This window comes from Brachypodium distachyon, chromosome 3, assembly GCF_000005505.3.
Source record: "Brachypodium distachyon strain Bd21 chromosome 3, Brachypodium_distachyon_v3.0, whole genome shotgun sequence".
NCBI lineage: Eukaryota > Viridiplantae > Streptophyta > Magnoliopsida > Poales > Poaceae > Brachypodium > Brachypodium distachyon.
Window position 1 is genome coordinate 41,253,044 of NC_016133.3, and position 134,596 is coordinate 41,387,639.

Genomic DNA, 134,596 nt, shown 5'->3' on the forward strand with positions numbered 1-134,596 from the left:
GGGTTCCACCGTTAAAAAACAATTGGGGTTCCAAGCATGTTTCTTGAGAATGTCATCCGGAAAATGTTAATTCTCGGTAAAATGGAAATACAGTATGATATGTGGTGGAAATGGAAAGCATTTTTCATGTTTCTTCTAGAACTCACTGTTCGTTTTGCATTTCCATTTTCAGGTCTAAGTTTCCGTTTTCATTTTCGTGGCAACTCGCTCGTCTTTCCTCCAGAATTCATCCTATCGTTTGCATTTCCATTTATAATTTTATAAAGAATGGTTAGTGTTTCTTCCGGTATTCACTCTTAGGGCCTGTTTGTTTGGACTTCTGCTTCAGCTTTTGGTGCTTTTAGCAATCTCAAAAGCACTTCTCTTGTTTACACATAAAAACTGAGAAGCACCTCCGGACGTGCTCGGAAAAATTGCTTTTGAGATTGCTAGAAGCACTAAAAGCTAAATTAGAAGTCCAAACAAACAGGGACTTAGTGTGTGTTTGAAAATTTGCTCCGTGGAACGGTGCCGAACACCTCAACTCCACGAATCCGAATCTGAAAAGCCAGTTCAATTCGCCGTACAAAACTCAGAGCATTCTGTCACATTGAAGTTCCCGTTTCTATGGAAAACATTTTTTTCTCTTCTTTTTCACGAACCAACGGGAACATTCATTTCTGTTTTCACCGGCATTTTCGACACTCCCTGCAAACGCGAGAGCTACGTGCTGTTGGACCAAACTGTCAGATTGAGAGAAAGAAAAAAAATGTAGAGGACTCAGATACATCTCGGATTTGTTTGTATTTCTGAATCGGATGATGTCGTTTGCCACGTTGTGCTTTAATCGGACACGAATGCCGGATAATCCGTGCAGTATAGAGTTTATCACCGCCCCCTTTTTCTTTTTCTTTTTAAGACAACCGCCCCCTTCTTGTATTCATCTCAAAAATGAAGGGAAACTTTACTGCATCTGGCCATGGACTCGAGATAATTTAGGCGATGCCAGAAGATTTACGGCGAAACAGAAAGAACTGAGCGCGGCGGCCATGTCGACAAAGCACGCACGCAGCCCATGTGACTCGCAGGAGCCCTCGTCGGCGCTTTGTCCGCCTCCGCTGTAGCGAATGCGTAAAAAGCAAGAGTAGGCTCTAGAGATATCTTCCCGGCGGACTACTCCTTCTCCCCTAAAATATCAGCTTTCGCCTAGAACCTTCCTTTCCTCTCTCGCCGCCATCTCATCTGGCTGCGCACGGAAAGAACCGCTGCCGAGTTTCCATTTTTAATTGCCCTTTCTTTGCACAAATAAAGAATTGCTGCCGAGTTTCCATTTTTACTTCAACTTTCCGTGCGCAGAAAAAGAATTGCTACCGAGTTTCCATTTTTACTTGCGCGCCTGCTGCTTTTTTTCGATTGTTTCACATGATCGATGGAATTCAGCATAAAGATCAGCATACTATAGTACAGCATACTAATTTTGATTCATGAGTAGAGGAAAGCTAAAGAAGCTCAAACTGTTTTTGGTGGGCATGGATATTTTCTTTCTTCATCTTTCAAAGAGCAGTGAGTACACGGACAGAAGCGCTACACCTCCATGGTGGTGGGAGCGCTCCGCGGATATTTACAGAGTACATCAGCAGCACAAGGAAAAAAAACGAAGGAAGAAGAGGCCGGCCGGGCTACTCGGAATCGGTAGTAAAACTAAGAAGGGAGGGGAGGAAGAAGAAGAAGAAGAAGAAGAAGAAGAAGAAGAAAAGGAGCACTACAAAGGGCCCGAAGTAACGGGACGCGAGATCGATCTCTTCTCTAGTAGTGAATCAGGGCGGGCGCGACCGGCGGCGAGGGGTCGGCGGCGGCGGGGAGAAGGCGGAGGCGGCAGAGCGGGCAGGTGGCGTTGTCGTAGCCGAGCCACTTCTCGAGGCAGTCCCGGTGGAAGAGGTGGCCGCAGGGGAGGCGGTTCACCACGGACTCCGGCTCGAAGCTGGCCAGGCACACGCGGCAGTCCGCCGCCGCCGCGCCGTGCGCCCGCCGCCCGAACAGCGCCGGCCTGAAGCTGCTCCGGAACCTGTCCGCCAGGCTCGGCCCCGCGGCCGCCGCCGTGGAAGCCGACGACCCCACCATCGCGAAGATGTGCTCGTCGCCGTCTTCCCCCGGCACGGGGATGCCGAGGAAGGCCATGGCGCCGCGCAGCAGGTTGGAGAGCACGGCGATGGACACCGCCGTGTTGTACAGGAGGAAGATGAAGAGGCTGTCCTTGGGCGCCGGCATGCTGGAGATGCCCATCTCGCCGGAGCAGAGCAAATCGAAGCGCGAGGAAGATGAAGAGGCTCTCCTTTGGGTGCGATTTGGGGTGCGAACTGGGTTGGACTGGATTGTAATTTGGGCGTTTTCCGGTGGGTGCGATGCGAGAGGGGAGGGAGAACTCGCTGGGGATGGATGGTACTGGAAACAGTGGGAGTAGGCCAGCTATTTATAGGAGCTTCCGCGGTGGGTAGTACTCCTACTCCAGTGTGTAATTAGTGCTGGGCTCAGAGATCCCTTTTCCCCCAGCAGTGGCCAGTGGGGGGTATAACGGGAAAGGTGCTGCTACTCCACATTTTCACCGTGGGGAGTTTTTGGAGTTACGGCATTTTAAAAAGTGCCAGGGCTTCACGGCTAATGGATTTCTTTTCCGGATTCCTCTGCAATGTTACGGTTCAGCTCGAATTCGTGAATTTGCAATTACGTGAATTGTGAACAGTCTTCAAAGGGAGTATAAATTAACCATGATCCAATGACACCTTAAGAATGATTTCCTTTAAAACATTAGAAGTAATCTTTTCCGATTCTATCCTTCCATGTTTCTCTTTTGATCCCTCCTCTTTCTCGGCGTGTCCTCAAGTTTGCTGGCAAGCGGCATTGATGCTCTTTTGACTGGCGTAACATGGCACTCTAAAGCGGTGGTTCTATGTGTGCCGTTTACTCGGCGGTGTCCTCGAGCTTGCTGGCAAGCGGCATCGGTGCTCTTTTGACAAGTGTGTCATCCATGGCATAACGTGGCACTCTAAAGCGGTGGTTCTTACGCGTGGCGTTCACTCGTAGTGCATGTAGTTCCACGCGTCCTATGCATGCAGTTTGTTGTTTTCTTGTGAAAGAAATAAAAATGATCCTTTCCAATTCTACCCTTCTCCAATTCTGTTTTGATCTTCTTCCACTCTCTTTCTTTGTCGGCAGTGTTCTCGAGTTTGCTGGCAAGCGGTAGCGATGCTCTATTGACAAGTGTTCTTCCCATGACGTAATGTGACACTCTAAAGCGGTGGTACTTACGCGTGGCATTTACTTGTAGTGCATGTAGTTCCACGCGTTCTATGCAGACAATTTGTTGTTTCTTATAAAAGAAAACGGAAGTGATATTTTCCAAATCAACCCTTATATGCTTCTCTTTTGATCTTCTTTCCACTATCTCTTTGTCGGTCGTGTCCTCGAGCTTGCTGGCAAGCGGCATTGATGTTGTTTTGACAGGTGTGCCGCCCATGGCGTAACGTGACACTCTAAAGCGGTGGTTCTTACGCATGGCATTTACTTGTAGTGCACTAGTTCTACGTGTCCTAACTTCTAAGCACGCGGTTTGTTGTTTCCTGTAAGAGAAGTAGAAGTGATCTTTTTCAATTCTGCCCTTCCCCACTTCTTTGTTGATCTTCCAATCTCTCTTTGTCAGCGGTGCCCTCGAGCTTGTTGCCACGCGGCCATCGATGCTCTTTTGACAAATGTGCCACCCATGGCGCAACCTGGCACTCTAAAACGGTGGTTCTTAGCATCCTATCCATGCAGTTTGTCGTTTACATCTATCTTGTCCTACAAGTCCGGTTGTCATCTTTGGTGGATCTAACTCACATTATTTCCTCCATTTTCTCATTGTGGCCAAAAACCTTTACACACGTGTACAATCCATGAAGCAACATGGCATCTCGAAGCGGTGGTTCTTGGCTTTTACTTGTGATGCATCTAATTTCCATGCGTTCTATGTGATGGTTTGTAAATTATTCTTTTCAGCCTACTTGTACGGGTCAAATTAAAATTGGCATGTCTAGGACTATCTTTCTACTTGCCACCATGGTTATGAGCCGTTAACGATCCGAAGTTTGTTGTCCGTTTGATGCAATTAGTTGATGCCCTATGGGCTGAGGGGGGAGTGGACAAAACATAGGATACGACGCAAACTGTAAGATATAACGTTTTTATTGGATAAGATCAGAGGCAGATGAGGAGTACGACGGAGAAGCCATGTAGCAGTGGATCTGATGGTTGCGTTAGGTGTTCCGGTGCATGCATTGTTGATTTTCGTGAGTTGTCACACAATTAGCAAGGCAGTACGAGTGCGACTCCACTGTTTCTTTCAGTACCGGTGCACGTACGCCACTCAAATACGGAGTACTCAATAACTAGTTAAGTAGTACTAGTGTACGTATATCCCGCAGAAAATGGTATGGGCAAGTTAATGTGGACAAGTTATGTATCGTTGACAGTTACCAAATGAGTGCGTGACGTGAGAGGAACGAACCATGAAACAGCCGCACCAAAAAATTGCAATGGCCGCAAACACCGTCGAGACCTCCCATTTACTCCGCCACAGCACGCTACTCACTGCTTCGTACACGCTGCGCGACAAAACCGGTGATGCGACGTCTATGTGTGCTGTGCCCATCGCCCGTCCTCCTTTTATTATCAACCACAAAATGCAGTATATATACACCTTCGTGCAAACCAAGTGTATACCCCCGACCATGTATACCTTGCCCGGCCTCCTTGGCCACATTGCATAATTTTCGTTGAATCAACGGGAAACGGATTAGGACTTGTAGTAGTAACAAACAAACAAAGGAGCCGGTGACTGTCACGCTGAAGAGGATGGAAGCTTCTTTCGGACGCCGACGCCTGCCCAGTGCCCACGCCACCCCTCCACTTACGCCGGCGAGAGCGACGCGGTCGGGCTGCCGATGGACGGTCACCCCGGCCGCGCGTGCGCTCCTGGGACTTGAACGGATGCTCGACACGGCGCCCCGCGTTCGTTGTCGCGTGTGGCAGGATGCCGCCGCGTGTTGTTACAAGTTTGCTTGCTTGGGAGCGAGAATTTGTTTTTAGGTGAGCGAGACCGAGAGAGAGAGAGGGAGAGTGGGGGTGGGAAGAGGACAGCGTGGTTGCTGCGCTGATGGGAACGGAAAGGGACGGGGAAAAATCTTCACGCGCATTCCGGTTGAATTTTGCTACGGAGTACTAGCTAGTTGCTGCTGCGTTCGATCATCGGACGTTCTCGATCCGCTGTCGACAGCCACTTCTGGTTAATCTGAGGCAGAGCTGATCCGAGGTGTTCTTTTATTCTGTCGGTGAAAAATGTTAACCTTCTCATCCAATAAACCCTTGTAGGAAAATGTAGAGCATCTCTGGTTTAGCTGCCTACACTTATTTAGCAAAGGTGGCATGTGCACGTACTGATTTAGAAAGTGTCACTTGCAGCTGCAGTTATATCAATCAATCCATCTTCCTCAACTTTGGTCTATGGAGGCGGCCGTTCTTGCGGTTGGAACCTCCGACATCGCGAATATGTGTTTGCATGATGTGCACGTACGTACAGACTCGATTAGTTTAAACTTTTTTTCTCGTGCCTGTCGTCATGCAATATGTACCAGAAAACATTAACAAATTTGGTTCCGGCGTTGTGTTTGGAATTTGGGACGCAAATATTCACGGGTATATCTTTTGGAACAGTATAATATCCCCACTGGACTCTCAAAGTTGCAACTTGCATGCAAGGCGTTGGAATTCCTTCAGCGAGATTTTGGCAGGAGATTTTGCTGGTGTGGCCACATGTGTGTTGTGTAGGCGATAATTAAGCAAAGCCATCATAATGGGCATCGGAAGAGAGAGAAAAACAATCAGGGGTCAATTCGTTGAATGAAATTAGGTGACACTAGCTAGTGGACGTTTATGTTATCTTTGCTTTTCTGTTTATGTGCGTAGTGTACGTACTGTGCAAAAGTAGCCAAATCAACCAACCCAGCCCACTAATCATTGCGTAAAGCGCATCGTTTTATCCACCTTAATCAGATATTTTGTTTTGGTAGCAACTAGCAAGTGTGTTTAAGTTTGAGAATCCCCCCCACCTCTGTTTGGTGCATGCATGCGACAGGGTATATATTCCTTCGTCCATAATAATCGCGCACTGTTCATTGATCGTGCTTCCATTATCCTTGACGACTCGATCACCACAACCCCAAATTAACCTGTCCAAAACCTTGCTAGGACGAAAGAGCAGTAGCACACGCCAAATTGCATGCAGCTCCGGTACCATCACTCGGTCGATCAGCCTGTCGCTACAATGTTTTTCGCCGTGATATAGGCAGGAAGCTCCACGTACATTCCCTGCAACTGCACCCTGCCGCGGTGCCATCGCTCGCGCCGCACCTGAGCGAGCGAGAAAAGCCCCCGGAAAACGAGAGGACGGGGGCCGGGGTGGGCAGGGGAGTCCCCCCACCGACCATCGTCACAATGTCGCCACGGCCACGGCGCGCATGGCATGCAAGCGACGTGATGGTTGGTGGTGGGCGCGGGCGCCGTGGCGGATCCGCAGCGGGGCAGGGGGTCCACATGCAGCCAGGTGCGCCGGCGCGCGGAGGACACTTGGCCCGACACGCACCCGGCCAGTGTCTCCGTCTGGCCGTCTCCATACCCTTGGCATCTCATCTTGGTCGCGCGACGCCAGCCTCCGGGGACCGACCGATCGCCGCGGTGTCTCCGGACAGGGAGGTTTTGCACGCGTGCCATCTCACCAAATTATAATCATCGTGACGGTGGCACACGTCACTCCTCCGAAGTCCCAAATCCACCGGCACCGAAGCTTAGTCACTTCCGCGCGAACGAATCCACCGAAGCTAGTCTATCTAGTCTTTGCTTCCGTCCTCAGAAAAGAAGAAACAAGTCATGTGGTACAGAACGGATCAACCCCGCCGGGGGGGGGGGGGGAGCACGCAGGAGCACGAGCCCACCATCGCAAGCGTACGAAGCGGTCACGTGGAGCCGGCATGGGCCTGCGCGTGCGCGACACCGACCGACGTCCTGGCTGGCGGGGCCCCGTCCCTTGCGCGCGTCCACATCGGCATCGCCTGCCTCAGATGGAGCCTGTCGCAGTGGGCCCATGCCGTCAGGACTGACAGCGGTGGCAGGCCGCGTGAAGCCTCGGGGCGCGCGCGCGGGCTGGCTCTCACTGTGGGCGCTGGCGGCGGGCGCGCTCCAGCTAGCCCGGCTGGATCGCCCGCGGTGAGGCCGCCAGCACGTGCCGCGTGGCAGGACACGTGCAGGAGGGAGAGCTGGAGGCGGCCTCGGGGAGTCGGGGGCTGACAGCTCGGCTTCACCGGTGTCGCCGTCTCAGCGAGCACGGAGCACCTGCCCGTGCTGTGCAGGGCGACCGTTCACACGACTGGAGCGCCGGGAATGCGCGTGTGGAGGGAGGTGGTTGGTGGCGCGTGCACACACGCCGATTCTAGAGCCTTTGGTGGGCCGCTGCTTCTCTGAATTTAGCGCCGTCGTTCGTTCGTAGCTTCGGAAGCTTTTCCCGGCGGCAAATCAGACGCCAGGATGAGTTATTTTAAGACTTGCAAATTCGGCTAGTAGTTTTTGGCTACATACCCGTATCTCAGTATCTGCGGGCATGTTTGGATCGGTAAGAACGGTGACCTTGCCAATAAATTGGCACGCCCGTGAGATTTGGTCTCTTTGGATCGATGCCAGTTTTTGTACGCCCTGCCAACCTTGGGCGCGCCCACGTCTAATTTTCATCAACGCGAGGGCACAGCAACGGCGGAGAAACCGTCCGCCAACAAATTGGCGACCAAATCCTGCGTGAGCTCTCATCCTGATATACTACCGAAGCAGCAATCTTCTCGTCTTGATTTCTCTCCTCAGCTGCACACCACGAGAACCGGAAGTCTTTAGATCTATAGCTGCCGTCGGAGCGCGGCTCCGGCAGCCATGATTTCGTGAAGGCCGATCTCCACGATTCTTCCTCCCCTCTCTCCAAGGATCAAATCGCACCCCCATGGTCAGAACTCAAGAGTCCCATCATAACCACGTTGATCCCCTTTTCCTTGTTATGTTTTGCGGCGGCAGCGATATGCTAGTTCTGCAATATTCATTTATAAATACTACGAGTAGTTGATTTTGGTGTTTCTTGATCACATCCATGTCACTCCTTTAATCCTGTGCTTCATTGATATATTTCTCTTTGCTATTTTTCCCCGATTGCAGGCACATTGTACATCAACCAAATTGAAGCCAATGATCAGTAAACTTTTGGCATGCACCATGGCTACAATCCAAACAAGCACATGCTGCCAATGTTTTGGTCATGCCTTTGATTTGGTCATGCCAATATTTTGGTAAGGCTAAGTGGGGCTCAATCCAAACAGACCCTGCATGCTTTACGCCGAGAGACCGCGCCCATGGACTCTCCTAATTTTGCTTTCAAATTAGTGCTATTTGAAAGCTCTAACCCGAAGATTCACCTATCTGAAAAGTTCATACTAGAAAATCTCTGAATTTGCTGGTGCTCGCACCAGGCCTAAAGATTGGAAAAAAAAATAGGACCATGATTCCTCTGAATTTCTAAGAACGAGCATGCTATTTAGGATCTCTCTGATTTCTTAGGAAGGCTATGCCATGGGATTTCATTTGAGTAATTCCCGTGAATCGAACTTGTACACACAAAAATCATAAGAATACAACTGCATAAGACTATCTAAACATTGTTTGAACCAAAGAGCCGAACGAATAAACTATCGAAGATTTGTTTTACTTTAAATTTTCTTCTTCAGAGGTTCGCCCTAGTTGTGAGCCCTCTTTATGAAAAAAAAAACTAAATAAATGATGCTCGCAAAGAAAAGAAGGAAAAAGGGAGCTTTGGAAAAAATAATGGGCTTTGCTGGGCCAATTTGGTTTTCAAGGTACACAGTCAAAATCCCCTAGAATATTTTTTTGGGGAACTGTAAACACAGCGAGAAACAGAATCGGCAAGGAGTCTCTAGTCGCTGGGCCGCGCATTACTCGTACAAGGGCCTGAGGTTCCGGTGAGATTGCAAGACTGAGTTCTTTTATGCGGACAAGAATAAAATTCTCAGGTTTGGCGTTACTTCTAACAATTGTTCGTGTTACATTGGCCTCATCCCTGAACCGAGCCTTGACATCCTCTGTTGTTTCATTAGCTTGACCTTTCCGGGTACCGTTGTCAATGCTGCAGTTTTTTAGCCGGTTACAATGTCTGTTGAACATGGATCTGCTTGCTTATTGCCCTGCTGCAACTCTGCTTGCGTATTCTGAATTTTGCTGTCAGTTTTGCCACTGTAGTTTTTTTCCTGTTCTAACAACAAGTCTATTGTCCTTATACGATAGATGTGCTGCTAACAGATATGCAAAATAACATGACATTGCAGCCAACCATAGGAGAGTCCAGATTTCAGACATCAACACAAGTTCTGCTTCATCACGGAAAACTTGCCTCAGAAAAATATGCAGGTGAGGTATCACAAATTCACAATTGGATCTCCACCAGGAGGTCTGTAGTCTTGGTTGTGTTCAATACTTCAATCTCTTGTATCTCTAGTGGTTCGCTGAATATAATTTCTAGAAGCAAAGAAAACGAACCGATCATAAAATTATCTTGGTAAAACAAAAATTGATCATATAATCTCAGGGGAAATGGGCGTTGTGGTGGACATCTTGGTGCTCCCTGCTACTCCTACTGAAGTGCTCCAAAGGAACAAAAATTTCACATCCTACGTGTGAGAACACACAATTCCCCACACCACACGCAACAAAACCTCGGAGATACGGAGGGGCGGGAGATGCAGCAGGATCTCCACGAAGACGTCCGTGGGGAATTCCTCGCCCGGATCCATTGCTGCTTGCAGCCGAAAGCGCGTTGGCGTTGCCTCGTAGATGGGTTTCTGTGGATCACCTCGATCCAGCTCTGCTTGGTACTAGTACTAGTAATCTTCTTTCTTTCTTTTTTCTTTTGTTTTTGCGGGTATTCTTCTTGTTTTTTCTTGGGATCGGTTGCGTCGTCGTCCTTTGAATTTAAATACGAATCAGTATGCCTTCGTGTGTATATATACTCTAATGATGGGATTGAATCAATCTACTGATGGATGCGGCAAATTGAGACTCAGAATCTAGGAGTACAAGCGAAGGAAAAAAAAATGCATGTTGTACGGAGGATCTTTGTTGCCGAAGATGCATCGCGGAGCCGCCGCAATATATGTCTATCTACTGTAGCAAATCAGGCACATACCCGCCAACAGCATGATCCTCTGAATATTCTGCTTCTGCTTGCGTTATCTGAAGTCTGAACTTTACTGCCAGTTTTACTACTACTAGTTTTTAAAAAAAAAATCTGTTGGAACAACAAGTCTATTGTTCTTAGCCTGATATTGTAGCCAAGCATAAGAGAGTCCAGATGTCATACATCAAGTTCAACACCAGTTCGGCTTTATCATGGAAATTTTGCCTCAAAATAAACAAATGCAGAGGCTGTGCAGTGATGTATCACAATAGGGATCTAATGGTTGAATTGAATCTGACTTCTAGAAGCCAGAAACAGAAAAACCGGTCATATTACGAAATATAGACGGTGCCTTGGAGGACATATGCGTTCCGGTGGACATATATTGGTTTGCTGAAGTGCTCCAAATCGAACAAAAAATTAACATGCACATAGAAAGAACGCGCCAATCCCCGCAACATGGAACAAAATCTCAAGAGATACAAAGGGGACGGACCGAAAAATCGTTAGAAAAGAGAGAACAGAGCTATCTCTAAGAACTAATAAAGCCCCTTTTATCTTATCGAAAAATCTCTAAGACCCAGCCCAGAAATAAATCGAGGAATCCATCTTCGTTCACCGACACTCGTAAACACTCAATGGCTCCGTGGTCTCGACATAGTTGAAGGTCCAGCAGGTTTTGCCACGGGTCTCGATGATGGCGGCCACCGCCCCTTTGTTTCTCTCACTGATATCCACCGTGCCCCGCCGCGCCTCCCTTCTGTCATCGCCTGGCCTGTGGTGCCTGTACAGGACAGAACCTTTGCAGTTCCGCCACGGCAACCACTTCAATGTAAGGATGCACTCGCCGCCGTGAGCAAAATGCGTCTGTGTGAGGTGTTGATGACGGGAGCAAGGGCATCTGCACGATGTACCAGCGGCTCCAGCTCCGCTCCCCTCCTCTTGCACCTTCCAAGACCCACACCGTTGTCGCCGTGTCGTCGCTAATGGCGATGCCCAACCTCCCGTGCACCTCGGCCAGGTACCAGCTGTTAGGCGACTAAGGCATAGTAACAGAATGCACGAACGGGATCGGGCCCATGGACGTGACGTGGTCGTCCTCGAGGTCGATCGACATGACCTTCGTCTTCGCGCCCTCCGTGGCCCAATACGTCGTGCCGTCGACGCTAACGATGCCGGCACCGGGTTTGAGGTGGCTCTTGGGGCTGGCCGTAGCAACGACGACGTCCCGCCAAGACGTCTCGCCGAGCGTGAACACCCAAACTTGTTCGAAGAAGAACGGGACGTGCACGACCTTGTACCGCCCCGTTACGCGAAGCTATACTTGCGGTGCCAACACGGGTCATCCATGTCGGGCGGCGGGGACGGGACGGCCAGAGCGGAGCCGGTGAGCGGGTTGGCGACGGTGATGGCGGCGCCGCCGGACATCCGGTTGCAGAGGCACACGAGGCCGTTGCACGTGCCCACAGTGTCCATGCCTGAACTGTAGCGGCGAGCCATGTCGCTGCCGGTCCTCCACAGCTTCCTGCCGCGCTCTGCCGCGGGTCTGTCGTCGAGGACGTAGGCGGACTCTCCGACGGCGACGAGAACCTTGGGGCGGCTCTGCATCTCCGTGGTCCACCTGTCGACGGCGTCGCGCCAGCGCCGGCAGACAAGGCGGCACCGGCGGCAGGAGCTGGGCCGGAGCAGCAGCAGGATCTCTACAAGGACGTCCGTGGGGAACTCGTCGCCCGGATCCATTGCAGCGGCAGGAGGATCGATCTCTCTCCCCCGCGCACGCCTTGTCGTGGGTGCCTCGTAGTCGTAGATGGGTGTCCGTGGATATCGCCTCGATGGAGCCCTACTTTGGTACTGTAGTAATAAATCTCTTCTTTTCCAAGGAAACCGGGTTTTAGACGGAAAGGGTTTCTCTGCGGCAAGAAATACATACCTCATACTACATATCTTGGTTTGTATGGTAAGCTTAGATCTTGTTCTAGCAAGACTACAATGCCGTCATCAGGCATTTATCCTCGACCAAGTTACTCGGCGGACAACCTGCGCTGAAGTGTACAGTCTGGACTATAATATGTTGCTATTTTAATCAGCTCGCCATTGAATCTCCTGATCAATTCCCTGATGTACCAGCTCAGTATATGATCACTACAGCTAAGATTAAACATGTGAAAGGAGGATATCATCTAATGCATAGTGAATAATTTAAACTCAATCAGGCTTACTTGGCAATGAAGCTGCCCAAATGAGCATCAGCGAGCTGTGTGGCGTGGCAAATAGCTCCTAGAGAAGTTGTCCGTCTTTCTGTCTAGCGAAGCCATTGCAAATGAAAAGTATGTTTTCCTTCGACAAAAAATGAAAAGTATGCTGAACTTCATAGTTCAGAAGACTTAACAGGTCTCAAAACTCACTCCTAAGGAATATGCTACAGCCATATATCAATTAATAAACACAAGGAGATTGATGCCATTGGCTCTTCTCATCTTCTGCATTATACATGGAGAAGAAGAATGCATAAACTGCATCGTACTGACTATATATTCACATATGTTTGGACGAGTATGTATACTCATTTTGCGCAAGGACCTCCTAACATTTTACTAACAAACCTACTACAAGAATCATATATCCTTCAAAGTACTAGAGTAAACACTAATTCTCACTGTCTTTCCCACTGCAATTCTCAATTTGCTTTTGTATTTGCCATGAAGCCCCTTACAATGCAATGAGACTGATAATTTGTAATGGAGTGGATTTTTTTTTGTAAAGTTCACATCACTAAGACAACAGAACTAAAACTAACATATCGAGCAGGAACAGAAAGGTCCAGAAGATGAAACATAATGCAGCTGGATAATTGATGTGATACTTGCTACAATGAAACCTAAACCCTCCTTTCTCAACTTCAAGAGCTTCAATCTTTAAGTAGAATCTAGAGATTGCCAAGTAGGCCTTACCTTTGATTCTGCCCTATGAGTACCCAGTTCACTAGCAACCAATTCAACAAGCATAGGAGTAACCCATGGCAATTGGTGCTGGTGTCAGATAGCATGTTAATACTTCATAGAAATCTTTGCAAAAACAGTTCCATATAAAATTAATGGATGCAATTTTCAAACATGTAAGAGCTATCCATGTTCTGAGCTTGACAAACAAAAGGTAGGAGACGGGAACCCACCACTTCAGGAAACAGAAGAGCTTTGAGAAAGCTTGTGCACCAACTAGAAAGAACTACACTGCTTCGTAATAAAAAAAACTATGCATATAACTGAAAACAGTGAGTATATAATGGATAGAACAGGACTAGTCATATCTGAACATTGACACTTCACCGGCCATGTATTGCTTCCACTAAATACTAAAGTGTCTATACATAAAAGAGTGGACATGTTAGAATTATTGATTACATGTGGTGTGCATTCTAAAGCATTAATGTGAAACATACCTGATCAAATCCATCTGATCCCAGATTCTTACACCCTCTTCTCATGGCTCACTGGCACCAACAGTCGCTTATCTTTCCTGCTAAGGAAATAGCAAGGCCCTCAAACTTGTGTTAAATTGTTAAGAGGTTAAACCATGCAACATACAAACAATTGATAGTAAACATCACCACCACCTTCCATAGAAAAGGAAACAGAAGAAAGTGGTACAATTTTAGTTTTACAAGTAACTTAACCTTCTTTTTCCTTTTTCGGATGTTAACTGAGCATCACATGCAAATCAACTTTGAATGTGGACATGAACCACACCCACTGAAGTCAACACATATTTCTTCTAGCAATTTGCCATTCTATTCGCCCATGCATAGAAGAAAGATGTTGTCATATGAGGGGAAACATGCTCTCCAAGCTTTTGTAGCCTTTAAAGTCATTTCAATGACTGCTGAAAAGATCACCAGAAGAATAAAAGGATATTGTTCACATTAGAAATTCAAAAATGCCCAGAAGGTTATTGGTTTCTCCCAGCGGATTACTAAAGATGCCCAGAAGGTAAAAAATGTTGGGGCTTGACACAGTTGCAGATTTAAGTTTCCCCTACCAGCTCAACTATCAGAAAGTAGCACCATCACTTTTGGAATATTGTAGGAATTGTCAACTTGAACCTCAGTTTGGCAATTGAAGGCAAAAGAGTTTTTTCCAGTACCGGGACAGTAGTATTGTGACAAATCTGACGCTGTACTATCCACAAATTTTACTTCTGGTAGTAAAGGTCAATGCAGAATAAATTTAATCGTGAGCCAATTTTACATTTAAGGGCTAAGGTAAATACAGGTAGCATAAATCAACTGAGAGCTACATTGAGATCTCTTCTGTATTTGACATCAAGAGACAGATAGCTGATAATCCAACAATTCTCATCTACGACCATGCTTCGAGCTACCGTACTGCTTATGCATCCCAGGACCCATGCATGAAAAGAGTGATGGTTTCTTCGGCTTCGCACCAAATAGGAAAGTTCTAAGGGGAACCCCAGCTTTTGTTGACAGGGCTCGAAAGTTCTGTTGAGCTCGATTACTTCTTGCTATAGATAGTTCAAGATTCTCTCTGAGATTCAAGAGCACCCTACCAACCTCCACTTGGAGACCTCTTACATGGTCCAGTCCAGCTTCTAGCTCTTTAGCAACTTTGTTGTTCTCTTGTTTCATATTAAGCACCTCTCCTTGAAATTTTGCAGCTTGGAAACAGCTGAAGTGATCTTCATCACAACCTTTATCAAGAATTGTGATCTTTGATATATCCTCTTGGATGCTGCACAATGAAGAGAACCTGTTCTCCAGCTCTCCTTTTAATAGCACATTCTTTTCCATCCAAACTTGAAGGTCTGTATTCAAATCCCGAAATTTCTTTTCTAAAACAGCTGACTCCAGCTTTGCGACCTGATGATTAGTAGGAAATCCGTCTGCAGCTCCTTGTGCCTGTGCATCAGTCAACTTAGTCATCTCGGCTTTTAACTTGTCAAATGCTGATTGGAAATTCCTTATTTGATGGTACGATGTGCTAAACCTCAACCAGAAGTCCATGTTCTGCTCCAATACCTTTTCGATCTCTGCCCTAAATTTTTCCTCCACGGCTGAATACGGAAGGGGTTCTTCAACTTTGGACGTTTCTTCAGACTTTTCCACGTACTCAGGATCAGAAGCATTCATCTTTCTCTGCAAAGAACTTAGTATGCGCCGAAGAGAGTGAATCTCTTCATCTTTCATCGTATTGGCACTCTTCAATTCCTTCAGCTCTGACATTGCCTCAATATGATACTTCTGATTTTTATTCTCGAATTCTGAAAGTTGTTGCTCTGTATCTTTGTAGCTTTGAAGGACCGATTCATAATCTTCTAATAAACTACTATCCACACCTTCAGATCCATTTGCAACAAGTTGTTGCCGACCCAAAAGACCATGCGAGCCCTTGTCGGATGAAAAGATTTGGCGTTCAGGGGAGTGCAATGTTTCTACAAACTCAGTAAGTTCACTGCAGGCATCAGTTATTTCTTTATAAATATTCTCTGCACCATATTGTATGGACCTACCAATTTGTTGGACAACTTGCAGCACCCCTTCAACTTGCTTCAATTTGTCTGCTAACTTACTGGAATCAACAACCAAAGCCGCCTTCTCTTCTTCCAAGGCACGTAGGCGCTTGTGCAATTCATCTAACTCGGTCTTCATTCTATCGATCTGAGCATTCTGCGAAGTACTAGCAAGCTCCAAGTTGATTACCTTCTCCACAAGTTGATCAACCTTTTCAGCTATGTCTGCCACTGATACCTCGGGATGCCATTCAATTAGTTCTTTGAATTTCTGACATACTTCCTGCAAGTCAAGTTTAACCTCGGTCAGAACAGAATCATCACCATCCACAGACCGCAGTGCTGGGCCAAGTCCTGTATCAACTTGATCAGTCCCGTCAATTTGCGTCTGTGGCTGACCACACTCATCCTTGAAGGTTTTCAGCTTCTCCCTTGCGTCGATGAATCTTTGAAATTCCGTCCTCGCCTCAACCGATGATCTCTTTTGCTGGTCCTGCAAGTTAACCAATGTATGCTCACAAGACATAATGGCTCGCGCGGCCATCAGTGCTCGGGCTTCGTTGTCTTCAATGTCCGAGCCAGTGCTAAAAGTATCTTGCAAGCAGCAAACTTCCTCCTGCAACTCGGCCACCTTCCTCTCAATGTCTAGATACTTGCCTAGCGCACTGTCATAAGAGGTCTTCAAGAACTCCTTCTCAGTCTGCAGCACCAGGATTTGCTTCTGCATCTTGTCGATCTCCTCCAGTGCCTTGTCCTTGTTCATGTGGGAGGCCACTCTTCGGTGTGTCTGGGTCCTCTTTGGAACGGGGCTAGTTCCTCGGCTTGTGACCCGTGAGCCCATGGGCAAACCTTCCAGCGCAGGGAATTTGTAGTTGATGAGATCAATGCTGGTGAGTGCCTTTGGTAATCCGTCGACGTCGCCTTCTTGCATGGATAACTGGACGTGGTCCGGGAAGACGGTGGCAATGGTGTGGTTGGCCTTGTGCAGCTCACAGGATATCCGGTCATACCGGTCGGCCAGCGCCTGGTAGGATTTGAACATGTCCTCCACGTTGCTGATGAGCTCCGGCCGGCTCCTGAAGTAGAGTTCGGCCTTCTTGCCGAACGTGTCGGCATCCGCTTCAATGAGCTTGATCGTGACCTTGAGCCTATCCTCCATCTCTGCACGCAGGGAGGAAGAAACGCCCTTGTCTGTCACAACCACAACTGCAAACCCATAAATTCAGCAGCGCGAGGAGAAGGAATGCGGTTGCGTACCATGGAGGGTGGTGTCGAGCCACTTGGACTGGCTGGTGCGGATGTGGGACGCCCACCACCAGGAGTAGGCATTGCTCGCCGCGCGCTGCAGCATGGCCGGCAGCAGGGGTCACGCACGCCGCTGTGCGGCCTCACCGCTCCCCGATCTCCTCCTGCTCCTCGTTTGTCGGCCGCGCGCCCTTGGTGGTGCCGCAGGGCGGGGATATGGATGCCAAAACCGCGTTGCGGGTGCGGTTCAGTCTTGTGGTGCGGGGTCGAGCGGAGCCGCCGGGAGCCGGAGGAGGGGAGAGGAGAGGGGAGGTGGGTCGGTGGTGGGAGATGGCATGGCGAAATAGGAAGGGCGCGAGGAGGGTTGGCTTGGTGTGGTTGCTCCAGCCTCCAGGGGATGGGCGGGCGTGAGCGACGCGCGCGGGCCAGTGGTGGGAGAGGACTGGATGACCGCGCGCGAGAGACGGGTGTGGCACTTTTCCTTGCGCACACGGACGGAAAGTCAGAAATGCGCGGTCCAACGAGATTTACTCAAGCTTTTGTGGTTGCATGCACGTACATTGGTTGCTGCATGCGGAGGTAAATATTTCATCACGTACAGTTATTTCTGATTTTGAACCGAGCATCGGAATTACAATCCGCTTTCACCGTTGGATTTCTCGCGACGAACTCTTCAAAACTAGATCGCATATGTATATATTTGGACGAATATTTTTTGGAAAACGACTTTTTATTGAAATGAAGTAACTTCGGTTCATTTTGAACGCGGTACTGTAAAAAAACTCTTAAGGTGTCGAAGCCTCAATCTCATCAAAATCAGTTCTGGTCACAAGCAAACACGTTTTGTTGTAATTACAAGCATTCGTTCTTGTGGTTCCAATTAAGCCAAGAATAAATCTTCTGAGACGGTAGTACTCTTGTATGCAGCAGCAGCACAGTCTGATGTAGGGGTAGCAGTGGATAAGCAAACGAACACGATGAAACAATAGAAAGGAGAGAAGCCAAGAGGCAGCACTACGCCCCACTAGGTGCGTGCGCTGGTCGAGTGGTGGTCGGTCGGAAAAGCCTTCCCCTCCGGCGGCGACGGCGACACAGCGGCCCAGAACTCTTGGTCCAGCTGCAGCGCCGCCATGTGGTCTGCCGTCAGCGAGATCTCCGCGTCCATGCTGCCTCCCCCGTCCCGGCCAGGGTACAACGACGTCTTCCCGTCAACCTTATTGGCCCTGCCGCTCTGCACCGCCAACGGCTTCCCCCACCCAAAGTCGCAGCCGTACATGTCGAACCGCGGCGAGCTCCCCATCAGCGTCCCGCAAGGGTCGAAGAGCCTCATCGTGTAGTACACCACCGGCTCCGCCTTCCACGCCGCCGCGCGCGCCCTGATGGCTGTGTCCGTCTGCGCCGCCACCGCGCGCCAGCAGCTCATAAACAAACACGGGCTCCGTGCCCACGGCGTCGATGGCGTTGCCGAAGTACTCCGCGGGCAGCGCAGGCCGCAGCCGCCCGCGGTTGTCGCAGGACGCGGCACACCGTGCGTTGCTCCGGCGCCAGGCCCCTGGCGCGGGTGATGCTGCGCCAGAGAGGCGACGTCAGCGCCTGGAACCGCGTCAGTCCTGCCGCGCCTGCCGCGTCCCCGGCTGCCAGGAGCTCTCGCCGGGCGCGCTCCTTGAGCTCCGCCAGCGAGTCCGCCGAGAAGTGCACCATGAGGTCCCGCAGCGGCGGCGGCTGCGAGCGGTCGATGAACGGCGCCGTCCGCGAGCTGATATAAAATCTATCGGGGGCTGGTAGCACCCGTTGATATAAAATATTTTACATACAAATAATTTCAAAAAATAAATAAACCAGGATGACAAACTGATCTTGAAGAGCATTAACGATATAACATAGAGCATGGATTTCCTTTTTATTCTATGATAAAATGGTCACCAATATGCAAAATTTATTGTTGGAGGGACTTGCAGGTGTGAGTAAGAAATACCAGGGTCCTATTTGTAAACTGTAATATTGTAAAAATAAACAGAGAGCAGAACTGTGAGGTGTGTGTGTGTGTTCGACAAGCCTCTACAAACCCCTGTTTCTTCTCCAGCCTCCTCACTTCGATTTCTGATTGTTCTTGTTGGATTGATGAATCTCTGATGGTGGTCTTCATCATGGTATCAGAGCCTGCGTGGCCATCCACGTTGGAAGCTGGCCGGTGGTGAATCGAGGGTGATTTGGTGCAGGCGGCGACATTGGAGGCGATTTGGTGGACTTGAAGCTGTGGAGGCGATTCGTTGTTTGAGGGCGGAGACAGTGACTCCGATTTCTACAGTGGATTCGAGCTTCATCCCGACAACGGCGGTTAGTCCCGGGTTGACTGGTGGCGACGAGGTGTGAGTGGAGACGTCGGGAACTGGTATCTAGGTGTGTTTGGGGAGATTTATTTTTGGTGTTTGTGGTGGTCTGGTACTGGTGGAGATAGATCAAAAAGATGGGTGACGATGATGGTTCCCCTTCAGTGGTTACAGCAAAGGAGCTTGCTGCTGTTCTTCAGGCGATGGATGAGAAATACAGAAACTTGTTTGATGCAATTAGTAAGCAAGGACAGAGTTCAAGGACAGACATAGAGAATAAGGAAGAAATTCATCCCCTACAGATGCCACTTGTGAAGTTAGAAGGGCCTGAGAGTTATGCTAGTTGGGCAGAGCACGCTGAAACCATCTTGATTTCAAGGAAGCTTGAAGGATATGTGCTAGGTAGGTACAGTGGAGAAGCCAGTAGAGGAGAACTCTAAGGAGGGCCAGAGGTGGAAGATGACCAATGCTCTTGTGAGGGCATGGTTGCTAAGCTCGGTTTCACCTCAAATTGCAAAGCAAGTAGAGAGGATTAAGGAAGTATCTGAAATCTAGAGGTTGTTGAAAGGTACCTTTTCAGGTGTTGGTAATGAAATGCTCGCCTGTAAAATTCAGAAGGAACTGCAGGAACTTAATCAAGGGGATAAAACAGTTGTTGAGTATGTATCTGAACTGAAGCGACTATGGAGTGATCTGGACTATTATGATCCTATTGTTTTGGACTGCAGCAAGTGTGTTGAAACATACAATAAGTGGACGGAGAAGAGACGTGTTAGGGAATTTTTGAATGGGCTCGATTCCAGGTTTGAGAACCGAAGGGCAGCACTTTATGGGGGTGAAAAATTACCAAGTCTAGAACAAGCCATATCAGCTATCATTAGTGAAGAAAACAGGTTGAAACTTGAGGGAATTGGGCCTTCTACACAGAGTATAACACAAGGGAGATCAGCCATGTTTGTCACTCAAACTGGTAATTCTTACAAGACAATCGTACCTATAAGCGACAAAACATGTTTTGAGTGTGGTCAAACAGGACATATGCGGGCATCTTGTCCTACGCTGATGGGAGCAGGTCGTGGACGTGGCTAGGACTAGGTTGCAAGGGGCCGAGGACGTGGCAGTGGGATTCATGGTTTAGGCCGTGGGCGTGGAGGCCGGTTTGTGGGCAGGGCAAACAGTTCAACTACCAGTGAAGAGGTGTCTCAAACTGTGAGTATTCAAATGAGCAAGGAGGATCTAGAAAAATGGCGTCAATTCAAGGAAGCTGCCGCAGGCGACAAGTCACACCCTGCTGAAACTTGTGCTGCATCTGCTAATACTAGTGGTAATAATTTTAATTTAAATGCATATGATTGTCCTACTACCCCTTGGTTACTTGATTCTGGAGCCTCCAGACACATGGCTGGATCACATAAAGATTTTATTAGCTATGCCCCTGGTCTTAGTGAACAATATGTGAAACTTGCTGATGGTTCTGCTCAGCGCATTAAGGGATCAGGAACAGTTTCATGCAGCCTAAATATGATTTTATCATCTGTCCTGCATGTCCCTTTCTTCCCAAATCTCTTATGTGTCAGCTGCATCACGAATGAATTTAATTGTGTGGCTCTTTTCTTCCCAACTTGGTGTATGTTTCAGGAGCTTGGGACTGGAAGAAGGCTTGGGAAGGGGACGATGTGTGATGGGTTATACTACTTGGATAAAGATGAGTCACCTGTAGTAGCTGCTACAATGTTCTCTTCTCCTCTAAGTGAGCTTTTGTTGCAGCACCGTCGACTAGGGCATATTCCTTTTGTAGTGTTGAGTAAAATTTATCCTGAACTTTATGGTAGGGTTAGTAAGGAAAAGTTAGTGTGATGCTTGTGAGTATGGGAAACATACTAGGAGCTCATACATGCTATTGGATGTTAGGAGTGCAAAACCCTTCGAAACTATACACTCTGATGTGTGCGGCCCTAGTGGAGTATGTTCGATTAATGGATATCGTTATTTTGTGACGTTTATTGATTGCTGCACTAGAACTACTTGGCTGTACGTGTTGAGAAGTAAAAGTGATGTTTATGAATGCTTCCAAGATTTCCATAATTTGGTCAGAACTCGGTATGATGCTTGTGTGAAAATATTTTGTACCGACAATGGTACAGAGTATGTGAATAAGGAATTTGATGAGTATTTGTCAAGTTTTGGTATTATTCATCAAACTACTTGTCCAGGTACTTCAGAGCAAAATGGGCTAGCTGAGAGGAAGAATAGGCATCTACTAGAGGTAACTCGTTGCTTAATGATGGCCATGAATGTCTAAAAAAATTTGTGGAGTGAAGCGGTAATGACGGCAGCATATTTGATAAATAGGATGCCGTCAAGAGTTCTCAATTACAAAACACCAGTAGAGTGCTTAACTGGTAAGACATCATATATTGTTCCTCCAAAGGTGTTTGGATGTGTATGTTTTGTAAGAGATCACAGACCTTCAGCTGGAAAACTAGATGCGAGGGCTTTGAAATGTATATTTGTTGGTTATTCTAGAAAACAAAAAAGGTTATAAGTGCTGGTGTCCCTCCGAAAGGAGAATGTTTGTGAGCATGGATGTAACATTTAGAGAGCATGAATCATTTTACGGGGAAGCACCTGATTTGACTGATGTGTTTCCTGACTTGTATAGTGTGACAGGAAAGGAAGAGGAGGAAAATCAAGACATCAACAAAAGAATGGTGACTGGAGTGATTTCAATGAACAATTCAAATGATACAGAAGATGCGATTGATGTGGAACTAGAGCAGCATCCTAGATAGAGGGAGGAAGTCATCACGCAGGACAATGACTTAGGTGGCCTAGAGCAATCTCTACAAGAAGAAGTGGAACAACAACATGACTTGATTCCGGACTCTCCAGCACAAGTCTCAGAACTAGCTCCATCAATTTCATCATCTTCGAGCAGTGGTAATCCTCCTCCTTATGATGATCTAGATGTACCCATAGCTCTTAGAAAAGCATCTCGGTCCAATGCTGGTAAACTGCCCTCTAAATTGGATCAATATAAAATTTTTGGCCGTACTTCTTATTCATCTATTGGGCCATTATATAAATCATTTATAGCTGCATTGGATTCCTCTGTTCCTGTGCCACGTGATTGGCAAGAAGCAAAGAAATATCCAGCATGGAGGGCAGCAATGATAGAGGAGATGACTGCCCTCGATAAAAATAATACATGGGAGTTAAGTACACTTCCTCCAAATAAGAAAGTAGTGGGGTGCAAATGGGTGTTCACCATAAAACACACGGTTGATGGAAAGGTAGAGAGATACAAGGCTAGATTGGTAGCCAAAGGGTATAGCCAGACATATGGAATAGACTACGATGAGACGTTTGCACCTGTTGCAAAGATGAACACTATCAGGACTTTAATTTCAGTAGCTGCAAATCTGAAGTGGGAATTGCTCCAATTGGATGTGAAAAATGCATTTCTGCATGGGGAACTGGAAGAGAAAGTTTATATGGAGATTCCTCCTAGGTTTAATACTAATGAAACTAAGGATAAAGTATGTAGATTGAAGAAATCATTGTATGGGTTAAAACAGTCGCCGAGGACCTGGTTTGGTAAACTTCGGAAGGAAATCTGCTCTTGGGATTATCAACAAAGCAATGCAGATCATACTTTATTCTTCAAATATGTTCAAGGGAAAATTGCTATACTTATTGTGTATGTTGACGATATTGTGATAACAGGCAATGTTGATGAGGAGACAGCGCGGTTGAAGAAGGCTCTAGCAAGCTCATTTCAAGTCAAGGACTTGGGATATCTCCATTATTTCCTCAGTATTGAGGTAGCCTATGGTGCACAAGGTATCTACCTCTCACAAAGAAAGTATGTACTTGATTTGCTTACAGAAACTAGAATGTTAGATTGCAAAGCTGACAGCACACCTATTGAGCAGAATCATCACCTAAAGGCTGACTCAGGTGAACCGGTTGATAAACATAGGTATCAAAGATTGGTTGGGCGCCTAATTTATCTATCGCATACTAGGCCTGATATTGCATATGCCGTGAGCGTGGTTAATAGGTATATGCATGATCCCCGAGCTAGTCATATGGACGCAGTAAGTAGGATACTGCAGTATCTCAAAGGCTGCCCGGGAAAGGGGATTTTATTTTCTAATCATGGAAACTTGGAGATAGAAGGTTTTACTGATGCCGACTGGGCTGGTAATCTAGATGATAGAAAGTCTACATCTGGGTATTGTGTATTTGTTAGGGGCAATCTTGTTTGCTGGAGAAGTAAAAAACAAAATGTGGTTGCAAGATCAACAGCAGAGGCTGAATTTAGATCAATGGCATCAGGCTTGTGTGAACTAATGTGGTTAAGGATACTACTCTCAGAGCTTCGACTACTTAATGGTGCACCTATTCAACTATATTGTGATAATCAAGCTACCATCAACATAGTGAATAATCCCGTTCATCATGATCGGACTAAACATATTGAGATAGACAACATTTTATTAAAGAGAAATTAGATGAAGGGATGTTCCAAATATCTTATGTCAGGTTATCTGATCAACTTGCTGATATTTTAACTAAGGGTGTCAGCGTTGTGTCCCATGCTTGTGACACGATGAGGCTTATTGATATTTTTGCCTCATCTTGAGGGGGAGTGTTGGAGGGACTTGTAGGTGTGAGTAAGAAATACTAGGGTCCTATTTGTAAATTGTAATATTGTAAAAATAAACAGAGAGCAGAACTGTGAGGGGTGTGTGTGTGTGTTCGACAAGCCTCTAGAAACCCCTGTTTCTTCTCCAGCCTCCTCACTTCGATTTCTGAGTGTTCTTGTTGGATTGATGGATCTCTGATGGTGGTCTTCATGATTTATCCATAAATGTATCATCAAACTTTTCATGCTTGTGTAAAAAAAAACTTTTTTATGCACATATTGCCAAGAAGGCTCTGAAAGCTGATATTTTTATGCACCACTTCTATACTGGTCAAGGGAAAATAGATATGTTAAATCCAGATACTCGAATAATACTCATGAAACACATTATGTACTTGCGTACATGGGCACATATCCATCCAAATAACTTTTAGGGAGTACAAAAATTGTACCGCATTGATCCCCTTGGTTTAGTCCACGGGGTCGGGTTCTGTTTTGAGCCAATGACCAAAATAAGTTCAAACTACAATAACACCAAGACAACCCTTGTGAACGAATTACAACACGGACCGTGTAAAATAACCGGAATCGCAGCAGCTTGATAAAACGAATTACAACACGGACCCGGTTTCCATATTGTAGCGGTTGCACAGATCCAACGGCGAAACGGCCGGTCGCGCAAAGCTGTGGCTGGAAGATCGCCATGGACCAGCCGGGCTGGGACTTCCCCGCGGCCTGCGACGTCCTGGAGCAGATCCTGCTCCGGCTCCCTCCGAGCGCCCGGCGCCGTCTGCGCCTCGTGTGCCGTCTCTGGCGCGAGGTCGTGGACGAGCGCACGCCGGAGAAGCGGAGCCGCCCGGCGCTCCTCTTCCAGACGGGCAAGCGCTCTGCCTGCGTCCTCGAAGGCGACGTGTCCTCTCGTCCTCGCGCCCGCTGCCGCGACCTCTGGGCCGGCGGCCGCGGCGGCACGTTCGGCGAGCGGTACAAGGGCATGAGCATCGTGGGCACCCGCAACGGCCTGCTCTGCCTCTGCGACGACGCCGAGGCCGGCGGCGCCATCACGCTGGCCAACCCGGCCACGGGCGAGACGCTGCCGCTGCCGCTGCCGCCGTGCTCAGACCAGCTGATCCGCCGCACCCGCTACTACTGGGGCAGCTGGTCCACGGTGACCTCCAAGCACCAGGCCTACAGCTTCGCGTACCACGCCACTACGGGGCGGTACCAGGTCGTCCACGTCCCCTGCTACATGGACCGCAACGGCCGGTTCGACGCCGTCCAGGTGTTCACCCTCGGGGACACGTCATGGCGTGACGTGTCGGTCCCCCACGCCACCACCTGCAGCCTCGACGCCGGCGTCGTCAGCGTCGGCGGCGTGGCTTACTGGGTCACCAACGACGAGAAGATCGCGTCGCTCGATCTCGAGGAAGAAGAAGAAGGCGGGCGGTTCGCGCCTGTCAAGCCGCCTCCGGGGCTAGCGTTGGCCGGGCCCAAGTGCCACCTCACGGAGCTTCGCGGCGCGCTCGGCGTCGCCGTCAGCAACGGCTCGCCGGCGCTGGAGAAGATCGAGGTGTGGGTCCTGGAAGGCAGCGGGAGGGAGGAGCGGAGCTGGAGCCGGCGGTACAACGTGGAGGTGCACGTCGCGCGGGGCCTGCGGCAGCAGCTCACGCGGCCCCGGTTCGTCTACGGCGACTACGTGCTGACGAGAGCCAGCGAGAACCGGCGCTGGGTGCTGTGCGGGAACAAGGTGAGCGGCGGCGGCGGCGGCGGCGGCGGAAGGAGGAAGCGGAAGCAGCTGCAGTGCGGCGTGGTGCGGATCAGCGGGAAGAAGCGTGGAGTGGTGATCGGCCCCAGCGGGGGACACGGCGGGGTGTTTGCCTACGTCGAGACCACGGAGCCGTTGAGCGTTTACAGGGCCAGCGACTGCAGGTGGATCTACAGGCCTTAAGAGTCTAGGCTTCTTCGAGTTGTTAAGAATTAAGGCCTGTAGAAAAAAGAAAGCCCACGTAAGGCCCATAAATTTACGCTCCCTTATTTCCTTTTTCAAGGAATAAAGAAATTTCGCCATATTTTCTGCTAACCTGAATTTCGCCACATTTGTTTTGATTTCATGCAACAATGGGCCCAGATGCCAGAAAATGAACTTGCCTAAGTTGTGGTTTCTTACAAGTTCTCTGGCCCAGATGCCAGAAAATGAACAGATCAACTCCTCTGTTTCTGAATGCTTCGTATGATTTTCAGTTTGCACTTTGGAGACTTAACAAGTGCTATATACAGTATCTTTGTAAGTTGTAACCACGGATGATAGGTCGCACGTGTGCAGAAGTCGCCTTCGCAATCCAGCTAGGTTTACTGAATTTGGATGCATCAAAGTGTGCGTGCAGAAGAATTTGGATAGCTGAATTTAAGAGGCAAAACATGCACACAGTAACATAACTGCAGAGCATTCTGAAATCTGAACCCGACTTTGTGCGCCGACAGTGGCCACTTCCTGCGCCGACCAACATTGCGTTGGAAGCAACTGCAATGCAAGAATAATCAAGATCACGGGAGATCGAATTCTGTAGCAGTCTAGCAGAAACACTGCACTGCAAGGAATACTGTAGCTCGACAAATGTATACTATCAATCCGTAAAACCCAATGCAACTCGTCGTTTTTCGAAAGGCCGAATCAACACCAACCTCCCCACGTGTTCTCCTCGTGTAAACCCAGTAGAATATCAGGTGGTGAATGCTCAAATGGAGCCGCTGCAAAGATGTCACTGTTTGTCGAGAGAGAAAGAGAGAGAGGAATGGATGGGAGGAGCACGCCGTCGGCAATGGTGCGCATCGTGTCGAGGCGAACGGTGAAGCCGCCGGCCCGGCCGCGCGAGCGCATCCCGCTGACCACCTGGGACGTCGCCATGTTCTCCGCAAACTACATCCAGAAGGGCCTCCTCTTCCCACCGCCCGCCGCCGCGCTCTCCACCGCTGACCTCGTCCAACGCCTCGCCGCCGTCCTCGCCGCCACGCTGGCGGACTACTACCCCGTAGCCGGCCGCTTCGTCACGGATAAGCACCTCGACGGCGACGGCGCCGTCGTCGGCTGCTCGGTCTCCGTCGACTGCGGCGGACAAGGCGTCGAGATCGTCCACGCCGTTGCCGACGGCGTCTCCGTCGCCGACGTCCCGGCCGTCGTCCAGTCCTTGTTCCCGCTCGACGGCGCCGTCAACTACGACGGCCACGACCTCCCGCTCTTCGTCGCCCAGGTCACCGAGCTCGCCGATGGTGCCGTCGTCCTCGGCTTCGCGTCTAACCACGCGCTCTCTGACGGCACCGCCTTCTGGAACTTCCTCAACGCGTGGGCCGAGGTCGCGCGCTCCGGGTCCAGGTCCAGCCACGTGTCGTCCCGCCGGCGCCCCATGTTCGAGCGCTGGTCCCCTGACGGTGGACCCGCGGCGCCATTCGTGCTGCCGTGCGTCGACGTGGCAGAGCTCATCGAAAGGCCGCCGCCGCCACCACTGTGCGATCTCATGGTCCACTTCTCGGCGGATTCGCTGGCGGAGCTCAAGGAGCGCGCCCGGCAAGAGCTCCTGGCCGCTGGGGACGCGGCAGGCGCAGCCGCACTAACGCGGTTCCAGGCGCTGACATCGCTTCTCTGGCGGTGCATCACCCGCGCCCGGCGGCTGGCGCCGGAGAAACAGACGGTGTGCAACGCGGCCTGCGACAACCGCGGGCGGCTCCGGCCGGCGCTCCCCGCGGAGTACTTCGGCAACGTCGTCTGCTCAGTGAGCACGGAGCCGGCGCGCGCGAAGGAGCTGCTGGCGCGCGGCGGGCACGGGTGGGCGGCGGCCGCCGTGGGGCGCGCGGTGGCGGCGCAGACGGACGCGGCCGCCAGGGCGCTCGCGGCGGCGTGGGCGGAGAAGCCGGTGATGTACAACATGGGCTGGTTCGACCCTTGCGCGACGCTGATGGGGAGCTCGCCGCGGTTCGACATGTACGGCTGCGACTTTGGGTTGGGGAAGCCGTTGGCGGTGCAGAGCGGCAGGGCCAATAAGGTTGACGGGAAGACGTCGCTGTACCCTGGCCGGGAAGGGGGTGGCAGCATGGATGCGGAGGTCACGCTGGCGCCCGACCACATGGCGGCGCTGCAGCTGGACCAAGAGTTCTGGGCCGCCGTATCACCGTCCCCGGAGGGGAAAGCTTGACCGTAGTACTGCTCTGCCTCTTGGCTTGTTTCCTTTCAATTGTTTCAACATCTTTGTTAATTTGCTTAAGGAGAGCTTAAGCTTAGCCCAATAATATGCATGTGCGCTGCTACTGGCTACTGCTGCATACTGCCTCTATGATTAATTCTCGTCTTGGAACCACGAGAACGAACGCTTCATCCTTGTGAGTTGTGACAAGAAATTTGCTGACATTTGAGGCTTTGACACCTTAAAAGTTGTTTTATCATTGAAGTACAGTACTACCATCAAATCTTCCCATCCAATCGCAATATCTACAGACCTGGGCTTCGAGTTGTTAAGTTTCTGGATTGCTCTCTTTGTTCGCAAATATAGCGTGCGACCCGTGCGTAGTTAAAAAAACATTTTTGCTAAATGGAGTAGCAAATTTTCAGTTACCAACTCGCATTTTTCAGTTAGCCAATATGGAAAAAGGTGTGCAGGTCTCCCTTGTTGTAAAGAAAGACCTGTTTATTAATAAAAGAAAGGCCCATTAGAATAGAAGCCCGGTTATATACCACCAGTGTACCGAAAGCCCATTTAACTAGAAACGTCAAAACACAGCGCAAAAAAAAATGATCATGATCGGAATGATTAACATGATGCTGACCCTTGCTAGTTGCTGCAGTCGACTGAGAAATGAGATTTTCTCGCTCGAATACAGCTATGACTAATGAATAAGGAAATTTTGCCACATTTTTCTTCTAGCGGAATTTTGCCACATTTTTTTTATTCTATGCGACAAGGAGTCAAGGAACCCGGCTGTCAGATAATGGAATTTGCCTAAGGTGTGGTTGCCTAATAATAAGTCAACCACCCATCTAAGTTCTCCAAGCCTGAACAAATCAACACCTCTGAATGCTTAATATGATTTCCAGTTTGCATACTTAACCACAGATGATAAGGTCACACGAGTGCAGAAGTAGCCATCGGAATCCAGCTAAGTTTTTTTAATTTGGAGGCATCAAAGTGTGCCCGTGCAAAAGAATTGGGTCATATATATCGAACCTAATTATGGACATCATAAGGATGCTGACCGGAATGCAAACCCAGCACGCCTGCAGAGATACGCATATACAAACCCAACTGCAGGCCCAATCAATCAATCATATTTCTAATCCATGATTTTTGCTGACGGGATGACAAAGTCCAAAAATTCCATGTAATTATTTGAAGAACATATATCCAAGGCAGACGGCACAATCATAGAGTTGGTAATCAAATCAACAAGAAATGTATTTTTGTCCTCTGATTGCTCCACTCATATTGCAAGCATGCATACATGCATGCACACTTGGTCAAAGCGGCATGCAATTTAAAAATTTCCTTTTTTTCAAATACCTGCAAAATCTTTCACACATACTCATATAGAGTTGCTTTGATATGCATTTGTTTGTTTGCTTGCTAATGGCCATGCATCATCTATATAAAAATGCTTATGGAAGAATAAAGATAGACGACAGTGATGTGTAGTGTTAATTAGGAGAACAGTATCCTGAAATTAGGGAGGCAGATATTGTTTCCAACCACTAGGTCTTGCGCCCAGGGGACACTGAGGTGACCCCCATGAACAGCCTGAAAACATCACACTGTAATCTATACACATTTTCAGGTATCTTAACATTATGGTGAGTAAGCTTCAATGCAGAGATCGATGTGGATGTGACCCTTTGTTGTTTCCGCTCCAAAGTGCACGACGATACAGTCTTTTTGCCAAGTTTTATAGGGAAAGAAACATGGAGTAGTGCCGAGTGAACCACCATGGTGGTGTGGCCGGCAGTCCACATCTTGCTGATGAACACATGCACCAGCTCCTGCCGATTTGAGCTCCATGCATGCCCTTCTTATTATTCGATTTTAATTATATTTTTGCATTTATGTGAATAAGATATATATGCGTTTGAGATTGCTCATGCAAAATTATGGTGATTTGTGGGGTAATGAAGTGGGCATGATTATCTCCTAATCCGCTTTGCGGCTACTCAATGACATAACACGTGGAGAACTCCAAAAAAAGGTCACACAAGAAAATTTGTTTTAAGAGGTCATTTGATCCTTAAACTTTGGCTTTTACTGATTAACATGTGGCCCAACTAGACCCCTTTGCTCTGTAATGTTGCAGAGCTCCGAATTAATCTCCAAAATCAGTGTCAAAGTTCATAAGCCATGTACAATCTTGCCAAATATTTTACTGCCAATTTCATCAATCTGACCTCTTTTTTACCTTGTCTTGGCCGAAAGTGAAGGCTGCAAATCACGGGAAACTATCATTTGATCGACTCTGAGGCAGACAGAGGCCCTCAAACTCAGTAATTTGGCTCCAGTATTGGTTAGGCTAGAACCTTGGGTGGCTAACTCTACTAGCACTTTAGGCATTGCACTTTGGAAGCACGAAGTGACTATTTATTCTACTCCTTTACCTTTCTGCAGCTATCTTTAGCTGATGCATTTTGCTGTCCATAGAATGTTCTTATCTTTACATAAGTCACTAGGGGTAAAAAAGTACTATAACAGTTAGCTCATTTACCTTTGATATTGTTGCTAAGCTATAAAACTTTGCATGTCTAACTCTAGTGCATGTCCATCTGCTGCAATAGTTTACTGCTTGTAGATGGTTGTGTTGCTAACTGAAGCTAAAAGTAACTGGATCTGGTAAAAAGTAATTAGCACAAGCAAGTGTTGAGTGTTGTCTTTTGACAGCACTGTTGTTCTGCAGTCTGCACATCTATTGGAGACAACAAGTTGCAGAAGTGTGTTAATGACTCCGAAACTTTTATCCTTTCTGCATCATTGTTTAACTATGCTAAGTACCGTGGTTTCTGCAGCAGAATGTTCTGAACTGGCAGGAGTCACATTCGGTAAATGTAATAACAAAACAATCATGGTTAGCTTTTGACAATGTACCTGCATAAATTCTCTGATTGGATCTATCCAAGCACGTAAAGTTCAATGGACCATGTTCTGTAATTTTTTTAAAGCCAATTCGAGATCAGATCTTGGCTGCAACTAGGCCTGGAAAATGCTCTGGTGTCAGGGAACTAACGGAAGAATGAGATGTAAAAGAAGATGCATCACAGCTAGAACAAGGTACAGGTTTTATCTTAATTAAACCTGCGATAAGCCGCCCGCCTAAAACTTAACCATGTGCACCATGTTGTCACCTTGAGCTCGATGGGATCTGAACTCAAATTACTTCCCATGATGCTTCCATGCATCCTTAACAGTGTGAGCCATGTGTGACACCTAGCAAGCATGTCTCCTAACATGTCTTCTCGTCCTCGATCATGTGGTTGCATGTTTAACTAACCTAATACTTGTTTTACCTACTGCATGTCAAAGGGGTTTCTTCATGCTCTTGTGGTGTTGTTACCTACTTGCTGTTGGATGGATGGCATTGACCAAATGGATGCCGTAACCAACACAGAGCTAATTCAGAAATTTTGGGTTCAATTCTCTTCATTCAACTAGCAGTAATAGTAACACCTCTGAAAATGCATATATTTCATTATGTAGCATAACACAAATAGTTATCTTGACATGGTATTATTTCTCAGACAGAGTCTCTTCTACTCAAAGACATATATGTAGTTCAGTAGATGTTCTTGCCAAAAGTTGTAATTTTTTTCATCTGCGTATGTTCTTTTCGGTTACTTTCCAGCGTTTTGCCTCCTTGCTAGTATTTTATCTATGCTCATACACTAACCTTTTACTGGCCATGTGCAGCCTAAGATTCGCTGATTATTCTACCTCACCTGCTCATTTTTGTTTAACCCTAGAAAACAATCTATCTGCTGATGCCTATGATGAGTTCACAGGCAACAGTAAGAGTTTTTTCGGGATATTGTATTCTTACTGTCCTCTTTTCGGTTTCTTCAGAAAGTTAGGCATGTGATGCGAACATGCGCTCCGATATTCGCAAAATAGTACCATATGGAAGCTGCAGAAAGAGTAATTTAACCAATCCTTTGAATAAATGCTGGTGAAAATTTTAATTAACTGATGGCTTGTACAGCTGTATTCTTTGCCCATGTGGAACTGTGGAAGAGCACAATTAGCAGGTTAAAAAAATTCTGTATAAGATGCTGTAGAAAATACTACAGAGAGAGCAGCATGACAGGAAGGGCAGTATATTTGTTTGCAGTGTCTGCTGCAAGTTTTTTGCAGACATCAGAAAGCTGCAGGAGAAGAAGAGGAAATGAGGAATGCTGCAGCCTGCAGGGAAGATATGAGATTGGCCTTTTGTTTTTTTGCTAACCAGATCATACTGCATGTCCCAGCTCCCAACGAGGTTAGACTACCAAGAGCGCAGAGCATGTTCCACCTGCATCGCTGTACTACTGCTGCATCATTTTTTTGTAAGGATTGAGACTTCTGAATCTGCCAGAAGTAAAATCATAGGACAGCAGAAAGACAGTCAAGAAAATACTGGCATTTCATTAAACATGATTCAAATACATTTTACTCAAGAGTAGTTTTCACCGACCTTGAGGAAAGATTTAAGTTTTACAGTTTGGTAAGCAATTTGATTACACTACGGTCGCTGTAAAACAAATACTCCCTGCATCAGTGCAGTACAAAAGAACAAGACAGACAGTGTATTTTTAATATAATTTTCCTGCAAAAGAAGCTCTGAATTGGAATCACTGCAATCTGCAGACCAGCAGAAACATTGAGAAGGTAAGACTCAGAGCAGAGCATGTCAAAGGAATAGTAAACAAACACCGGCAGCAGGCATGCAGCTGCTGCTGTTCTGCTGTTCTCCCTGCATCAGTGCAGTACAAAAGAACAAACTTTCACAGGCCCTAGAACAACCGTACTTGACAGCAGATTAAAGTTAGATTACCGAGGGAATTACAAAAGCATTTTCCCAGAACCCGAGGTAGATCAAGAGATGTTCTCCCTCACTCACCCACCTCCTAAACCGCATTAACAATTCAATCAGTGAATCAACTAGAGGTAGGGGCCATTAACCGATAAGCATTTCCAAATGATGGCATGTTCCTTCCATCTTCTCATTTGCTTAAACTAATGCTCATATTCCTTCCTCATCCAAAACTCCAAGAACATTTACGTTTCCTTTTTGTAGCATGAAAATATAGCACACTGATTAACCACTCACACACACAGACACACTCACTTAAACACTTGGACACTGCATCAAATCAAATCTGTTTTTAAAATTAAAAAGAATATCCTACAGAAAAAAAAAGCATAGCTTATTAACCTATACTATGGTTGGTTTGTTCATTTGGATCCAGATCTCCCAAGCACAGAACCTTTGCGCTTTATAAACAAATCCCGGGGTTTCCTTCCCACTCGGCCAGTACACTACATTAATCTGAAATCCCAACGCCATAAGAATAAGAGGCGCCACCACCAAGTCTTCCTCACATCCCCGACCTCCCTCACTCTCCACGAGCGCCCGGCCGGCGCCTCCAATGCCTCCTCCCAGGTTACGTGGCGCCATCGCCACGTGGCACCTTCTCCTCCTAGCGTGCGTCCTGCCGTTGGCTCTCTGCGCCAACGAGCAGGGCGAGGCGCTGCTCCGATGGAAGCGCTCGCTGTCGACGAACGGCAGCTCGGGCGTTCTGGGGTCATGGAGCTCGTCGGATGTGAGCCCATGCCGGTGGCTCGGCGTCGGGTGCGACGCGAGCGGCAAGGTCGTGTCGCTGTCCCTCACCTCCGTGGACCTCGGGGGCGCCGTGCCGGCGTCCATGCTCCGGCCGCTCGCGGCGTCACTACAGACACTGGCGCTCTCCAATGTCAACCTGACCGGCGCGATCCCCGCCGAGCTCGGCGAGCGCTTCGCGGCGCTGAGCACCCTCGACCTCAGCGGGAACAGCCTCACGGGCGCGATCCCGGCGTCGCTCTGCCGGCTCACGAAGCTCCGGTCACTGGCATTGCACACCAACTCTCTTACCGGCGCCATCCCTGCCGATATCGGCAACCTCACGGCGCTCACGCACCTCACGCTCTACGACAACGAGCTGGGCGGCACGATTCCTGCCAGCATCGGGAGGTTGAAGAAGCTGCAGGTGCTTCGCGCCGGCGGGAACCCGGCTTTGAAAGGCCCTTTGCCGGCGGAGATCGGACAGTGCAGCGACCTCACCATGCTCGGCCTCGCCGAGACCGGCATGTCGGGGAGCCTCCCGGACACGATCGGGCAGCTGGGGAAGCTCCAGACCCTCGCCATCTACACCACCACGCTCTCCGGCCCGATCCCTGCAACCATCGGCAACTGCACCGAGCTCACCAGCCTCTACCTCTACCAGAACGCCCTCACCGGCGGCATCCCGCCGGAGCTTGGCCAGCTAACAAAGCTCCAGAACGTGCTCCTATGGCAGAACAACCTCGTAGGCCACATCCCGCCAGAGATCGGGAACTGCAAGGAGCTCGTGCTCATCGACCTCTCGCTGAACGCCCTCACGGGCCCGATCCCGAGCACCTTCGGCGCGCTCCCGAAGCTCCAGCAGCTGCAGCTGAGCACGAACAAGCTGACGGGCGCCATCCCCGCCGAGCTCTCCAACTGCACGGCGCTCACGGACGTCGAGGTGGACAACAACGAGCTGTCCGGGGACATCGGCGCCATGGACTTCCCGCGGCTGCGCAACCTCACGCTCTTCTACGCGTGGCAGAACCGGCTCACGGGCCGCGTGCCGCCGGGCCTGGCCCAGTGCGAGGGCCTGCAGTCGCTGGACCTCTCCTACAACAACCTCACGGGCCCCGTGCCCAGAGAGCTTTTCGCGCTGCAGAACCTCACCAAGCTCCTGCTGCTGAGCAACGAGCTCTCCGGGATCATCCCCCCGGAGATCGGCAACTGCACGAATCTCTACCGGCTCCGGCTAAACGAGAACCGCCTCTCGGGAACCATCCCGCCAGAGATCGGAAAGCTAAAGAGCCTCAATTTCCTCGACCTTGGGAGTAATCGGCTCGAAGGGCCTGTGCCGTCGGCGATCGCCGGGTGCGATAACCTCGAGTTCGTTGATTTGCATTCCAATGCCTTGTCAGGCGCAATGCCGGACGAGCTCCCCAAGAGGCTTCAGTTCGTGGATGTCTCCGATAACCGGCTCGCGGGGGTTCTCGGCCCCGGCATTGGGCGGCTGCCGGAGCTGACCAAGCTTAGCCTGGGCAAGAACCGGATCTCCGGTGGCATCCCGCCGGAGCTCGGTTCCTGCGAGAAGCTGCAGCTGCTGGATTTGGGCGATAACGCGCTGTCCGGCGGCATCCCGCCGGAGCTCGGCACGCTCCCGTTCTTGGAGATTTCGCTGAATCTCAGCTGCAACCGGCTCACAGGGGAAATCCCGTCGCAGTTTGGGGGCCTTGACAAGCTCGCGTCACTCGACGTGTCCTACAACCAGCTCTCCGGCGCGCTCGCGGCGCTCGCGGCGCTGGAGAACCTCGTCACGCTGAACGTCTCGTTCAACGCGTTCTCCGGGGAGCTCCCCGACACGCCCTTCTTCCAGAAGCTTCCGCTCAGCAACATCGCGGGGAACGACCACCTGGTCGTGGTCGGCGGGGGCGACGGCGAGAGCCAGAGCGCGTCCTCCCGGCGCGCGGCGGCCATGTCGGCGCTGAAGCTCGGCATGACGATCCTCGTGGCCGTGAGCGCGTTCCTGCTGGTAGCCGCCACGTACGTGCTCGCGCGCTCCCGCCGCAGGAGCTTCGAGGAAGAAGGCCGCGCCCATGGCGGAGAGCCGTGGGAGGTGACCCTTTACCAGAAGCTGGACTTCTCGGTGGACGAGGTGGCGCGGAGCCTGACGCCCGCGAACGTGATCGGCACGGGGAGCTCGGGCGTGGTGTACCGCGTGGTGCTCCCCAACGGGGACCCGCTGGCCGTGAAGAAGATGTGGTCGGCGTCCTCCGACGGCGCGTTTGCGAACGAGATCTCGGCGCTCGGCTCGATCCGGCACCGGAACATCGTCAGGCTGCTCGGGTGGGCGGCCAACCGGAGCACGAAGCTGCTCTTCTACGCGTATCTCCCAAACGGCAGCCTCAGCGGCTTCCTCCACCGAGGGGCCGCCGTGGTTAAGGGAGGCGGCGGTGGCGCCGCGGACTGGGACGCGCGCTACGAGGTGGCGCTCGGCGTGGGGCACGCCGTGGCTTACCTCCACCATGATTGTCTCCCCGCCATCTTGCACGGCGACATCAAGGCCATGAACGTCCTGCTCGGCGCCGGCAACGAGCCTTACCTCGCCGACTTCGGCCTCGCCCGCGTCCTCTCCGGCGCCGTCCTGCCCGGCGCCTCCGCCAAGCTCGACACCTCCAAGCACCGCATCGCCGGATCATACGGCTACATCGCTCCAGGTAAATATCAATTCTTAACTAATACAGCAGTTAGTAACTTCTTGTGAAGCTTAAGAATTCTTGTTCTGATTTCTGTTCTTGTTTTGGGGGAGCAGAGTACGCGAGCATGCAGAGGATCACGGAGAAGAGCGACGTGTACAGCTACGGGGTGGTGGTGCTGGAGATGCTGACGGGGCGGCACCCGCTGGACCCGACGCTGCCGGGCGGGGCCCACCTGGTGCAGTGGGTGCGGGACCACGCGCAGGGGAAGCGGGAGCTCCTGGACCCGCGGCTGCGCGGCAAGCCGGAGCCGGAGGTGCAGGAGATGCTGCAGGTGTTCGCCGTGGCCATGCTCTGCGTCGGCCACCGCGCCGACGACCGGCCGGCGATGAAGGACGTCGTCGCGCTGCTCAAGGAGGTCAGGCGGCCGCCCGACGGCGCCGCCGGCGACGAGGGGAAGGGGCAGGGCTGCGGCGGTGCGGCAGCGGCGCCTGATGCCGTTGCCGGCGAGCGGCGGCTGCGATCGCCGGCTCGGAGCGTGCTGCCGATGGGCGGCTCTTCGAACTGCTCCTTTGCCATGTCTGATTACTCAACCTGATGAGAGCTGCTTTTGTTGCAGCAGTAGATATCAAACACTAAATCTGTAGAAATTTTTTATGTATAATAAGATGATAGGGGTAGTGAATCAGTAACCGGTAGTGATTTCTTGAATTTACCTGTGTTTATAATGTTCTACATTTTTTTGTAAGACGGACAAATTTATTGGAAGCACAAGTAGGCGACGTATCCGCTGCAAAACTTGCAAACTTTCTATCTGGACCACTAAAACTTGCAAATTTGTTGCAGCAGTAGATATCGAACACTAAATTTGTTGAAAATAGCAATATATTGAACTTGTACGGATCTCCCAGCCATGTTATATAATTTTGGATATCATCTTAATCCACTCTTTTGTTGAAAATTCAACCATGGCGAGGAAAAAATCAAACAAAGTCCTGAAAATTTAAATCTTTCTGCAAATTCAAGAAAATATCAACAAAAGTCTTTTCAACACAACAAATGCCATTAAGATACTTCCTTGGATCCAAATTATTTGTCCCAGCTTTGTCAAACACACTGAAACACGTTTATATACACGTGTATCTACCCAAAGCTGTGACAACTAATTTGGATCGGAGGGAGTATTTATTTTTATTAAACATTCCAAAATTGAAAATTAGTTTAGCTCGTATTTGTGGCATGGTGGATTCCGTGTGGCAAAAACTATTTTGATCAGAAAAGTATAATTGTAACAAGAGTTTTGAAAATTGTTTTGAAACAAAATTGACTTTATGCAAAATAATCCTCGGTCGTCTTTTGTCATACCCTTGCATGTATTCCAGCGAGATTCCCTGGGAATGAAGGGCTCTGATTACCAACTGATCGACACATAATCTAGTCTCTCGGTTACAAGATTTAGTGGAGAAATCAGAAGAACCGTAGAAGATGAGAACCAAGGGCCTCCACAATGTGTGCCAAATTGAGGTGCCAAATTGTCTTTGGCTTTTGGCATCGCAAGTCTCCATCGTGGAGGCAATGCCAAAACGAAGATTTGTGGAACCGGAGCAAGTAGCTGCTCCTGTGCCAAATTCGTCGAGAGAATAAAATATACGATCAGTTGGCTCTCTGTCTTCCACCTCGCGTGCCATGAAACCATAGCGGATATGCCCGAGACCGAGCAGAATAGATGGACGCCGGGAAAGTGCTAGAACAGCATCACCGCTAGACGCTGAAATGAGAAACATCGTAAAGGATATGGATTTATACTTTCAAGGATGAGATGCATGGAGTAGCAGCTTTGGATGTTGAGCTCGTAGAGTAGATGGAGACGGGGGAGCAGGGAGCATCAGATCGGGACGAAGAGGTCGCCACGCGGTGCTGGACGGCCTGGTATGCGCTTGATTTTCCTTGATGCTTCCTTGTGATTTGGAGTCGAATAATTGGGAGTCGATGAGGTATCGAGATGTAGATTAGTAAGATGGGGATAAAAGCATGCGGGTGAGGATATGGAAAAACTGTCGGCTGAGATTGAGAAAGATGGGAAAGTGGAGAGGGGTTGTTGCAAACTTGGAGTTGTTTATTCTCAGGTGGGTCCCACCCTTACACATTTCTAGAGAGGAAAGAAACATTTAGCACCGGTGCTACACTGAACGAATGTGGTAAATTTGACTTTGACACATTGTGAAAGCCCTAAGACGAACATGAGAGAAGAGCCATTCGTTCGCCGTCTTGAAATAGACATTCTCCAGATAGGTCTGACTTTCCATATATATATATATATATTTTTAACGATACACACGAGCCTTGAAGGTTTTTTTTTTTACCTTAGTTTTCCACAGAATCGACCATGATTTCTCAGATTTCAGTGAGCTCGAAGCAGGTCCATAAGTTGCTCACTTGGTCCTCTCTGGTGCGTACCGCTGGGCTGGAAAGGAATTCTGCGGCGCTTCTCACCTCGACGAGTGTTCAGGGTTTGGTGACCGCCGGGTTAAAGCCACTCGAGGATTTACTAGTTTTGTCCAGGCCCATCGTAAGCCCAAAATCACCTCTTTCTCCAGGGCGAAAGCTGGCCCGTCAGCCTCGTCCGGTGGGCCTCTGGGCCAAACCAGCCGGGCACGCGGTTACCGAGTTGACTCGGAGACGGAATTGGACTCTTTCACCGGTCGCGCCTTCGCCATATATATACACTTCGGCGCCTGAAGCAATCTCTTGAATCTTGATCGAATCTACCTGCAGAAACACGAGGATGGAAGGTTTGATAGCAGAGCTAGAGTCTGTCTGCCCTGGCGGCGGCGGCGGCGGCAGCAGAACCCAATCATTTCATGCGGCGTTCGAGCAGATCGTAGCCAAAGGAAGCAGGACCGGCACACGGAAGGCGCGGTGCTGGGCGACGCAGCACTGCTGGCTGCTCGTCGTCGACCCGGTCTCCCTGCAGGCGGCGCTCTGGGACCCCGTGGCGCGGGCCAGGGTCGACCTCCCGCGCCTCGCCGCCGACCTGCCCAAGAACTGCAAGTGCCTGCTCTCCCACGACAAGCCCACTTCCCACGGCTGCGTCGCCCTGGACTCGCCGGCGATCGGGTACTGCCGCGTCGACGGCCGCCGCCACCAACAGCAGTGGCACGGCCACGTCTACAGCTTCGAGAAGCGGCCGGGGTTCCAGGTCCGGAGCGTCGCGGCCGCGCACGGGGACTTCTACTTCTCGCTGTCGCCGACGGAGCTCGTGCGGATGGAGCTCATGTGCCTCGAGTTCTGCCCGGAGCCGCGATTCACGGCCGTCGAGCACGGGAAGATCCGCCTCGCCGGCGGGTTCCCGCTGGAGCAGGCGCCGCAGCACCTCGTGGGCTCGGTCGGCGCCGCCGGCCGGCAGGATGAGCTGCTGCTCTTCATCCAGTACTATCCTCTGCCAGCCGAGGGGTACCAGATGCAGAGCCTGTGGAGGATGGATTTCTTCAAGCGGGAGTGGACCATGGTGTGGAAGCTCGACGGCCGGGTGCTGCTGCTCGGCCCCTCGCGCTTCGCCGCGTCGCTCCCCGCCTCCGAGCTCGGCGTCGAGGACAGCTGCGTCTACTTGGTTAGAGAGGAAGACATGGTCATTTAAATTCTTAAACTGGAATTCTTCAGCCAAGTCAGGGTTCCCTATCCCTACCCTCGAAATCCAGACATGTCCGGCGTGTATACGCTCGCGGCCAAAGCATGCGGCTTTGATGCAGCTCTCTAACTTTCTTACTTTCCCGTCAATTCGGGTGTCTTGCTGTCAGTGATGGTTGAGATATTCAGACTACCAAAGCAGTTCCAGGATTATGAGCATCTGCATCTACTTTTATTCGCAGTCCAGATTCAGTAGACACAATGCCATGAAGTTCTAGGTGCCGTTGGCATCTTCTGAGATGTATTGTAAAACTATTCCTGTTTGTGACAAAATATTGCTATAGCATGTGCTGTTCATATTCAATTGAGCGGTGTTGGCTTTTCACTCCCATTTCGTTGGAGCACCAGCAGTGGTACATGTTGAATACCTTGTGCACAAATTTGCTCCATGCATGAAGTATCATCTCTGCCTGCAACAACTTTACAAATCACACTATTTTTCCCATATACACAAGTAATGACTTCCCTGTTATACATACATACTTTGTCCAACTATATATTCAGGTACATATACCTTTTGCTACTGCGTTGCAGGGATTTTCCAGGCTCCAGCAGCAACTAAAGCTGAATGACAAGAAATTGGAAAGCAACAACCTCAAACCACATGAGTAAGTTACAGTTTCAAATTCTTAGACTGATGGAAAGCTCGAGCCGAGCTCTATCTGGAAAGCTCCAGCCATGTCTGTAGACAAGGCATACATGGGCCTTGGGAGGGACAAACAAGATCAGACCCACGAAACAACCTTTAAAATTGGAGAACGAAATGATTCTAGGCTGGACTTGGGCTGGGCCTGGACCAGGACTGAACTAAAGCCCAGCGAGGCTGAGCCACTTCGACCCAGCAGTAACCAACCAACCAAACCCTGAAGAACCCTAAGCTACAGCCCTGCTTTGCTTCGCCGTCGCGATGTCGCCGGCGGACGGGGAGCTCGCCGGAGCTCGCGGGGAAGTGGTCGCGGAGAGGGTATTCATAGGCGCCGGATGCAACCGCGTGGTGAACAACGTCTCGTGGGGCGCGTGCGGCCTCGTCGCCTTCGGCGCACAGAACGCCGTCGCCCTCTTCTCCCCCTCGGTCCGTCGATGTGCTCTTCTCTTTGTTTTGTCAATTTTTTAGGTGTTCATTTGGGTGCTTGTTTGATCCAATTGGTATCCATTCGTGTTTGTTGCCGGTACAGAGAGGGGAGATCGTGACGACGCTTCCTGGGCACAAGGCGGCGGTGAACTGCACTCTGTGGCTGCCGAGCAAGAAGGATGTACTCCAAGGTGTGCCTCTTTTCCGCACGATTTCTATCCTTTTTTTGGGATCCCTTTAGCCCTCGCTCTCTCGTATCTGAACTGAAATGCTTAGCTCGGAGAACTGAAATCCCCTTCAAAAAAAAGTTAGACAATCATACTGAAACAATCGTCTGTTTTTGTATTGTGACTTGCAAGGAGCTAGCTGTATGCTTGTACTGTTCCATGAATTATTTCAGGTAGTAAGCTGTAGATATGTGGCACTAGTCTAGATCAAAGAAAATAAGCGTTTGTTAAAATAAAAAGGGCTCTGACCATTAGGTCCCGAGTGCTGAACTGTTGGCTGTTATTTTGTTTTATTTGCACCTTTGCAGTTCGCGGCAAGGAGACACACTATCTATTGTCCGGAAGTTCTGATGGTGCTATTATGGCATGGAAGATTGGTTCTGGTAAAAGAGAGGTATTTTTTTCTTCTGTTTCACCTTTTTGTTTTTCTTGTCGTCGAAATTCAATTTGAGGCCTTCACTGCATTATCTTGAAATTGAAAACTTTCTCTGGTTATGCTTTTACATGCTTGCTGGGAAAATGACAAACTGTTTATCTCGGTCAGGTTGACCAAGTAGTTTAATTTTTCTTTTTTTTTATCTGCTTTGCAGTGGTCTCATGCTTTGCAATTGCCAACGATGCATAAGAAAGGAGTGACCTGTCTTGCTGGAAGGATGGTGTCGGATACGGTTTCAATTTTTGCTTCCACCTCCTCAGATGGTATGGTGGTTATATGGGAAATGACAGTTGAGCCCACTGCAGGTGGTAAGATGATTTATATAGCATTTTGATACTTTGCATACGGAACCTATTCTTCTTGGTTGTCTTGAAGAGCAGCATTGATCTTTAAGTTAGTCTAAAACAAAATTTATAAGACAAATTCTATTAACTCGCATGAACTCAAAGCTTTAGAAAATGTGTACTGTCATCCCAGTTAAGTTATTTGGTTTCTCTTCTGCAGGCAGCTGCAATGTGTCATGTTTGCATTCTCTTTCTGTTGGTTTAAAACCAATGGTTTCACTTTCATTAGCGGTGTTGACTGAACAGGGAGGCCGTCTGATTTTAGCAATGGGAGGTTTAGATCATAAGGTCCACATTTATTGTGGGGATCTGTCAGGCAAGGTTTGTACGAGTTTTTATTCCCTCCATTGCTATCCCTTCTTGCATTTCTTGCCCTGACTAGTATTTTTTTTATGTGTAGTTCATTAAAGCCTGTGAGCTTAAGGGCCATTCTGATTGGATTAGAAGTTTAGACTTTTCTCTACCAGTGATGACTGGCAGCGGAAAGCATAGCCTTTTTCTCGTAAGCTCGTCTCAGGACAAAACTATTCGGATATGGAAGATGACGTCAGATGATGTTTCTTCTGGCTCCACGCTTCAGTCAAGGAAGGAAAATATTGGGATGGCTTCCTACATTGAAGGTCCTCTATTTGTGGTTGGTGATACAAGTTGCCAAGTATCGTTAGAGTCTCTTCTTGTTGGGCATGAGGATTGGGTATATTCTGTAGAGTGGCAGCCTCCTACGCTCTTGCTTGGTGATGAAGCTCATCAGCCTATGAGCATATTATCTGCATCTATGGACAAGATGATGATGATATGGAGGCCAGAGAAAAATACCGGTCTTTGGATAAATTCAGTGACTGTTGGTGAGTTAAGTCACTCGGCACTTGGATTTTATGGTGGCCATTGGGAACCTGATGGCAAATCTATTCTTGCACATGGCTATGGTGGATTTTTTCATATGTGGAGGGATGTTGGCCTGGAGTCCGAAAATTGGCTGCCTCAGATTGTCCCATCTGGTCATTTTGCACCAGTTTCTGACTTAACATGGTCCAGATCTGGCGAATATTTGCTAACAGTTAGTCATGACCAGGCAAGTTCTTGTACTTATTTCAGTTTCGATCCAATCTTATAGAATCAATCTTCGATTGGTTGTTACTTTCTTGTTCTACTTGCTAATCCTCCTTTGCATGAATGTTTATTATTATGCAGACGGCACGCATATTTGCTCCTTGGAGAAGTCATGTCAACCCAGGAGATGTGACCTGTTGGCGTGAAATTGCTCGTCCACAAATTCATGGGCATGATATTAACTGTGTGGCATTCATTCAAGGCACAGGGAACCACCGATTTGTTTGTGGGGCTGATGAAAAGGTCTCTAGAGTCTTTGAAGCTACTTTATCGTTCCTGAGAACCCTTCAGGAAGCAACTTTGTTGAAACCCAACAATGAGGATTTTGATGATGTGCAAGTGCTTGGAGCAAATATGTCTGCTCTTGGGCTTTCACAGAAACCTATATACACACATGGTAAAAATCCCCTGAACGTTGGGCAATAACTACTCTCAGCTTGTCATAACTACTGTATTATTTTTTCATTTGAGTGATACTTTTGTATTTGATGGTGTATTCAGGGGGAAAGGAATCCCCGAGCAGTGCTTCCAATGATGGTCCTGATTCCATGGAGACGATTCCTGATGCTGTGCCAACTGTGTTTACTGAGCCTCCTGTGGAGGACCAACTAGCATGGAATACCTTATGGCCTGAATCTCACAAACTCTATGGGCATGGTAACGAACTATTCTCCATCTGCTGTGATCAAGCAGGGAAGCTCGTTGCATCATCGTGCAAGGTATTACTGCTTGTTTTCTTGCTGTGGCTGAAATTCATGTATGATATCCAATATCAATTGAGTTCATCCAGACATAACCATTACAGCATAATCACTTTACGTTGATTATTCTAGTTCAGAGCACGTACGCTCCAGCTAGATGCTCAAATGTAAATCTGCAAACATATGCTTGGTTTGCATTTTCATAAAAACTCCAGGAATGGGTGAATGCACATAGGCAGGGGCGGATCCAGGACCAGGGCTGCCGGGGCTGCAGCACCGGTCCAGTCCAGCATCATCTCCTTATATTCACATGGTTTGTATGAAAGATTAAGACTAAAACATGATAAATATGCTTAATTAGCCCCCTACACAATATGCATAGGATTAGCCCCCCTTTAATCCAATTTCTAGATCCGCCACTGATTCCGGGAGCCTTTTTTACTTCTGAGAACCATCAAGCATTTTAGCTGTGCAGCAGGAAAATATTCTTGTGCTTGTGCATCGTCATCTAGCATTAGCTGATGCAGAACATGTGTATGTTTTGCTACGGAGACAGGGAGTTCTGATGAGGATTTACTCTTGCAGGCTCAATCAGCACCAGTTGCTGAGATCTGGCTCTGGGAGGTTGGAACGTGGAAAGCCGTCGGCCGCTTGCAGTCTCACAATCTGACAGTTACACAAATGGAGTTTTCTTCTGACAATGCTTTTCTTCTGAGTGTATCAAGGGACCGTCACCTGTCTGTCTTTTCGATTAAGAAAACTGGTGAGAATTTTTTTCTTATGGTCCTGTAGTTTCATATAATTAGTTGCCTTCTCAGCTGTGTTGGATCAAGTGCTCACGCTCTGCAATTGTTGGTGTCGTTCCACTCGTGTAACTCTTAGATGAAGGAGCACAGCATCATCTGGTTACGAAGCATGAAGCACACAAAAGAATTATATGGGCATGCTCATGGAACCCATTTGGTTACGAATTTGCTACTGGATCAAGGGACAAGACTGTGAAGATATGGCGTGTTCAAGATGCATCTTCAGTCAAGCTGCTCATAACATTGCCACAGTTCTGTGACAGTGTCACAGCACTGGCCTGGACAGGCTGTGATCGTGCTCGGAATGCTGGTATTATTGCTGTCGGCATGGATAACGGACTAATTGAGCTCTGGAGTATTTCGGGGGGAAGAAGTGCTTCTGACAGTAGCTCAGATCCATCTCCACTCAGCGTCGCATGTATTCTTCGGTTTGATCCTTTGTTGTGTCATGTGTCAACCGTACACCGTTTGCGGTGGCAGAAACACGACTCTTCTGATGAGAAATCAGCACTTGAGCTGGCTTCATGTGGAGCTGATCACTGCGTAAGGGTGTTTGTGGTCCGTGATGGTTGAGATATTCATACTACCGAACAATTCCAGCATCATGAGCAGCTGCATCTAGTTTTTTGGCAGGACATAGGGGTAGACGTCCAGATTTTGTAGACAGACTAAAAGCCTTGAAGTTCTTGGTGCCTTTGGCATCTTCCCAGATGTGTTGTAAAACTATTCCTGTCGGTGAGAAAATATTGCTATATCACAAAGCATATGCTGTTCATATTCAATTGAGTGGTGTTGGCCTTTTTTTACTCCCATTTTGTTAGAGGTCTCCAGCACTGGTACATGTTGAATACCTTGTGCAAAACTTTTGCTCCCTGTATCATCTCTGTCTGCAACAACTTTATAAATTCCAGTATTTTCTCCATACACACACAAGCAATGGCTTCCATGTTATACACACTTTTTTCCAACTATATATATTCAGGCAGCTACATATACCTTTTGCTACTGTGTTGCAGGAATCTTCCAGGCTCCAGCAGCAACTGAGCTAAGTAAACAAGAAATTGGAAAGCAGCAACCTCAAACCACATGAATAAGTTACAGTTTGCTTTGGTTTGCCTTAACCCAATTCCATGGTACAGAAACCTCTGAAATTTCATACAATAAAATCAGAGACAAAAAAGGATTCAGATGTGGAATCACTTTGATGTTCTGCATGTCCTAGCAAGAAGAATTCCATTGGGAGGTGCAGTGAGCTCCAGCTCACAAATGGCAGTCACCCAGTAGGTGTAGTGCCAAGACCAGAACTTCTCCCTGACCTTGAAGCTGCCTCTGATGGTGTACATGACCTTGTTGCTCTTCATCTGGTTCGCCAGCTCTATGGCAACCTCCGGGGGCAGCGTCACCTGGCTGGACACCATGTGGATGTTGATGACGGTGAACTGGCCACGCCGCTGCCTGAACGCCGGCAGCGCCTGTGCTGCGACCAGCCTGCTCCGGAAGAAGAGCTCCACAGCAGCGGACTGGATCACCACGTCGATCTTCTGGTTGGGGTTGGAGACGTTGGCCACCAGCATCATGTCGCCGTTGAAGTAGGCCGGCCCCGGGCCCGGAGGCCCGCCGATGCAGACGATGCTGCTGAGGGCGGCGTTGGCGGTGTCGAACGACGGCGTCCTCGGCTTCAGGGAGAGGTACATGATGAGGATCACCATGCCGGTGATGATCAGGAGCACGCTGAAGGCGAAGCAGACGATGGCGGCGCACCACATGGCCGGCGTGGTCCGGTGCCGCGGCTTGAGGATGATCTTTGACGACGACAGCGAGGCCGCCTGCCCCGGCCCCGGCCCAGGCAGCAGCGCCGCCTCCGGCTGCTGCTGCTTCATGCTGATGATCTTGTTGAGGATGGTTCTCGGAGATTGGAGGTGGTAAGGAGTACCCATTGACGGTTGATCTCAGCTTTAGCAGCAACAGCAACGATCAAATCACCAAGAAGAGAAGCTATCAGATGGATCAAACAGCCAATCAAGCAAAGAGAGTATGGGCGTTGGGACGGGAAAGCAAAAGCAGAGCAAAGAACGAGAGCAAGGGAATGAAGTAATGGAGTTAAAAGGAGAAGGCAACAACGCGAATGGCGGGGTCCCGAGATAAAGAAGAGGGGGAGCAAAAGGAGAAGCTTTTTGAAAAATGGGTGGAGCTGGGCCCGGCCTGTCATCGTCTCTCCGGTCTCCATTGTGTTTCTTCTTTTCCTCCCCATTGAAAATTCAGAGCTGCTTCGAGTAAAGGCAAGGTGGCTGCCTGCGATTAGTCCGGGGTCTGCTTTAGGGGGAAATAAAGCCTCGGTTATTGGTCTTTCTGATGCTTCCTGCTTGGTGTTATCTCGAATGTGCCCTGATTAAGCAATACTGGAAAAAGGAGATGAGAAAAAAGGGGGAAACGGAAAGAAAAAGAAGTTGCTAGTAGTAGAAAATTTGATGTTGTTTTTTCACGAGGCGTAGTAAGTGGCAAGTTAGTTACATTTGGTCACTGTCAATGCAGATTGCCGCGATAATCTTTTCTGTAAAGCTAAGCTCGATGATTACAAGTTGGAACCACATATGTGGGAACTGATGACAAGTGGCGTGTGCAAACCGCATGCTAATTAGCACATGAGGCAGTACTTAGAAGAGTCGTTTTAAGTTTACCCTCTCCAGCCTCCAGGAGAGACGAAGTAGGCACAAGTTGTTGCTTAACTTAAGCTCGGAAAAGGGGCATAGAGATCTAGAGAAAAAGAAAGACACGCCGACCTGTTCTCGATTTCGAAATAAAGGAAAGGGGAAGAGGAGAGGAGAGAAGAACGGGGTTAATTCATGGCTAAGGAACCACCAACATTCTTTGTCATCGGTCAGAGACGATGCGGAAAAGCTTTTTGGTGCCTGCCGCGACAGCACAGCTTTACAGGAGAGCAGCTTCCCTGCTTCCGCCGCGCTGTCTTTCTTTTGACCCCCAACTCCATCCTCTTCGCTCTTCAGTTCAGACCTTGCTCCAGGCCGAGTGTTAATTTTGTCCAAGAGTGCAGTACATATAAAAATGAAGTACAGTAGCAAAAATTATTGTCGGATTGTCGGATTGTAGGATACCATATTAGCTACAAGTATTAATCTTCATACCTGTATGATTATTATAGTGCAGTTGAATCTCTCAAAAAAAATAGTGCAGTTGATGAGCTCCTGCCCGGGTCGTGGTGGTCATGAAATATATAAGCTCTGAAAATGAGGCCTCAGGGGATGCCCGGCGGCATGGCGGCGGAGTCGTAGGCGGCGGGCTGCAGGACGGGGGGCGTGCCGGCCGTCTCGTCGCTGGTGGGCATGGTGTACGAGCAGCTCGCCGACGCCTCCACTTCCTGCTGCTGCTGCATCGTCGTCGCCATCGCCGGCAGGCCGCCATTGCCGTATGGGCCGCCGTCGTCTGGGCCGAGGCAGTGCTGCATGAGTGGGAAGGGCGTGGCCGGGATGAGCGTCGAGAGCAGCTCCGTGCACGTGTACGCCTGCCGCCACGCCTCGGCCTGTGAGGAGCTCGCCTCGTACACGTCCTGGTCACGGAGGTAGATCATGGGGTCGGAGGCCGCGAAGAGGTTGTGGTGGGCCGGGTTGCTGGGCCCGCCGCTGGGGTCTGAGGCCCATAGGGCCGCCGCGTCGGCGGCGAACGCGCCCACCAGGCCGGAACCTTCCCCTGCTGCCTGCTGCGGAGCCGGGTGGTGGTGGTGGTGCACGTACATCTGCGGACCGTTCCCGCCCTGCAAAAAAAAAAACGCCGACCATATCGTCATTTTGCCATTGATCATTAACTTCCTGATACGCGATATCAGCCGCATTTGCGCTGTGATCTCGGCGGGAGATCGATGAATACCTGCATTCCGGGCGCCGTCGGGTCGAACGGGGCCATGTGGTTGCTCAGCAAGTAATTCTGCAGTCAGCAAGTAATTGTTGAGAGATCAGGATGCACTTAATAAGATCAATCGGCAATTCCGAGGCTAAGAAAAATCTTGTTGTTGTGAGCATGTCTATGAGCATAATATACGTATATACCTTCCTCTCGACGACTCGTGTGAGCATGTCCATCAGGAACTTCTCGCAGCCGTCGATCTCGCTGGCGGACCCGAACGCCGCGGGATCCGGCTCAAACAGCCTGTAACACAAAACGCACATGCACCGAGTATATTCCTTTTTGAAGCACGATAAAAAAAAAGGGAAAGTAGACATAAAAGGAGAAATGTACTCCTTATTTGACTAGCAAAAACTTGCGTACCTATACCCTAAAAAGTGTCACGATACAAACAGATATATTTACGAATGAGAAAATAACGTACGGTTACGTACTACCTGGGCGTCAAGAAAAAAAAATTAGTTATGTGCTACCTGAGGCGTTCTTCAGAGATTTGGAGTTGCTGTTGCGAGCCGTAAATCTCCTGCTGAATCTCCTGCAATTCGCACAAAGAATTACTATATATCAACACGCACGGTTGGTTTGAGATGCGAAAACTCTGTTTTTTACTGCCTCCCTCCGAACCATATTATTGTCCCAGATTTAGCAAGACAATGACAGGTAAATCTGGCCGGAGGAGGTATTATTATTCTCACCTCGATCTTCTCGTTCAATGCCCCCGGGCTGAAATTTTCCAAGCACAATCAGTAAATGGAACGGTACTATATTAAAAAAGAGAAGTGTGAATTGATGAAAGGAATATGTGTATGGGACAGGCATACTTGGCCATCTGCGTCGCCATGTCGCTCTCACGCTTAAGCCTTTGGAGCATGCTGATGAGGTACTGCATCGTGTTGCAGTTTTGGTGAGTGCTAGATGCTGACCTTTGTTACGGATTCAAAACATAAAAGACAAAATTACTTTTACGAGTTTGTTATGGCTATATATAGCCTTTTTCTTCTTCTCACCTCCCGATTCTGGATGGGTCTGCAACAGCCACACACGAACCAAATCCAGAAAAACAAGATCACTCGAGTCGGTCAGTAAGAGGATCCGAACATGATACTAGTATTTGGTTGTAGTATTTGTTAAGCAACGAGGCGCACTCACTCTCCCCTGTCATGGTCCGTCATGTTGAGGTACCGGAGAAGCACGTCCTCCACGCTGATCATCACAAAGCATGCATAAACATCAGGAATTCAGATTCCGAAAGAAAGGAAACGGCGGCCGGAGAGAAGGTTAGTACTACTAACCCGTGGCGGCCGGAGAAGGGGCAGAGGCGTTTGGAAGGGGAGAACATGAGGAGTGCGATGTCGATGTCGCAGAGGACGGAGAGCTCGTATGCCTTCTTGATGAGCCCGTTCCGGCGCTTGGAGAAGGTCACGTGCCGGTTCGTGTTGTTCTCGATCCTCTTGATGGGCAGCTTCACGCGCCCCATCGTCCCGCCCCACGGTTATTACTCACTCTAGAATAATCCCTTTTTGCGCGCGGGGGCGTACGTGTGCACGACGCCGGCGAGGAAAGCCAGCCAAGGCCCGGCCGGGATCTGTTGATCAATGGCGGTGGGGAGAAGTTCTATATGCATACGGGCCCTGGGGGCGAGGCGATCAATGGCGGGAGGAGATGGAGAAGGGTTGGGCGCCGGCAGGGAGGGAGAAGAATGGCTGGATGGAGAAGAGGCGGTTGATGGGTTTGGATGGAAGGATCGGGGCGGGCGGGTGGGAGCGGTCCTAGGAGCGGTAAAGACGGGGGGCGAAGGGTGTTGGGGAAGCTTAATTAGGTGGTGATTCGGGTTTTACACCGACCGTGCGCGTCCATGCATTTGCGTTTACCTGCTTCTTCGGACTCCCAAGGGGCAAGGGAGAAACGAAACGGATGTGTGCATTTATAGACGAGAGATCTCTCGTGGTTATGATGCCCAAATCACCCCGCTTTGAGTGTGCCGCATCGAGGTTTTGATTTCGGGGAATCGATGCTGGTGGGTGGTGGACCAGAATAATAAGGTAATAAAGGGCCGCCGGCCGGCCGGCCGGGGAGATCAATGAATCGAGGAGGCCAGGAGTCTTGGGTCGCCGGGTATTGCAGTTAGGCAGGAGGCGGCCGGGCGTCGCGTGGTGATCAACCACGACGCCGTCGATCTCTTTCTTTGTTCTCTTCTTCCTCTGCCCTGCTATATATCTTGGTCCGCCGTTCTGGATTTGATCCGAATATCCGATGATCCGTCTAGGCTGTCCCTGTTTCTTCCTTGAGAAAGAAGTTGAGTTCTTCTTTTTTCTTTTCTTTTCTTTTCCCACCAGCAAGATACACACGGGTCGTCTCGCGCCGTACGGCCGGCCGTGCGCACGTGGCTCGCACTCTCCTCGCAACGGCCTGTGGATCGCGATAAGGAAGGAGAGTTCGCCGACCAATAACGGGCCGGCCCATCCTTCGCGCTCTCCGATCTACCGAACAAGCACTGAGCTGTTTCCTTGTTGCCGCCTCCGTCCGGTAAATTCCCCACTTTTCTTACTCCCAACTCTTCCCCGGCCGCCACTCTGCAGTAACAGGCAAAGACAACAGATGCCGTATTTGGCTGCGCTCTCTGTAAACCGGATTGCACCTACTGGCTATTGGACAATCATCCAAAGGCTAGAGCACCTTTTTCTCTGGCTGGTCCTCCCGATGTATGTGTGTATGGATGGTGTTGCAGCTGAGTAGCACGTCCCTTTTTCTTCCTATCCCCTACTGCACTCCTTCCTGTTTGCGTGTCTGTCTTCCTCCTCCTCTTCCTCATCCTCAGCCCGTCCTTGCTTCCTTCAGACGCACACAAACAACAGTTTCAATGCAGCAAACAAAGGCGCGCTCAAGCATGAAACGGGCGAGGCTTCAGTCAGAGATAAGGTAATTAATGGGTGATGTTGCCTTCCTGCCTGGCTCCCTGAATGCCATCTGAGAAGCACACCACCGTGCCTGGCGTGGCTCCTGGTTGGCATTGAGGGAGTCATGCAGGGTTGCAGGGTACGTCCTCGCTTACTCCCTTCACTCTCCCCCCTCAATGCTTTCTGGACTGGACGCCTCTCCAGTTAGCTCACTACTCATATTCAAAAGGCATAACCAAAAGCTGTAGTAAAAAAACTGTTTCTTCTTCTAGAATTATATATTCTAACATGAATAGTATTTTCTTAAAGCTAATTATAGGACTAAATAATGCACAAACTAGAATAGTGCACTCTGTTGAGAAGAACAATCATTTCAAACTAGAATAGTACTAGTAGAAAACAGAAACCAATTGAGAAGACCAATATTCTGACAGCCAAATGATTTCATGACCGTAACATACTGGCAACACTAAGAATAAGGTTTGAAAGATGACACTGTCAATACTAGGGGCCCTGTCAATTTACATTGTTCTTGATAGCAAAACCTTCTTTGCTCGCAGCCGTGAGAGTGTTCAAAGTGGTGATTGTTTGCATATAGCTTTCTCGAAAGAGCTTCAGTAGAGCCTAATTCTTGAGGTGATCACCCTCTGGCAGAGGGGGCAAACCTTCAGCTCCTTACCACAGTCAGCGCATGTCTGCATTCCAAGGCATCATACGTTTATCAGTTCATAGCTCAAGATGCAACACCAGAAAGATCAACATTATTAGGACACATTTTCAAGACGTTCTAATACCTGGTGCCCACAGCCAAAAGCCAGGTTCTTTGCTTCGGTCCAGCAGATTGGACAGGTCTGCACAGACAGGAGTTCAGGATGGATACAAGTCTCAAATAACCATAACAGTATGCATGCAAAAGCATAGAATTATAATGTGACCTCTTATTGTTTAGAAGACCGAAACAACATACCTGTTGATCACCAATATCACTGTCCTGTCTAGGTGATGAGGCATTCTTCTGTGGCCACCCATAGCTAGTGCTAGTTGATTGGGTCTGCTTGACTGGTGAATATTCAGGGTATCTTTGAGAAACACTCACAGGTGGAGGTAACACTGATCGATGCGGAAATCCTCTTCGTCTCCTTCTCAAAAGAAAATGAAAAGTCAGGATCACTGCTGCAAAATACTAGGTGTTTCGATTAGCAATATTTTGAGTGTGATTAGAGTATAATACCCAAGAAGCTGGAGATTCATTGCTGCCTTGAATTGAGCAGGGATCTCCATGAGCGCTGAAAGAGCAAATTCTGCCTCCTTTTTGCTGGTAGGAATAGGTCTTGACATAATCTCTGTGAAGTTCACAAACTGCATTTGAACCAACATAAGTATTTCCCATGATTCATCCAAGTATGGAGGTCCATTCAGCAAATATTAACAAAACAATTTACCTGGAAATTATCAAATGCACGAGAAGGTATGTTGTCATCAAATTGCCTCATCATGTCCCATGGCCCATCACCGACTCCAACAAGCACAATTGACAAAGGGTAGTCACTGCAAGAACATGCCATATTTGTGTTGAAATGTAAGAGCGCAATACGTAAGTTAATACAACTTGACAATTATTATCTGAATCGTGTAAATATTAGGTATATGATTACCTTGCTTTCACAATGGCATCTATAGTTTCGCATTCCTGTGTGCTCAACTTGCCATTACCTGTGTCAACACTGCGAGTAACCTGTGCAGATTTGCACGGAATGCATAATAATGTATTTATTATTATTATTATTATTATTTGTAAAGAAATACCTAGTTTTGTTGTACTGTTCTTGTTAGAAAATAATCAGCACGGTACTAAGAGAATTGGAGTATTGGTACAAGAAAAAAACCTGTCCATCTGCTATTATAAGCAAGACATGATATTGTCCACCAGTACTATCCACAATACCAATAGCAGTCTCAATCATAGGTGCAAATGAAGTAGGACCTATTGAGAACAGTCAAAACATATAACCCAAATTAATTTATTCCTCCATCCAACAAAGGATGTCTCAACTTTGACTGAATTTGAATGCATTTATACATTAAGTCATGTCCAGATACATCTAAATTTTGACAAACTTGAGACATCTTTTGTTGGACGGAGAGAGTAGTATTGTTTAGTTTAACGCTTGAAAACACTAATACACTAACCAGCCAAACGAAGCTGTGGAACAATTTCTTTGTATCGTCCAAGTGCTTGTTCGAAGCCATCACATGGTTGGTTGTCAGGGTAGAAGCTAAATACCTGCTGATCATGAGTTGTAGCTGCAGTATGGAAATGAGATTGTTATATATTTATCAATTTCATGTGCCAAGGAAGGGCTTAAGGCATGTCAAGAACTGACCATCGCCGAACCCAAAGCATGGTATCAGGTTGTCCTCATCAAACCGTGCGAGGGTTCTCCCTATGATGGATATTGCCTGTTCATATGGGTTTGGAATATCCCCTAAAGCGTGCAGGCACCGGTTGTGGAAGGACACTTTGCCTAATTAAGAACAGTAAACATAAATCGCCAGTCCTTTACGAATAAGATAAAAAGAAAAGGAAAATAATGTACTGATGAAGTTCGAACAAACCTGACCACTCATTGCTCTTGGTGAAATCAATCCCAACGATCAGATTTGAGGACTCCAGCCCAGCATGTGCTAGAGCATCAGTGACCTATGTTAAGAGGGGAAACAGTAATGGCATCATGCTTCAGTAACTAAAAGGAAATTGTACTTGCACATAAAGGGCAGAGTCCCCAAAAAACAACTTGGGGTGCATAATGCAGCTAGATCCAACAGTCCATGACATCTTGACAAATGAAGAACTTTACATTTACTTTAAGAATCAGTGCACGATTCTAAAACTTGACACATTTAGGAATTTTGGTCAGAGACAAACAGAACACATAATTTAAGTCACGTGAACAATCTCAAATTATCATACAGAGGAATATGAAGCATTTAGTTGAGCACATGGAACAAATCCACTCTCATTCAACACGGTCAGATACTCCGTACACCACTACTCATGAACCACGGAACTATTTCCAGCCAATCGATCGAAGCAACCCACAGGGTACTGCTGTACTAGGCAGGCAATGCACGATTGCAGAATTTTTTTTTCTTCTGAATTTCGAAATAAAGGTTCTTGTCTTGTGAGCGATTGGCGATCTACCTGCTCCAGGGTATGGTAATCGTCGCCGAACTTGGCGAAGCGGTTGGTGTTCTTGCCGTGGTCGCGGTTGCGGTCATGCTGCTGCCCCGCCGACGAGTTCTCCTTGGAGCAGCTCACCCCCATGGCAGTCTGTCCCCGCCTAATCAATCAATGGATCGACCCCGTCTCTCTCTGAACAACAAACAAACCAAGAATGACAAAAAAAACCAACAGAACTAGCAGCCTCACAAAGAGCGAACCGATCTTAGGGAGAAAAGGAGGTAGGTAGGGTTTAGCAGAGCAACCTGGAAAAGAAGAAGAACCCTCGCCAAGAAGAGACGAGAAGCGCGAGGGGAGCGAATCAAGCAAAGCCAAGATAAGATATACCGTGAAACAGCAGACGAGTAAAACCCAGGAATTTAAGTAGGGGGGATTAAATCAAGCTCGCATTGCGCGAGGAATACTTCGAGAGAAAGGAACCAACCCGTGGCGTGGCGAGGGAGGAAACTGTTGAAGCCCCAAATCGAGCAACGGTGGAGTCGATTCAAAAAAAAAAAGTTGAAACGAACGAACAGACAGGGCAAACTTTGGACTTTAGTTGGTGGAGATAAGCACGACTGGACGAGGAGAGTTATTCGACTTCGTTCTACTTTGGGGTGGGCTCGATTTAGGTTCCGGGAAGTTGCGCCGATGGGCCCAAATGCCTCGAAATAGTGGACTCGAATAAACGCAGACCATCTCTCTCAAAAAAAAAATCTCTCTAAAAAAAAGAATAAACGCAAAAAATAAATAAAAACTTCTTCTCTAAGAAAGTAAAAAATGCAGACCCCCCCGCCCCCGTAAAAAAAAAGGTAAAAATGCAGACCCAACTGTGGTGAGTAGCTAGAAATGTTCAGGGCGAATGTGTGATGCGCCACGGAACATTGAGAATCATGCCTTGGAAGGGAAGATGAGCAGAAATAGGGTGCATATTTTTGCTTGTTTCTGGTCTAGACACGCCGATCTTATCGACACACCCGTGCACAATTGTTTAAAGAGAAAGGTTCGTCAAAGTTTTTTTTTTTAAAACACACACAGAAAACCTAACATGCAATTTTTTAGTTTTATGAGGCGAACGATCAATCAAAGCGAGGAAAAAGAAAGCAGGTGGACAGGTTCTGCATAGTGGATATATTGATCCAAGCACCTGTTTCCCGTGCTGAAGAGGACCAGGAGTGCGTGGCATTTTGGCTTGGTACCTTTTGTTTCCTGATCCACTTCACATCAATCACAAGCCCCGGCGCGATCGAGACCACGATCATCTGCGATGCTAGAAATGTGATCGATCCGACGGCTTCATGCATCAAGACCCTTTTGCCCAACGTTGGGGCGCTGGAATTTCTGCTATGAATCGTGTGCCAACACAGCCACTTTGGCCAGTCGATCCGGCACAGACCATGGCACTTCGAACCGGCAGGTGGTTCGAGTCAGAAGAGACACCAACTGAGCTAGTACACTTCCTTCAACAGTAACTGAGCTAGTACCTGAAAGTCTTGCTACCAGATAATAACATTCTAGGTATCACAGTCACAGAGCTACAGGTAAACACAGAGGGGAAACCCAGGATTACAGTACAGGACACAGTACAGCAGGGTCCATTCCCCGTTTACTCAAAGGACAGACAAGACAAGACAAACCAGGACCATCGCCGCCACTCTGCCCTTGGCCCTTCTGGGCATGGCTGGACAGAGAACAGGACGGCACGAAACAACAGACCCTAGAGACGGCCGTCGTCGGTAGTCTGCGGTCCCCTCTAGGAGAGCAAGGAGACCAGGGAGACAAACTCCGAGATCGCCCGGCCCTTGCACTTGGTGTTGATCACAAAGTGCTCCGGGTACTTCCTCAGCAGCCCCAGCAGGCCAAACCATGGCCTCCCCTTTGCTTCAACCGGCGACCATTCCTCCGCAGTCAGGTACTTCCGCACCCTGCTGTGGTGCCACACGTTGCCAAACTGGTCCACGAGCTGCGAGCAGGCAAGAAAGATTTTAGGGTTTGCATATATGCATGTGCCGACAACGTCCTTTGTATTGTGCGCACATGCCAGCATGTGTGTATGCATACATATGCAGATAAATGCAGCAAGCAAGATGAGATGGCTACCACAAATTTATTACATGACTGGGTGAGTGAAAGAAACAAGATAATCAGAAAAGGGAAACTGCAACAACGGAGTTATGAATTTACAGGAGTTAAATGGATGTAGTATGTTTGTGCCTGAGTGGTCCCTATGTTGTGTAGTACTCCCTCCGTTTCCAATTGATTGGCGTCAGCACTTTTTCAAAAACAAAACCTGTTAATTTCCGAAATCAACCCGCAGTACACATCTTCAATTGAACGTGGACTGCGGGTCGATTCCGGGAAATAGCAAGTTTTCTTTGCAAAAGTGACGGCGCAATCAAATAGGTACAGAGGGAGTAATATGTTAATTTCATATGAATAATGAATGGTTAATGATAAGCAAAGCAATATCAATAATAATAATGTAGAGAATTGGTCAGAATGGCAGGATATCCCAATCTGTAGCACAAGGAATCAAATCAGAAGTCAAAAGGTTTCTAGATGGCTATCAAAGGATATACTTACGAGTCATCCCATTACTTGTACTGTAGAAGATTATGCGACTCAAAAACTATCTTTTGTCAAAAGCCAATACTCCACAGTACAAAACATGTGCGAATGACAAGTGAGGTATGCTAGCATTTGTTTCAATCCCACAGACACGATATGGTATTTGCAAGTAACTGTATATCCTCCTACAGACTACAACTAAGCTATTAGAATAAGTAGCAGCATAACCTAGACTGCTACCAGAATATACATGCATGCATGGAATGGTGCTCCTCACAATCTGGATCATGTGGTTCAGATCGAGAGGCAGGGACGCTAGCACCTGACTTCTATCCCCGGATGATATTCTCAGAGTATATGTTCACATGACCACTAATTTTAATCAAAGTTTCCTTTTTCAGTGTTGCAAATCGTAATGGTACTCTTATGTTAAAAAATAAATGTAATGATATGGTCTATCCCATCAATGTATAAACAACAGAAACTACTTTCAGTAGATTAAAGTTAAACTTCTCCAAGCCACAGCTGATATATGTGTTTTCCATGACAAACCTCTGTATGGAGTTTTCTCATAGGCATCCATTCTCCAGGACCACAGAGGTCAGATAACACGGTCGCAACAGATGACACGACTTCCTTCTCTTCCATTTGCAGGAGCTGCTGATTGTCCATATCCTTGTCACCCCTTGGTCTTACATCTGATATATTTTCTGCACAAGATAGAAGCCAGCTGAGGTCAAGATCAAACAAATGTTTCACCACATGACATCAAAAGTAACAAGTTTGGTCCGTCTGTTGACATAGCTCCCAACAAATATGATACAGTAACAGATTTTGGAACTACAGGACCATAACTGCAAACAAGAATAAAGTTCAGCAACAGCTTTCCAAACTTACATTGTACCATTTACTAATTTTGCCATAGCAGTAGAAATAGCCTAGGAAAATATAGTTAATTTCCCACTAGATGTTAAGATGAAAATCATCAATCCATTCAGATTGACACATCTTGATGTGTATCTTTTGATGTGCAAATATAACTGCATCTCCTGTGCTTTTTTTAATTATTCCTAACAAAAGGCAAAAATCATAAGAGATGCAGCTATCTTTACACAGCAAAGAGATACATATAAAGATGCGCCACTTCAGACATTAAGGATAATGTTCACACAGAAGAGCACTTGCAAGAGTAACTAATGATGATATGTCCGTGTGCCATAAATACGTGACCAGAGTTCCGTAAGAGGACCATAGAGATAAATATTTCCTATAACAGTATATTTAATGTGTAATAGTGCATATTCTACATATTTTGCCTCTAATATGTAATGTTGACATATCATCATTATCTTACTTTGGTAGCCATGAGCAGTAACATGCAAATAACTACAAGAAAATACAGTAAAAATTGCGAAGCAAGGATCACGTACCACCTTCACCCAGTGTTTCTATTGCTTCAACATTGATTCGGTGCCCACCATAAATGCCCAGATCTCCAGAAGGCTTCTTGGTTCTCTTTATCAACTTGCCCCTGGTTCCACTTTCATTGATACCATTCCGAATGTCATCACCCTCTCGGCCATAATCACCTTCAAAGGGCTGGTCATGGTAATTGGACACATTTGGGTGGCCTGGCCGCACAAAGGATGGCGGCAGGATCTGTGTCGGAATAACAGGGACTTGTCGAGCAGCGGCAAATGAGGCAAAGATAGATCGCGCGGGCAGGAGGAAATAAAACTTCTTGTCTCCGATCTGAAGGAGATCCTGCGAGTCAAGCTTAACAGGAGGGTTCCCAGGGAGGTGCAGGACACCCTCGACAAGGCAGCCGTTCTTGCCGATGACATCTAGGGCGAATCGGCGGCGCTGGAAGTCATAAAATATCCGGGCATGGTGGCGCGAAATGTTCATGCCTCCACCAAGGCTGGAGAGATCCACATCCACTGACGATTTCTTGCTGTTACGTCCCAGCATGATCGAGTAGGTCTGCATGTAATACTCAAAATCCTCACCCTGCAGCTTCGCGAACCCTGCCTCCACTTCACCATCACCACCTTTAGATCCGGAAGGCATTGCGCCAGCACCTGCAGTAGACTTGACCTGAGGCATATGGGGTTTCGGCGGCAGGGGCGGAGCTACAGCGGTACAAGGTTGCGCATCTGTACACAAGGGCGGAGGATTTTTGCCTCAGTTACGAATTGGGGAAGATTAAGGAGATGCAACGGGAAGCTAAAGGGTCGTGGGGTGATGGGAGGAGAAACGGTCGGGAACGAGAGAATTGAAGGGGAGATAGATACCTGCGGTGGAGGCAGGCGCTCGCACGAGGAGGAAGACGAGCGACGGAGCGAGGGGGCTGGGGCGTTCGGCAGCGGGACGGGGAGGGAGGGGGTGGCGGCGCTCGCTCGAGGAGGAAGACGACCCGCGTGAGGGACGGGGGAACGGCGAATCGCGTGAGGGGCGGGGATGGGGGATCGACGCTTCGGCGGTGACACTAGGGTATGGCGACGCCGGCGGCTGCTGGGAATGTTTTTTTTTTCCTTTTAGACCCGTGGTGTGGTGATTATCTTCAGTACTACTCCTAGGAGGGTGCGTTTGGTGATTATCTTCAACCATGGGGTTACCTTATTGTCACATATGACACCATTGTTTTCTCTGCCAATAACCCCTAGGGCAAGTGTCCATTTAGAAAGTTTTTGTCTTGCACGATGAACATCTGGTATTTCATTATGGGAGCAATATTGCAGACATGTTTGTCATTACATTTTTTTTTTGCATGTTGTCTCAAGTCTTACCTACTCGACAATAATGTTCCTATAACCCTAACCCTAGGAGTTTCTGACACACAACCTATCAGAAGAGTTTCCCTCGCCGAATATTGTTGTAACGACAGAGGGCGCGATTGTGGCTATGACACATGATCATGTGAAGTGGCAAATGGTACAATTTAAAAAGTTGGGGGAGGGTGGAGGGGCAGGGATGAGATGTGAATAAAGTAAAAGGCTTGTGTCCGAAGATTGGTGAATTTTTCTCTAGCAAGTAATTTCCACCTTGGTGTTTTATAGAAGCAAGGGAGACTCGCGGTGCAAATGGATAGATGTATTTTTTGTTCGAACAGTGAAAAAAGAAGTGTTTACCAAGTTTACGTGCAATTCAGAACTTGGAAATTTTATTGGAGAAGATTTGTATACACCCGAAACTATATAGTCAGCGGCCGCTCCATATGTTAGTTGTGATGTCAATTGACATCACATGTTTTCTAAAATTTCCTTGACCTTTTAGTTATTTGTCAGAACAAATATATAATACATATAAAGATTTTGAAAAGAATGACGTCATATGTTTATGGATCTAGCACTGCCACTGTCTACAGCAATACAATTATCACATAAAAAAGCCAAGTCGTTGAATAAACACACTGCAACATGCAACTGATGATTATTTACATATATATATTAGTAATCTATAATCCTATATCAAGATACACCACCTGGGCCGGTCACCCTAAAACAAATTATTGAGATATAATTCAAGTGACACTACTCTTGTACCATACTAACTAGTTGATGGCCGTGCGCTGCAACGGAGCAACAAAAAAAATGATGTGGTCGAAAACACATCAAAACTTCCTCTCTTGGATGTTCTTTCATAAACCACACCGTGTACAAAAGAATTTCATTCCTTACAAAATTGATACATAATGAGAAAATGTTATGTATTAAATTCCAGTTTACAAAATAACTTTTCTAATTAACACACGCTCATCCTTTTCCAAGAGGAAAAAAAATAAACCCTGAAAGTTCTTTAGTCGAACTCACCTCTGGGCTGCATCCTTTTTCATTTCTCCTGCGTCGTACATGCATTTTCACATGATGTACCCATAAGGTCAGGCCTGCCATCAATCCAGAATATCAATTGTGGAGACAGGGGGCGGACATTGGCTAGGGCTACCCTCGTGATTTTGTGTGCAGATATGTATCATAGCTCTAGCGAGGCTTTACCTGAGATATTGGACAGAATTTGATCATGCAAAAGAGCCCGTAGTTGCCTGCTTTTCAGTAGAAACATGTGCCTCCTTATTTTCAGGCAGAAAAATCCTCTTCTTGGACTCATTTGAGTTCAAGTCCTGCTTGGAGGTATTCTGCACTAAACTACTATCAAGCAACTGTGCTTCCAGACAACAACCTCCTTTTTGCAGCGAATATCCTTGAGCTGAAATAGCCACTTCATGCTTGAGCATCTGTTTGTGTATTTCCAGTGTTGCCTAAGAATTAGAGTAATGCAATCAGCATATTTTGTTTCGGCTATTATATCCATAACTTTTCAATCCCAACTAAAGTTCCAGTAAAATTATTTGCATATCAACCCCGTGTGCCATTGTAAGTGGAAGGTTCATTGAAGCAAAGAAAAAAAAAGCAAGAAAAACTAACATGCAATCTTTCACATGTTAGTTTTACGAGACGAACATTTATTCGAATTAGAGTGAAGGAAAGAGGAGGAAGGAGAAGGAGAGGGGTAATGAGAAGAGCTTCTCAGACAAAAAAAAAAGACATGTGCTTGAAGGATAGATAGGCTGATCGACATCAACGGGAAAGCGTTACGGAAAGTGGGAGTGCCTTGGAAGGGGAAATGCGGGTGTTGATCTGTTGAAGAGGACTGGACGGTGAAATGGAGAAGACGAAAAACAAGAGGAAAAAATCTTTGCAAAATAAAAAAGAAAAACAAGAGGAATAAGGCGACGGATCAGGTGGATGGCGCTGGCACCTTAAGCAAACAAATTAAAACAAAAACATGGATGGATATTGTAACTTTCTCGAGCCAAGATCACCCCCGCGCACCGGCCCTAATCTGAACAGCTAACAAGTTCGTTTGCAGCATATAAACCAGCGATCGACACCGACAGTCAAGAACTGCACGCTCTATATAAATGATGATACACTAATCCCGATGTATTCTAAAAAAAAGGAACTGCACGGCTCTCTATAAATGATGATACTGCACTAATCTTGATGTGTTCTAAAGAAAAAAGGAACTGCACGCTCGATCCAGAGCCGCGTAGTGCAATCATATATACGCCAACACAACAAATATTTCGATCGATATCCCCATCAACGCTAAGCCGTCCTAGACGACACGACACGACACGATCCATGTATGTATGTTCCGGCCACGTACGGCTAGTCCACGGAGCCACACACGTAGTACGTACGTGCCAGATATGCGGTGCAGCCGTTTCCTGGAGGCCACACGTAGCTTAGGTAGAGCCTCTGGCGATGTGGACCTGGTCACCTAGGAAAGGAAGGACAGTCAGGCAGTCGTGCAGGTGCTCCGTCCCGTCCTTCTCAGCGGAGCTTTGAGCTGTAACCCGCAGGGGCTAGCCACCTGTGCCTCGCAATTAAGAGTACGTCGGTCACTCACCGGCCGGCCACGTCGGCGTTGTTCTCGAAAAACACTTGCATTCACGTACCAAAGATCTTTTTTCTCTTCTTGGCTGGCTCCTGAGACACCAGTGAACAATAGTCAAGGCGATAGCAACGGTACGTACACTCGAACTTGTTTGGTTCCGAATTGCAGCCGACCTCATTTTCCATCAATTCGAATTCCCAGGCCCCAGCAGATCGGCTGCAAGGAAATAATAATCCATTAATTGGTTGATTAAAAATAGCTAGCGGAAAACGATCCTGAAATTTGTCCAAGCTAGCGACCCGACGGCTGCCGTTGGAGAGCCACTTTCACCTGGCAAACACGGTACACTGTACAGTACATCCGTATGGAATTTTCTTTTCGGTACGTATAGATCAGTAGTAGACTAGTAGTGTCGTACAAATGACACTGGAGTAACCTCACTACAGATCCAAGTGTTGTGGAAAAAATAAAAGCAAGAAAAAAGACGGTTGGCGAACCGGTCACTGCCATGGGAGATTGGTTGCAACCTCTGACCCGTATCTGCTGCGCCCAGCTTCCACTCGAGATCCCCAACTTGCCAATCTTCTAATCCATCTTACGTACGCACGTACCAACAGCTAGAGCCGGCTATAATAACCTGGATTAGCCGCAAACTCCTAAGCAAAAACGGTCAAATTTTGCAAGATACAGCGATCTAATTCCATGCGATGGTTGGACACTCCATTTCCTTTTCTCTTTCCAGTACGTACTAGGTTGTTATTGGCTCGTTGGTTTTAGAATTCGGATTAGATGCGCCACACAAGCACGTCAAGAGCTTGGTCAAGTTTGATACGCAGCAATGAGATTCGTTTCCTTGTGAGCTGTGACATGTGTTTTTACTATGTCATAGCATCAGGGGTATTGATATGATGCTGCCTTGCTAGCGTGTTGGAGCGCATGAAAGGTATTCTTGTCGATTTGATTTGAGTAAAACGATTTTTATACGATGTTTAATCTGGGAGACATGTGTGAACCTCAAAGTTTCGAGTTTCTTATCTCTAAACTGCTTGAGCTAGCTGAGAAACAGGAAGTAAAATTGTACTACGTAAGTTGAAAATAGCTTCATGTCAGTTGTGGGAAGATACAGATCAGAACTTGCAAACTATAAAGTGGTAATGGTTACCAACCGTTAGGCTAGAAATTTGGAGCATAGAGAATCCAAAATACTCCATGCATGGTTAGAAACTGTGGTTTGGAGAATCACTTCTAGATTTTTTTTTTGAGTGGATCACTTCTAGACGGGAGGCGGTACTTCGGAGGTTTAAAAATAGGGTGTGGCTATTTTTAAGTCACTTGTTTTTTAGAAAATTAGCCATAAATATGGTCGACGTTTCAGAGCTGTTGGATTAGAGTCAATCTCATTATCTCATCTTTCATTTGCTATCGTTGGATAAGATCCGACGACTAACATGTCGATTGATTTCTAACTAAAAACATGCGACTTATTAATACCAAAACCGTATAGGACTTTTGATTAATCATGGAATTCGCTAGTGTGCGTGTGTTTTGGTGTTTTACGTGTGTTAGGTGTATACGTCTTCGCTTCAATTAAAAAAAAGAAGTGATTTAGACTTATCAATACTTTAAACAAAATCATACATAGTCATGGGTCGACATGCATGCTTATTAGCCTGAGATGGTGAAGAATAATGGTTCTAGTGGACAGGTATTATTGTGACGTCCATCCAAATTGCGTCGCTCGCCCTGAACGGAAGAACGCAGCGCCATATGCTACTACTACCTCACACGACACGATAAAGGGATCTCTGGACAAACTGACCGATTTGAGCCATAATGGATGGATGTATCAGAGCACTTGAAAACGTTTGGAACACGAGAATTTTGATCGAATCGGGTGAAATGAAAATCGAGCTGCTTTCTTAAAAAAAATATTCTCGAAGCCGGAGAGAATCAAAGATTCCAAGACCTGGGCCTACCTGGTTGCTTGTGTGGCTGAGAGAGAGAATCCAGGGGGCAAGAGGCAGGCGCGGGCCAGGGGCCACCACGCAGATTCATCAGCAAGATACTTTCCGTGTCCACTGGGGATTTCCAAAGAACACTCCACTGTCTCCGCCCCCAATTGTTTTCCTGGCAGAAAATAAATAAGAATTCGCACCGAGATTCTTTACGTTTGCGTCCATGCGTATCTCCGCAGAGAATAATTTAGCCCCTGATTCGTTCCCCACATTGTTTAATTTAACTTAGTTTGATCCCCACTTGTCGCAGGGAATTCGGCGGGCGAGTGGCCTCCCGACAAAGCAAAATCAATTGAGGAGGAGAAAGAAGCAAAGCGATTCGCCAATTTGCCTGCGTTTTTATTTTTCTTCGGGGTCAAAAGAAAGCACTTCACGCTGCAGTTAAAAGCCAAAATCTTTGCTAGCGACGAGTGGGGTGAAAAAGAGAGCAGGAATTCGGAGGCAAAATCTTGGGTCCGGCCGTGGACAGGGACAGTAGATAGCTACAGATACAGCGTATACAAAGAGCAGGCAGATTAATTTCGTTCAGCGGCGATTGGTTTAACTAACAACCGAGCGATTAACCGGCCAGTAAATTGAAGCTCCTCGAAGGACAAATTCATTCACGACGATGAATTCCTCGCCGGGATTTTTGAGGAGGGAGGGAAAATGGGGAGGAGCGGTGGTTGAAGTGGAGTGGAAGCGAGAGAGTAATTAATCATGGAGGGATTTCATTCATTCACCGTCAGGTCGCGTGGAAGAAAGTCTCCATTTTGCGTACCGGATTAATCTTCTTCCTCTCCCTCCCCGGCCCGCAACAGCAACGCCACCCCATCTCCCACTCCCATATAGCCGCCATCCCTCTCCACCCTCCCAGCCCACTTCTCTCGGCGTGCGCGCGCGCTCCCTTCGTGTCGCTGTGGCCTGCCAGTGTAAGTTACAGTTTACAGCAGCTGCTGCCTGCTTTGCTAGTGCCGTGGATCCTGGCTTGTCTCCTTTGTGGATAGCCGTGTTTGATTGGGGGCGTGCGTGTCGTGCGCTTGGGGGTTGGCGCGGCAGTACATGAGGAGGAGGAGGAGCGGAGGGAGGAGGAAGGCTGGGGAAGGAGGCGCTGGGGCTGCTGGGCTGCGTCGATGAGGTGGTGGCGGCGGTGGCGTCGACGTGGGGGCCCATGACCGGTGGCCGCGTGGAGGCGGCGCCGAGGCTCGCGCAATGGCGCGTCGACGCGCTCCCGTGCTACACCTACCGCAAGTCCGACCCCTTCCGCGTCGGCCTCTGGAACTGGTCCGTGCCCTGCCACCGAGCCCCTCTCCTCTCCCCTCCACTCCTCTCTTCCGCAAGTTCGTTCGTTGCCTGCTACCTGTTTGGTTTCTTGTCTGCCTTGTCCTGCAGAGCAGAGCGTGTCCTGCTCCCGCCGTGATACTCGTTGTGCTTGAAGCTCGAAGTATAGGTCGTTGTGAGTAGTCTGAGGTTTCCGGCGGTGGGTTATGAGTTCAACCGTTTGATTGTTGCTGCTACTTGTTGGTACAACGCTGTTTCTGTTATTTATCTTCTGTTGTTTGATTCTGGAAGAGGTTTGGTTTTTGGTAGAAGAGGAGGATGAATGCATGGCCGATTGGCTTGTTCAGTTGCAACAGCTTTTCGGTTTGCTACGGTGCTGCTGCCTTGCTCATTAATTTTGGATGCATCCTCATAAGCTAGTTTTATCCTTCTGTCTAAGCTTGTATTGAACTGTCTTTAAGTTGGATTTGGGTCGATTCGTCACGTATCTATGGTTAGTCCAGATTCTTCGTACCCATATTTGGTTTCTAAAGTAGAGGTGAAGACTTTTCTTGGAATCAAAGATATTTCAGACAAAAGTTTTCACTTTCTTCAACCCTCGCTTTCAGCAGTTCATTCTCTACTATTACCATGAAAAACAATCATTGATTAAGTTGTACATTTACTTCCTCAAATTTCATCAGGATAAGTCATGAAACCACTTTGACACAACTAATAATTTTCTAAAAGAGAAGTTGAGACTTCTCTTGGAATCAAAGATATTTCAGAATTATTAAGAAAAATATTTCACAAATTTACACAAAAGCTTGTCACTTTTTTGAACTCTCGCTTTGAACCGTTCCTTGCTAGTATTACCATGAAAATAATTCTTTGATTAAGTTGTACATTTACTTCCTCAAATTTCCCAATGATAACTGGCACAATTAAAATCATACTCGTAAAGGATTAGTATAGAGAATTATGGGGGGCCACCAGTTGTGTTATGATCCATAAACTAACTGAAGTATCTGATTCTGTAACATGAAGGTACCTATCTGTGGAGAGAAACAACAAGCAAACTTGCGTTAAGCTCTTTGCAGAGTTGTCAAATTCTGCCAAGAACACGGTCCCAGCTCCTATAGCTTCCTTTGTCACGAAACTTTTGATATCCTTTCCTCCTAATGAAAAGATCATAGTGCATCCAGGTAATTTTCTTTTACTAAAGAAGTCAACTTCCTCTCCCTAAAACTGCAGTGCCCTTTGTGTTGATAGATACGAAATTGGAAGATATATTTCGGTATCTGAATATGTAGGCAATGAATTTTTAAAAGAAAGTGAACACTTTTAGTTCATAACTTCATATGGCTACAAGTTGATTTGTGCAGAAACTGAGTGTGTATAGTATACAGATAACAGATTGAAGTTACTGAACATTATCAGGCATACATGCTTGTTTGAAATTGTAGGACTTATTGTTGTTCCCATATTCAAGTTGAGTTCAGCTACAAATCAGTGAGTGCATAAAGCATGTCTGCATGCTATTTGTATCTAGTTTACAACTGATTTACTCGTATGCAGGAATCTTTGACAAGCATCTGAAACATGACGGTTTTGTGTGGGCGATTGATAGTACTGTTACAGGAAGGTTTGTGATCGAGATTGAGTTTCTCGACCTGAAAGTTCCAGATCCATCTGTAAGTACTGTTTTATTCACCGTCTGCTTCTGTTTTGTCAATGTTTGGTACAACAATAATTAGGAGACGTGGAGTGACATCCTTCACTCCTAAAATCCTGTCTAATCTTAGATGGATGCACACTACATTAACATCACACCTGGACTGATCTACACCAGCATAGAAAAATCTACAGTTTTGTTGGTGGTGAGGTGTCTATGGTTGCTTTCTACTGTTGATTAAATATGTTGTTTGATCAGAAAAGTGAAAGGGTCGCAAGCATAACAGAAACCTAAGGCGGACATCTGTTGCCATTTGTCAATCATTACTCGACCCATGAAAAAAATTGACGTTATAAGAACAGTGTATTTCAGAACAAAAAACTGCAAATGCTTTGAAATGAAGACTGACTTCTGATGAGTGGTGACATCATCAGCTGACAACACCCTGCCAGATGGAAATGAGACATGGTCCAGTATTTTCTAATTTCTAGGGAGCAAAGTCAAACTTTTGGTCAATTAACCAACACACTTCAATCAAGACCCAAGAATTCATTGTTATTGCGAAAAAAAATTGTACTAAAAAACGTAAGAAAGGATTTTACTTCTGTGTAATAACCATTTAGTTCATTGTCATGAGCGTACCACTCTTACTGATCTCCAATTCTGCATTCCAGGGTGGTGAACCTGCCTCAGTTTGGGCGTCACACCAGATCAAGCAGTCTTCAGATAATACCGCCCTGTCTTCTCTCACTCGGATGCTGCAAGAATGCATCCTCACTGACATCACAATCAACGCCACTGACGGCAGCATTCGCGCCCACCGTGCAATCCTGGCCGCCCGTTCACCCGTCTTCAGGAGCATGTTCTCGCACGACCTCAAGGAGAAAGGGCTCTCCACGGTCGACATCTCCGACATGTCCCTGGACGCATGCAGGGGCTTCCTCAACTACGTCTATGGTGACCTGCGCAATGAGGAGTTTCTCACCCACAGGCTGGCCCTCCTCGGGGCTGCCGACAAGTACGACATCGCTGATCTCAGGGAGGCGTGCCACGAGAGCCTGCTGGAAGACATCGACACGGGCAACGTGATCGAGAGGCTCCAGGTGGCGCACCTGTACCGGCTGCCAAGGCTCAAGGAGGGCTGCTTGAGGTTCCTGGTCGACTTCAGGAAGGTGTACGAGATGCACGACGACTTCAACGCCTTCCTCCAGACGGCGGACAGGGACCTGGTGGCCGAAGTGTTTCAAGGTGTCCTTGCGGCATGGAGTGGCCGGTGATGGGTTCATTTGGGAGGGTGGTGGGAGGATTGGCAGGCAATTGTTCCCAGGATTCTTGCTGATACCAGCATGTAAATAGCAAGTGCAAGCCATCTTTTGGCTGTAAAAATGTAATGCCTTTACCACGATTGGATTTTGTTCAAGTCATATGGTAATTATCTGATTCATGTATATATATTGTACTACTCTACATTTTGTAACACATCTGATGTTCTTGGCAATCAAGTCATGTCATGATCAAAGTTCTCTGTTTGTGTTATGTTGGGAACTTCATTTTTAACTGCCTCTGTGTGGATTAGTAATGGTAAACTGAAAGTATGCAAAATGGTTATGATATCGTGAAGTTAAGTAACGTGTCTCCCTCTTCTGTCCAGCTGAGACAGAGGCGAACTAGTGTGTCAGTGAAACTTTGATCTAACCCATGTAATTGGCATCAGGAGCGGCGTTGTGTAGGTTGTACAAACAATAAACTGTGTGTGCGGCGGGGTATAATAATAGTGGTGATTTGCCACCTTCACATTCAAGTACTGAAATTATCTGCAGCAGTAGATTTCCTGGAATCGAAGTTATAGCAAGTGAATAACTAGGTTAATATCTATTAAGCAATCAAACTGGCCTATTAGCTCAGCTGGTTAGAGCGTCGTGCTAATAACGCGAAGGTCACAGGTTCGAGACCTGTATGGGCCATTCTTTTACTTTTGCAGGTCGTGCTAATTCCTTATTTTTTGCAGGTCGTGCTACGTATACTACACTTTTCAAGTTATCGCTGTGCAGGCTGCAACCAATGGTTCAAAGCATCACTGAAAAACATACCGGAGAGAGAAAAGTAGAAAACCATGCTGCCATGCCATTCATGCAGGTCTTCGTTTCCTCTTGCTTTTGCGTGCCAACTTAACGGTAACAGAGCCACAACACAAGGATATGAAGCGACTGTTCCAGCTTCCCGCGATACGGCGATACACGACCATTCTCATACCTACTAAAATATCGCCGGTTTCTACCCAGGATCCCAACCTAACAACTTCTTTCTGTCCAAATTGCGGAGTAGTAATTCGGTTTTTTTTTTGCAGTAGTAATTCGGTTTTTTTTTTGCAGTAGTAATTCGCATTTTTTAACAATAGGGTCTGGGGATTTCATGGTTCATCATGCTATTGCTCTAGATTTGCATACAACTACATTGGTTTGAAAACACCGGCGCGGTTCGTCACAACAGGACGCCGAATGTCACATGGGGACACTGATTGGGGCGTTGGACAAAGAGTGCTGCAACGTTCTTCGGCTCTGCAAGTGTATGCATGGACACCGCCGCCCCTCGTCCTGTCGTTCATCAGCACCTGACGCGCGGTTCACCTCCCCCGGACCGGACCGGACCGGGCGGACCCATATCCCCACTCGTGCCGGCCGGCCCTGCCATGTCGTCCGTCCATGCCCCCGGGACATCGCACTCGTTCAGATCACGCCCATGCAATGCATATCCACGGGCGTTCGTATCTGACATTCTGACCGGTGCAGTTGCACGTTCACATATCTCACGAGCCGACGCGCCGTCGGCCCATCGCCTGCCTCCCTGCGTCCATTTGCGCGGTCGGCACGGGAACGAACTCTGTAATACTCCTGCTAGTAATTTTTCTGAACCTACTGCCTTGCAAGTTTCAGCTTATCAACGAGTGGCACGGTTCGTTAGATCAATGCATGCATGGATTGCTGGATTAGATGCCCGCGCCCATTTTATTGAGACGGAACTTGATTTTAGCTTACTTCTCTCCGTTTCATAATTCTTGTCGAAGTATTACATGTATCTAGACGTTTTTAAAAAATAGGTACATTTATTTTTGAGCAAATTTAAGACAAAAATTATACTACAACGAAAGAAGCAGTACGGAGTAATCACTCGGTCCCATATTAAGTGACTCAAATTCGTCCATATATTTATATGTTTATGTCTAAAAATGTCTAAATATATAGATTTAATATGGGACGCACGAAGTAGATGATACCTGACCGAGAGGGTACACGTACGATTATCACACGCGCGTCCGTATATCACACCAACATACGTTTCATCAATCCCTCTCTTGCGGCCAGCTCTCGCGGCGTACGTGCTGCCGTTGCTTTATTCTTTAGGATTTTTAAGGTCAGAGGGGATGATAACACCGTAGTGTGTGGTCGTCCATTTCCAAGGTGCTGAAAGACTGCTCAGGCCATGGCAGTCCAGCAAGATCCTGGGTGTTTACCAGGACAATCCAAAGGCTGGCAGAAGCAGTAGATCTCGAACCTTTTGTTCCTTTTAATATGTTCCCAGTGCCCTGCGGCTGCAGTCGTGCAGAGCTGCAATGTTGTCCCACTACTGGGCGAGCTCTGGGAAGCAACAAACAACCGGCCTATGTGTCCCAGCACAGATGCGGCGCGCACGTCACGGGAAATTTACTGTCGGAAAGAAGCCAGGGATTCAGGAATTTACTGTCAACGGCGTCGAGTCGGATCCCACGTGGAGTCTGTTTCGAATCCGAGTCAGGAAAATGATAAGCACGCATGAAAAACATGTTTCAATTCGCAAATACGTTGTAAAACATCAGCTGAACTTTGGGTCAGGACAATTGGTGACGAGGAGAAGAAAAAAAAAGGGCCCGATTTCACTCGTGTTTACGTCCCGTTATGTTTCGTCGTGCAGTAACTCCTTAGTCATCTGAGAACGCTACGTTTTGTATGATGACTATCAGTGGCGGATCAAGATTTGCCTCGAGCATAAGTGCTGAGCACCTAAGTTCAGGACTAAACATCGTATAATGTGCTACGTAAATTAGTATAGATTTTCAATTATCTTCAATAAGTATATAGAGGAATTTGGTTCCACGCCCAGGGCTATAGCCCAAGTAGCCCAGATAGCCCTGTGCGTTAATTGATATCAAGTGAAACTTCGTTCAATGATTATTTTTTTAAACTCTCGATTCTAACCATTAGATCTCAAATGAACGAATCAGATGAAATGTGGAACTTCTAATCACTTAAATGTACTTTATGAAACCCCTCTTGGACATCTAATCATGAGGTTTTTTCTTAAAGTGCGTTAAGTGATCTGAGGTCCCACCTATAAACTGATCCGTTTATTTGGGATCCAATGGTCAGAACCGAAAATTTTCAAGTTTTGCTGAATGAAAATCTTCACATGATAAGTCGGCATTTAGGAATCCCCTACGTGCAAGAAACAGAGTACTTTTCAGCTATCGGTTACATTTTTCGTTGGCAAAAATGGACGGTACATTACGCGATGCATTGCTCCGGGGGGCAAGCGCACTTGTATATATCCAACGTAGACTACATATGTAAATTAACGCGGTTCTTCACGGAATTTATTCACTTCTACAGGGGGCATGCCGCATGCACGGAGTTTGAATTTGCATTATACTCCTAGGAAAAGAAGGACACGTTCCGTGCAGCGCAGAACTCTCAACCGGAGCCTCCGGAGCTGTTCTCAAATATCAATCGCCACTTCTCCGAGGCTCAAAGCGCAAAGCATCCTCCCCCTTGCACCGGGCGACGGCTATAAAAACGAGGCAGAGCGCGGGCCGGCCACAGAAGCATACCATCATCATCCCCGCGCCAGCACTCACACTCGCTCGCAGCCGCGGCGGCGCCACGAATCGGTCCCCGAGCGCTCACTCGATCCATCCACCCCAGCCGCCGCGGCGCGCACCTGTCGATTCGATCCGACATTTGGTTGATTCATCGGAGGAATTGAAGAAGGAGATGACGGTGGGAGCCGGGATCGCGGTGCAGGAGGACGGCACCCTGGCGGCGCTGGGTGCCACGGTGCTGACGGAGGTGCGGGACAACGTGCTCGTGACGCCGGCGGCCGGGGCCGGCGTGCTGGACGGCGCGTTCCTCGGCGTCAGGGCGGCGCCCGCCGCCAGCCGCAGCGTCTTCCCCGTCGGGAAGCTCAGGTGCGTGCGTGCCTTTGCCTACCGCTTTGCCTGAAGCTCTGGCCTCTGCTCTCTGTTGTGCGGTTTTGTCTGTTTCTTCTGCTTGGGAAACGACAGCGGCTTTGTCTGCAGCGTTCTGTCTGTCTGTCTGTTTGTTTAACTGATCTGTTTTACTCCATGTCTCGCTTGCCAAAGATTCGATATTCTAGCAGTGATTTTTTTTTTGCTGGAGTACTCCTGTTGCTGCTATTAACTGGCATTCAAATTTGAGCTTTGTGACCTTTGTGCTCTCTGCACTCTTGGTGAAATAGCTGTAGTTCCTGGACAGTAAAATTTTACAAATGTGTAGTAAAACTTCCAAACTAGTAACGACACAAAGAAGAGTTCATGCTGGGTGGCTTAAGGCACGGCATATACTCCTTAAAAAGAAGAGTTTGTCTCCTCATAACGGCACAAAGAACAACACAACTGAAGAAATGAGTGGCTTAAGGCACGGCATGCTGGGTGTTGCTGCTGCAGGGACCTGCGGTTCATGTGCACGTTCCGGTTCAAGATGTGGTGGATGACGCAGAGGATGGGCTCGTCCGGCCGCGACGTCCCCGTCGAGACCCAGTTCATGCTCGTCGAGGCCGCTGGCGCCGGCGCCGGAGACGAGGAGCCATCATCCGCCGCGCCGGTGTACACCGTCTTCCTCCCCATCCTGGAGGGCTCCTTCCGCGCCGTCCTCCAGGGGAACGCAGACGACGAGCTGGAGATTTGCTTGGAGAGCGGTAATAACTGACAGAAAGAACCACACGGACTTCTCTCCATCGAATTCAGCAAAGTTGTTTTCATGAATCATGATAAATGATAGCACTATTGCATTCTGTAATTCATCAGGTGATCCAGCTGTGGAATCATTCGAAGGCACCCATCTCGTTTTCGTGGGAGCAGGGTCCGATCCGTTCGAGGTCATCACCAATGCTGTCAAGTATGTCAATAATTTCTCTAACAAACTTTCCTATTTCAGTATCCTGCAGTTTTCTGACCAAATCTGCACAACTGCTTTTCCTGGCCGCATTGCTTATTTGTTTTATCACTGACATCACATGCTGACTTGGATGGATTGGCCTTTTTTGTAGAGTTGTTGAGAGGCACTTGCAGACATTCTCTCACAGGGACAAAAAGAAGGCAAGATAAGAGCATCTTGAAGCAATATGTGACATCTGCATTTTCCATCCTTACTATTTCAGAGCCTATAAAAAATTCTATCACCTTTCTGCAGATGCCAGACATGCTAAACTGGTTTGGCTGGTGCACGTGGGATGCATTTTACACTAGTGTCAGCAAAGAAGGAGTCAAGGAAGGGTTACAAAGGTGTTTATTCTATCTGCACATAATAATTTCCACAAATACCAACGGTTACCATGTCAGAGTTATACTGAACTCCACGATGTGTTTTCGTATTCTTCAGTTTCGAAAAAGGTGGAACAACTCCAAAGTTCGTCATAATCGACGATGGATGGCAATCAGTCAGCATGGATCCTGCAGGAACCGCGTGCATATCTGACAATTCAGCTAAGTAAGCAGTCTATCCTTGCCTGTCATGCTTTACTGTCTCTGTAAAATTTTCTAGAGCTTCAGTTGTGATTACTGATATTTGCCTGTTTCCTCTATCAACAGCTTCGCAAACAGACTGTATCATATCAAGGAGAACCACAAGTTTCAGAAAAATGGCAGGAAAGGTCACAGGGAAGAAGATCCTGCCAACGGGCTCGCACACATCGTCAGTGAAATCAAGGAGAAACATGAGCTAAAGTATGATTCTTGTTGGCAGTTTCTTGCCTTACACTTGACATATGTGCATGTTGAAATCTCTGAAACTCATCATTTTCCCTACTTCTCATTACCAAAATTCAGATATGTTTACATATGGCACGCGATCACCGGATACTGGGGCGGCGTAAGGCCCGGTGTTGAAGGGATGGATCACTACCGATCGAAGATCCAACACCCGGTGCCATCGCCAGGGGTCCGGAAGAACGAGTCCTGTGACGCCCTGGACAGCATAACAGCTAACGGCCTTGGCCTTGTAAGCCCTGACAGAGTGTTGAGCTTCTACAACGAGCTCCATTCGTACCTCGCCTCCGCCGGTGTTGACGGCGTGAAGGTGGACGTACAGAACGTTCTCGAGACGCTCGGCGCAGGTCATGGAGGTAGGGTGGCCCTGGCCAGGAAGTACCAGCAGGCTCTGGAAGCTTCCGTCGCCCGGAACTTTGGCGCCGGCGACAAAAACGGGGTGAACATGATATCCTGCATGAGCCACAACACTGACAACTTATACAGGTAATGTACAGTAGATCGATCTATCTACTCATTGAAGGAGTAGAGTTGGGTGCAATTGCCTGAAGAATTTGTGGCTGGTCCGGTGGTTTACGTGTTCTTGATCTTGCTAGAACAGTTCGAAGAGAAGCGCCGTTGTGAGGGCCTCCGATGATTTCTGGCCTAGGGACCCTGCCTCGCACACGATACACGTGGCATCCGTTGCGTACAATACGGTCTTCCTCGGAGAGTTCATGCAGCCGGACTGGGACATGTTCCATGTCAGTATTTTTTTTTCTGTGTACTAGTACTGTCTTCTGCAGTCCTGCTACTTTGAACTCTCAAATCATCTCATGTCTGAACTTTGTGATGTTGTTATGCTGACAGAGCGTGCACCCGATGGCGGAGTACCACGCGGCGGCGCGGGCAGTCGGCGGCTGCGCCATATACGTCAGGTAACGAGCATCGCAGAGCAACACGGGTTTTTCAGATTGTTCATGCGCTGAAATCTCTTTGGATTTTGATGCTAATTCTGGGCTATGTGATACTACGGTGCAGTGACAAACCTGGGAACCACGACTTCGACCTGCTGAGTAAGCTGGTGCTTCCGGACGGGTCGATCCTGCGAGCCAGGCTCCCCGGCAGACCCACCGCAGACTGCCTCTTCTCCGATCCTGCAAGGGACAGCAAGAGGTCAGCGAGCGCTTCGGCGCAGCGCACATCAACCCTCAATCTTGCATCAAATCTTGTTCTGAACTGACACGCCTCTGAATTGAACTGCTCATCCGAAACTCATTAACGCAGCATTCTGAAGATCTGGAACCTGAACGAGCACACCGGCGTGATCGGCGCCTTCAACTGCCAGGGCGCCGGCTGGTGCCGCGACGGGAAGAGGAACCTCATCCACGACGCGCTGCCTGGCACCGTAACCGGAGCCATCCGGGCGAGCGACGTCAGCCGCCTCGCGGACGTCGCCGGCGCCGACGACGACGACGGCTGGGACGGCGACGTGGTCGTGTATTCCCACAAAGCAGGGGAGGTAACGGTGCTGCGGAGGGGCGCGGCGCTGCCGGTGACGCTGCGGCCGCGGGAGCACGAGGTGTTCGCGGTGGCGCCGCTGAGACGGCTGCCTGACATTGGCGGCGTCTCGTTCGCGCCGATCGGGCTGCTCCGGATGTTCAACGCCGGCGGGGCAGTGACCGGACTCAGGTACGACGCCGGCGCCGTGGAGATCAGGGTGCGTGGCGCGGGCACGGTCGGGGCGTACGCGTCGACGAAGCCGAAGCGCGTGGCCGTGGACACGTCGCCGGTCGGGTTCGCCTACGACGACGGCAGCGGGCTCGTGACCTTCGAGGTCGCGACGCCGGAGAAAGAGCTCTACTCGTGGGCCGTCACGGTGGAGTTCTGAGATGCGCGGTCCGATCCGACGGCCAGAGATCGAACATGGTGAACACCGAGCAATTTTTTTAGCGGAAGTGGAGTATGAAAACCTCCAGTTCTGAATAAATTTGGGGAATTATTTGGATTTGCTATTTGTAAGACAGATCTCAGAAACTGTTGATCTTAGGTCGGTCGGCCGGCCAAGTGATATATACCTGAGTTGCGCGAAAGAAAAATTGTGAGCAAATTTATGTGCGGAAATGCTAATTGTCATCTTGCAATTCCCTAGTGCTCACTGTATCAGCAATGAAGGCCTGCTTATGCGCGCAGGGACCTGAACTTATGACGCACAGACGCAGAACCTGCCGCAACAAAGCTTGGATCGAGCCAAGGACGAACACTGATTAGTGAGATCCGGATTTTATTTTTAGTGTACCCCGTCCGATCCATATTAAGTGCCGAAATATTACATGAATCTAGACACTTTTTAGATATAGATACGTCCATATTTGGGACAAATTTGAGTCGCCTAATACGTGGCGGAAGGAGTATTTAACATCGATGAACATACATCAATTATTCGATCCTTTATCGGGGCACGGCTAAATTAACCTCCGTCTGCGCCACCGGCATGTCCTGGTGCCTCACACTCGCTGCTGCTGCTGCTATTACTACTACTTGCGGACATGGCTTCCCATGCGCACCACGTTCCCATCCAAGTCCCTGACATATCCGACCTTCTGTCCCCATTTCTTCAGCTCCGGCGCGCTCACGGCCACCGCGCCGTTGTCCACGGCGCGCCGATATGCCGCGTCCACGTCGGCGTACTCGAAGCAGATCTCCACGGGCCCCCTCTCGTGCGGCCCCTTTAGCAGGCGCACCTTGCCCGTGTGCGGGTCCGTCTCCTTTTGGTGGATTGGGGTGAACGCCAAGATCGTCGACCCGGTCTCCATCTCTGCCCACCTGACGACCAAGTAGACCAATGCATAGATGCCATAGTTACCATTTTTAGTAAGATACGAGGTTCAGAAAGGAAGAATTGTTTGACTTACTTGCGGGAGTGGTCGAGGCGGCGGACGGTGTGGCCGAAAGCGAAGGCATAGAAGGCCGTCGTCTTGGCCACGTCCTCCACGTAGATGACAATGTTCGGGAGCACCGGGCCCACTACACCAGAAGCCATGCCCTTAGCTAGCTTGTTCGTTCCCCTCTTACACTTGGTTTCTTCTCGGAGGCTCCTAGGTCTGCCCTTTTTATACCCGGCGTGTGACCGACATGGCAATTTTCCCAGGTGGCGCGCATGCATGCCATGATCTGGCATGTTGTCGCCATGTTTTGGGCTTCGTGTTTTTCGGCGCGACAAGTGGGCATCCGAGTGGTTGGGAAGCATACGGGACTGACACCTGGTTTTGCATAAATGATGTTATTTACTCCGTCCGCTCATGGCATGTTGTCACCACGTTTCGGGCTTTGCGTTTTTCGAAGCAACAAGTGGACATCTGAGTGGTTGGGAAGTTACGGGCCTACCACCTAGTTTTGCATAAATGATGTTACTTACATCATTTGTTGCAAAATATTATAAGGTGTGTTTGACTTTTTACCGTCTTCAATGCATGACTTTGAATATGTTTTTGATATACATAGTAGTGGACAACTGATTGGTTGGGAAGTAAACCCTAGTCTAACTCTTACGGTTGCATAAATGCTGTCATGTGTTCCGCCCGTTTTGAAAGTTCGATTTTTAATGATTCCCTATACAGGACTTCGACTGTGATTTTGGTATATAGTACTAAGCCAAACTTCTTACTCTGTAGCAAACTTTATATAAAAGTGTATCAACATACATAATATCAAATAAGTATATTACGAAAATCAATCGATGCAAAGAGAAAAAAACAAGCGACATATTCCAAATGTGCCGGGCCGCCGGCCGCTAGAGTATTTTATAGGAGTAAATATAACATTCTGCAAGGCAAATAGTTTGATTCCAGGGCTTCAGTGCAGGCATATTCCAATTCTTTTGATGGCATCCTGATTCATGTACTGGCTGCCGATAAAGGAGTTGCCATAAAGATGTTCCTGCTCAACATGCCAGCAGTGAGTACGTCGTCTCCCCCTCCTGCACGGCTCCAACACCTTCTTCATGTCGACCTCTATCAGCCAGAAAATGCCCCTGCTAGCCTCCAACGTTAAGTAAATGACATGGGGATGAACCAAGTTCATGGTAGGATACTCTGGCCGGACACACGGAAGCTGCTTGTCTGCCGCCTGCAGGGCAGCCCAGAACTCCTCGGCTTTCATGTAGCTGGCATCTTGCTCCCATCGACTATCATTCTCAAAGTTGACCAAAGTCCATGTTCTGATTGTGAAAGGAGAACATGAACAGTCACACTCACAACGTCTCGCAGCATCATTGTTGTTGATGCAGATGAGCTTAATCAAGCCTGCCTCGGTGACGCACACATTGCGGGCCGGGTCAACGCACCCAAAACCATCCATATAAAGACGACGATGCCGGAGCAAGCGTTCAGGCAAGGAAACATAGCGTGGGGGCTGCTGAGGCTCGGTGATGACATCCACGAATAGCAAGCCATGGTAGAGATCAACCCAGCACAGGTGACGATCACCGATGGCGACGACAGTGTCACTTTGCCAGGAACGGCGCGCACCACAGGAGGGGGACCGTCAGTAGAAGGCACCGGCAGCTTCTTCAGCCTCCACTTGATCTTCTTCTTCTCTGCAGGTGAGTGGTGCAACACACAAAGCTTGTTGTCGTTGGCCATGGGATCGTCCACCATGAGCGACGCGACGACGAACTCGTCTTCTTCGCCGCGGCACAGGAGGCCGACGTCTGATCTGGACATTGGCCGCTGCTCCTGGAGCCGGTGCGGGACGTAGTACTGGTGCCCGACAGGGTCTACTAGACCCCCTATGAAGCAAGTCGGGAGTCGCCTGAGAACCGGGGACCTGATCCCGGAGCCGGCCGTGTAGAGGAAGCAGTCGAAGGGGTAATATTCGGGGTTGCAACAGTCGGCGAGGGGGACGTACGCCTCGAACAGTATGGAGCGGCCGTGCGCGGCGAAGACGGATGGCGCGCTCATCTCCCGCATCTCTGGCCTGAGCCCTTGCGGCCAGTGGTGGAAGAGACGGGACAACTCCGGCGGCTCGGCGATTGTGAGGGAGACGGCGATGGGGTCTCCGATGCAGGTGAAGGCGACGCTGGAGCTGGAGAGCGTGCCGTCTGCCACCTCGTCCCGGGGCTCATCCCCCTTGGTGAGGTAGATGAATCGATCCAACAACATGGCCGCCGCCGGGGGTTCCGTGCGTTGTTCGGATCGATCCGATTCCTGCGCCGGGGATCTGGTGCTGGCGGAGGAGAGCTCGACGGGGGTCGGGGATAACCCCTTGGTGCGGTGGACGAAACGATCCAGCATCGCCCAGAGAACACGAGAGCAGGGGAGCTTCGCGGCGAACGGCGGACCACGACGTCGATGGGTCGCTCCCATGCCGCACGGCACGGGGAGGTCTAGGGTTCTGGGCGCTCTTTTGCAAGCCAAACAGGAGTACAATGTTTTGTGCACGGGCCGGGCGAAAATTTCGTATTGGGCCAAGTCTGGGGTTGGGCCAGCCCAATGGAGGACCATTTGCCGGGGGATCAGCGGAACACCGGACTTGGCAGAAAACAGCGAGGTAGGGAGGTCCGTGACGTGACCAGCGCCTAAACCCCGCAATTTCTTTTTCCATTACTAAAATCTCCGGCGAGCTCTCCCCTCGCTTCTTCCTACGCAAGCAACCCCCGCCGGCCATGATGGGGAGCAGGGTAGCCGCGGCGCTGCTCCGCCGGGGCAAAGACCAGGCCTCCACGATGATGGCGATCCCTCGCCTCCCGAGGAGCGCTCCCGCTGCTCCTAGGGTTGGATCCACCACCTCCTGCGGCGCCGCCGCCCTCCGCCCCACACCGCCACCCCAGCAGCCGACGGGTGGATTCTTCTCCGCCTCCCAGATCGCCTCTTTCCACGCCTTCCGCTCGCTCGGTCTTAAGGTGCGCATTTCGCTGCCTCGTCCCCTCTTCTCTGCTTTTGTGATTCCTCGCGGCGATGCCGTCATTTCCGAGGGCTGAGGAAATGAGCCGGGACGAGGAATTTGTGAAGAGATTCTCTGGAAAGTGACGTTAGTATGGATTTTCATCGAGACCATTTTGGTTTTGGGTTTAACATTTGATCAATTTGGACTTCGGAGTGAAATTGTTATCTGCTTGCTGCAATGAACTCGCAGTTACAATAAAACCTCGGCCGTGCTCGCGGTCTAAATTTTGCAGTCAAGAGGAATAGCAAATGCTTGCTAGTTGCTACTAACATGATAACTCTTCCAGTGAATTCTTTTTTGTTGAATAGAAAATGATGTCTCAGTCTGTTGCAGTTACCCAGTGTAAAAAAGTAATCACCGATTGTTTTCCTTTGCACATGTGGATGTGGAGCATGAGCTCTTGTTTGATTATGAAATGCACACTCTGGCTATACAGTTAATTTTTTTGAAACTTTTAAGGGGTACTCCCTCCGATCCTAAATTGTTGTCAAAATAGTACATGTATCTAGACACCTTTTAAGAATAGATACGTCCATATTTGGGCAAATTTGAGACAATAATTTAGGATCGGAGGGAGTACTATATATAGCCTGTCACATTCATCTGTTTATCTTGGCTTCAAATTTGTGCTGCTCATTGAAAATAATTCTTCAGAATTTATTTGTTTCATTTTAGAGTTCATTGGGCCAATGCACGCGGAAAATGTCCACTCCTGCAGCAGCACTGGATTCAAGTATGGCAAGTGCAACAGCAAATTCAGGACTGAAGCTGCTCGTTACCAAAGGACCTCAAGCACAGAAGGCAGTTGGGATATGGCTATTTGGATGTGCTGCCTGGGTATTCAGTATGGTCATACTTGGTGGAGTCACTCGGCTCACGCGTTCTGGGCTTTCAATGACTGACTGGAAGTTCGCAGGGGGCTTGCCTCCAATGTCAGAAGAAGAGTGGCTACTGGAATTTGAGAAATACAAGCAGTCACCTGAGTATGCAAGGTAAGAATGCAATTGCTGCCTTCTATTTATGCGTCACCTTGCTGAAGTCTACTACCACAACTGTCAGTTTTATAGGCTTCTTTGATGATCCTAGCATTTTAAGGAAGTCCCTATCTGGTAGCTTTGGTGCTACTTAACTTGCACGCCTATTTGCTTCAGTCTTAACAAATCCCCTTGTCGATTGACGAATCTGGAAAAATGTTTACAATGTTATGCAAAACCTAAGTTTAATATTATAGGTCGTTGGAATGGATTAAAAGATACCACTTGACAGTGAGAACACGTTCCAACTTGATAATCTTAACACTAGCAACTTGTTATCAAGGTGTTATAGAATTTGTGTGAAATTTTTGACTGGGCCGTGTCCTTCAATCCAATTACTCTTTTAGAGAAGCTGACATAATTTGGCATTATGTGGGAAATAAACTTCACTCATTTTGTTTTGTTGAGGAAGAAGGCATGCGATTACTTTGGTTCTAATTGTTCTGAGACCTTTCTCCCGCCTTAGTCAGTTGCACCTAGTTTTTTTTCTTCTCGTTTCTGCTAATGCGGCAGCAGTATTGCATGAACATCTAGGGTGAACAAAGGAATGAACCTTGAAGATTTCAAATTTATATACTGGATGGAGTATGCACACAGAATGTGGGGAAGAGCTTTGGGCTTTGTATTTGCTGTCCCTTTTGCATACTTTGTTGCCAAAGGCTATGTTACCCGCCAACTTGGCCTTAGGCTCTCTGCTCTTTTTGCACTTGGTGGCGGACAAGGTCTGATTGGCTGGTGGATGGTGAAAAGTGGTCTTGAGGTATTAATACAATGCTCTTGTTGAACCACTATGGTTGTTTCTTTGATGCTCACCATTCCTTTTTCTCATATTAGGAACCGGCATCTGAGTATGTTGAACCAAGGGTTAGCCCTTACAGGCTGGCAACTCATCTGACCTCTGCGTTTGTTATATATTGCGGTATACTGTGGACTGCTCTGTCAGTAGTGATGCCAGACCCTCCAGCGGAATCAATGAATTGGGTAAAAGGTGCGGCAAAATTTAGAAAGCTGGCCATTCCTGTCAGTGCTGTGGTAGGCATCACTGCCATATCTGGAGCATTTGTTGCAGGAAATGATGCAGTATGTCAACACTTCCTCTCTTTTGCTATCTTGAAATCTATGCTTAACATTTGTTTGTTCTATACACCTAATTATTTGTTATGACCAGGGGCGTGCATACAATACATTTCCAAAGATGGGCGACACTTGGATTCCAGAAGATGTGTTTAGTATGGAACCTTTCATACGTAACTTTTTTGAGAATACATCAACTGTGCAGGTACCATTTTTTTTCCACCCGTGATAGGATTTTATACCTCTGAAAATTATGCTGTCCTGAGCGGCTGAGCCTGATCTTAATTGGTTCGCATATTCATCCTCTGAGCATTTAGGTTAATGAAACTACAATTGGTCTCTTTAAGAAAGAAATGCATCGACCTATATTGCAAAAAGTCTTGAGTACTGTAGTTTCTTGTAACCAGTTCATTAATGCTTGTAGCACACTAAGACCTTTCCACGCGTGCAGAGAACTTCTTGAACTTCATCATAAGGCTATCCAATCTTGTGGTTTAACATGTTTTCTTTTACATCTTGTAGCTTAATCACCGAATTCTTGCAACAACCACTTTATTGTCTGTGTGTGGCTTATGGTTGGCTGCAAGGAAAATAAACATGCATCCAGCGGTCAAGTCTCTGATTGGAAGCACACTTGGGATGGCTGCTCTTCAGGTATAAGCCACAAATCATATCATCTGGATATAAGTCTGTATTAGGGCTGTTTTCAGTTATCCATGCAGTTCTGACTCAGAAGCCCATTTCCTACCCGATTATTGTGCATAACCTAATCTGTATAGCTGATGAATTTATTGTATCTCATGAAAGAATATGTTAATCTAACATTCTGCAACTACATCATTGGACAACTTTTGCTACCCACACGAACATGCAACACCATTAACGGTGCTACCTGTTTTGTTCCAGGTTACATTGGGAATATCTACGCTTTTGATGTATGTTCCTACCTCTTTAGGCTCAGCTCACCAAGCTGGGGCATTGACACTACTGTCACTGATGATCCTTCTCACTCACACTTTAAGAAGACCGTCACCGGCTCTCTTGAAGTCACTTGCATCTGCTGTGAAATCGACCTGACAATTTTCCATCAGACACGATGGCTATTTGATATTTTTGCCCTTCTAACATGCAACACTGCCCCGAAAACCACAATTCTTGAGTCGACGCTTCTTGATTGTTTTGTAGCGCCAAATATTATTACAAACCCTTCCCAAAGTCTTTTGGTATACATTGCAATTTTGCATGCGATGGATTACGGTATGCTATCCAAAAGTGTGGACTCTGATAAATGATATCGGTTGAAGGGTAGTGTATTATGTACTGAATATATTACCAACCGAGGTTTGGATCATTTGTTATGTACAACAACCAAGAACTGGAGAGCGGCTGCCGGTATATACCGGTGCGTATTTGGCCGTTGGATCCCACATGGTCTGCTCTGGCGCACGGATCTTAACGTGCTGGTGGTTCACTCTAGTGTGCTCAAAGTACGTCAGGAAATTATACTTCTTCCGTCCCAAAATAAGTGATTCGACACTTATTATTTGGGACGGAGGGAGGACGTTTTGGCGATGCACATCATGGTCGATCACTATCACGGCCGGCCCAATACTCCGGAAGGAACTCCCTGGGCTTGTATCGGCCCATAGCGCGCTGCTTCCGATGAGAGCGACCCGGTCGATCCAAAGTTGCAATTTCCAAACGAGACCGACAACGACAACGTGGGATCGAAGGGGGGAGGCCGGGGACGAAGCCGACGTCGCTCGCCGCGTAGCGTACATAGCAGCTCGTAACCGCCGCCGTCTCGGAGTCGGGCGCGGAGCGATTTTTATAGGCGCCGCCATGGCCGCCACGGGGGCGCACATTTTTCATCGCACTCTCCTTTTCCCCGGCGCCGTCCGACTCGCGATTATCGAACCAGAGTCCAGAGAGGACACCTGACCGCCAAGAAGAAGATGGCGACGGCTGCGCCGGCCAAGAAGACGACGAAGAACCCGCTCTTCGCTCCCGGGACGGAGGTCGAGGTGCGCAGCAGGTTCACGCAGGCGGCCATCTTCTCCCCCGGCTCCGGCGCCGAGAGGCAGCAGGTGGTGATCTACGCGGGAGCCACGGTGGTCTCCGCGTCCGCCGCCGGCACCGCCTCCTACCTCGTCAAGTACCCCGCCGCCGCCGGGATCCTGCTCCTGCCCAGCCGCGTCGCGCGCGTTCCTGCCTCCGACGTCCGCGAGCCCCGCCGCCGTGCCGTCGACGCACCGCGTGGTTCTTCCAAGAGGCCCGCGCCGATGGAGCAGAAATTACAAGAGCACGGGGAAGACGGCCGCGGCAAGAAGGCGAAGAGGGCTGCTACGGGGCGAGGGATCCCCATGGACGCGCTTCTGCGTTTCTTCGAGGAGCACGAGCGCGAGGAGGAAGAGGAGGCCAAGAAGAAGAAGACCAAGGCGCGGGAACACGAGCAAGCCGAGTTGGCGCGGAAGCTGGACGGACGCCCCCGTTTTCCTTTCTGTCCTTTCCTAGCACTGTAGTACTAAGGAAAAAAAAGTCAAGAACTCAACCGAGTTGATTTTAGGTCCATGTATTCCAACAAGTACTGACTATTTGGCAACCGTCATGCAACTAAGCTAGGTACCTAACGTTTTTCTGACCGACCCGACTTTCGGGCGGCACGGCCCGTTAACGTTAGGCAGCCGTGCACTTGGCCCTGCTCCCGATTCAAAAAGCTTGGCCTGAGAAATCTGCGACGATCACTCTTTGTTGCTTCAAAATAGAGCATCCCATGCATGCATGCGAATAGGACAAAACGGATGATGTCAGCAAATTGCTTTTTATTTTTAAAATTCTAAATGTTTTAATTCTCTCGTAGCTCACCCGATTTACGATCCGTTTTCACCATTCAGTTTGTCACAACAAGAGATTCAAAACTAGATCCCACTTGAATATGTTACGGTGACCTTTTCCGTGCTCAAAAGTTACCAACCATTAGTGAATGAGTTACCCAACTTACTCACAATTAGTTATCAGCCTAGATCCCGATTGAATATGTTTTTTGAATTCTTTTTTTTTCAACTCAAAAGTTACCAAGGATCAGTATGATGTGAGTTATTAGGCCCACATTTATAATTGGAGTTACCGGCTTGAAAATTATATCCCACTTTGGGGTGGTGGTGGTGGGTTTGGGGGGAGGACCATCCACTCTACAGTATATCATTGGGAAAAGTCACCATCCTTCTGTCTACTAAGTCACCGCTCTAAATGGCATAAAGTCACCACGGTGCAGTGGGAAACGTTACCATCCTTCCGTCTAATAAGTTATCATCCACTCTAAAGTGGGAAAAGTTATCACCCTTCTGTCTATTAAGTTACCATCCTATTGCCCATTGAGAGTTAACATCCACTCTAAAGTATACCAAAGTCACCATCCTAAAATGGCACAAAGTCACCAATATACAGAGGGCAAAGTTACCACCCTTCTGTCTATTAAGTTACCACCCTGCTGTTGGGAATATGCCCTAGAGGCAATCATGTATGATGTAATTCCCAATGTATTCATAAATATTATTGAGTTGTCCTTGTTTGAACATCTGATATGTATCATTGAATATGTGATTTGATTGTGGAACTACGTATTCATGTTGTTCATACTAAATTGTCCTTAGTCATTGAGGTTGTGCTGGACACATAACCTAGACTAATGTGAAAGTTGGCTGATGACTCGGTTCCACTTGTCATGGACATGGTGATGTCATTCCAGCTTACACGGACTCGGCTAAAGAGTTTAGTGAGTCGGACTGACCCATATTGAGATGCAACGAGTAGGTCGTCATTTGCATGTCTCAATCAATGTAATCCTTAGACCTGAGGTTATCGCACAATCCGAGTTGTGGATCACCAACTTAGGTTCTGTCAAACTTTGTTCCGTAACAGGGCAGTTATAAAGGCAGAGTTCGGGTTGACTGAGAATCAAGCTGTGTGATGTGGATAACCAAGATGGGATTTTGCCCCTCCGACTGGAAAGATATTCTCTGGGCCCTCTCGAGTGATATGATTCGGGAAGCATGGCCATGCGCGACTTGGTTAACTGTTAACCGAGTCGATCGACTAAGAGTTAGTCGGATGAATCGTATATCACAGATCGAGAAGAGAGTTGAACTATTAAAGGGATGACGATTAATCGCCTATAGTTCGACAAGGTATATCGTGAGGCAAAAGGGACTAAGACGTATGTCACATTGGAAGGTACGTCGTCATGACTCGATGGTACTTGGGAGTCGGCACGTTCTGCTAGGAGCCGCTACCGATTGATCGATTATGAGTCGGACTCCAATCGTGTCCAAGTCGCCATGAGCCTGTGGGGTCACACACTTAAGAGCGGGAGCAAGTATTTGGTCGGGTTGGACCCGAACTGGAATTGGGCTGACAATGCGAGTTGGACTCGCAGGGTGGATGGGCCACAAGGCTTGGAGCCCACTTCCACTCGATATATAAGCAGGGGCGTGGGATGCCTAAGGGGCACGGTTTTTCCACTCTCATGCGTTGAGAACCCTAGCCCGATTTAGTTCAACCGTCGCACCGGACCTAGCAGTCCGCCGCCGGAGCTCCTCCTCGCACGTGTGGATACCGGCAGAGGTGCTGTACGTTCAGCACTTCGACGATCGCGGGATTGGATCGGCTGGATCGGATCGAGGGACTGCACTGCATCAAGGCGCCGCATCAATAATCCGCAACTGCGCGTCTAGTGGTAATCCTCGTGGCCTTCTACCTCGGCTAGATCTTGGGAGTTCGCGTAGGAAAAGTTTTTGTTTATCTCTACGCGCCCCTTCAGTGCCTGTTGAGTTACCATCTAGTCACCGCTCTAAATGCACAAAGTCACCAATATACAAAGTGTAAAGTTACCACCCTTTTGTGTATTAAGTTATCATTGTACTAATGGCACAACATCACAAATATATAGAGGGCAAAGTTACCATCCTTTTATCTATTAAGTTACTACCCCGCTGCTTATTGAGTTACCATCCACTCTACATGACGGTTACTCTAATGATACAGCTAGGTAATACATAAGTGGCATGATGGTGACTCTAACCAATGAAGTTGGGTAACTACATTAGTGACATGGTGGACTCTAAAGCAAACAATTGGGTAACTACATCAATGACACGATGTGCTATACAGAGACTATTGGGTATGGGTAGTAATTAACGTTAGTGGAACGGTGTTTCTCTAATCCCTATAGCTGGGCAACACATCATCCTCATGGTGGTAACTACAACCTAAAGACGATATCATGGTAATTGTTACCTTAATGAACGGGTTAATACAACATTACTACCACCTAAAAAATCACAGATACCCAACCGCAGCCCGAAATCGTGCAAAAACACGACACAGAGAACAAATTAAACCTGAAGCAAGCAATTGCTCCTTGGCCACGGATACAGTAAGACAACATGACCAACATAAATAAGAAGCCTGTAACTGGCACTAGGTTAAAATTGTTCTATAGTACACAAGAGATTCACATGTTAGTACTATGGTATCAAGCATAACATCGAATACAAATAGATTATTGTCCTGTGTTGGATCAATACATACAAGAATTAATCCACACATGTCAGCAACTATAGCATGTATGTACAATCCCTATGGATCTAGCAAAATAATTAGCATGTCTCTGGGGTTGCATAACTAATGAACAACACCTAGTTCTAGCAAAAACTTGCTAACTGCGTGGATCAAAAGTTGAGAGCTAGCTCACCAAGCACCACACCACCTGCCCAAGATGGGGAGCAGCAGAGAGTGGGAGCTTTGGCAGTACTGAAGATGGTAAGGTGGAGTTTGATACGTGAGCAGGTGGCCTTGCTCGAAAGGGGAGGAAATTGAAGGCAGCAATGAACTTCGTCGATGTGCAGGACTTCCGGGCAGAGGTGGTTGCTGCCGTTAACACGCTCAGCCATGAAGCCTACCCCTGTGATTCCGTCGTGTTTGCCTCCTCCGTGCCCCTTGAAGGTGATGAGAAGCGGATCCTGTTCCACCATTGCGGCGTCCGTCATCTCGCCGGCAAGCTACGCTGCCTCCGCCGTCTGTGACAGCAGCCTCCGCCCTCAATCTCCCCATGCGGATAGTCTCCACCTTGGCACTGTCGAGATGCTGCTGCAGGCAGACTCCTGGCGTCATCAAGCCACGCTGCATTTTCCGTCTAAAGCAGCGGCCTCCGCCCTCGATCTCCCCATAGGCATGGCGTCCATCTTGGCACCGGCGAGCCGCACTACATCCACCGCCTGCAGCGGCGCCCTCCGCCCTCGATCTCTGCATGCGTGACCGTGAAGTAGAAGGCTCCGCCGGGCCTAGGGACGAAATCAAGGGCATGGAAGCTATGGAGAGGAAAAACCCGAGGGGGCGGCTGAGAGAGGAGGTGGTTCTTCCGTCTGGCGGGGGATGAAAGAGCAAGATGGAGACAGAGCTCGGTGTGGGAGGGAGGTGGAAGAGAGGAGGGGCAAGTGGTCCAGTGTGTGGATGGGAGACAGCGATAGGCATGCGGCGTTCGGCGTTAAGCCAAGTACGGAACGTTCTGCCGATAGATTAATTGTTCCAACAAAAGATGTCTCAAGTTTGCCAAAATTTGGATGTATCTAAACATAACTTAGTTTATGGATGCATTCAAATTTAGTCAAAGTTGAGACATCCTTTGTTGGACGGAGGAATATAATAATTGTACTACTGGAGAAAGGGAATCTTGTAGTCGATCGATCCAGTGAGTATCATGTACTCGATCGATGTCCAGCAACTTCTTCTTTTTTCCGGGGGAAAAGTAACTTCATTAATGAGGGGAAAATTTACAATCAGAGATTACATATTCCATCACGAAAAAGTCATGAACTCAACTGAGTTGCTTTAGATGTACTCCCTCCGTTTGTAAATACTTGTCGCTGTTTTAGTGCAAACTTGTACTAAAACAACGACAAGTAAGTATTTATCGTGCGTATATGTAGTCGATCAACCCGGTGAAGAAATATCAGTGATCCATGTCCAACAACTTCGATCGACAGGTGTGTGTGTGTATGCTATCTATATCAACTTAGGCCAATTGCATTTTGTGATGGTTTTAACTTTATTTTGCACCGATCGAAATGGAGAGATCGATCATGCATCATCCAGATGTGACGATCAGTGCTTGGTTTTATGTTCATACACACATCGGAGACCCAAACATTAATGTGCCGCAAGCCACAGTTATTGAGGCTTCCTTCTCTCGGAGGCACAACTTTTGTTAATTTGTTTGCAAAATCACATGTCACCTCGCCCAAAATGAACGTTTGCACGACTTTGACAGTTTTCTTACAAGTGGGTCTCGCATGTCAGACGTCACTTCTTTTTCATTGAACCCTTTGCCTTTTTCATAACTGAAGCTCAACTCAGTTTCCAAGTCGAACAAACAAGCCTTAATTCCGTTGAATTATTCTCACAGTTTTCTAACCTAAGAGATCCAAAATGACATGACTGAGCCTCTGTTCATGCATGAGATGCATCCATGTGGGAAAAAAAAAATACTCCGGCCAGAGAACAATGATAAATGACAGGAGAAACTAAAGTTTTGTTTCCAAAGCCAACCCTAACTTGGTGATATCTCAACCAAAATGACGATATCTTACAAGAAGAAATACATACTGCCGTAGAACATGCCATGAACTTACAGGCAAACACAATACATGCAAGAACACACAATTCAGTATAAGTATAACTAAGGTGGCAGTTTCCAAAACTTTCAGCGACGTCATTGTGTTGATGTCAATGTCACAAAATTTCCCCCATTTCCAGGTCTATCTAAGCAGGACTGAACTAGGGTCTAAGGGGAGAAAGCTAGCTAAGGTATAACAACATACAGGTAACATAGAACGCATCAGCTGCCAGGGACCGCGGATCTGGTGTTTTAGCACGACCCTTTGAACGTCATCCCAAAAGTTGATCCTGGGGCATATTAGATGAGGGATTAGCTCCTTCATACGGGACCAGCATGTTGTTGTGCATGATATCAACATGAACTGGAGGAGCGCAAGCTAGCGGTGGCACTAAAAAGAAGGGATATGGCATCAGATGAATAGCAAAACATGAATGTACAGTTACTAGATGGTTGCACAAAAACGAGCAAACAGTGAATCGATGCCATAAACCATCTCACTCGAGCGGGAAGGAAACCAAATGACAAGAAGCTAAATCTGTTCAAGTTGTGCATATATACCTTCTTCTAGTTGAAGAGGCTTTGACTGACGAGGACGTTTTTTTATGTACTCCCATTGTAGAGGTACAGGTGTGGCGAATGAAAACTGTTCTATGGCAGCAGCACACTGCGGGTTTTCTTTAAGATACCTAGCAAAGTATGACATTTCAAGAATTAGAGAAACATTTAGAAAGATATTGAAGGGAAACCAAAAGAAAAATGGCATACCTTCCAACATCAACCTTTGATCTTAGCACCTTTCCTGTAGGAGTGGTATAGTACCTGAAAGCACGTAAATAAAATCAGCCTGCAGTCTTAGAATATGTTAGGTAAAACCAGGAAGCAAATTAACTAGGATACTGAGAAGAAAAAAAAGTATTACTCACACGTCGGCAAATCTGGTAGACCCTTCGCTTCTAATTGATATTGTCCTGTCCCACCCAAGAGGAGTCCGAGCGATGCCTGGTTTATCAATCGCCCAGAACTTGCCGTCATCCTGAGATGCATCTGTTGGATCATCACATGTAACTCCAGGCCTCCACTCGCTAGCATGTTCGCACGAAAATGGACCACTACGAAGTTTCTCCCGGATTTCTTCGTACTTCCGTTTGGTAGGAATAATCCTCCATTTCTGGCATTTGTTACATTGCGCACTATATGTGTCAATGATTAATCTCCTTTTTTGGGTTGGAACAGGTAGGTCTTTTTCTCCCTGACCATTCTCATAAACAACAATCAGCTCTGGTGCACTTTCAGGTATGATCTCCTGGCTCTTCTTTGGCGGTGGATGAGATAATGAATTCTCATCAGGGTTGAGCACAGGAATGGCTGGATCTGCTGGGTGGTACTTCATAGCAGTCAGGTAACTGTTGGATCAGGTGATTGGAAAGTTAATCATACAGGAAAAGAAAAACTGCTTGATAGAAAAACAAAACGATAATAATGCAGAAGGAAACAACACCGTGATCATTGCAAAAAAGGTGAGCACAAAGCCTAATTATGGTACATCTTTAAAAATTTCCCTGCCTAGATGTCAAAAAATGTTGGTACAGTTAGCAACCAAGGGCATCAATAATCAGGTTCACGAAAGTAATGATCTAGCTCACATGTATTTAAGACAGTATTAAGAAAGTAGACCTAGCGTAATGCTCGCTCTAAGAACCCTAGGGTAGATAACATCAGCAATAGTAACATATTTTTTTCTGAGTAACAACATAGCATAATTTAGCATAATACTCTTCACACAGTATACCAAGAACTTCTGATCTATATATCAGAGGGGTTTGTTCTAAAAAAAATTGTACCAAGGAATTCGACACATAAAAGTACATTCTTGTGTTTCTTGAGAGACATATGCAGGCCCGTATGGCACAGATGTGCAGCATGAGCACCTGACACAGCTCCCCCACCCCACCCAAATTAGGACCCCCATTTTCTGCTCATTTCTTAATTAGTGAATGTTAATTAATAGTTACATTGATAATTCTAAGAAATAATAACTACTCCCTCCGATCCTAAATTTTTGTCGTCGTTTTAGTTCAAATTTGAACTAAAAAAACGACAACAATTTAGGATCGGAGGTAGTACTATTGAGTTGTAGCCTATAAATTCTTCCCTTGTGTTGTTTTACTTCAATGTTATTGTAAAAGTTCACCAATCTCCATGCTTGAAAATTCTTTCCTTGATAAAAAAGTTTCTAAGCCGGCTAACATGTTTTATAGTACTCCCTCCGATCCATATTACTTGTCTCAAATTTGCCCAAATATGGATGAAACTATGTTTAAAAAGCGTCTAGATACATGTAATATTTTGACAAGTAATATGGATCGGATGGAATAGTACAATTGTTGCATATAGGAGATTGTTGAATATTCTTGCATGCAGAAAAATAAGCTTAAATATATTGAAGCTCTTAAACTCTATACTGTGCTCTGTTCCCACTGATTCAAATTAAATTTATACTCCCTCCGTCCCGAATTAACTGAAGTGGATTTGTATATAATTTTGAAAGGACTAATTGTCAAGATAAATTATTCCAGAGTATAAAGACTGTATCATCTGAGTAAAGGTGAGATACTACTTCACAAGCATGTTTCTGAGTGGTGCTTAGAAACAGTTATAATGAATTCCAAAATTTTGCGCAGTGCCTTCAAAATGTCAAGTTAAATTAAACAAATTATCCCAGGGTATAAAGACCGTATCATTCGTGGACTGAATTTCGTATTTTGCACAGGGTCCCCAAAATTTCAGTTACAGCGCTGTATATGATCAAGCACCTAGCAGGCAATGCACGAGAGGAGTACAGGAAGGGGGAGAGGCGAGGTGGCGGGCGGGCGGCCGGGACGAGAGCATTACCAGAATCGCTTCCACCAGAAGCTGCGCGGCGGCCAGATAGGCGCGGAGTCCTCCTCCGCAGCAGCCTCTCGCGTTCGCAGCGCGCGTCGAGGCTCCGGAAGAGCTCGGCCTTGCTAGGGTTCCGGCGCGCCGCGATGCCGGGCCGCCGCCAGCGCGGGGACGGAGTGTCCCGCTCGTCCGCGCCCGCAGAGCCCCACTCGTCCTCTCCGCCGGCGGCGACGAAAGCAGCGTCTGCAGAACGAGGAGCCAGCAAATACTCCTCGCTCTCGTCAAATGTCAGGGGCTGTACGGTGGGGTCAGCCATTACCTCCTGCTGGTGGGACTGTAGTCTTTGATTTCGTTGGGATTTGGGGAGTAAGAAAATGGGAGCTTCTCCTCCTACCTCTATTTTTACAGAGCATTCCAGATAAATGGAAAGATGAAAACAACTTATGGAAAATAAATTTTGCATACAAAAATAAATGATAGGGGTGACAAATTAGTAGAAAAGTAAATGGATGCCGGCTAATCTTGGTTTGCAAAGGGGAAAGAAACACGCGTGGAAAATATCCCCGACCCTACCCACCCCTTGATGTAGCGGAGGCTATTAGAGAAAAGATGTGACTAATTAATCAAAATTAAATTTGAAAATAATAATTGACAAGAGGGATAACTTAGTCGCGGAGTAAATGGATGCCAAGGTTGGCGAAAGGGGGTGAGATGGGGAGATGGAATTCAGGCGGCTATATGATCGGGGAGGCACACAAGTGGTTGTGACGGGTTTCTTTAGGCACAAACCTAATGGATACGGGGTGCTCAAACCCTAACTTGCAATCCGCATATATATGACGGTCGGACTCTTCATGTCGGATACCTAGATCGCGACAACATCAAGGGTGGACAAATTAGCGTGGGAAACAAAAAAAATATGACGCGGATCATAGTCATATTCAAGTTGAGGTTGCCATATGACCTAGTAGAGATTTGTGACTTAAAAGGACTAGTGGTGTTAATTGTTCCAAGACGACGACTAACTTCTAAGGCGGCGAGGCGGAGTATTGCATCCAAATGATAGTAAATCTCGAGTGTCTTGAAAACTTAATCGGTGATCCAACTAAAATCTCCAAGATATAGTGGTATCAATGCGTCGAGATAGGATAGGGTGCAAAAGTATCAATGCATAATACTTAATGAAAAATAGAATACATATTCTCCATATTATATAGGAGTATTATGTGTTCTTCACAAGAGAACCGGCTATCTAGATCTCATTGGGATTTTTTGTAAAATTAATCCGTGACGGAATAATAATGATAAAATAACAATTACATGGGCCCATGCATGATCACACGCCAAATATGGAATGATAACTCAAATTGGACGAGTTAGTCAAAAGAAGCAAACAATAATTTACTGCCTGTCATCCAGATAACCTATAGCTGGAAGCATTTATGGCTTTACGGGGAAGATTTGTGTGAGGACTGAGGACGGTGGAGAACACAATACAGATCCTCCCTTTCGAAATTTGAAGGTGCAAAACTGGACACGGCCGTTCCGACCTCGGCCCATCAGCCCATGCATCTCCTCGTGTTCCCGGCCCATGAATCGGCAAATGTTTCTAGAATCCCTGGCTAAGAAAGCAGATGTACTGACGGAAAAAATAACCAAGTAGTAGATGTTTCTCGAATTTTCTCTCTCTCCTTGATCATATTCCCAGTACCTGGCAATGTACGTTTTGTGATAGTACGCGGTGCCACGTATTACACTCCATCGGTTTAATCACTTGGTAGTAGAAAGCAATAACCATTTAATTTATTGCTCGACTTGCTGTAGGCTGTAGCCCATCAAGGGATTATAATTGGAAGTTAGAAAAAGGAAACTTAGAGGTTCTAATTTCCAGAGTTAACAGTATAAACGGCACATTAGTGGCAAGTGATGTACCTGTCAACAGCGAAGTGTCTGCGGTGATTTTATCAATCTTTCAAGATCTGTCGGCTCAGTCTTTCGAAAGTGTTCATAGGGATAGAATATGCGTGTTTCCGTTCATTGAAAAATTAGAATGCCGCTTCGTTGGATCGAGAGAGGGAAGTTCAGCGGCAAGCAAAGCGGGACGTACGTACGTCATGAGCACAATGGGAGTGGATCCAGGAGACGATATATGTTTGGATCTCTCTGAAGATGAACCGGAGAAGAGTTTGGATGGATCCATTCCCCGAAGTCCCACGCATCCGATCGCTGCACGTCGTGACGCGTACGTCGTTCCACTGCCATCAGGTGGGTGGGTGATGATCTTCTCTCGGTGCAACGCCTAACGCGGTAACGCCAATGTACACATGCCATTGTACGCAGGAGGGTGACGCAAACGTAACATAAACTGCTCCGCGCGTCTGCGTGTGTCCTATCGATCTATCTGCAATTCTGCATACCCGCCCACCGATCGGCGACTCCGGATGACCGCACCAAAAACATAATCCACGCGTGCCGACCGCCTCGATCCGCGTGTCACAAGGAGAGTGTCTGCGAGCCAGCTAGCTGTAACGCGCGGCCGTTACTCTTTGTTCTGCAGCCTTGGCGCATCCAAATTAAGCCGCTGCTGTGCATATATATCTTCCAAAAAGACATTAAGCTGCTGCTAAATAATGCCGCGCGCGGATGCCGAGGCCGATGCACCGGCACGGGACGGGAAGTTAATTAGCATCATTCGTTAACGTGCCGTTTCGGCGACCGACAGTACCAACAGGCGCGGCCGGTAGTGCAGCGCACCGGACGAGACTGACTGCACGCCTGGGGATAGATAGATTAGATAGCAGGATATATATGTGCAGCCAGCCGGTGCTCGCGTCACCGGAGACTAGCTTTAGCGATGGATCATGGAACGAACGAACGCCGAACGCGCAGGTTTCGTCTTAGGCCGCTCAAAGCTTCTTTCGCGGTGCAGGGCGTGCACGCTGAGCAGCTGTGGGGAAGGACAAACCGCAAATGGACGGACGCTAGCGCTAGCACACATGGAACGATCGATGCGTGCGGACTTAACGGAGGCCGGGAACGGACGGACGGACGCCGTCTAGTATCTTCTCATCCTCCCGTTTGCGGTTAACGGAGCATAGACGGAGAAATTAACTGACAGTCGTCCCGGTTGTTTTACTTGCAGGATTGCTGTTTTTCCTACTCGTTTATAGGTCGTGTGTAATGAGGCAGGTGAATGGGACTATTTGCTAAAAAAAAGATCCATTGGATGACAGATGGATACCATTTTTTTTTCTTTTGGTAAATAATGTCGAAATAAAAAAAATGGTAACTAGCTCGGATCGTACGCGTTAACGCGTGCACGTTATTGATTCCTCGCCGCTATAAAGCAGCGCCCCGCTCCTCTCCCCTCTCGCGCCGCTCGTCTCCTACTACCCTGAATTCTTCGGCATCCGCCCTCTCCCTTTCCTCACGCGGGTCACGCCTCGCCACCGCGTTTTCCCCCTTCTAACCTCGCCTCTGTTCTAGATACAACATCCACACCGAACCGCTCGTCGCGGTGGCTCCATGCTACCGTCGATGTCGCTGTTTCGCCGTTTTCTTCTGTCGACCTCCTCCGAGATTCGGCGGCGACTAGGTCGATTACCTTTGAGATCTTGGAGGGGTCCTCATCTTCCTCCACCGATCTGGGTTATCGACCTCTCCGTCGCCCGATCTGGGTGGTCGTCGGCCTCCTTCGATCCAAGATCTGGATGGGACATCGGTATCCCTTGGTCTAATTCGAATCTGTTAGTAGATAGTTGCCATCCATCGGCCTCCTCCTATTCACGACTGCATGGCCGCTTGTTGTAGATCCAGGTATAGACATCTTAATTTATATTATGTTGTTGGTGCCTTAACCTTGTATTGTTTGATGAAGCTCGTTGTTGGCCACCTAGAATCTAAAGTTGGTTGCCGAGAAACTCCCAAAGTTCTTTTTTCCGGCCGCGACGGATCTGGATCTAAATCTGAGGGTCAGTTGTATCGAACTTCCTCTTCGATGGTAAGCATGTTTTTTTTCTCTTTGCCTACCGATCAATTAGTAAATCTAAAAGTAGGTGTTTTCTTCCATCCTTATGTACCGGTTTTCCACATAACTGCTGTCCACCAAGGATCTAAAGTCGGCCACCAAGGAATTGTCAAAGTTGCTTAGGCCGTTGTAGATCTGAAGCTAGATGTAAATCTCGAGGGTAAGTGGCATCGAACTTCCCCTTCAATGGTAACTATTTTTCTTCTTCTTCCATTTAATTAGTTGTCCCCCAATTTTTTTTAAAAAATCTTGCCTCTAAGAACAATCAACACCCCCCCCCCCCCCCTCTCAAAAAATGAGTACACCCCACCCACACCACCACCACCAAATAACATTCACCGTATATCCTGTACCTTAAAATCAGCAAGACATAAACAATCTCCCCACCTAACAATAATACAACCGGCAGTAACAAAAAATCGAAATCCAGAACCAAAACAGCCCCCTGTAAAAAAGAAACAACAAATCGGCCCAATTCCCCTTTTCCCATGTCCCCTCTTATATATCCACACCCGCACAGACTAACGGCGTTTACACGCCGTTGGCCGTTGGACGGCGGTGCAAGCAACCCCTCTCTCTCACTCCACTCCAGTCAGCCCTTCTCCTATAAATACAGGCCGACATCGATCGGTGGCTATACGTGTGTGTTGGCATAGCTAGCTAGCGCGCGGCGGCATGGATCAGGCGGCGGACTCGTCTGCGCCCACGGCGGAGGCGCCGGCGGTCGAGGCGCCGGCGCCGGAGGTGACGGAAGATGCGGCGGCCGAGGAGCCGTCGCCGTGGGCGGCGGCGGCAGCGATGGTGCTGGAGATTCCGCCGGGGGTGTTCGAGTTCCCCTGGCTGGAGTGCCGCGGCGGGCTGGGCGTCCCGAGCGGCGGCAACGGCGCGGCGGTGACGGAGCTCCGCGACGTGTTCTTCCGGTCGCTGGTGGACGGCAGCTCGCCGGCGGTCGGCGTCCAGTGGGACCGCCTCTTCGCGCCGCCGAGGAAGGGGGCGATCTTCGAGCACGTGGAGGCGTGGCTCGCCACCTCCGCCGCCCACCGCGAGCTGCAGCACGACCCCATCTGGCGCGCCGTGCTCCTCGCCGACCGGCCCAACAACCCCAAGCCCGAGCCCAAGCCCGCCGCCGCCGCATGAAGCCCGCGGCGCCAACGCCGACTTGGCCCCCGTAAGTGGGCCCCCCCAACCAGCCAGCCTCACAGAGGTGTGTCAGTGCGCCGTCAGCAGCTAGCAAATGCCCTGTTCGACATCGTCGTTAATTAATTAGGGATTTACTCTCCGTTTCGTTGCTTCCTTTCCTAAGCTTTATCATGTTACAGTTCAAAGACATTTCGATTGTGAATGTTTGTTTCAATTAATTTAGCATGTGGCTTTGGATCGAGTCTTGTGTGGGGTTTTACCTGTAGTAACCCCCCTGGAATGATGAAACCAGACCTGTGTTTCACCATGTATGTTTCAGTTTCACCATGTAGGTTTCATGGTTTACTCCTGCATGTATGTTTCATGGTTTACTCCTGCACTGTACTGGATCTAAACCCCGGCCCATGGTGTACAAATTAGCATCCGCTCCAGAAGCTGTTTCAGTAACTCCGCTTCTTGCAGAAAATTGTGGCTCCGTTAATTTTTTTTTGTTGAATCCACGTTTCTGACTCACCTTATCGATTGCTTTCCAGAAGCGATGAGTCCATAATTCCACAAAGTTTCCGGAGATAGGTGACTCCGTTAATTGTTCGATCGTCTAGCTAGATCGAGTGGTAAATTAAAGCTTACTAGCATCAAGACTGTGAGTACGTAACTTGTCCACGGTTTCCTCAAAACAGTTTGCTTTCTCTAGTTAATTCCTGCTAGCCTAAAATTAACTTGGCTTGCCTTCATTGGTACTGCTTCTAAGTTCTAAACCCGGTACATTGATTGACCATATAACGATGATGATTTGTTTTCTCTCGACTGGACGCAATGAATTGAGAGATGCCAAGAATGGAACAGCAAAGTAAAAAAGAACTCGGCTAAAGTACGATCCTTCATGTACTACTTTCTAGCGATATACGCGTAGTAGTACCATTTTGTAGCCCAACATGACTTGCTTAGACGGGGACAAATACAGTGGGATTGTCGTCGTATCAAATTAATTTGTCACAGACACGTCATTCCCGTCCGGTAAAGTAAACAGGCCCTTCGTTACGTGTCGGCGGAGAAGGCCGATCGACAAGTAAAGCGGCAGAGCTGAGCGTACGTACACGTCATGAGCGGCACAACGGAGTGAACGGATACAGGGCGGGTAGCACGCAGGTTTGTGAGCAAAATGCCAGGGGCGATATGTTGGGACCTTTGTGAAAGAAGAAGCGGAAATTAAAGAACCGGATGCATTCTCCCAAACCGAACTGATGACTCCTGACGACGTGACCCACACCGCCTGCCATCAGGTGGGTGATGAACTTAACCGATGATCTTCTCTCGTGAAACGCCAATATACATGCCGTTGTGGTTGTAGCTAGGAGGGTGACGCACACGTGAAGTCTCGTGTCCGTCTGCGTGTGCGTGTGTTGGTCCAAACTCTCATCGACCTATGTATCTATCTATCCGCATGCCCATCGGATGATCACACCAAAAATCCACGGGCCAACGTATATATCCTCGTTTCCATGTACTCCCTTGTATACGTATAAGATTTTTCGAGAATACACGTGTTTATTTATTTTCCACTTCTCTCTTGTGTGTAGCATAGTTGTTGATGAACTGGTCCGCAGCATATTTATTCATTTTCCAGTCTGGAGCAGTATGAAGCACACGTCGACGCTGAGAAATATTCATTCGCCCGGAGTTCACTGCGAGCATCAGCTTTAACGCCCGTCTAAATTAAGCTATAGTACTACCTTCCAAAAAGAAAATTAATACTCCGGCCCATGCAGCCGAGGCCCATCAGCCCATGCACCGGCACTACGGCTACGGGATAATCATCATCGATCGTTCTTTAACGTGCCGTTCCGGCGAACGGCCGTTTCTTTAGCCTTTTGTTCCGTCCGGCCGTGCGAACGCAACGCAAAGCCAGCAGTGCAGTGTACCGGACGACTGAGACTGCGTGGAGATAGCAGCCAGCGGGCGCCCTCGTCACTGGAGCTCGCTAGCTGCCGATGAATGACCGAGCCATTTTTGTTCCTGGCCGGGTTTCGTCGTCGTCTGCCGCCCTCAAAGGCTCTATTGCAGTTGCGGTGCCTTTTGCTGTGCGTGCACGCTGATCGAGCTGTAGGTAAGGACAAACGGACGCTAGCGCTTTGCACACATGGAACGCGCGGAGGATCGATCCATACGTTCATCGGTTCATGCGGGGAGACCTGGAGTGCCACGGATCGCCCCTTCGGTCGGGGTTCAAAATTGTGAACGGAGTCCGGGAACGAGATCTATGTCGACTTCTTCCCGTTTGCTGTTAACGGAAGCACGTACGTCTGGCTTGACGGAGAAACTGATAGCCGTCGTGGCTTTACATGTTTTTTTTTCTCGTTTAATTGGTTGTATCATTCCTTTAAAAAAAAAACTGGTTGTGTCATGGTAGATGAATTGTAAAATTTGTGAACGGAGCGATCACTTTGGGGATTAGTAATTCTCAAAAGGAAAAAATCATATCGTTTATTGGTTGTTGTGTTTTCGCACGGAGCGACCAATTGTTGGATGGTAAATAAGTACTCCCTCCGTTCCATAATTCTTGTCGAAATATTACATGTATCTATGCATCTTTTAAGAATAGATGCATCCATTTTTGGACAAATTTGAGACAAGAATTATGAAACGGAGGGAGTAATTCTTTGGTAAATAGTAATGTCGAGAAAAATCATACCATTTCCCATACCGCGGAGCCCCGCTCCCCTCCTACGCTAAATTTTTCGTCATTGCCCCCTCTCCTCCCTCCTCACGCGCCGCCACGACATTTTTCTTTCCGAGACAACGTCTTCACCAGACCTCTCGTTGCCGGCGGCACCATGTTACCACCGATGTCTCCATCTGGCTAATTACTTCTGTTGACCTCTGAGATAGGAACGGTGTCGAAGGGGGACAAAATTTCATCCACTCCAACCTTTTGGACAGACCAATGTTTTGGTTGATGTGGTGGCAAACCAAATCCTGTAGAAATTAAATGAGCATAACATTAAAGTCTTGTTTTCTTTTCTATTCCTGCGTTTGGCCAATCCCGGGAGGCTTTGAATCAAAGAGGTTAGTATTTTCGTTTTAAAATAAAAACCAAAAAAAAGGGTGTACTGAATACTGATGCCTGCAACGCTACCCGTCTGAAGGCCAAACGGCCCAAACCTGAACGGCGCGTGAAGCTGTCTCTGAAACGCCGCGGCGCAGCGCTCGCAGGACAAACAAGCGGCGGGCTCTGATCATCACGGCCGCCGGAGAATACCGGCGGCGGCCATGGCGGGCGCGGCGCGGCGGTGGTGGCGGAAATGGAGGGCGCGGGACGCGGTGCTGGCGCTGCTCATCGCCTCGGTGCTCGCGCCCCTGGCGCTCTACAGCGGCGCGCCCATCTCCCCCTTCTCCGGCCCCAACCGTACGCCCCTCGCACCTCTCCCCCGTGTTTCGGCGACGGAATGTCGATATAAAATCTGTCTCCCTGACGCCGCTGTGTGGGTGTTCTTCGCAGTGAGCCGGAGCCGCGCCCTGGGTCGCGATCCGTCCAATTTGGTATGGCCGCATTTGGGAAAAAAAAAGTTCTGCATGCTTCCAACAGGATTTCGGAGGTCTCGGCTGAGATTTTCCTTGGTGTGTTTTCATTTCGTAGATTGCCCGGAATGAGGTGGGGAAGCGTCTGAACGCGCTACCGCAGGTGAATCTCTGCTATGAAACGTGACCATTGTCCATTTCCTGATTTTGTTTTCTAGTCCCGAAATGATTCGGCAAGACTGCGTTATGAACGTCACGGTGGTGAATGTTTCCCCAGGACACATTGGATACGATGAAGGAGCCTGCAAGAATAGTTGCATCAGATGCAAACAACATGGCTATCATGGGCAATCCATTGAGACAGGGTGGTGTAATTCAGCAGGTTGTTATGGGAAGTAGCATTGATAGATCAGGTGGATCAAGGGGTAGCAATGATGGCAGAGCGCGCAATGTAGAAGAGGAGAAGGAGTCTTCATGTCATCCGAGTAAGGGAGCACGCGTAGATGCTATGGTTACTACTTTGAAAGAGGGTGCTCAGTTAAGAAAACAGAGTGGCCTAAACAATGTTGCTGAAGGAGGGGAGCACAAAGTTCGTGCCATGCACACTACTGGAGATCTGAATGTCCCTTTTGATAAGGTAAATGTACTGTTGTGTGCTCTGGAAACTGGAGTCGTGGACGTTTACACACATACCTGCTCGATGAGTAAGATTTGTAGGTATTAATTTGTAGATCCATTATTCTGATTCTGAATAACGTGAACAGACTAATTCCATATAGTGTCAAATCTAGAAATATGGAGGCATGGCTTTGACATTTTCTAACTAACAAAGTCATCCTAAAGCCCTAGGGCTACATCCAGTTTGCTGCTTCTGCTACGTGGGTAGCCTGAAGGAATATTCAAAAAATTCTGTCAGGACTAGTCCTCATAATACTGTTGGTTTCATTTCTTAGTGGATCTTGTGTTTGATAACTTCCTTTATTGTAATCAATTTTTCCTCTTATTTTTGTTCCAATAGATGTTTCCTTTAGAGAGAAACTAGGCGAGGAGAACTTGCAAAATCTTATTTCATTCTTTCAGAGAAGCTTTACTATCTACTAGCTTTGTGTGCAATGTTAAATTTTAATCTGCAGTTGTAGTTTGCAAAGGCTGACACTGATGGTTTTCCTTTCACTATGAAATTTTAACCGCTAGTGATTGATTTTCCAGGAAATTACTGACAATAGATCATCTGGGCAAATTACAGACGCTATCTCAGAAAAGTCTGATGCAATGATAATTAGCAGCAATACTAGTTACTCCACAACTCCTGATAGTATGATACTTGTCATCAAGGACCAGTTGAAAAGAGCAAAAAAATACATCAGATTTCTACCTTCCAGAGGCAATCATGGGTTTATAAAGGATCTCAGAAGAAGGATGAGGGATATCCAGCAAGCACTGGGTGGTGCAACCGTTGATAGGCAGTTACCAAAGAAGTACTTTCTCTTTCATTGTACTACAAAGTTCTTGGCATTTCCAATGATGACGTGTATCTCATGTTTGGTTACTCTTTCATAGGAAGTGAAAGGCTCTTAATTATTTAACACGATTTTATTGCCTACAGTGTCCGAGGAAAAATTAGAGCGATGGAATTGATACTAAGAAAGATCAGACAAGTGCATGATAACTGTGTGGCTGCTATTGATAAGCTACAAACAACCCTTCACTCAGCAGAGAACCAGCTCGAGGCTCACAAACAACAAGCTAATTATGTAGCACAGATAGCAGCTAAAGCTCTCCCAAAAAGGCTTCATTGTCTTGCACTGCTGCTTACGAATGAGTACTATTCTTCCAGTTCCAGCAATAAGCTTTTTCCATATGAAGACAAGTTGGAAGATCCGAAACTACAACACTATGCATTATTCTCAGATAATGTACTGGCAGCAGCTGTGGTTGTGAACTCAACCCTTGTACATGTTAAGGTCAGAGAGTGCTTATAGCAAATTAGCTCCTAATGCATCATCATAAGTAAACTCATGTTGCAGTGAGTACTTTATAATTTAGATCCATTTCATACAAACTAGTAAGCACTAACATCTTAACCTAAATACTAATGCAGAATCCAGCAGACCATGTCTTCCATATTGTGACAGATAAGCTTAATTATGCTGCAATGAGGATGTGGTTCTTGGCAAATCCACTGGGTAAAGCTGCTGTTCAAGTTCAGAACATTGAAGACTTTACATGGCTAAATTCGAGCTATAGTCCAGTTATGAAACAACTGGGGTCCCATTTCATGATCGATTACTACTTCAGTACTCCGCAGAATAGACCAGATAGAAACCCCAAGTTCCGGAACCCCAAGTACCTGTCAATTCTGAATCATCTTAGGTTTTATCTTCCTGAGATCTTCCCAAGACTCAACAAGGTGTTATTTCTTGATGATGATATTGTAGTTCAGCAGGACCTAAGTGCACTCTGGTCGATAGACCTGAAAGGCAAGGTTAATGGTGCTGTCCAAACGTGTGGGGAGGTTTTCCATAGGTTCGACAGGTACCTCAATTTCTCAAACCCTCTTATTGCCAAGAATTTTGACCGCCGTGCATGTGGCTGGGCATATGGAATGAACATGTTTGATTTGTCTGAGTGGAGAAGGCAGAATATTACTGATGTGTACCACTACTGGCAAGGACAGGTGAGTACTCATGAGTTTTTCAAATTTTTTAATGCAAAATTTCTTTCACCCTTGTGATTACTATGAGATTCAAGATTTTGACGACATCTAAAGTGAAATTACCCTTTTGATGCATATGAACTTTACAACATTGCAACTGACCTTATTTTCCGTAAGTAGCTGCATTAAAAGTTGTGTATCATCATACTCTAAACAAATTTTGATTTCGCTAGTATTATGTAGCACTGTTCCTCCTGTGTTACCAAATGTTTCACCAGGGACATACATCCCATTTCTGCAGAATGAGCATAGACTGTTATGGAAATTAGGGACACTCCCTGCCGGCCTGGTGACATTCTGGAACCGCACCTTCCCCCTGGATCGTTCATGGCATCTCCTGGGCCTGGGATACAAGCAGAACGTGACCCCAAAGGATATCGAGCGGGCAGCCGTCATACACTACAACGGGAACCTGAAGCCTTGGCTTGAGGTTGGATTGTCAAAATACCACAAGTACTGGACCAAGTATGTCAATTCTGATCAAGCGTTCATCAGGGGGTGCAACATACATCCGTGAGTTGCTGCTACAGACATCTTGTGCATACCCTGCTGAAGATTCTCGGTTTTTTTTTGGCTTTAGCTCTGTAGATTCTATTTCTTCCGTTACATCTAATTCTAAGAGATCTAGGGTCTTCGTTTTGTTGATTATCTCTTCCCTGCTAAATCACGTGCGGGCAAGTTGCCGCAGGCTTCAGAATAAAATGTGCAATACGTACAGTAGAGGCTAGAGGCACTCAAGTGCTGTATAGCAGCAGTAGTATTATCAGAAAGTACTAGCCACGCAGGTTTGATGATCTGATGAACATATTTACATCTGCATTGGCTCTCCCAAAAAGCTGTAAGAAATTGGCTATCGCACGGTCGCCAGAGAAATTTTATTTCTCAGTCTTGACCTCGTGAGCCGTTGATGCATGCTGGGCGCTCTCATATTTGCTTCAGCTTGTTTTGGTCTGGAATTTCAGCTGGCTGCGCCTGTGCTGTTTGTAGTAGGCCATGACCGTCCCGTCGGACCGCGTAGGTGCTGGGGGAGCTTTTCTCAGCTTTGTTTTTTCAGTCTGCTTTTCATTTATGTGTTTGGCCTTTTCAGTTGTTTTTGTGTGCTTTTTTTTGTACAACTTGGGAACCTGTAGTATGCAATTTGTATCTTTCCTTTTTGGAAGTACACAAAACTACTAATTTGTGCGGTTTTGCTAGAGCTCAGTCGGAAGAGAAATAACATTTCTCAGTCGACGAGTTCAGACCGTTACGATTTGTTTTTCTGATCGTACTGATTCTGTTTTTCTTTTCTTTTTTGAGAGAATACCGATTCCGTTTTTTCTGTTCGAGGGATCGTTCCGATTTGTTTTGTGGGCGTACGTGGTGTTGTTGATCGTGGGTTGTTTCCTTTTTTCTAATATCTTGCTTTGTGTTATGGGCTGATTTTTATTTTATGTTTGGGCTTTCTTATTTGCTCTGCTATGGCTCACGTAAGGTTACATTGTACCTTTCCTTTTTTTTTATCGAGGCAAACTAAGCAACAAGCGTTTTTAATAAATAAAATAACACTTGTTTTTTCCAGAAAAATATTACACATGTTCTATCATTAAATTTGCACAATAAATATTTAAAATTTAGGTAGCAACAAGACTCCATTTGGTTTTATTATATAAAATGCAATTTTAGTAATTCTAAAAATTACTAAAATCGCGCATAAAGTTTCACTTGCAATTTTTAGAATCGGACATAAACTTTCTTTCACCTGCAATTTTTTAGAATCGCGCATAAAATTTCACCTGCAATTTTTTAGAATCGTACATAAATTTTCACCTGCAATTTTTAGAATCGTGCATAAAGTTTCACTTGCATTTTTTTAGAATCGTGCATAAAGTTTCACTTGTAGTTTTTAGAAACACGCATAACTTTCACCTGCAATTTTTAAAATTGTGTATAAGGTTTCACCTGCAATTTTAGAATCTCACATAAGATTTCACCTGCAATTTTAAAACAGTGCATAAAGTTTTACCTGCATTTTTTAAAAATTAATTATTATTATTTTTGTTGTCTTTTTCCTTTCTCCGTGGCGTTGGCTGTGTTGTGCAAGTGTGATTCAGGACCTGACATTTTTCAATTCATCGTTTTAAAATTTATAGCAATACACGTGAGAACCAATAAGTGGGAACTAAATTTATGTGAGCATAAGGACGAATGCCTTTTATTGTGATCTCAAACTCCGAAACACGCCCACCCCCCCACACACATGCAATGTACCTAGGCCGGTCGAATGAAAAATACGATTTCTGAGCCGATTGAGCTATATAACCAATCCCAAAAAAGAAAAAAAACTGAAGTTAACCCAATGCCATCAAAAGATATATTTCGTCAACAGTGCCCATAGAGGAGAGCGCTCTCGCGACTGCGACCGCGCGCCGCTGCTGCCGCTCTCCTTCCGGTGGCCTCCTCGGCCACCTCTCGCCCCGCCATGCCCGCCCCCCGCAGTCCTGCTACTTCTTGCCGGGTCCCGCTGCTCCCGACTCGCCCCCGCGCCCGTCGCCTTCCCCCTTGGGCTCCACCGACCGCATCCACTGGTCCGTGGATTCCTTTGTCGCATCGATGGGATCCCCCGGCGTCGAGCCCTGTGCTGGATGCCTGCCGGATTCCCCCACCTGCGCTGCTTTGCAAGATGCTCCACCCGTGTCCGTTGCGTCCCCTCGCCCCTCCTTTGCGCAGGTCGTCTGCGCCCCCTTGTCCGGTGCGCACCCCGCGGGGCCGGCGCACCCCGTGAGCCCCAGCCGAGTGTTGCTGCTGCCCTCGCCTGCAGCTCGGCAGCCGGCCCCGGCCACGCCCTCCTGTCCGGCTGCTCCGAGATCCCGCATGTCCCATCGCGGTGCGGCGCCCGTGACCCTGTCGTCCCATCGCGGAGCGGTGGCTGGGCCCCAGGAGCCAGGCTGGTGGGCCGCGGGGGGAGGCCCGTCGGCCCACCTAAGCCCACGACGCTGCACGCTCACAGCCGCCCATCCCACCCCTGCCCCCCCGGCAGGGTTTCACCCGGACGGATGGCTCCTTCATCGATCTATCCGGCAGGTGCTTCTGCTGTCTCTCTTCCTCCCACCAGGTTGCCTTCTGCACGTCTCCCATTCGTTGCACCCATTGCCTCGGGTCTGGTCACGTGGTTAAGGACTGCCGCTCCCGTGACCTACCGCCACGCGCCATCCGCCCCCCCAGCATGCCACCTCCATTCGTCCCCCCCCTCCGCCAGCCTCCCCCACGCCTATATTACCCCTTCCCCCCCGCGACACTTACCTCCACTCACCCTCCTCCTCACGTTCGCCACCCCAGCGCCCGCCTCCTCTGCCTTCTCCGAGTCAGCCCGCTGCTCCTCCACTCACCGGCGTCCGTGCACGGTTCGTGTTCCCGGAGGCTGCTGCCACCCCCCCCCCCCCCCCGGTCCGCTCCCGCCTCACCATTTCGCTTCCGCCCCCGGCCCCCCTTGTCGCGGACCTCCCCCCACCTGCTACCATGTCGCTTGCCGGAGACCCCTACGCCATTCTCCCGGTGGCCGAGACTGGTGCGATTGGTTGCCCGCTTCTGCGGCCTGCGCATGCCCACGTTGTCGGCGAGCGCTCTCCTGCCATGTATGAGCTTGAGCAGAGCCATGAGGCCTTTTCCCTGATTCTGCAGGTCGTCGGCTCCCGGCCCACCCTCTACCCGACGACATCAAGACGGCCGTCGCGGAAGCCCTGCCGGGCATGCCAGCGTCTGCCTTCCGCGTCGACCTCCTGTACCCTGAGGCCTTCCTGCTCCTGTTCTCGCACTATGGCTGGAAGGAGGAGCTGTGCTCCTTGGGTGTCATCCACTTTCGCGGCACGCCGCTGACTGTGCGCCCCTGGTCCCGCCGCTTCTTCGCCGACTTGGTCCACTACCGGCACCGCGTCCGCATCTTCATCGAGGGCGTCCCTGCGCACGCCTTCACTTTGGAGACCGCCAAGCGGATCCTGCCGAACACGTTCATCTAGGCTGTGGCCCAGCAATCTACCGAGATGACCGCCCTCTCCTACTTCGTCGTCTACGCCTGGGTCCAGAACGCCAACACCATCCCCAAGAAGATCAGCCTCGACATCCCCGAGCCTCCGGCCCCGGGCTACGGCTCCATCGACCTCCCTGCCGGCTTCGTCGACATGCTGGAGGACACGCCGGGCGTCGACGTCGCCCCCCCCCCCCCCCAACCATGCTGAGTCACCCGCTCCTGATCCACCTCGACTCCATCGTCGTCCTGCCGGCCCACACCCCTGGCGCGCCTAGTGTAAGACCCCGGGACCGGAATTATACAATTTAGCCCCAAATTGCTAACCTTTGCATAATTCAAGCCTCAGGTTCTTAACCTACGATAAACACTTCGATACATACATGCATTAATCTGCTCATCGCAGGGTTTCGCAACATGAATATCATTACCAAAACTCTACAGAAGAGAGTAATTACAAAGCTCATACAAGGAGCAGAATAACAATTATTACAAAGAGAGGACACATGTCCCAACATTACATCATTACAACAGCGGAAGTCGAATTATGCCCGAGTACGGACAAGAATACAGCATGGCCTGAAGAGGTTGGAAGCAGGAAGGAAACCCGCCACGAGTCTCAGAACCCTGATCTGGATCTCCTGGCTAAACATCGAATCGAACGTCGTGCTCCACGAAGAAGCTAGCAGCTCACCTGCTCGGCTGGAACCTCTGAAGAAAACAACGTTGCAAAGCAACTGAGTACAAAGTACCCACAAGACTTACGGGAGAACTAAACTACATATGCAACAAGTCTCAAAGGAGGGAGTATGGTGGGGTTATGCAGCAGCAACAATATCTGGAGAGACACTCTAATAACACCGTCTAACGAGAGGATGAGAAGCGTCTACCAGGTGAAAGGTGATTAACCTATTTACTAAACACCAAACAACACAATCCTCTTATCACCCCCTCAACACCCTGTGAGGAAGCAATCCAAAGGAAACTCACACTTAAGCAGTTTTAAGCATATCCATGATTAAGGCTAATTACTACTCAAGTTTATGAGATTAAGTTGATTAAAATGATTAAGTTCTCTATGATCAAGTAATGAACAACCAAGTCGTCCATAACCACGGACATGGCTTTCCGAAAGATTTATCCTTGCAGGGTGTGCCAATTTATCCATACACGTTCGACCAACCCACGAATACCAAGCGTGCTCACACTCAAATGTGCGCTGGCTGGATTGAGCGACACGACGTTTCCAAGTTCCACAACTAATCCAGGGGGACCACCCAACTGAGTCTATCCGAAACGAGAGCTTGGCTGAAGCGCCGTACGGACTCAAGAGTTGCGAGGACAGCTGGTAGTGGTTCAGAGCCCGCAGGATGACCACTCCAGACTAGTGCCGCTATCCTATATGAATGCAAAGTCACCAACAAGTCTCCACGAATCTCTGTGTGCATGCAATGCAAATGCCAAATGGAACGCCCGAACTATGTGGCCCCCGGAAGAGCTGAGGATGAAGTACTAAGTCGAGGGGGAAGCCATATCTTCTCCCACGAGCGGTTAGCGCGAAGTTTTTGGGTCGGCGAAAACGAGAACTCAGTCCTTAGGTCAACATAAATGGAACAAATCACCAATGCATTAGAGCACGGCCTCCCATCGTTGCCTTGTTACAGTTTAAATATCATATCACAGTTTAATAATTGCAATTTAAATACAGGAAATAGCATGTGGATGTATCAATTGTGTAACCCCAAAGCAAGGACACTAGACTCGCAACCTAAGCATGACATCTAATGACCAAGAATTAGGGCAACAAGCAAACATGTGACATGGTAATAGGACAAGAAACAAGACATGTGGCAATAAGTGGAGCTGACTAATAAGCTATGCAACCTAGAGGCATTGTGACAAGACTGAGATCGTAACTTAATGCAAGAATGAGAGAGAGGCATTGGGCATAAACAACATGGTCAAGGAATGGCTGCTTGCCTGGAGTACTCAATTGCCCGGAATTGAGCAAGAATCCTGGAATAAGAACAGAAGCGTAGTCGTCGTCATAGGAATCAAAGACTAGCGAGGAAGAAGCAAATACACCACATAAAAGAAAAGTATAAGCATACAAGATACACATGGTAATTAATTTGCGCATTCAAAGAATGATGCGTGACATCGAGATGATGCATGACATATTAAAGATTCCGAAAGTAAATCCAATATATAATTTACCAAGTTAAATGGAGTCCGAAAATGCTACTCATAACATCTATACAACTCCATATGCAAGGAATAGAGTTTAATTAATTAATTACACACAACATTATAATTGTATTATCATGCATGAGAATGACATGAATATGTGCAACACATGCTTTAACAAGAACAACACAAAACAAACAACTCGGTCGGGGTTGCACACGCTGGTGGCAACGACGTACCTGCAACTAATATTATCGATACAATCGGTACAATCACGGGCATCTCATTCAACACATGAATATCATCGGTTGCAACCTATGGTTCTATGCCGAAGAACGGTGGCTTCACGGGACGGTCGCACGTTATACCTTGGACTCGTTGCGGCGTCGCGATGTAGAGGATGTAGTCGACGTAGACGAAGTAGTTGACGCAGGCGATGTAGTCGACGTAGTCGTTCATGGCACCGGCTCGAAAGTCCTTCGGTCTCTTGGTGCGCAAGGCAAGGACTTGGGCAGCGGCGCGTTGAAACACTCGCGGAGCACACGGAGGCGCTGACCAGCAGGGCCCACACATCAGGAAAAAGCAATTTCCAGAAAAAAAATTTAGAAAAGACCAAAGGGAGGAAAAGGCACGGGCCTGCTGGACTTGGGCTTGGAGATGGGCCAAGGAGGAGGAGCTGGGCCTGCGGGCTGGAGGACGAGACAAGGGGAGCGAGGAGCAGCGCGCGGCGGAGGCAGAGAATCGGCACCGGGGCGAGCAAGGGAGCGAGGTGGCGCTCGGGGAAGGGGAGGCGGAGCGGCGCTGCGAGGTGGAGGCGAGCTCGGCGAGTGGCGCGCATGGAGGTGGTCGGAGCAGAGGAGAGCAGGGAAACGGCGGACGCGGGCGACGGAGGGCGTGGTCGTGCGGATCGGCGATGGGCGGCGCACGGCAGTGGGCGGCGCGGCCAGGTCGACGGCGGCGGCGTGGGGTGGCCAGGCGAGGAGAGCGGGAGGCGCGCGCGAGGGCATGCGAGGTGGAGGCGGCGCCGGCGCAGAGGGAGAGAGGCGCGGGGTGAGCGGCAGGGAGCCACGGGAGAGAGGGGGCTCGGGAGAGAGGGCCGTGGGGAGAGGGAGGCGCGCTGGTGGAGAGGGAGCTCGAGGGTCGGCGCCGGCCATGGGAGGAGCTCGCGCGGCGCAGAGGAGAATCGGGAGGAGGAAGAAGATGTTGGCGGCGGCGGCTTGGAGGAAACGGGACAGAAAGAAAACAGTAAGGAAGGGGCTAGCTTTATAGGCTAAAAAACTAGAGTTTAGCTATTTGGGCTGGATTTAGGCCCAACAAACAATTACACACAAATTTTAATTAATCTTTGAGTTATAAAATAGAATAAGAAGATAGAGTGTGTTGACTTAACTAGATCGGGAATTAATTTGTCAAACTCAAATTCGGATTTGTACAAAATAGTTTTAGGCTTTCGCGAACACACGAAAAGGCAAGCACATGGAACGATAGCTTTTATGCAAACGAAAGTAGTTTCGTCTGACATGATGCTAATGACATGGCAATATAATTATGATGACAAGAGCATGACAGATGATGAAGATAAATAAATTACAAAACAGTTCAAAAGGATTTAAAAGGAAAAGGGTTGCTCTCGTGCTGTTACACCTAGTGGCGGCGGTGGCGACGCCTACCGCTTCAACTGGGCGCGTAACCGAACCGATGGCACGGATGACGGGTCGGCCGCCCCCGGCAGGGCCGCCACGGCACGACAACCGTCGTGGTTGCTCCCACGCTCGAGCCGCAGTGGCCGCCGCCATGGCTGCACCCGGGATGCTGGTGATGATGTCGTCGTGGCGGGGTTGGCAGGCACTCTTGCGGAGACCTTCCTCTTCAGTGGTGCCCCTCTTCCCGCCCTGACCGCGCCTGCCCCGACTCCGGCCGCACCTGCCTCGGCAGCGATCACCACCGCACCCGTGCCCCTGCCCGCGCCTGCCCCGCCCGTGACCGCGCCCCTTCCGTCGCTGGCTGTTCCAGCCGTGGTGGCCCCGGCTTCGTCCTCGCCTGCTCCGGCTGCTCCGACCGCGCCGGTCGCGCCCCTGGCGCTGCTGGCGGCTCCGACTGATGTCTCTGGCTCGGAGCTGGGCGGGCAGGCCTCCATCGGCGACTTCCTCCAGCGGGTTGCGGAGGTCATCACGCCCGGTCTGCTGCAGCTCGCCGCGCCCCAACCTTCGCCCCCGAGGCGCCAGAGGAAGAAGCTGCCGGGCCCCGTTCGTCGGAGCTGCCGGCTCGCGGCCAAAACCCCCTCCACCCCTGGAAACATGATGGACAAAGCGAGCTTGGGGTGGTCTTCGACGAGGCTGCGACGGACGATGCCGCCATGCTCGCGCGTTACGCGGCGTCCTTCAGCCAGCTGCTGTCGGAGGCTCACATTGCGGCTCTAACTGCCTTGGCGCAGCGTGGCGCGGACAAGAAGGCCACGGCCACTGCAGCACAGTAGCTTTCAGCTCCGCTGCCCTCCGTCGCTCGTCGTTCGTGTGTCATGGATAGTTGCTCTATGTTAGTGTGGAATGTCAGGGGGCTTAACTCCCCCGCGCACCGTGGCGCGGTCAATAAGATGGTGTCTAACCAGTGTGCTAAGATTGTTTGTTTGCAAGAATCTAAGTTAGCAAATGTCTCCCTCTCTGACGTGAAGGAAATCGTTGGGGTGCAGTTTGATTGCTTCGAGTTTGTTGCTGCAAATGGCACCAGGGGAGGCATCATCACTGCCTGGCGCAGCTCTCTTCTCACTCTGACGTAGTCCTTCCGGACCGATTCCTTTCTTGCCACCTGTTTCCAGGATAGAGGCTCGGGTCAGCTCTTCTGGGTCTTCAATGTCTATGGCCCGCAGGCCACCGGTGACAAATTCACCTTCATCAACGAGCTGCGGTTGGCGCTTTCTGCGATTACGGAGCCACTGCTGCTGGCGGGCTATTTTAATTTGATCGCGGCAGCTTCCGACAAGAACACTCGCAACATTCATTGGGGACTCCTGAATGCTTTTAGGAGGTTCATTAATGACTCTCTGCTCTCTGAGATGTACCTCCACGGCCGCCGCTACGCTTGGTCGAATGAACAGCTCAACAATGTCAGAGTTAGGCTCGACAGGGTGCTCTTCAATTCCGCCTGGGGTTCCTTTATGCCGAATTGCCTGCTCTGCGCTGCTTCCACGAGTACTTCTGATCATTGCCCGATGGTCCTCACTATGGATGCTAGCTTCCAGCCGTGTCGTCGGTTCAGATTTGAGAGCCACTGGACTAGTCTGCCTGATTTCCTTCAAGTTGTTGCTTCTGCCTGGGCTAGGCCGGTGCGCCGTAGCGCTACGCCTTTCTCGGTTCTGCGTTGCAAGTTGCTGCGTGTTGATTCCGCCTTGCGAAGCTGGAGCCAACGCTTACGGCAGGACTTCAGACTGAGGGAGGCTATCATCACGGAGCTTATCTTCATGCTCGACAAGGCCGGCGACGCGAGGGCTCTGTCTACTGAAGAGCTGCAGTTCAAGCGTCATCTCAAGGTGCTGTCCCTGAGCATTGCGGCCGTCGAGCGCTCCAGATGGCGGCAGAGATCCCGTTTCTTGTGGATCAAGCATTGGGACTCCAATAGTAAATTTTTCCATGCCAAGGCGTCGGCACGCCGGGCCAAAAACTTCATTTGCTCTCTGTCGGACAACGGTACCGTGATCACTGATCCTGAGAAGAAGATGGAGCTCATGTTCCACTATTTTGCGGAGATCTTTTCGTCCGTCTGCCCTAGAACTGAGACTATTAATCTGAGATCGTTGCGCTTTCCGGTCGTCTGCACGCGGGAGCTGGGTGCGGCCTTCACCGAAGAGGAGATCAGGGACGCCATCTTTGATTCCCACCCGGAGAAAGCTCCTGGGCGTGACGGGTTCACCTTCAAGTTCTACCGTGCTTGCTGGCCGCTGATCAAGGATGAGGTGGTGGCGGCGTTCCATCAGCTTTGGAGCTCCAATTTCCAGGGTTTCCACCTCCTCAATACCGCTAATCTCATTCTGCTGCCGAAGACGGAAGACGCCAGCGCCCCTAAAGATTTCAGGCCTATTAGCCTCATTGACAGCTTCGGCAAGCTGGTTGCTAAGCTGCTTGCTAGGCGCCTCCGTGGGCTCATGCTGCGTTTGGTTCATTGCTGTCAAAGTGCTTTCATCAAAGGAAGATCAATTCATGACAAATTCTTTCACGTCCAGAGCTGGCTCAAGTCGGTGCATGCCAGGAAGTGGCCCAGTCTTCTGCTCAAGCTAGATGTCTCCAAGGCATTCGACGGGGTGTCGTGGGACTTCCTGCTGCAGCTGCTTCGCTTCCGGGGGTTCCCTAGCAGATGGTGCAGCTGGCTCGCTATCCTGTTGCACTCGTCGTCCACGCGGGTGTGCTTCAACCAGGACCTGTCTGCGCCCATTCTTCACCGCCGGGGCCTGAGGCAGGGCGACCCCCTCTCGCCTCTGTGTTCGTGCTGGTCATGGACTGCTTGGCCCGGCTCTTCAAGGAGGCCGACCGTGCGGGGATCTTCCAACCATTCCCACAGCTCGCCCTCTCTCGGACAAGCATCTACGCGGACGACGTCATGATCTTTATCCAGCCCGCGGCTGCTGAGGCGGAGGCTGCCGCGTCCCTTCTCTCGCTCTTCGGCAACGCCACCGGGCTGAGAATCAACTTTGCCAAGATCAGCCTCTCGCCTATTCACGGTGGGGAGCTCGACATGACGCCGATTGTTGCGGCCCTACCCTGCAGCCTGGGTTCCTTCCCTTGCAAGTACCTCAGCATGCCGCTCTCCTTCAAGCGCTTAACCAGGGTGACTACCAGCCCTAGATCGACAAGGTGAGCAGAAGATTGGCAGGATGGCAGGGTCAGTTCCTCAACCGTGCGGGCAGGCTGGTCCTCATCAACGCCGTGCTCTCGGCCCTGCCTACTTACTAGATGGTGGTCCTTCGCAACCCGGTTTGGGTGATCAAGCAAATTGATAAGCTTCGCCGCGCCTTCCTGTGGTCGAGGTCGGACCAGGTTGTGGGCCTGGTCGCCTGGCGCCGGGTCTGCTCGCCTAAAGTCTTCGATGGCCTCGGCATCCCCTGCCTGCAGCGTCACTCTGCTGCTTTGCGGGTTCGCTGGCTTTGGAGGAGCTGGGGCGTCCCTGCCCAGGACGGCGTCTTCGAGAATGATCCAACCACTCGTGCGCTCTTTGAGGCTGGCTCCGTGGTGTTGGTCGGCAATGGTCAGAAGACGTCGTTCTGGTTCGACCCGTGGCTTGATGGATGCCCTCTGTACTCGAAGTTTCCACTGCTCTTCTCGCACTCGGGCAAGAGAAAGGCGTCGGTGGCCGGTGCCTTGCAGTGCTCTGCGTGGATCCGGGCCATTAAGCAGGACCCGCCCCCGGCGGTCCTGGTGCAGTTCGTCGACCTTTGGATGCGGCTGCGGCATTTCCAGCTCTCTGATGGCGAGGACGTTCTGTGCTGGAAGTTCGACGGCTCGGGCTCTTACACCGCGTCGAGCGCCTACAAGATGCAATTTCTCGGCAGCATCCCCTCTCCCATGGCGGTGCTGGTCTGGCGTACTAGGATACCGCCCAAGCTTAAGTTCCACGCCTGGCTCGCGTGCCTTGGGAGATGTCTCACGGCGGATCAACTGGCCCGGCGAAACATCGCTCACAAGCCGAGATGTCAACTGTGCTTCCTTCGCCCGGAGACTGCCCATCACATCTTCGCCGACCGCTCCTACCTGAGATAGGTGTGGCACTCGCTCCTCCCGCGTTTCCGGTTGGTGCACCTCATCCAACGTGCCCCTCCTGCGGGCAACCTCCTCTCCTGGTGGGCTCAGTTGGTGGATGGCGCTCGCGGCGCTGCAGACAACGAGAGCCTCTGCAACATCGTCATGGTTACCTGGTGGTTCGTCTGGTTGGAGCGGAACCAGCACGTCTTCCACTCCACTCGTCACCCCCCCCCCCCCCCCGGCTTAGTTGCTGATGCTATCGCCAAGGAGATCCGGCTGTGGCGCGCGGCCGGGCTACGTGGTGTCGAGGTGGTTTGATGGAGAGAACAGCTTGGTTCCAGACCGTCCGCCCCCAGAGGTGTTCTGATTCTCGTTTCTAATCTAGGTCTAGTCTAACCCTAGCTCTTGTTGCCTTAGCTCTTGTTCGGTCCTTGTGACTTCCTCCTTGTCTTTGCGCTTGGCGCGTGTATATCCCCACTCTTAAGTAATGAATCGGTGCTGCCGTTTTCGTAAAAAAAAAACCAATGCCATCAATATCTGCCCGTAAAAACACCAGTCAAACACTAGCAATTAACTACGGCACTAAACAGCCCACAGCGTTACGCCACCGGTCTGTTTGCTCTACAAATACTCCAGTACTTCTCCCGTATTACGAGTTCATAGTTTGCTTGCCGTCAATTAGCCTCTCGCGCGTGGTGCGACGAGCAAAGAACAATGGCGATCATGATCCGCTTGACGCGCTCCTTCCTCTGCCTCCTCCTCGTCGTCGCGGCCGTCTTCGCCGGGCGGATCATGGCGACGGCGGCGGCGGAGGCCCCGGCGCACTTCTCCGTGGTTCGCGGAGATGGCTTTGGAGGGGCCGTCGGCGGGTGCTGGAAGTCGGTGATATCGACGACGCGGCCGTGCGCGCGCGACGTGCTCCAGACGGTGGCGACCGGGACGCTGCACATGAGCAAGGAGTGCTGCGTGGTGCTGGTCAAGGCCGGGGAGAAGTGCGTGGACGAGATCTTCAACACCCCGCCCCTCGACGCCGCCTTCCTCCCCGCCGTCAGGGTCATCTGCGGCCTCGCCTCACTCATCCCTAGCTAGCTAAAGGCTAAAGCCAGGAACTCCACCCTTTGAGTAATAACGCACGACGGAACGTAATTATTCGTGCACGGTTTTGTATTGTGCTGCTTTTTTTTTTTTACATCAGCTTAATTGGGTAGTGAGTAACGGAAGTGATCTCGTCAGAAGATGAGATGGTAGGTTGATTAATTTTGCTCTCGGCATGCATTCGGAGGGGTCCAGTGGAAACCGATCTGAAAAATATCCATTTCTCTTCCTCAAGCCTTTTAGTTCCTGGCCCAAGTACAAACTGTTATAAAGAATGATTAGAAAAGCGGGCCTGCTAGTTCATGGTCGAAGTATTAGGTACGTTTCCCATTTTCTAAAAAAAAAGGTTTCCCTAGGAAAAATAGGTATAATCGCCTCGTTAGTATATACTGTAACATGTTTCTAGTGTTCTCTCTATACTGTAAGTGGTTGAGAAACTTTCTTAGTTGTGAACCAAACATCTACTGTGTAATTCTGATACTCAACTTATACGATATCTAAACATCCAAAGAAACGAGACTTTACAAATATGATTTTGTTACGTAGAAGTTGACTGATTTTTAGTTAAAGATCAATTGACGTGCTGGACCGTCATCTTAATCCAATGATATCGCATGAGAGAGGAGAGAGCAGGGATGACCCTCGTATCATAATCCACAGTTCTGATTCGTTAACTTAGATTTAACACTTTTTTCTTAAAATTAGGGTCTGTCTATACAACTACAACAGGCGTCTGGTTTTGGATACCAAAACAGGCGCCTGGTTTGATTTGCAAAACCAGGCGCCTGGAAAAACTAAACAGGCGCCTGCTAGTTTCAGGCAAAACCAGGCACATAAAAATAGAAGAAAGAATCATACGCAGAAACAAAGACACGCTATTCTGTTCTGATGGGCATGCTATGCAGATTTTCTGCCCCCTCTGCTGAAATTCACACTTCTGCTGCTAAGTGCCGTATAATTTACATCCCAAAAACCACCATTCTGTGATATTACAGGGTTTTTGGTCCTGTCCTATGACAAAAAACCCATTAACCTTCCAATTAACCTTCCAATAGTAAACAAAATTACAGGGTTTTTCAGTCCCAGATGAAAAGTCAAACGATTGCAACACTCAGGTGATGTTATCAGGGGAAAAAAGACACCCTGTGCAAAATGCAGCTCATGTGACAACCGAATGTGAATGGTGGACATAGTGCATTTTGAGTTATACGGGCAAGCATATGCAATTCAAAGAATGAGTGGTTGCAATTGTGTGTGACTATAAAACCAAATTGCAAAAATTAAAACAAAAACACAGAATGGTGAGATGAGCACTAACCTAATCACACCTTAGTTGGTAAAAAAAGGTACAGGGTACCCCCCCTTCACTAACTATGCCTAGTTTGCAGGTTTGCAACTCCTATGAAAACAGACGAATGGAGACGCTATTTTATTAAGACAACCGATTGCACAGGGTGAATTGCATGTAATTGAGTATACAAAAAGAGCATACTAAATGTCAAACAGAATGATAAAAAAAAAGAGATGTGTACCTGTTTCATTGCTGATTTCGGGTAGCCCCCCCTTAAGCTTCTCCCCTTGATCTTCAATATTGTTAACAGAACAAACAATCCAATAACCATCATACTAAGCCCACCACCAACGCCCCCCTCCCCCCCTGCATGGCATATAAAATCACAAGGTCAACTAGCTGAACTCCAAGAAAAAATGGGTACAAAAATTCCATAAAAATGGAGTCAAAAACAGATGGCTTGCATCCTATGAAAACAGACAACAGACGGTTACGCATAAGAATGGGCAGCAACAGAAAAATATATATACCAGTGAAAAAAGAAGGTTACGCTTCCTTACTGGACTGCGTTGTCGGTGAAATGCAGATGCAAAAATGCAACTAGGGGGGGTGTCGCCGGATTGCGCACGGTATAATTGCACAGATGAAGACCGGGGCAAGCATATGCAAAATCAAAGAAGAAGGTGGTTGCAATTGCACATGAGAATACCCTGGATTGCAGAAAATTAAACTACGTGCAATTGGCCTTGTTTTACCAAAAAAACCAGAGGTGATGCGGAATTACCGGCAAAATGATTCAATACAATGGGCAAAAAACAATACAAAATCAATAGGGCAAATAAAAAATCAATAAGGAGGCTCTTGCAAAAAAGAGAACCAGAATCACTATGCGCTACTCACGAATTACCCTAGTGCAATGGTAAGGTCGTGTATATGCAATTGCAGAGGAAATCAAGATAGATTGCGCATGTGTAAGCATCGTGCAACTGAGATGCATCCGAAAAAGGGCCATATTTAAGTTCATTATCCTCCTAAAGAGGCCATAGTGCAATGGTAAGGTCGTGTATATACAATTGCAGAGGAAATCAAGATAGATTGCGCATGTGTAAGCGTCGTGCAACTGAGATGCATCCGAAAAAAGGGCCAGATTTAAGTTCATTATCCTCCTAAAGAGGCCATAGTGCAATGGTAAGGTCGTGTATGTGCAATTGCAGAGGGGATCAAGATAGATTGCGCATGCGTAAGCGTCATGCAACTGAGATGCATCTGAAAAAAAGGGCCAGATTTAAGTTCATTATCCTCCTAAGAGGCCATAGTGCAATGGTAAGGTCGTGTATGTGCAATTGCAGAGGAAATCAAGATAGATTGCGCATGCGTAAGCGTCATGCAACTGACATGCATCCGAAAAAAAGGGCCAGATTTAAGTTCATTATCCTCCTAAGAGGCCATAGTGCAATGGTAAGGTCGTGTATGTGCAATTGCAGAGGGGATCAAGATAGATTGCGCATGCGTAAACGTCATGCAACTGAGATGCATCCGAAAAAAAAGGCCAGATTTAAGTTCATTATCCTCCTAAGAGGCACAGCTTGATGGCAAGAAGACAAAAGATTAATGACACAATCAGATTAAGCATCGGGGCCAGTAGAGGGGAGCGTAGTAACCATCAAGAAACAGAACAAAAAGAACAGGATGACAAAAAAAAAGAGATGTGCACCTTCCCCCCTTGATTTCAATATTGTTAACAGAAACAACCAAGTAACCATCATGCTAAACCCACAACCCCCCCCCCCCCCCCCCCCAAAATCACAAGGTCAGCTAGTTGCATCATGTGGCCAGGAACAAAAAAGAAGATATACCCAATGAAAAAAGAAAGTGCGCTCTTCCTTACTGGACTACGTTTTCGGTGAAATGCAGATGCAAAAAAGGGGTGCCGTCCCTATACTAATGTATACTAATTGCATTTGAGAAAACAGATGAAGGTTGGGGCAAGCATATGCAAAATCAAAAGAAAAAGGTGGTTGCGATAGCACATGAGAAAACTCTGGATTGCAGAAATTAAAAGTACGTGCAATTGGCCTTGTTGGGACCAAAAATACCCGGGGTGAGTCAGAATTAACGGCAAAGGATTCAATGCAATGGGCGAAAACAAAAAATAATAAGGAGGTGTTTGCAAAAAAAAAAGGCATATTCTCTATAGTGAAATTCTAAGGTAGCGTGTATGCAATTGCAAACAAAATCAAAACAGATTGCACATTATAAGCCACATGCAACTGATGATACATTCGAAAAAGGCCAAATTTAGATTCATTACCCCCGAGAGGCACAGCTTGGTGACAGGACAAAGATTAACAACACAAAAAAGAATCAGATTCAGCACCGGCGCTCCGTGTGGAGCTGGCGACAAACCAGGTCGGTACCTGTTTCATTGCTGATTCAGGTTGGGGGGAGGGTACACCCTTTCGCTTCCCTTGATCTTCAATATTGTAAAACAGAAAGAAAAATCCAACTAACCATCATACTAAGCCGCCTCTCCCTGCAAGGCAGATAAAAAACACGCCAGTCAGCTAGCTGAGCTACAAAAATTGGTTACCAAAATTCCAAGCTAGCTGAGTTACAAAATTGGTTACCAAAAAATACCTAAAAACATGGAGTTAAACAAAAATGTCTTGCATCCAGTGGCCAAAAAGAAAGATATACCCACAAACAATTTCTTACTGATTTGCATTTTCAGTGAAAAAGGGCAGATGCGCAAAAATGAAACTAGGGTGCGATCATAGTGCACATGGTATACTATTTCAGATTGCCATTTGAGGAATTGGATTAAGATAGGTGCAAGCATATGCAGAATTCGAATAGGAAGGTGGTTTTTCAATTGCACCTTGCTGTGACCCCAGATGGCAGAATGCAACAACTTGACAAATAACCCCTGGTGCAATTGTAAAGTCGAGTATATGCAATTGCAATTCAAAAGAAAACAGATTACAAAAAAAAAATGTAAGCTACATGCAACTGATATACATGCAAAAAAGGGCCCCACATTTTAGATCATAACGGCTGTGAACCACAGCTTGGTAGCATGACAAAAGAGGAAGGGCACAGAAAGAGTCATATTCAGCATCTGGGTCATGGAGCTAGGCAAAAAAAAGACACAAAAAAAATGAAAAAATATATATTATAACACAGCAGGCCGATAAGAAAAGAAGTGTACCTGATCGATGTTGATTCAAATTTGGGTTGTAGCTTCCCTTGCCAAACTTTCATAACTAGATTTCATGTAACCACTCATTTTGCCACACCTGCCAGACAGAACTAGTGGCAACATTAATATAAAAAAACAATGAAAACATCCGCCAACGACAACTCGCGAACCAGAAGCCGCCCAAGTACACCACAAAATCAACACGGTGGACGGGTGGTGCCAAAAATAACCATTACAGAAACATTGAAATTCCAGCTATTTTCATAGCAGCATTTCTTATAAGGACAGGTATTCTAACAGCAATAACAGAAACCATTACAATATATTGGTTTCAAAAAAGCAAACCCATTACAAAGCTAGATAGCACATGATTTCATCGCATGTGAGAAGTCTGCATGGGAGAAAAATGATGATCAGATCTTCATAACACAGACTACTAGGAGAGACCTTTCCTTGAATATAAGGAAAGAAACGTGATCATTTTCCTTCAAACCAGCTTTGACCACAAAATCTTTCCACATGGTTGAGCCTACAGTTGCAAAGCGTCCATCAGAATCAATACGAAACTTCATTTCAGTGTCAACCTCAGGATCAATAGTGTAAAAAAGAATATCTCCTTTGGTACCTGTCCTTAGTCCATTTGCTATTGGTTCAGGAAATTTCTGGGAAAAGAAAAGGAATTAAAAAATCAATTTCAGTAGCAACCAACAGATATAGGCCCTGAAATTAACTGAGGCAAATGAAAAGCATACATAAAGGACAAAAACAGAAAGCCTAAGACCATAATTAATGGGTAGCAAAGATAATTACCATGCCTTCCTTCATATTGGTCTTGGTTAAACTATGGACAAAGAATGATGCAGCTCCAGGGCCAAAGTTTGCAATATGATGTTTCAAAGTATTCCTCTCCTCGTCAGAAAGACATATGCCCTTTGTGTAGACCACATCTGCTAGCTTGTAATCGACAGTTGAGTTGAACTCATCATAAGGGACTGCAGATGAACATAGAAACAGAGTGGAGAAAAATGTTAGGTACAAAATAATATGAATTAAAAAGATCGATTCAGAAAAATGTACAATCTTAGGAACAAAAAAATATCTATAGACAAATGAACCAACCACTGTTGTCAACACGCATCTTATGGTTGTTTCCGTTGTCAGAAATTTCAACATAAAACGCGTGGTTGTTCTCCTTTGGAAAGGAGAAAATGAGATTATCACCCAATGAGAGCCCATAGTCAAGAACGAACTGTTCCCACATTGCTCCGCATAACACAGTGACGGTGTTCTGAACATCAACCTCGACGGTGTACATATAGTTGTCGGCATTTACAAAGGTAACCCTGCTTGACGTCACCTTGTTGAACTGCTCACGAACGTAGCAAGGGACAACCTACAGAAAAAAGATATTAAAAGATATAAATGGAACGATGAGTACTAAAAGAAATCGAGAACTAACATACACACCGCGTAGTCCTCAAAGAACTCAATGAGATCAATGATGAAAAAACTCTTCTCCTTTGGTTTTATCTTGCATGGTCCACTTAGCTTCCCAGAGACATCACAAGGTCCCTTGCAGCAAAAAAGAAGAAAAAAGAATTAACTATTACAGAACTATTAATGGAAAAATGATCAGTATGAGTACAATAAAACACAAAAGGAGCGCAAAACTACCTGCATGGTCCAAACACAAAAACCACAGCCAGGCCTAGAAACCTGCAATTAGTAGAAACAAAAAAAATGAGGGACTTGTGTATGTAAGTTGCCCTTTCAGTAGTTTTGAGGTAAAATCCTAGGTTACTGTTTTGAGATCACAAGTCCACACATGGTTGTTATTTGCGTAAACAAGAATAAATTTGATAACTTGGAATGGCCCTAATGGTGGTGATATTATTGCATAACATTGCATAATGGGTATCCTGCTGCCAGCCTAATATCAGAACTAACAATTGAATGGAATTCAACTTTTTGTAGATAGAACTACTACAAGAAATCATTATGAATCTGATTACTGTAAGCATTGGAATAAATTAGCAAAAACTGATATAGCAACACAACAATCAAAAAAAGGAGACAGAGAGGGATGAGCACAAAACAATGAGTGAAAACAAGGAAGTTGGCGATGAGGGCAGCAGATCTGAAAAAAGTTACACACCTCGGGTGGGGGTTTTCGGGGGGGATGGGAGCAGGAAGGAGGGGAAACCTGAAGAAAATGGCTAATTTTTTTTAAATAATACGATTTTTTTAATCATTTTCAAAAATAATACGTGTTTTTCAAAAATATCAAAAATTATACGGCCTCGGCCTGGGCGAGGCCGAATGGGCCCAGTCGGCCTCGGCCAGGCCGCCTGCTCAGCCCGCGGGGGCCCCACGAGGCAGTCGGCCTGGCCCAGGCCGACTGAAGCCCAGTCGGCTTCGCCCAGGCCGACTGGATTCAGTCAGTTTGGGCCAGGCCGATTCGAAGTAATTAGGCCCATTTTTTGTTTCGGATCCTTGTGGTCTTTTGAACTAAAATACTCGACAACTTGGATAAAAGTAACACGCCGAATCCGATTGGAAGTAATTAGGCTTCGCCGTTAGTTCGTTGCATGATCAACGCATACACGGCCGATGCCCATTTTTTATCTTGAATCCTTGCGGTTTTTTGAACTAAAAGACTTGACAACTTGGATAAAGAGTAACATACATCGATAATTTGCTGGACAATTTTTGTGTCGATTCTTTGCGGTTTGTTTGAACTGGAAGACTTGACATTTGGATAAATTTGGATAAATTAACATACATCGATAATGTGCTGGTTACGGAATCAAGGCACGACTAAATTAACATACATTGGTAATACCGCAATTGGACATAATTAAAGATAGCAAATACATTTGAAACACAAGCACTACTGAGACCACTTAGGCCATTTTCCGCTCATATCGCCACGTTCTTCTGCAGCCTTTGCCACGGCGGCCCTTTCTCTTTGCCTCTCCCTTTCTGCCTCACGAGCATCCTTGCGCCTTCGTTCCTCCTCTTGCATCTCAAGCGCTTTCTCCCTGTTTTTCCTTAGTGCTTCGTCAATCCAACGACGTTGTTCCTCCCTATGCTCTTTCATCTCTCTCTTTTGCTTCTCTTTCTCCTGGGCTGCAGCTTTTTCCGCACGCTCCTCCGCGTGGAAACGCTGCCATGCATTTCGGGACCTTGTTTTGATCTCTTCCACCGCCCAATCCGGCATCTCCGTGTCAATCCAACGATACCACATGCATAGGGGCGGAGGAGACTACAAAAAAGCCTACTGTTACAAATCTGATACGACACAAAAAACATGTTTTAGAACACCTAAATGTGCTTACCGGAGGCTTGTCGTACAGCGAAACCGGGACAGGTGGTTCATACTCATAGTTCGCGCACATGAAAAACCTGGTCTCATACTCATAATCGGCCTGGCCGAAACCAACTGGGTCAGTCGGCCTGGGCGAAGCCGACTGGGCTTCAGTCGGCCTGGGCCAGGCCGACTGCCTCGTGGGGGCCCCGCGGGCTGAGCAGGCGGGCTGGCCGAGGCTGACTGGGGCTAATCGGCTTGGGCCAGGCCGACTGGGCCCATTCGGCCTCGCCCAGGCCGAGGCCGTATTATTTTTGATATTTTTAAAAAACACATATTATTTTTAAAAATGATTGAAAAAATCATATTATTTTAAAAAAATTAGCAAGAAAATGAAGGGGCGCCCAAAATACAGAAGAGGAGGAGCTGGAGTGCACGCTCGGTGTTGCTGGAAGGAGGCAGTAAAAAGGTGGGTGTAAATGGAGGGTGAATTAACCCCCCTACCAACAGGATGTAATAACACAGACTTAAAAGCACCCACCCACTCCCCTGGTAGCATCCAGAAAGGGCACCCAACACGATAAGAAAAGCCCATGCGAGAAAAAGCCCAATGATAGCCCAACGAAACCAGAAAAGAGCTAAGAAGATGTCCACCGTCTTAAAGACACAACAAAAAGCCCAATTGTAATCCAGAAAGCACGATCAAAATCGGAAAACACAACCCTAACCACGCAAGAACCATGACTTGACGGCGACACAAAGATCAAGACGCAAGGCAGGCAAAAGCAGAGGGGTCCAAATCAAACGAGAAAGGAAAAACAGGCGGAGGTAGCAAAGGAGAACCTGGATAGAGATGGGTTCTGAAGCTGGATCATCAAGGTACGCTCCCCCCCCCCCCCCCCCAATCGTCCCCCCATGACACCTCTCTGCAACAATGTACACTTATCCACCTTTTCCATCAAGCTGGATCATAGAGTCGGGGCAGCAATTAATAGGTTTCCTTTTCCACTTTTCATTGCATGTGTTTGCTGAAACACTGAATTTGCACAGACTTAGTGTTGATCAAAGGGGGCAGATTGAACATACAGATGCAATTCAAGGGATAGATCTAGCATCAGCTTCGTGGGATACAGATGACCCAACAGATAAATTGACGATGCAGCAGCGGGTAAGCACACGAAAAAACGGGTCCAAAAGAACCTATGAGCAAAGCTTTATTTGCAGGTTAACAACATCCTTTGAACACTAATTGCAAACAGAACACACATTATGATGGAGTTCGGGCAAATTCAATGTTTGGCAACGACATAAGGCATGCAGGAGCAAACTCAGAAAAAACAAGCACACAGCTGCAGGTTGGTATTGCTGGAAGACAAGCTTGACAGAAAGATCATCATATATGACTTTACTTACTGTCTTCTAACAATGGTTTAAATTGCAGAATTTATCTTTCCCATGGGGGCCTGCAACTTTGGGATGTATGCTAACTACTGATGAAGCTAATGAACAGGTAGGGAGGGGGGGTAGCATATGAAGTTCAGTTTGTGAAAAAAATGTATATTGCACATTTTGATCAGCTGGCTGACCAAAAAAACAAAAATATATATATTTGCAGATGGCACTTTCGCAGGAATTGACTTATACTCAGATCATGAGTGGGATGACTTTAGGCCCTATAAATTCCAGGTACATAAGCAAAAGCAACAACTCACAGGTTAACGGCGGCAGCAATGGAACACCAGGAATGCTTTCTTTCACAGCCTTGCTTAATGCACATGTTGAAATAACGGACTTTAATGATGACACATGCAAAGAGTACATTGATGATGTAAGTACACATAAAGACAAAAAAAAATTATATATACAGATTGCACGATGTGCTGACATGGATATTTATCTTGTTACTTACAGCATAGCTTTTACATGACAAGTGATAGAAACATTGATATCAGCCAAATGGAAGAGGAGGAAATGGACAATATCTATAATATGCAGAATGATATTGGCATCCCGCAAACACTGCTTGATGAGCGTCTTGAAGATCAGTCGGATTGGATGGAAAAGGATGAAGCTAATCCAGAACAAAACAGTGGCCGCACGGAGGATGATGAAGCTACACAGAATATATATATATGAAGAAGAACCAATCAGAGACGAATCAGCACAGCATGATGCAGAGGGCCCAGGAAATGACAAGGAGCCAGAAAACCTAACACAAGAAGACATTGAAGATTTCATAGATAATGCATGCTCACAAGGGCATCATAGGGAACAGATGACAGAAAGAGATGAAGTTGAGAACATGCATGTACCAAAGGAAGGAATGGTATTCAAAACAGATGTAGAGGCGCATAAATTTTACAACTATTATGCTATGATCGCTGGCTTCTCTACCGCTGTTGCTCACAACTACCATTCAAGAAACAAGAAATATAAAGGGATGATTACAAGGAAGACCATAACGTGCAATAGAGCAGGCAAGTCAACTTCAGAGGACATTGAAGCAATGGAAAAAAAACAGTGGTGCAGAAGAGCAAACCGAACCAATAAAGGCAGCAAAGGCGAAGGCAAAGAAAGCAAGAGATGGGACTATTGATGAGACAACTGTGCAGCCAAGGAGAACTAATACTGTAATATTGATAGGATGCTAAGCAACAATGGTAATAACATATATAGACGATGTTTGGAAAATAACAAGGCTCGATTTGATGCACAATCATGAGCTGCACCCACCAGGGGAGGCTAGGTTCTTAAGGTCACATAAGAAGATGACATTAGAAGAGCGCATGATAATTAGAACATGCAATGCCTGCAAAATTCCCACTAGAAAGATAATGGCAATCCTTGCTTACTACAGAGGTGGTTTGAAAGAGCTTCCTTACACAAAAAAGGATGTGAGTAACGTAAGGACAACAATAAGGAAAGAGTCAACACAGAATGACATGATGAAAGTGCTTGCATACTTTTTGAATAAGAAAGAAAAAGATCCAATGTTCTTTTACAGTATTGATTCGGATGAGGAGGGAAGAGTTAGAAACATATTCTGGTCAGATGGGTACAGCAGGAAGTTGTATGCAGATTGCGGGGACTGTGTCAGTTTTGACACGACTTACATAACAAATAGGTATAACCTGCCATTTGCTCCAATTGTAGGCATAACTTCCCATGGAGACAACTGCCTATTTGGTTGTGCTTTTTTACAAAATGAAACAATAGAAACTTTTGTATGGCTGTTCAGAACACTGCTTGTGTGCATGGGAGGCAAAGAACCCAAGAGCATTATAACAGACCAGGATGCAGCGATGCGGATGGCTATAAAAGAGGTGTTCACAAGAACAAATCACAGGAACTGCCTATTCCACATAATGAAAAAGGCGCAGGAAAAGGCAGTGAGAACGTTTTCCACTACTCCAAACTTTCATGATGATCTCATGGATACAGTGCACAACTCAGTGACAGTGGCAGAGTTTGAAAGGCTGTGGACAGAAATGATAGTGAAGTATAATGTGGAAGACATAACTTATTTCAAGATAATCTGGGCAAACAGATGGAGATTCGTCCCCGCATATTTCAAGCAAAACTTCTACCCATTTATTCAAACTACTGCAAGGATTGAGGGCACTAACGCAATTTTCAAGGACAATGTCTCGTGCACCTACTCGGTTAGTAGTTTCCTAGCAGAATATGACCGGATCGCAGAGGCCATATAAGAGAGACAAAAAAAAAACCAAGATTGTGTGACGAGACAAACAAAGGCTAAGTTATCTAGTGGATACTTATTTGAACTGCAAGCAGCGAAGCTGTACAACAGATCGATTTTCTTGAAATTTCAAAAGCAAGTGATAAAATTAACATTGTTCAATGTTGAAGAAACAGTGGAGAAAAGAAGCTATTCAGTTTACAAGTCACACAATCATGCACAAAAGGAGTTCAGGACAAGGAGGTATGTTGTTTCGCTGAACTTACCAACATCCGATTACTCCTGCATATGCTGCAAATTCCAAAAGGGTGGCTTGTTATGCTCTCATGTCCTGAAGGTCCTCGTACACCTGAACATCACAGAACTGCACGAGAAATATTTCATTGACAGATGGAGGCCGAAAAAAACAGAAGTTAATAGGAATGCTGACAACAACATACCAGCTGAATTCACAGGAGACAGCTGTGAGATGAGATTCAACATCCTTTCGAGGAGAATGACTGAAACGGCATCCAAAGGATCGAAGAAGACAGCAAAATATTTATACCTGCTTAAAAAGATGGACAAGATAGATCGGAAGCTAGAAATGATAGGGAATGATACAGTAGAACCCACTTTGCAAACTGAGGGGGCTGATTCACTGTCAAATGTACAGGTTGACTCTAGCGAAGCAACACAACTGATAGACCCTTTAGTAGGGAAGCCTAAAGGCAGGCCGACTGATAAAATGAAAGCACCAGCAACACACAATACTGAGACGGCGGCATTCTCAAAAGGGAGAATGAAGTCAATTGTTGAGCAGCGCAAAACCAGAGGCAGAATAAGATGTGGACACTGTGGTGAATTTGATCACAATAAACAAACTTGCAAAACTCTACATATACAGTATGAAGCTACAGGTACTCGGAACAAGAAGGGGATGAAGAAGCAAGGTAACAGATCCAATTCAGAAGAAAAAAAGATTCCCCCACAATGATGTAACACTGCCCGTGGTGTAATTAAAATTTCCATAAAATGATTTATCATAGTGCGTACAAAAAATCTAACAAAAATTAGCATCTAAAAATTGCAGGAGGGCAAAAAAGATCTGCAGAAGGGGGAGGGATGTTGACAACATCGGATGTCTCCGTGGGCAATACACAAATGAAATGGCAACTCACATACCACACTGGGGTACAAGGGCAATGCTGAGCCAAAAAGGAAGGGCGCGAAGGAGAAAGAAAATTCAGCCATAACTTCTTTTTTTCGGATGAACGTGTAATAGCAACAAATATAGAAGCAATAGAGCTGTGAGCGGTTTTAAAGTAGTACTGTCGTATTCCCTATGCTTGCTTGAGTAAGACATGTCACAGAAACTATTTGGGTGACGGAAAATAACTGTGAACTATTTCGTATTATACAGAAAATCAAAAATCATATTAGTGTGTTTTTCAGATTGTATGGATGCTTGCTTTTGTATGAAAAAAAACACATATTTCGTATTCAACGGAAAAATCGCAATTCATATTCATATTAGTGTGTTTTTCAGATGTATGGGATGCTTTCTTTTGTACGAGAAAAATAACACATAATTACAGTGGTATTGCTGTTACATACCTCATCACGCAGCGATCAAAATACGCAGAAAGAAATCTGGCTCCACCAAGAAAAGATTAGAGTGATCATTGATCGCGCAAATTTGTAATCATTAAAAAACAATGATATATCAGAAATTCAGGCTGAAACAAACATGGAGAAAAATGACAAAAAAAAGTTTGATGTTGCATTACTTACTGGTTAAGTGATGACAAAACAGTGGCTTTGATCAAGTGAGCTTCGAAAACATAATAACAAGCATGTAACACAAAATATAACTCTGGGAAAATATATATAAGACAAGAAAATCAAGAGCAGAAAACAAATCACCCTCCCAAAATTCACTTGTTCACTTTACAAAAATACAGACACAGCTGTGATAGTAAAACAAGACAGAAACACGTTTTCCGTTCTAGAACGGAGATTACAGTGCGTGCATAAAAAAAAATTACATCTATGAAAATGCCCCTGACTCATCAGGAAAACTCAGCCCACCCCCACCACGTGGGTGGAATACGTCGCTCTGAAATGAATGAAAGGAAAAGAAGGAAAATGATAAATACATGAATTTAAACCACAGAAACAAAATGTGTTGAAAAGAACAGGCAACTTGGAGACCGTGGGTGGAAGAGGTACCTGTTCAACCAAATTGGACAACCGTATCCTTGGCAGTCTGCAACATGTTGAACTTTGAGAACAGCATGGAGTTGGCAATCTTGATACGGAAATTATTAATATCCCTATGAGAAAATTTGTCCTGCAGCAACACACGGCGACCAGAAAGCTCCAACTTCATGCAGTATATCCCGCAGTCATCCCTGTTAAAAAGACCACCAAAAAAAATGCATCAGTTTAGGGGGGGGGGGATTATTTGGCATTTGCAAACTCAATCTAAAAAAAACAAAAAAGTATGATGAGATGTCCAATCAGAAGCAATTACTCATTTGTTTGTAGAGGGACAGTCACATGCACGCGCGAGAACAGTGAGAAATTAATTCTCTTGCTTGACAATTCCCTCCAAAGTTTGCAGAAATTAAGGCACTGCACACATGGGGAAAAAAATAGTCATGGGTGCAGTGTTGAGAAACAAAAAGAACATGCTATCAGAAAGACAAAATTCATAAAAAATGGACCCAGATAGCTAGCTGCTGTAAATAAACAAATGCTGGCAGGGCAATGTTGAATTGCCTGTATTTATAGTGGAACTAATTGCAAAACAATCAAGAAAAAATTGCATAAGCAAAAAAGGATCACTCACAATTTTGTTATCAATTTCGTCATGATAATCAGAATCCTCCTTGTGGTATGAATCCAAAAAAATAAAACACCTCTCCGAAATATCAACAACAAAAGCAAACCTGTGGGCATTGTGTATGATTGGGATGCAAATCTAATAAAAAGAGATGAGATCAACACATGGTTAAAAGCAGGGGGGCAATCACAAGGGAAAGGGGAGAAGGATGACAAAGAAACAAACCAATTCACACTTGTCGAAATTGGCTGCCACAAACTTGAAAGATTTCTTCACCTTGCTCAGTAGTTCAGCTTTTTGTTCTTCACTTTCAAAAAATTCTACTATGAAATCCTGTGAAAGAAGAAGAACATAGACAGCTACTGTAAGAATAGACATACCCCAAAAATAAGGGAGAGGCTATCATAGTGAAAAAAACTTACACCAACAGTGCTGAAAAAGAAAATTTTGTTCGAGTTGCTTGGAGCTGCATCCAGAGTTAGCAACCGTGAATAGCCATTCACAACCCAAAAATCAACTCTCCCTTTGAACTTAAGAGATTGCCCAAGGGACTTCATTGAAACTCTCACACCATCATAGTTGATGGCTGGCTGGCTGTTGATTGAAATTGAAATGAATCAATTCACGATGGAAACATGCAGGACAGAAAAAAGAACATAGGACATATCATAAACAAAAGAGAGAACACTTACTGGGCGCTGGCTTCATGAGATAAAGACACAATTGAATTATGATACTTAATCTCAAACTGTTGAACATGACATTTCAATTGCCCATTCTCATAAAGGGACAACTTCCAGAAACTAGGTTGAACATGCCTCTTCGGAGCATACATTCCCACTGGGCTTGGTGCACTACCACTAGCTTTACCGGAACTTCCAGAATTCAAGCTCTCATTGTAAATCCTTTCAGATTCTTCACATAGGGAGTTGCATTTTGATGAGAATTTGATTTCACCACAGAAAACAACATCGGGTGACTTTGGCGTTGAGTCCGAAGTCTAAAAACAGAACCATGGGTAAAGAAGGTACCAGCAAGTTACGATGGGCAGAATAATAATAAAATCAATATTCAAAAAAGAGGGATGTTTTACCAAGTCGATAAAATCAGATTGCTGATTGGCTTTGGCTGGAAGCTTGGCATACATAAAACTGGTATGAGGGTGCGCCATCACATTTTCTTTCCCTGTGGAAACACGGTGTTGCTTGTAGTTGGGAACCTAAAATCGATAAAAGAAGCAAGAGCAACTTACATTAGTGCTAGCATGTGTTGGTTTGTTGTAAAAATTGTTTAGCCGAAATCGACTATACTGCTGAGTTAACTTGTACTGATTGTCAAGAGGACGCCATAGCTTCGGGTCATCAATATTGTTCCCCCAGTCATCTTGCCATTCACACGCGCGGAACGATTTGTGGAAATAAGGGACTTGTGTGGGAAGATTGCAAGGGACTTGTGTGGAAATATCGTTGTGGAAATAAGTCGTTGTGGAAATAAGGGACTTGTGTGGGAAGAAGATTTCTAGCCACACCAACTTTCCTTTGAATTTTCATCCTTTCCAAATTGGACATTCCAGGCTTATTATCTACAAAAAATGTAATGAAAACAGAACAAAGAAATCAGGGGGTGCAGAAAAAAAAAGGTTATCGGTGATGAAAAGAACACTAAAAAGATCACATAACAAAAAAACATAAAGAAATCACAATATGATGACTCCCAAAAAAGGAAACAAAATGAATTGTATTACCAATGAAAGATTTGGCAACAGTGTTTAACTGTTCATTCCCAATGCGTGTGGCATCTCCACCACAAGCAGCGGTAATGGGCGGTGCGCATACTACAGGGCCTCCCAATGAGTTGTTATCTTTATTCAATTCCACAAGATTTGTATCACTGGCAAGCAAAGCCTCAACAGGGGCTGCAAAAAAAAACAGTGCAATCTTCATCATGCATAAGGCAAACCACATTGAAAGCATATTTTAGGATCCCCTGGTAAATGGGAAATATTGAAACACAGGAAAAAGAATGTATCAGAGCAAATACCTGCAGTTTTGCTGTCGTTAAAATCACAATGTAATGTTGTTGGCGGTTGATTATGTGTACAATCTTCATAATGATTGGAAACTTGAATATCAGAAGGCGCAAAATGCGAACCAGATATAGCACTGGAGTCTAATTTAACAGCAGCAGCTTCAACAAAAAGCATAAAAATGACATTGAAATTAAAAGAAGCAAAAACACATACTGATAAAATGCAGGAAGCAAAAAACATGAACAAAGACGCAGATAGCATAGACAGCATGGGGATGCGAATACCTGTGGGTTGGTTGTTGTTACAATCAAGAGGGCTAGTTGTTCGTGGTGCATGGTCTTGGGACGGTGGCAGAGCATTATCAGGTTG

At 47.6% G+C, this 134,596-nt stretch overlaps 16 protein-coding genes, 1 long non-coding RNA gene and 2 other non-coding genes across 28 annotated transcripts; 10 read left to right on the forward strand and 9 right to left on the reverse strand.

Moving 5' to 3' along the window:
• Window positions 1–1,479: 1,479 nt before the first annotated feature.
• Window positions 1,480–2,420, reverse strand: LOC100821215 (probable E3 ubiquitin-protein ligase XERICO). Its single transcript, XM_003572279.4, has one exon. The coding sequence runs from the start codon at window positions 2,260–2,262 to the stop codon at window positions 1,786–1,788; it is 477 nt and encodes a 158-aa protein (XP_003572327.1). The 5' UTR covers window positions 2,263–2,420; the 3' UTR covers window positions 1,480–1,785.
• Window positions 2,421–14,489: 12,069 nt separating this feature from the next.
• LOC100821516 (protein NETWORKED 2B) lies at window positions 14,490–17,612 on the reverse strand. Its single transcript, XM_003572280.4, has 2 exons — window positions 17,069–17,612; window positions 14,490–16,972 (listed from the first exon to the last, which is right to left on the reverse strand). Exons 1-2 carry the CDS (start codon window positions 17,160–17,162, stop codon window positions 14,640–14,642), a joined length of 2,427 nt encoding a protein of 808 aa, XP_003572328.1. The 5' UTR covers window positions 17,163–17,612; the 3' UTR covers window positions 14,490–14,639.
• Window positions 17,613–26,450: 8,838 nt separating this feature from the next.
• On the forward strand, window positions 26,451–28,473 carry LOC104584238 (uncharacterized acetyltransferase At3g50280). The gene has a single exon (XM_014900872.2). It carries the CDS (start codon window positions 26,791–26,793, stop codon window positions 28,219–28,221), a length of 1,431 nt encoding a protein of 476 aa, XP_014756358.2. The 5' UTR covers window positions 26,451–26,790; the 3' UTR covers window positions 28,222–28,473.
• Window positions 28,474–33,473: 5,000 nt separating this feature from the next.
• LOC100823273 (LRR receptor-like serine/threonine-protein kinase) lies at window positions 33,474–37,344 on the forward strand. Its single transcript, XM_003572284.3, has 2 exons — window positions 33,474–36,543; window positions 36,639–37,344. Exons 1-2 carry the CDS (start codon window positions 33,678–33,680, stop codon window positions 37,118–37,120), a joined length of 3,348 nt encoding a protein of 1,115 aa, XP_003572332.1. The 5' UTR covers window positions 33,474–33,677; the 3' UTR covers window positions 37,121–37,344.
• A 3,710-nt stretch (window positions 37,345–41,054) lies between these two features.
• LOC100829620 (elongator complex protein 2) lies at window positions 41,055–45,815 on the forward strand. Of its 2 annotated transcripts, none has more exons than XM_003574643.3 (10): window positions 41,055–41,281; window positions 41,385–41,472; window positions 41,817–41,902; window positions 42,099–42,252; window positions 42,449–42,609; window positions 42,689–43,360; window positions 43,480–43,795; window positions 43,900–44,117; window positions 44,685–44,862; window positions 44,982–45,815. In XM_003574643.3, the coding sequence occupies exons 1-10, from the start codon at window positions 41,117–41,119 to the stop codon at window positions 45,476–45,478; spliced, it is 2,535 nt and encodes an 844-aa protein (XP_003574691.1). In that variant the 5' UTR covers window positions 41,055–41,116; the 3' UTR covers window positions 45,479–45,815. The 2 variants fall into 2 exon arrangements, with proteins under 2 accessions (XP_003574691.1, XP_010235249.1); XM_010236947.2 differs by having other exon boundaries at window positions 42,099–42,249.
• A 77-nt stretch (window positions 45,816–45,892) lies between these two features.
• Window positions 45,893–48,121, reverse strand: LOC100829927. Its single transcript, XM_003574644.4, has one exon. It carries the CDS (start codon window positions 46,840–46,842, stop codon window positions 46,102–46,104), a length of 741 nt encoding a protein of 246 aa, XP_003574692.1. The 5' UTR covers window positions 46,843–48,121; the 3' UTR covers window positions 45,893–46,101.
• LOC100823584 (agamous-like MADS-box protein AGL11-like) lies at window positions 47,667–50,583 on the reverse strand. 3 transcript variants are annotated; one of them, XR_002964257.1, is made up of 10 exons: window positions 50,116–50,300; window positions 49,973–50,026; window positions 49,831–49,849; window positions 49,645–49,706; window positions 49,519–49,546; window positions 49,297–49,358; window positions 48,967–49,066; window positions 48,788–48,844; window positions 48,049–48,674; window positions 47,667–47,917 (listed from the first exon to the last, which is right to left on the reverse strand). XR_002964257.1 is itself a non-coding variant. In XM_010235332.3 (9 exons), exons 1-9 carry the CDS (start codon window positions 50,298–50,300, stop codon window positions 48,159–48,161), a joined length of 1,083 nt encoding a protein of 360 aa, XP_010233634.1. In that variant the 5' UTR covers window positions 50,301–50,583; the 3' UTR covers window positions 47,728–48,158. The 3 variants fall into 3 exon arrangements, 2 of the variants coding, with proteins under 2 accessions (XP_010233634.1, NP_001288314.1); XM_010235332.3 differs by having other exon boundaries at window positions 47,728–48,674; window positions 50,116–50,583; NM_001301385.1 differs by lacking the exons at window positions 47,667–47,917; window positions 49,519–49,546; window positions 49,645–49,706 and having other exon boundaries at window positions 48,159–48,674.
• A 1,155-nt stretch (window positions 50,584–51,738) lies between these two features.
• MIR160E (microRNA MIR160e) lies at window positions 51,739–51,883 on the forward strand. Its single transcript, NR_126882.2, has one exon. It is a non-coding gene; the product is annotated as a microRNA MIR160e (primary transcript).
• An 80-nt stretch (window positions 51,884–51,963) lies between these two features.
• On the reverse strand, window positions 51,964–55,843 carry LOC100830231 (E3 ubiquitin-protein ligase RGLG2). 4 transcript variants are annotated; one of them, XM_003574645.4, is made up of 12 exons: window positions 55,207–55,839; window positions 54,923–55,093; window positions 54,337–54,421; window positions 54,105–54,245; window positions 53,911–54,024; window positions 53,607–53,704; window positions 53,376–53,455; window positions 53,163–53,268; window positions 52,952–53,079; window positions 52,688–52,859; window positions 52,515–52,571; window positions 51,964–52,415 (listed from the first exon to the last, which is right to left on the reverse strand). In XM_003574645.4, the coding sequence occupies exons 2-12, from the start codon at window positions 55,043–55,045 to the stop codon at window positions 52,335–52,337; spliced, it is 1,185 nt and encodes a 394-aa protein (XP_003574693.1). In that variant the 5' UTR covers window positions 55,046–55,093; window positions 55,207–55,839; the 3' UTR covers window positions 51,964–52,334. The 4 variants fall into 4 exon arrangements, with proteins under 4 accessions (XP_003574693.1, XP_024318326.1, XP_024318325.1 ...); XM_024462558.1 differs by having other exon boundaries at window positions 52,515–52,859; window positions 55,386–55,843; XM_024462557.1 differs by having other exon boundaries at window positions 52,515–52,859; window positions 55,207–55,842.
• Window positions 55,844–56,384: 541 nt separating this feature from the next.
• Window positions 56,385–60,031, reverse strand: LOC100830538 (FHA domain-containing protein FHA2). Of its 2 annotated transcripts, none has more exons than XM_010236949.3 (4): window positions 59,803–60,031; window positions 58,942–59,664; window positions 58,061–58,218; window positions 56,385–56,903 (listed from the first exon to the last, which is right to left on the reverse strand). In XM_010236949.3, exons 2-4 carry the CDS (start codon window positions 59,612–59,614, stop codon window positions 56,694–56,696), a joined length of 1,041 nt encoding a protein of 346 aa, XP_010235251.1. In that variant the 5' UTR covers window positions 59,615–59,664; window positions 59,803–60,031; the 3' UTR covers window positions 56,385–56,693. The 2 variants fall into 2 exon arrangements, with proteins under 2 accessions (XP_010235251.1, XP_003574694.1); XM_003574646.3 differs by having other exon boundaries at window positions 58,939–59,664; window positions 59,803–60,028.
• A 1,064-nt stretch (window positions 60,032–61,095) lies between these two features.
• LOC112271899 lies at window positions 61,096–62,507 on the reverse strand. The gene is made up of 2 exons (XR_002965424.1): window positions 61,504–62,507; window positions 61,096–61,394 (listed from the first exon to the last, which is right to left on the reverse strand). It is a non-coding gene; the product is annotated as an uncharacterized LOC112271899 (long non-coding RNA).
• A 3,039-nt stretch (window positions 62,508–65,546) lies between these two features.
• Window positions 65,547–69,360, forward strand: LOC100830848 (BTB/POZ domain-containing protein At1g55760). Its single transcript, XM_003574647.4, has 4 exons — window positions 65,547–66,186; window positions 67,210–67,367; window positions 67,741–67,856; window positions 68,512–69,360. Exons 1-4 carry the CDS (start codon window positions 66,074–66,076, stop codon window positions 69,112–69,114), a joined length of 990 nt encoding a protein of 329 aa, XP_003574695.3. The 5' UTR covers window positions 65,547–66,073; the 3' UTR covers window positions 69,115–69,360.
• A 367-nt stretch (window positions 69,361–69,727) lies between these two features.
• On the forward strand, window positions 69,728–69,801 carry TRNAI-AAU. The gene has a single exon. It is a non-coding gene; the product is annotated as a tRNA-Ile (tRNA).
• A 2,871-nt stretch (window positions 69,802–72,672) lies between these two features.
• On the forward strand, window positions 72,673–76,996 carry LOC100831154 (probable galactinol--sucrose galactosyltransferase 1). 2 transcript variants are annotated; one of them, XM_003574648.4, is made up of 12 exons: window positions 72,674–73,055; window positions 73,554–73,804; window positions 73,914–74,004; window positions 74,156–74,204; window positions 74,299–74,390; window positions 74,488–74,595; window positions 74,697–74,831; window positions 74,934–75,359; window positions 75,475–75,616; window positions 75,723–75,790; window positions 75,894–76,028; window positions 76,140–76,996. In XM_003574648.4, exons 1-12 carry the CDS (start codon window positions 72,862–72,864, stop codon window positions 76,741–76,743), a joined length of 2,295 nt encoding a protein of 764 aa, XP_003574696.1. In that variant the 5' UTR covers window positions 72,674–72,861; the 3' UTR covers window positions 76,744–76,996. The 2 variants fall into 2 exon arrangements, with proteins under 2 accessions (XP_010235252.1, XP_003574696.1); XM_010236950.3 differs by having other exon boundaries at window positions 72,673–73,055; window positions 74,697–75,359.
• A 393-nt stretch (window positions 76,997–77,389) lies between these two features.
• Window positions 77,390–77,915, reverse strand: LOC100831759 (uncharacterized protein Mb0911c). Its single transcript, XM_003574650.3, has 2 exons — window positions 77,768–77,915; window positions 77,390–77,678 (listed from the first exon to the last, which is right to left on the reverse strand). The coding sequence occupies exons 1-2, from the start codon at window positions 77,893–77,895 to the stop codon at window positions 77,390–77,392; spliced, it is 417 nt and encodes a 138-aa protein (XP_003574698.1). The 5' UTR covers window positions 77,896–77,915.
• Window positions 77,916–80,411: 2,496 nt separating this feature from the next.
• LOC100832063 (cytochrome c oxidase assembly protein COX15) lies at window positions 80,412–84,257 on the forward strand. The gene is made up of 7 exons (XM_003574651.4): window positions 80,412–80,754; window positions 81,474–81,790; window positions 82,367–82,592; window positions 82,667–82,912; window positions 83,001–83,111; window positions 83,429–83,560; window positions 83,813–84,257. Exons 1-7 carry the CDS (start codon window positions 80,518–80,520, stop codon window positions 83,981–83,983), a joined length of 1,440 nt encoding a protein of 479 aa, XP_003574699.1. The 5' UTR covers window positions 80,412–80,517; the 3' UTR covers window positions 83,984–84,257.
• A 6,217-nt stretch (window positions 84,258–90,474) lies between these two features.
• On the reverse strand, window positions 90,475–93,757 carry LOC100823889 (methyl-CpG-binding domain-containing protein 2). Of its 2 annotated transcripts, none has more exons than XM_024461943.1 (5): window positions 93,474–93,757; window positions 91,505–91,984; window positions 91,347–91,400; window positions 91,140–91,267; window positions 90,475–90,868 (listed from the first exon to the last, which is right to left on the reverse strand). In XM_024461943.1, the coding sequence occupies exons 2-5, from the start codon at window positions 91,969–91,971 to the stop codon at window positions 90,831–90,833; spliced, it is 687 nt and encodes a 228-aa protein (XP_024317711.1). In that variant the 5' UTR covers window positions 91,972–91,984; window positions 93,474–93,757; the 3' UTR covers window positions 90,475–90,830. The 2 variants fall into 2 exon arrangements, with proteins under 2 accessions (XP_024317711.1, XP_010235253.1); XM_010236951.2 differs by having other exon boundaries at window positions 90,475–90,969; window positions 93,474–93,755.
• Window positions 93,758–101,849: 8,092 nt separating this feature from the next.
• LOC100824198 (probable galacturonosyltransferase 4) lies at window positions 101,850–105,718 on the forward strand. Its single transcript, XM_010236952.3, has 8 exons — window positions 101,850–102,034; window positions 102,128–102,168; window positions 102,266–102,310; window positions 102,425–102,784; window positions 103,357–103,625; window positions 103,754–104,111; window positions 104,249–104,824; window positions 105,105–105,718. Exons 1-8 carry the CDS (start codon window positions 101,899–101,901, stop codon window positions 105,378–105,380), a joined length of 2,061 nt encoding a protein of 686 aa, XP_010235254.2. The 5' UTR covers window positions 101,850–101,898; the 3' UTR covers window positions 105,381–105,718.
• Window positions 105,719–126,827: 21,109 nt separating this feature from the next.
• LOC106866413 lies at window positions 126,828–130,806 on the forward strand. The gene is made up of 6 exons (XM_014900552.2): window positions 126,828–126,839; window positions 126,931–127,026; window positions 127,113–127,181; window positions 127,287–127,499; window positions 127,583–130,303; window positions 130,444–130,806. The coding sequence occupies exons 1-5, from the start codon at window positions 126,828–126,830 to the stop codon at window positions 127,805–127,807; spliced, it is 615 nt and encodes a 204-aa protein (XP_014756038.1). The 3' UTR covers window positions 127,808–130,303; window positions 130,444–130,806.
• Window positions 130,807–134,596: the final 3,790 nt, after the last annotated feature.

Excerpts from the sequence above, each read along its gene's own strand:
- LOC100821215 (XM_003572279.4), bottom strand. The coding sequence starts at position 2,262 with ATGGGCATCTCCAGCATGCCGGCGCCCAAGGACAGCCTCTTCATCTTC.
- LOC100821516 (XM_003572280.4), bottom strand. The coding sequence starts at position 17,162 with ATGCTGCAGCGCGCGGCGAGCAATGCCTACTCCTGGTGGTGGGCGTCC. Across the intron at positions 16,973-17,068 it reads GCTCGACACCACCCTCCATG|AGATGGAGGATAGGCTCAAG; the intron begins GTACGCAACCGC and ends CCCTGCGTGCAG.
- LOC104584238 (XM_014900872.2), top strand. The coding sequence starts at position 26,791 with ATGTCACTGTTTGTCGAGAGAGAAAGAGAGAGAGGAATGGATGGGAGG.
- LOC100823273 (XM_003572284.3), top strand. The coding sequence starts at position 33,678 with ATGCCTCCTCCCAGGTTACGTGGCGCCATCGCCACGTGGCACCTTCTC. Across the intron at positions 36,544-36,638 it reads ATACGGCTACATCGCTCCAG|AGTACGCGAGCATGCAGAGG; the intron begins GTAAATATCAAT and ends TTGGGGGAGCAG.
- LOC100829620 (XM_003574643.3), top strand. The coding sequence starts at position 41,117 with ATGTCGCCGGCGGACGGGGAGCTCGCCGGAGCTCGCGGGGAAGTGGTC. Across the intron at positions 41,282-41,384 it reads TCGCCCTCTTCTCCCCCTCG|AGAGGGGAGATCGTGACGAC; the intron begins GTCCGTCGATGT and ends TTGCCGGTACAG. Across the intron at positions 42,253-42,448 it reads AGTTGAGCCCACTGCAGGTG|GCAGCTGCAATGTGTCATGT; the intron begins GTAAGATGATTT and ends TCTCTTCTGCAG.
- LOC100829927 (XM_003574644.4), bottom strand. The coding sequence starts at position 46,842 with ATGGGTACTCCTTACCACCTCCAATCTCCGAGAACCATCCTCAACAAG.
- LOC100823584 (XM_010235332.3), bottom strand. The coding sequence starts at position 50,300 with ATGGGGCGCGTGAAGCTGCCCATCAAGAGGATCGAGAACAACACGAAC. Across the intron at positions 49,359-49,518 it reads CATTGAACGAGAAGATCGAG|GAGATTCAGCAGGAGATTTA; the intron begins GTGAGAATAATA and ends TGCGAATTGCAG. Across the intron at positions 49,067-49,296 it reads ATCTCTGAAGAACGCCTCAG|GCTGTTTGAGCCGGATCCCG; the intron begins GTAGCACATAAC and ends TTTGTGTTACAG.
- LOC100830231 (XM_024462558.1), bottom strand. The coding sequence starts at position 55,045 with ATGGGGGTGAGCTGCTCCAAGGAGAACTCGTCGGCGGGGCAGCAGCAT. Across the intron at positions 54,025-54,104 it reads ATGCTTTGGGTTCGGCGATG|CTACAACTCATGATCAGCAG; the intron begins GTCAGTTCTTGA and ends TCCATACTGCAG. Across the intron at positions 53,705-53,910 it reads TCCACAGCTTCGTTTGGCTG|GTCCTACTTCATTTGCACCT; the intron begins GTTAGTGTATTA and ends TGTTCTCAATAG.
- LOC100830538 (XM_003574646.3), bottom strand. The coding sequence starts at position 59,614 with ATGCCTCAGGTCAAGTCTACTGCAGGTGCTGGCGCAATGCCTTCCGGA. Across the intron at positions 58,219-58,938 it reads AGAAACACTGGGTGAAGGTG|AAAATATATCAGATGTAAGA; the intron begins GTACGTGATCCT and ends TATCTTGTGCAG. Across the intron at positions 56,904-58,060 it reads TGAGAAAACTCCATACAGAG|CTCGTGGACCAGTTTGGCAA; the intron begins GTTTGTCATGGA and ends GCCTGCTCGCAG.
- LOC100830848 (XM_003574647.4), top strand. The coding sequence starts at position 66,074 with ATGACCGGTGGCCGCGTGGAGGCGGCGCCGAGGCTCGCGCAATGGCGC. Across the intron at positions 67,368-67,740 it reads AAAGATCATAGTGCATCCAG|GAATCTTTGACAAGCATCTG; the intron begins GTAATTTTCTTT and ends ACTCGTATGCAG. Across the intron at positions 67,857-68,511 it reads TGAAAGTTCCAGATCCATCT|GGTGGTGAACCTGCCTCAGT; the intron begins GTAAGTACTGTT and ends TCTGCATTCCAG.
- LOC100831154 (XM_010236950.3), top strand. The coding sequence starts at position 72,862 with ATGACGGTGGGAGCCGGGATCGCGGTGCAGGAGGACGGCACCCTGGCG. Across the intron at positions 73,056-73,553 it reads TTCCCCGTCGGGAAGCTCAG|GGACCTGCGGTTCATGTGCA; the intron begins GTGCGTGCGTGC and ends TTGCTGCTGCAG. Across the intron at positions 75,617-75,722 it reads CGGACTGGGACATGTTCCAT|AGCGTGCACCCGATGGCGGA; the intron begins GTCAGTATTTTT and ends TTATGCTGACAG.
- LOC100831759 (XM_003574650.3), bottom strand. The coding sequence starts at position 77,895 with ATGGCTTCTGGTGTAGTGGGCCCGGTGCTCCCGAACATTGTCATCTAC. Across the intron at positions 77,679-77,767 it reads CGCCTCGACCACTCCCGCAA|GTGGGCAGAGATGGAGACCG; the intron begins GTAAGTCAAACA and ends CTTGGTCGTCAG.
- LOC100832063 (XM_003574651.4), top strand. The coding sequence starts at position 80,518 with ATGATGGGGAGCAGGGTAGCCGCGGCGCTGCTCCGCCGGGGCAAAGAC. Across the intron at positions 82,593-82,666 it reads TGGTGAAAAGTGGTCTTGAG|GAACCGGCATCTGAGTATGT; the intron begins GTATTAATACAA and ends TTCTCATATTAG. Across the intron at positions 83,561-83,812 it reads TTGGGATGGCTGCTCTTCAG|GTTACATTGGGAATATCTAC; the intron begins GTATAAGCCACA and ends GTTTTGTTCCAG.
- LOC100823889 (XM_010236951.2), bottom strand. The coding sequence starts at position 91,971 with ATGAAGTACCACCCAGCAGATCCAGCCATTCCTGTGCTCAACCCTGAT. Across the intron at positions 91,268-91,346 it reads TCAAAGGTTGATGTTGGAAG|GTATCTTAAAGAAAACCCGC; the intron begins GTATGCCATTTT and ends ATACTTTGCTAG. Across the intron at positions 90,970-91,139 it reads GCCTCTTCAACTAGAAGAAG|TGCCACCGCTAGCTTGCGCT; the intron begins GTATATATGCAC and ends CCTTCTTTTTAG.
- LOC100824198 (XM_010236952.3), top strand. The coding sequence starts at position 101,899 with ATGGCGGGCGCGGCGCGGCGGTGGTGGCGGAAATGGAGGGCGCGGGAC. Across the intron at positions 102,035-102,127 it reads CCCCTTCTCCGGCCCCAACC|TGAGCCGGAGCCGCGCCCTG; the intron begins GTACGCCCCTCG and ends TGTTCTTCGCAG. Across the intron at positions 104,825-105,104 it reads ACCACTACTGGCAAGGACAG|AATGAGCATAGACTGTTATG; the intron begins GTGAGTACTCAT and ends CCATTTCTGCAG.
- LOC106866413 (XM_014900552.2), top strand. Across the intron at positions 127,182-127,286 it reads CTGATGAAGCTAATGAACAG|ATGGCACTTTCGCAGGAATT; the intron begins GTAGGGAGGGGG and ends ATATATTTGCAG. Across the intron at positions 127,500-127,582 it reads GCAAAGAGTACATTGATGAT|CATAGCTTTTACATGACAAG; the intron begins GTAAGTACACAT and ends TGTTACTTACAG.